General features: G+C 37.6%; 1 protein-coding gene and 1 pseudogene across 4 annotated transcripts; both read left to right on the top strand.

Moving 5' to 3' along the window:
* The first annotated feature begins 43,993 nt into the window (after positions 1-43,993).
* On the top strand, positions 43,994-108,310 carry SLC38A4 (solute carrier family 38 member 4). Of its 3 annotated transcripts, none has more exons than XM_079139585.1 (16): positions 43,994-44,142; positions 77,386-77,615; positions 81,257-81,347; positions 81,851-81,966; positions 84,619-84,692; positions 85,179-85,271; positions 90,170-90,251; positions 90,342-90,424; positions 90,535-90,593; positions 91,765-92,040; positions 92,172-92,251; positions 93,493-93,593; positions 95,304-95,428; positions 102,435-102,579; positions 103,441-103,538; positions 106,029-108,310. In XM_079139585.1, the coding sequence occupies exons 2-16, from the start codon at positions 77,497-77,499 to the stop codon at positions 106,128-106,130; spliced, it is 1,644 nt and encodes a 547-aa protein (XP_078995711.1). In that variant the 5' UTR covers positions 43,994-44,142; positions 77,386-77,496; the 3' UTR covers positions 106,131-108,310. The 3 variants fall into 3 exon arrangements, with proteins under 3 accessions (XP_078995711.1, XP_078995710.1, XP_078995709.1); XM_079139584.1 differs by lacking the exon at positions 43,994-44,142 and adding an exon at positions 50,459-50,712; XM_079139583.1 differs by lacking the exon at positions 43,994-44,142 and adding an exon at positions 67,858-67,941.
* Positions 108,311-124,452: 16,142 nt separating this feature from the next.
* Positions 124,453-132,310, top strand: LOC306662268 (coiled-coil domain-containing protein 43-like; annotated as a pseudogene). The gene is made up of 2 exons: positions 124,453-124,564; positions 131,729-132,310. The product of its transcript is annotated as a coiled-coil domain-containing protein 43-like (transcript).
* The last annotated feature ends 10,567 nt before the right edge of the window (positions 132,311-142,877 follow it).

Below are 142,877 nucleotides of genomic sequence, written 5' to 3'. Positions count from 1 at the left end.
CATTGAGAGTTTAGGGAGGTGAGATGCAAGGCTGAAGATCCAAGGAGGGGGAGAAGTCATGAAATCATTGTGGAAGGAAGAATAATTTTACTTCTGAGCAATTTTGTGGGCCAGTTTGAGCTTGATCAGGAACATGGAGAGGTACCATTTTTCACAATCTCATGAAAATGTTTCTGGTAATGTTCATTTGTGTTCAATTCTTGTCAATGTTTGGGTTCCTCCAGATTTGGATTTTTCCAGGGAGCCATGACAGAATAATACCTAACCTATTTCAGGTAAACTACAAAGTGTTTCACATACACTAATATTTAATTCTTCTAATGATCCTATGATATAGGTACTAATATTATCCTCATGTTACAGATGAGGGAACAGAGTTTTAATTTTGGCAAAGAGACTAGAGATTTCCATGAAAGTGTGATGGATCATGGAATCAGTGCCAAATAAGGAGCTAACAAAGATAGAAGCGGACTCAGAAATCGCCAGGGTCAACGAGTTGGGAGTCTTAATGAGGTTAAATATGATGTCAGCATGAGATCATAAGTGGGCCACCAAAGATAGTGGATTGTGAGGGAAGAGGAATGCCAGAACTAGTGGTTTCAGTGGGTGGCACAAAGAAAAAGCAAATGAGTGTCTGAGCTAAAGGAGAGGAGGTCATTGAAGGTCAAGGGACAGAGAGGCTGGGGTATCGAACATGGATTTCAGGTAGGAGGAAGGCAAGACAACCCTATGCACCAGGTTGGAGGAGACTGGACCAGATGCTGATTCAATCAGTGAGTCAGTGTGCTCTGGGAGTTCTGAGATGAAGGCAATTAGACAGAAGGTGGTATAGTCAGAGAGCACAGCCTCAAAAACAGAAAATGCCTGGGAAAGAAGTGGAAGACACAGGGAAGACTAATGATTGCAGGGTGAGAATTCTAAATGCCACAGGGGCTGGGTATGGGAGGAAGGAGAGGATCAGGGATGGGGTTAACAGGACACAGAAGGCAGTGTGGGAATGAACACTCAGTAGATGGAATATGCCTAGAGGCATCTGCAGTCGCTTCACAGTGAGCCTCCTTAACTCAATCATGAGGCAGGTGCAGGAATTGAGCACCTACATTGAGATGAATCTAGCTGTGTCTTTGAAGGAAGCTCGGTGACTGTGTAGAGGTCCCACATGCCTTTACTAGTAGTGGCATCCACAGTGACCTGGAGGAATTGAAGAAAATACACAGTATGGCTTATAGTCATGGTTGAGAGACTGGGGTCTCCAGGTGGCCCAGTTTACTTTTCCCATGAATTTTATTTGCTTCATGTATACTTCAAATAGTTTCCTATGTACCCGCTGATAATTATAATCCTTTCCTCCTTCCCCAAGGCAAGCGAAACTTAACTTTTAAATTATCTGATTGAAATACTGGGAGTCATTTAAACTTGAACATGAATGCTTAAATTTTAAGTCAACTAATTATTTACTCTGGATTAGTAGATCGAGATTAACTGGATATCAAAACTTTGCTTGTTGTGTTATGTTTTAGGGGGATGCAATGGGTCCTTATTCTAGATAAAAAGGTAGTATACTCATAAAAGTATCTTGCTGTGTTTTAAAAAACATATTATACCATGAAAAAGTTTATTGATATGATTGGATAAGTGTGGTAACATTAATATGTGTGTGGAGGGGGAGAGAAAGAGAGGCAAACTTTAGCTTATTTAGGCAGAAAAGATACCTAGGAAAAGAAGCACAAATTGCTGAGGTCCCTCTTGAAGGGCAGAGGCAGAGCCACCAGATGATGATTGAGTCATGCACCTTTGTCTTTTTTACATAAAGGCCCTTGACAGGCTAGCTGTGGCATTGGGTTGGGGGGTGGAATCTGGTATATGTGACAGAATCTGGAAAATGACCCAACACACCAGGGGCCTGGTTTGGGGATGTCATCTGGGCTCTGCCCACACCACCAGCATTCCTGCCACTGCTGCTAGAGAAAGTGTCCTCCAAGTCTCTGGCTCCAGGGTGGGACATGTTGGCTCTAGCTGCAAAGGAAGCCTGGGAAGCAAGTTCCTGACATATTCAACTTTAATAGGGAGCAGTGTGTGAACCACCCACCGAGGCCCAGAAAATGACAAATTCCCCAGGCACAGGGAGAGGTCCAGATGCTGGCAATCCAAGAAGAAAGACGAGGCACTTATTGTTGCTGTAGTTTCCTGTCCCTATGTTTTCACGTTTTGGTTTTTGTTTGCTTGTTTGTTTTTGCTTTGACTTTTATTTTGTTTTGCCTTTACCCTGGCATTCTAAAAGTCGGGCAGATGAAATGGTGCTTCAGTGCAAAAGAAGACAATTGAAATCAGCGCAAAGTTGAAAAAAGAATCAACCCATGGATAAGCGAGAAATTAACTGAAAGGAGAAATTGTTCTTGCAATAATTGTCTTGTGTTTCCAGCTACTGAGAGTCACTCCATTCACTGGGAGCACCAGGTGAATGAGGCGATGTGAAAATTCAGGTGGTAGTTTTAAATGAAAGCACTAAATATGAATATGTTTAACTCATTTCTCACTTATTAAAATTTGACAATGCAATATTATTGCTATTTGTACCATCTACACCTATAACGGATCAAGAATGTAGGTGCCAAATGTCCATGCTTGTAATTGTCTCTTCATTTTTCTTCCATTTTCTCATTTTGTCTTGTCTTTTACCCCCTTTCTTTCCCTCGGTACTATGGATTCAACTTGCTACCATAGCAACATATACCTCAATCATCAGTTACATGTCCTTGATCCTGGCTCCATTTAAATCAACTCTGTAAATATTTATTATTTGCCTACTGTGTGCAGCACATCACAGATGTTATTAAAAATGCAGCAACGAATCTTTTCTCTCCTTGTCTTCCACATCACAGCTTAAAATACATCACACTGTGCCAAATACATGCCTGCTAAAAACAAATTAGGTGAATGGAGAGACATAGTCAAGATGCACACAAAACAAATGAATCAAAATTATCCATAAGATATGAATAAAATACTTCTTTTGTCACAGTTTCTTTTTTTTCTATTGCTGTTATCTTTTATTACCTGAAACACACTTATTTTAGTACACAATTCAAGAGAAAACTCTAAGTGCATCTAGAATTCCCATATAGAAGATAAGACCTGTGATGGATAAATAAAAGAAAGCACACTTCATACAAGAGAAAAATGTTAGAGATGCTCATCTTACTTTTTCTTTTCTTTTCTAATATTCTGCAAACATAAAATAGTGAATGATTTTAAGTAATGTGTATTTGAGATTAAGAAAGAAGTTTTGAGGCACTTATAATTTATAAGAATGTAATTAAGAGGCAATTGTTTAAATATGTTAGATGCAATTAGAGTCCATTCATTGATAATGTACTCTTGACGCTTAACCAGGGCACTAGTGCCTATGACCCTCGGAAGGAAATGGAAGGAAGCTTGTCAAAGCCCAGGGGAACAGGGCTAAATGGCTCCTATGAGCACCATGTTAAAATCTCATTAAGAACCTAATAATAATCCAGTTGTAGCTTTCCATTTAAAAATTTATCTTGTCACTTAACAGGTCTGTAGACATGGATTAGTTATTTCTAGTAAATTTAGTGTGAGTTGAAGATTATTTCTGCAAAACACCACTGTTGGCAATGCTGGGATAAACACAGTGGTGACTAACAGATACTGAAAGGAAGAGTCTGCTGTTTTAAAGACAAACATGTGACACACATGGCCAGCTTAAAACCACGTGTCAGGGTTTGAATTTGGAGACATTCAAGCACTCACACTCCTTGTCTGGCTGCACAGTCTAGATCTACCTGGTCTCCCCTTCCCTCCAGCTGCCCTTCCCAACTTCATCATTTCTCTCAGGCCACCTATGTGATTCTATCGCCTTCCTGAACAAATCACCTTGCCTTCTGCCTACCCATGAAAGGGAGAAAAAAGCTCTCAGGGTAGAACTCTCCTGAAGTTCCAATTTCATAAATAGGTTTGTAATTATTGATTTAACATCTTCATGTCTCCTGGGGAATAGAAAGCTCCATGAGGTCGGGGCTGGGCCCAGTTCACCAGGGTCAAAAGTACCCAGAACATGGTCTACCAGGAGTTCAACCGGTACCTGTTGTGTAAGTGAATGAACATATTTCCTTCACCCACTTACAATTTTTGTTTGGAAAACAAGTTTTTAATGTAATATATTATGCTGGTAACTACCCCTCCCCCCAAAAATGCATCAAATTCTATTAAAGGAACTGTTAAGACCCTTCCCTTATGCTTCCTGCTGGGGCCCTGCCTTGCCTCCTCTTCTCTAGTCTCAGAAGCCACCCCTCCCTGTGTCCCAGATTTTCTTCTCTTGCTGTGATCTCTTTTGGGAAGTGCTTCTCCCTTGAGTGGACAGTCAGGGAGGGGGCTTGGCAGGGCAGTTACTCAGAGTGGCCAAAAGAGTTGCAACAGCTGAGGACGAGGGCGGCATCGTGGCCAACAGAGCAGTGGCTGGGTGCCAGAGCAGCTAAATCAGTCATCAGATCTTCAGGGTGAGTGCAGGCTAAAGAAATAAGAGGCAAAGCAAAAGGTCAGAGAAATGCAGCAGGGGGTCAAGAATGTAAATGCAAAGCAAGACCAAGGGAAAGGGCACAGAGCCACAAAGGAAAGGAATCGCTGAAGGTATATGTATATGTGGTGGGAGTCTGGCTGGGGCTCATCAGTGGGTCAGGGAGGTCAGGGCTGGCACCCTAACACCTCTTCAGATCTTCAATGTTAATTATTCCTCTCCTTCCAGTGTATTGGACATCTTCCTTTCCTCTAATTAATTCTTTCTCAGACTATAAATAGTTGCTCTCCTCTACCTAAAAACGAAAAACAAACAAAAAGACCTCTCTCAACCCTGTCTCTCCCCCTAATTACTTCACCCCATCGCCCTCTGCCAAATCTAGACACATTTCTTGAAAGAGTAATATAAACTCGCTCTCTCTGCTCCTCCCCTCCCACACACTGCTCAACTCCTAGTTTCTACCTTCTGTCCCAACCAACACTTGGCTGAAAGCGATTTTTGCTAATGCCACCAAGAGCCAGCACCATCCCTTTTTCAGAGGCACAGATTTAATTGGGAAAGCAGTCACATTTCAAGGGAGAATGCAGGCTATCCCCAGCGAGAGATATATTTTGGGGTAGAGTAAGAAATACACCTTTAAGGGAGAATAACAGCTGTCTTGAGAATAACTCAAAGGGGAGAATGTGGGCCACCTCCAGAGGGAGAGGCAGCCACCAACAGCCTTCTTACTGCTATCATTGGATACAGATGCCATTTTCATTTCTATCTGAGTTGACTTTGATGCAGTGGCCCTTTTCCTCCTCAAGTGGCCTCTCTAAGCCCCTCTGCAGGTTCTGCTCTGTGACTTACCACTGCACTTCCTCTGTGTGACCATATTCATCCACTCACTTTTGTATGTAGTCACCATGAACGTCCAAGTTCCACAGAGTGGCGGGCAACTAACTGGTTGTATGTATCTTGCAGTAAAGTGGTGGCCTTCTGCAGGCACCATTCCCTGATACAAAACCTGCCCTGGATTATTGTCCAGGGTTGTTCCACCACTTACTTCCAGTTTTCTGTTCCTAAACGATCTCATTGTCTCCTTTTTCTTACAAGAAAGCATCTTTATCAGTCATTTTATCACATTATTTTAATGGCTATGGTTCAGGGAACACCTCCTGTTTGCTAGGGGCTCATCTGGGTGCTTCGCTATCACTTATTTATTCAGAATCTTTGGTCTACAGACACTTACCAACTCATTATGGTGCAGGCACTGTGGATATGTAATTCCTAGTTATTACAACTAATTTGGAAGATAGTATATTGTTATTTTACAGAGCATGAGAGTTGCCCTACTTGGCCTCAGCTCTTAAGATTACATAACAGGCAGACCAAAGATCTGAATTCATAGCTCTTTCCATTTCATTAAGATACCTTAAGAAAAATATTTTATCTCTCATCAAGCCTTGTGTGCCAGGAGCTTTCCCACCTTTACCTCATTACACAAGTCAGATCATTAGCCTATCATCTGATGTTACTTTTAAAACATTGAAGAGAGAGATGCATAGCACTAAAAATCCAGAGTTCCAAAAGTTCATCATCAGCACTGTCAAACGTATTTCCACACTATCCCGACAAGGCTACTCATAAATCATGTAGCTTGAGATTCACTCATTTATTCATGTTTTCATGGAGTTAACCATATAGTGATAGGGGTGGGGTGTATTTTTACATGTAGGAAAAGTACCAGGGAAGAAAAGAGTACAATTAAATAAGAACAAATAACAGAGAAATCTGATCCAGATTGAGGGCTCACAGAAGTTTCCCTAAAAAAGTGATGTGAGAGTTGAGTACCGAGTGACAGACACTAACCCCATGAACACAGGAAGGAACAATTCAAGATGAGGAAACAAGGATGTGAAAAGTGAAGAGGAGGAATCACAATACTTTCAAACCCCAAAAGGCTACAACAGAGAGTGGACCAGGAGAGGTATGTTGGGCCAGACCATTCAGACCTGACACTATTCTTTTCATCTTAAGAATCATGGTCCAGCAGAGTGGGGGCCACATCATGAGATTTGTTCTGAAGAGTCCACTGTGGCTGCGATGTAGAGAACCTGTTGAAGGGGCCCAGGAAAGATGCATGCAGGATGATCAGGAAGCTAGGGCTGAAGTCTGAAGGGGAGACGGCAGTGGCTTGGCAGTAGGGTAGTCACAGAGGAAAAGAGAAGTAAATTAACTTGATACATATTAAGAAGGCGGAATCAGTAGGACTTGCTGACTGGTTAAATAAAAAATGATGGAGAATGAGGTATGAAGGCCACATCCTAAGAGTCTGAGGTACTCACTTGGGGGAGTGATGGCGCTGTGGCTGAGAGAGGGATACAGAAGTCAGGGAGGTCATGGACCAGGTTGTGGGGGTGAATTGGGGAGTTTGTAGCACAACAAGACAATCGCTCTATATGCCAATCAAACTGCAAGGAGAGACCTGGGTTGAGGGCACAGACTCAGGTGAAAGCGACAATGCCGTAGTAATAGAGTCATGAACATGAACCAGAACAAGTAGGGAAGAAATACAGAGAAAGAAGAAGGGGCCCAGGAGGGAGCCATCCAGAACGACGTCTTCTAAAGGAACACTTCCTAGTCACTTAAAAAGAAAACATTTTCTGAAGAAATTCACATATTTCTTAAAATAAAATTTCTGTTAACAGTTTTAAAATCTTATCTTTTTAAAAGATATCCATGCTGGGACCTCAAATGACTCTGTATTGTTTACTTTTGTTAAAAAATAAAACGTGTTCCACATATCAGAGAGAACATTCAACCTTATGAAGTAATACTTTACTACCTCTACATTTAGCATACACTGAGCATTTCTAAACATCTAGATAGACTATATGTTTCAATTAAGGACTCAATTTGTTTACTATGTACCTGACAGTTTTGAATAAACTGCACATATGTAACAATAGTTATAATTTGAAAATTTCTTCAAAATATGAACATTCTGGCCCTTCATCAATGCAGTGTGCCATAATGCTCAAAATTTTGGAAGACAATCCTTCCTGGGAATTTTAGTACAAAACCTACAAACTTTGTTTACCAGTTTATATTTTAGTCATAAACCAACAACCTCTTGAAAACCTCTCAACATCTAGAAAAACTAAGTGTAGATTAGGAATCATTTGTCTTTTATGTACACTAAATACACAGCAAAATAAATTAAAACCCTTAGATGTAGGTATAGTGGTTACTATTGCCTCATTATATTCACACTGATATGTGATCCAGAGAACCTGCATACAGTATATATTATTCAAAAGGGGGCTTGGCTATTGCCCCCCCTGAAAAAAATTCCATAGATATTTAAACAAAAAAAATTACAAAATGTGTTGTAATTTACCACTTCTTCTTTTTACATATATCAAGCACTTTAAAACATCTAGAAAGTCCAGATATTTCAGAAAAAGTACTTAGCATTGTCAACTATATGTAGAGTAGTGAGGAGTAAAATGCACACACAAAACAATGGTGATAATATTTAAAAATGTGTTTTGTGTATAACCAATCTGGCACAGAACTTTTTCTTCTCACAAAGTTATCTGTGTTCTCTAATCCACTGAATGGAAACATGGACAAGTGTCACTCCTGGAGGTGGTTTAACAACTCCATTTCAAAGTCACTTCCAAAGCAGCTTTCTCATATTATATGCACAGGCCTTTATCTATAATCAGGCAGTAAATCTTTCTGAAGGTGACGGGCATTTTTCTACAGTTTCTCTCTTTGGTAGACCAAACAACTGCTTGAGGGTGCTCACCCTTCCACCCATCCAGCCTCAGGGCTTCACACTTTCCAGGATGGTTCTTTGTTTGCCTTGTCAGGACAATATGTCTCCTGGAGCTTTCACAGATCAATCACAGAGGTCCCTGGCCTATACTGATTGGCCAAATTTTGCAGCAATCACTTGCCTTCTTGAGCCCTCAACACCCCTGCTGGCCTCTGTGTATTTGGTTAGTGCCTTTCTTTTCACCATGCCATGACCTGCTATCCAAAGGTGCCAATTTCTCAGAATCAACTTTGGTTAGGATGGACAGGACTGGGCCAGGAGACGTGGCAGCCCAGAAGTCCTGGGTCTGGGGTTCAATTGGTCGATGCTGCCATCAGGTCATCAACACAGAGGGAGAGGCTTGCCAGTCCTTCATGTTTCACACCCTGGGCAAACCAGTGGGCAGGCCCAATGGGAGCTCCAGCAGTCTGCATGGCAAAGACCAAAGCCTTTCTCTATGACTCTCAGGTCATCTGCTGGCTTGGGACTGGAGGGCACCAGAGGGCATACTCTCTGCTAGAACTGACTTGGTAGTTCCCTCTTTTAGATTTAATTCTGTTAGTCAAGCTTTTTGTTTTGATCTGTGTTTTGTAATAATACATTCATAATCAAATTAGTTTTGAAAGTGAACTCACTATTCCTACTTTTTAAGTTGTTTTCTGTACTTCTTATACTAGTTTTTCTTACTTTGCTTAATGTTTTAACTTGTGGTTCATAGCTTTTCACAGCCATCTTTGATTCCTCTCCCACTTCTCTTTATATATTCTATAGGTACTTGTAGTTCTCTTTGCTCAGCTTCTCCCGTGTTTCTAGGATTACAGTTTTGCACACCATGCATGCCTCTTTTAGAAACTTTTTCTTAAGGAATTCTTCACATAAACAACTTCTGCTTGTTTATATTAACAATTTTTGTCTGAATTTAGCTCCTGAAACTTCCTTCAAATGGTTATTTAGTGCTCTTTTGGTAATTCATAACTCCCTATGCTAATGTTCAATACAATAAAATATTAATTGTATTACTTTGATTAAGCCATGCTTTCCTTTATCTTTACATGCTGTAGTATTTTTAATTGATTTTTCCATTAAAAAACCAGTCAACAGTTGATTATATTGTCATTCTGGAAAACAGTATGGAAGTTTTTAAATAAATAAAATATTGACAAGTAAAAAAAAAAGTGTGGTTTTAGCTCAGTGGTGGAGCACTTGCCTTGCATGTGTGAAGCACTGGCTTTGATCTTTAGCATTAAAAAAATCAGTAAATAAACAAAATAAAGCTATTGTGTCCATTTACACCTAAAAAGATATTTAAAATAAAATATGTAAAATATTGGTATTTTCTTAAGTCTGAGGTGAACATATGGGTGTTTGTTGTAGGTCTCTATTTTTTATATAAATAGAATATTTTATAAATAACAAGAGCAACATCAAAGTGTTCTAGGAAATAAAACCTAAATCAATAAAAACTCAGGACAAAAATTAAATGCCAGAATCAGTTAAGAGAAGAAAAAAGGACTAGGGACATTGCCAAGGAGCCTCCTAGCCCCAACAGGAAAGGTTTTAGGCTCAATGTAAGAAGATGTACCCTGAAAGATTTTGCTGGTAATGTCATAGGACAGGAATTTCTAATGCTACAGAAACCATAATAAATAAAACCTTGACTCTATTTATATTTCAGGGTAATTAGGACCAAGAAGTTGACCAATATTATTTGCTTTGACTGTGAAGGAAGGCAGTTAGCCTGGCTGCATGAATAGATGCTATTTTTGTGAGCCATAAGCACAGGAATATTGGTTAAAATGTGGGGCTGGGAACGTAGCTCAGTGGTAGAGCCCTTGCCTAGCAAGCACAAAACCCTAGGTTCCATCCAGCACAATAAAAAATAAAAAATAATTAATAATGATAAATAAAATGTGAAGCAAACAAGTGATCTCTAGTTGGAAATGGCTTTGATAGTATTACCCATAATGGAACTCCTCTTTCCCTTACCATCTACTGCTACCACCAACACCATCTCTTCCTCACCACTATCCCCAAGAGATAATTTTAGAGGAGTGCTTTCTCTAAGACCTTACTCAGGCCCTCAGAGTAAGGGATATATGACTCAGTATTGCACATTTGCTCAGACTACCTAAAAGAATATTAACTCCATTGCTTTGAGAAACTCTCATTCAGAGTATTACAGACAATCAGAAAAAAGAAAGGAGCTTAGCTGTAGCTTGCATTGGTGGGGTTGTTTAAAAGGAATTAAGCATGGATTGCTGTACCTAGCACAGATTATTCTATAGGGGTGGGATTCCCAAGCCCACCTCGAACACCCTGTTCCAGGCATCCTTGTGATGTTACCCTAATGGTAAATAACTCAGACTTTGGAAAATAACTGATCATGACTGGGTTCTATGAAAGATCCAGTGGGGAAAGGGAACATCCCCAGGGCAGGGCCAGGCCCTGGAGTCCTGCACTGTGAAGGCTGGGAGGCATTCCCAAGGCTCCCAGATCCAAGGGAAAGGGCCTGTGTTATCCATGGGGTGACGGATATGAAGGTTTAATTCTTTAAGGACTCTTCTATTGGGCACAGAAAATTATGTGTGACATAGTTATTTTTCCCTCATGTGCTATAGCTCCTTTTTATTTTTACCAAACTTTCTCATAACCTGATTTACATTGTAATTTTGGGTAGTGATATTGTACAGCGAAACAAGGATAGACCAAAAATGGGATTATTCATCCATCCCTTGGAGTGGGTTGAACGGCATCTTCCAATAATTCATGCCACTGGGAAACTCCAGATGTAATCATATTTAGAAGAAAAGTCTTTGCAGATGAAAATAACGAAAAGATCTCTAGATGAGCTCGTTCTGAAATGGGTGAGCCCTAAATCCAAAGACTAGTTTCATTATACACAAAGTAAAATGGGATGGCACAGAGACAAAGAAGGAAAGCCCATGTGAAGATGGAAGCAGAGATTGGAGAGATCCACAAGCCACAATCCACAATCCAAGGAATGTCAAGGATGGTCAGGAGGCTTCAGAAGCTAAGAGAGAGGCATAGACTGGATTCCATGCCTCCAAAATAACCAATCCTGCAGGCACCTTGGTTTTGGGTTTCTGGCCTTCAACTATGAAAAAACAAATTTCATGTTTTAGTAAACCACACAGTTTGTGGTGCCTTGTTACAGCAGCCCTGGGAATCCAATCCACAGAGGCTCTTGAGGAGTGACTGAAATCATTGAGTTTGAGGCTATGAAAAGGGGGAGACTAAACAGTGAGCTAGACCAATGTCCAGTAGCCAGTGTCCTAGAGGAACATGCAACTTGAAGGCTCAGTAGTCCAGAAGACCACTTCTACAGTTTGGATCTCAAATGTCTACTAGAATCTCATACGTTAAGATTTGGTGCTCTCGGATGATAGTGTAGTCTTAAGAGGTGGGTCCTAATGGGAGGTCTTTAGGCCACGAGGGTCCCTTGAAGGGGGCTGTGGGGCCCCAGACCTCTCTTGCTAGTTTTTTTGCTTCCTGGAATTGGGATGAGCAGTTCTGCTCTGTCATGTGCTCTCTACCATTGCTAACTGGAACATTCGACCAGAGGCCTAATGACAATGGGTCTGCTTGATTAAAGACAGGAACTTCCGAAGCAGTGAGCTAAAATAAACCTTTTCTCTTTATAAGTTAATTATCTTGGTTATTTGTTACAGTAACAGAAAGCTGACTACCACCACCACTTAAGCAACATAGGTCAACTCCTTTTACCCTTTCCCCAAAATTTTAGAAGAAGGGGGTTCAAAGAATAGGGAAAAAACTGTGCCTGTGCTCCATTAGATTCTCCTTTCAGATTGCTGGGTGATGCTCCTCATGTACTCTTCCCTTCCTCTTCTAATGATCTTCAGACCTCTATGCTGTGTTGATCCATGTCTCACCAATGCCCACGTCCACCTTAGTCTGAAGATTTTAAATAATTTGGGATAAACCAGCTTAAACTTCTACTAATGTTAAACAGAATTTCTTGGGCATTGTCAGATACTGCACTATTCAGTAAAGTACTATCTGTTTTTTTTACTTAAAAAGAAAATATCGGCTTTATTGAGATATATGCCATATAATTCACCTGATTTAAAGTATACAATTCAATGGTTTTTAATATGTTCACAGAGTTGATCAATGATTACAACACCAATTTAAGGAATTTTTTTTCACTCCAAAAAGAAATCTTATCCTCATTAGCAATCATTCACTATTCCCTGAACTCCCATCAACAGTTTAAGGCAGTCACTCATCTATTTTATATATTTACCTGTTGTGAACATTTCAAGTAAATAGAATCATACTATGTGTGTGTGTGTGTGTGTATGTGTGTGTGAGGGGGGGGCGGGGAGAGAGAGGGGGGGTGCAAGGAGAGAGAGAGACAGAGAGAGAGAGAGAGGGAAAGGGAGAGAGAGAGAGACTGGCTTCTTTTATTAAGCATAATGTTTTCAGTGTTTATCCATGTCATAGCGCCTATCAATACTTTATGCCATTTATTGACAAATGCTGTTTCATTATATGGACATACCTTTTTTTTCAAAGAACCAATTTTGGTTTTGTGGATTTTTCTCTATTGTCTTTCTGTTCTTCATTTTATTACTGTTCATACTAATCTTTATTATCCCCTTTCTTATTTTGTTCTTCATTTTCAGTGTCTTAAGTAAAAGATTAGGTTGAATTGAGGTCTTTCTTTTTTTGTTATAAGCATTTACAGTCATAAATTCCACCTTAACAACTACCTTACATGCATTTCATAAGTTTTAGTATAGTATACCTTCATTTTCATTCATTTAAAATATTTCATAATTTCCCTAATAATTTTTAAAAGTGTGTTATTTAATATTCACATATTTGTGAATTTCTTAAATTTCTGTTATAAATTTCTAATTTCATTGAGAAATGAAACTGAAGAGGATATTTTGTATGATTCCTATCCCTTTAAATTTATTAAAAATTTTTTACAGCCTACCACATATTCTACTTGGAGAATATTACATGTGTACTTAAAAGAATGTGCTTTTGGCTCTTGTTGGGCAAAGTGCTCAGATAATGTCTATTAGGGGCACTGAAGTCTTCAGCTACAACTGTCACATCACCAATTTCTCCCTTTCATTCAGCAGTTTGTTCCATGCATTTGGGGACTCTGTTGCTAGGTGCATACATATTGGTATGTATCCCTGATGGACTGATCCTTTTAACATTGTAAAATGCCCCTCAATTTCCAGTAACATTTCAAGCATCTCTGATATTAGTATAGCCACTCCAGGTTTGATATGATTCCTGCTTGTGTAATAGAACTTTTTCCATCTATTTACTTTCAACCCATTTGTATCTTTGAATCTAAAGTGTGTCTTCTATGGACTACATACAATTTAATCTGTATTATAAATCCAATATGACAATCATTGCCATTTTATTGGCTTGCTTGATCCATTCACACTTTGCAATTTTGATAATAGTTGAAGATATGTCTTCCCTTTCACTGTTTTCTATATTTCTTATGTCTTCTGCTCTTCTATTCCTCCTTTTCTGCTTTCTTTTGCATTGAGTGAATATTTTCTTACTTAACATTTTAATTATTTAAGGAGTTGTAGGACTCTAAGACTCACCATGCATATCCTTATTTATAAGAATTCCATTTGGTTTGATACTAGCTTAAGTAAGATACAGAAACAATCCTCCTATGTAGCTCTGTTCTCCTTTCTGAGCTTATTGTTATGTATATTGCATGCATGTTTTTCACAGATCCCAAAATATGTTGCTATAATTATTATTCTATATTAATTTGTCTTTTTTGGAGAAAAAAAACAAGAGGAAGAATATATTTATAGAGTATGTTCTACTAACCTTCTTATTTTCCTTTTGTGTTTCTCTTCATTCCTTTCTGTGAATTTGAGTTACCATCTGAAGTAATTTCCTTAGCTCGATACAGCTTTGTTCCCAACCACCATTTTTCAACTGCTTTTGTCAAATATATTACATTTCTGTATGATTTAAGAATATAATACATAATGTTTTATGCAATTACTTTTAAATTCAGTTAAGATATAAAAGACTAAATGTGCATTTATTTTGTCTTTTATAATTGTATAATTACCCACAGTATTCTTTGATTTTTTTTCTTGTTATTTGTTTTCTATTATGGTTTGCCTTTTAAACCCAAAGAATTTAATTGTATTATTTATTGTAAATTGAGTTTGCGAGCAACAATCATTCAGTTTTTAATTTTCTGCGACTGTCTTTATTTCTCCTACGTTTTTTAAAGATGGTTTTACTGAATATAAATTCCTTGGTATTTTTATCCTTTGAGAAAACTGAATATGTCATCCCACTGTCTTCAGGGCATATGATGTTTTAGGCAGGAAATGGGCTGTTCTTCTTCTTATTCCTCCGCTCTCTACCAATCAATTTTCTCTAGTGTCTTTCAAAAATTTGTCTGTTTTTTTGACTATGGTGTGTCTGAGCATGTCTCTATTTGAAGTTAGTCTATTTAGAGTTTTTTGAGCTTATTGGATTTATAAGTTAATATTTTTCTATTAAAATTTTGAAATTTTGAGCCAGGATTCCTTTAAGTATTTTTATGGGCTCCTTTTTCTCTCCCTCTACCACTCCCATTATGCATATGTTAAGGTGCTTAGTAGTATTTCATCTTTCTCTAAGGCTCTGTTTATTTTCTTTAATATTTTCCTCTGTTCTTCCTATTGCGTAATTTTGATTAAATAATTTTCAAGTTTGCTAATTTCTTCTTTTGCCAATTAGAATAAACTGTTGGGCCCCTCTATTGAATTTTTCATTTCAGTTCTCTTACCATTTGTCTTGAGAATTTCTGTGTGGGTCTTTTGAATAATTTATATTTCTCTGTTAACAGTCTCAATTTCATGAGGCATTGCCATCACACCTTTATTTCTTTAAACATAGCCTCCTTTCATCCTTTGAATGTGTCTATAATAGTTGTTTTGATGTCTCTGCTAATTCAACATCTGGGCCATTGTCAGAGGTAGTTTCTGGTTATCTGCTTATTTCCACTGGGTATGGGTCATAGTTTTCTTTCTCTTTGTATATTTCATAACTTATTTTTGTTAAGAAGTGGATATTTTAAGTAGTAATTCTAGATACTATTCTCTCCTTTCCCTAGGTTTTATTTTTCTTGTGTTCACTTGTTCATTTGTTTGGTGACTTTGATGGAATGTTTTAAATGTCTATTTCCCCTGCAATGTAAAAGCTGTGACATCCTTCCTAAATAACCAAATTTATATGTAAAATAAATGGTTATTTTAATTTTAAACCATGTTGTGCAGCAACAAATAACTAGAGCATTCAGGAAAAATCATTAAACATATTATGGCATAGTTTTCTATCACATACATTTCCTTGGCTCTTTTCAACTGACCCTTCTTGGTGTATCTGAATAACAGTTGCAGAGCAGAGGCTCAGAAGACATTAGGAAATAAACATGATTATTGGCACTGTAACAGTTTCCAAAACATCCATCCCATCGTTTTATCATTGGTAGCAGCAAAGTGGTTTGGTTGTGATTGACTTCATTTACTCCAGTATGCAGAAGGGAGGTGCTGATTGGCAATCAATCAAGATTCTCTTAGTTCTTTTGACTATATTGATTAAGCAGTCACAAAAAAAGAGAAAGGACCTAGAGTATGATTTCTTGTTTGGCACCTATTTTCAATTGCCTGCCTAAGGTCAAGCACTTTTACTCATATATTCTGGCCTTCTCCTAGCAGTGTCACCTTAGGTTAGATTTAGTTTTTTGTTTATTATTGTTGATGTTGTTTGCTGTGCTGGGGATTGAACCTGGGACCTAGCATGTGGTAGCTAAGTGCTCTATGGCTAAGCTATATCCCAGTCCCAGTCTTATCTTTTTTATTATTTTTTTAATTTTTACAGACTGCATTTTAACTCATCGTACACAAACGGGGTACACCTTTTTGTTTCTATGACTGTACACAATGTAGATTCACACCATTCATGTGATCATACGTGTACATAGGGTAACAATGTCTGTCTCATTCCAGTCTTTCATGCCCCCGCGTTCCCCCTCTCATTTCTCCAAAGTTCCTCCACTCTTCTATTACTCACCCCCCCCCCCCCCGCCACATTATATATCATCATCCACTTATCAGGGAAAACATTCAGCCTTTGGTTTTTTGGGATTGGTTTATTTCACTTAGCATGATATTCTCCAATTCCATCCATTTATTTGCAAATGCCATAATATTATTCTTATTTATGGCTGAATAATATTTCATTGTGTATATATACTACAATTTCTTTATCCCTTCATCTGTTGAAGGGCATCTAGGTTGGCTCCACAATCTACCTATTGTGAATTGAGCTGCTAAAAACATTGATGTGGCTGTGTTACTATAGTATGCTGATTTTAAGTCCTTTGGGTATAAACTGAGGAGTGGGATAACTGGGTCAAAAGGTGGGTCCATTCCAGGTTTTCTGAGGAATCTCCATACTGCTTTCCAGAGTGGCTACACCAATTTTCAACTCCACTAGCAATGTACAAGTGTGACTTTCCCCCCACCATCCACACCAACACCTATTATTGCTTGTGCTCTTGATAATAGCCATTCTAATTGGAGTAAGATGAATCTCAGGATGGTTTTAATTTGCCTTTCTCTAATTACTAGAGATGGATAGTTTTTCATATATTTGTTAATCACCTGTATATCTTCTTCTGTAAAGTGTCTGTCCAGTTCCTTAGCCCATTTATTGATTAGGTTCTTTGTATTTTTTGGTGTAAAATTTTGTAAGTTCTTTATAAATTTTGAAGAATAGTGCTTTATCTGAAGCGCATGTGGAAAAGCTTTTCTTCCTCTATACTACAGAGTGATAGTAACAAAAAAGCATCACACTGGCACCAAAATAGGTAAACCAATGGTACAGAATAGAAGACACAGAGATGAACCCACATAAATACAGTTATCTCGTACTAGATGAAGGAACCAAAAACATACAATGAGAAAAGATAGCCTGTTCAACAAATGATTTGGGAAAACTGGAAATCCATATGTAGTAAAATGAAATTAAACCTCTGTCACTCTGCACACAACTCAACTCAAAATGGAACAAGGACCTAGGAATTAGACCAGAGACCATGCACCAAATAGAAGAAAAGGTAGGCCTGAATCTTCATCACATTGGCTTAGGATCAGACTTCCTTAACAAGACTCCTAAAGTGCAATAAATGAAAGCTAGGATCAATAAATGGGATGGATTCAAACTAAAAAGGTTTTTCTCAGCAAAGGATACAATTGATGATGTGAAAAAGAGCCTAAAGAGGGGGAGAAAATCTTTTCCAGTCTTACCTTTTGGGGCTTCAATTTATTAATCTGTAAAGGATGGGATAATGGTATTGGACTGAATTATTTCTGAGATCTCTTCCTGCTCTGATGTTTAGACTTTATTTTTAATGTAAATACTATCATCCCTCCAGCATTGTTAATTAAATTACCCATTCATTAACTGAAATCAGTTGGGTATTTATAAGCTATGTGCTGAAATTAAAAGGATAAATAGGACATGATCCCTTAAATCAATGAGTTCATAGTCATTAGTAAAATAGATATGTAAGCAACTAAACTGTAATATAGTGCAATAAATGATATTAAATATGTGCATAACTAATTTAATAGTTGTGGAGTATGGACAAAGAAAGCTTTCTGAGAAGAAATATACTTGATCTGGGACCTGCAGAGGAATAGAAAGTTCAGAGAATGTATTCACAGGAAGTCTAGAATAAAGAGAACCTATTTTATATATAGATAACATTTCTCATTTAGATATGAGAAAGCAATCATAATTAATGATAACAATAACATTAATAAATAATGTTTTCTGAGTGTTATGATTTGAATGTGTCCCCAGATTTAGCATGTTGGAGACCTGGTCCCTAATGCAGCTGTATCAAGGGCAGGATTTTTGGACAGAGATTGGAAGAGCCCTCATGAGTGGATTTATGGATTAATGAGTCATCGCAGGAGTGACCCTGTCAGGCACACCTGCTCTGGCTCGCTATATGATACCCTTTCCTGTCATGACCCACCTGGAAAGCCCAAAGACTGAACAGATGATCTTGACTTGGAGGCAGCACTGTGGTTTTAGATTTTCCAGCCTCCAGCACTGTGAGCTAAATAAATCTTTTTTTTCTTTATAAAGCATTCAGTTTGTGGTATTCAGTTATAACAACAGAAAATGAATTAAGACACTATTTACCACATACAAGTCACCATTTTATTCTAGTTTAGGTGTTTTCTTATTCTTTACTTGACAACCTTATGAAGGACACCATCGTTATACAAAGTTTACTAATGGAAGCCCATAGACAGCTTTATTACATAGCAAGAGATCAACTCAGTCTACAGCTTGGGCAGATTGCTCCTGAGTCACTACACTACACAACTTGTATAAGGAAACTCCAGTGACATACTATAGTAAAAGACACTTTTAAACTAGAAAATAGGGCATATTTGATCTAATACCCAATGAAGGGAACACAGATGCTTAAAATATTAAAAATAATCAGGATGTGATAAGATAAACAAAATTAAAGAAATAATGTCAAAGGCATTGCCTTTGGCAGAGAGATGAAGGGATGAGTGCTTCTGGGGCAGCCTTCACTCATTTGTAAGACAGCCCATATTTCATGTGCCATGTTTACACAGTTTACACATGCGAACAGCACATGCCGCACCAGTCATGGTGCCCAGCACCTAAAATCGAGCTTACAAGTTCTTGTTTCCAAAGGCAAGTCAGTGGAACCACAGATTTAAAGAGAGAATGTACACAGAAAGCACTTGGGGAAGGATAAAATATTATTCATTTATGTTATAATTATTTTCATTTATAGATGGCACTTACAAACCAGAAAAAAAAAATTGTTTTCCACAGAATCATGCATTCAGCTTTTCATCATTATAAACGGCTCTCCTTATTTTTGCTTGGATATTTGTTTTCTCACTTAAACAATCACTAATTATGGTTACAAGTTTGACTGGGTATAGTTTTGAACTAAGAAACCAAAACAAGAAATACTGTTTTTAAAAAATCTAGGAGATCCAAGATGGTGGACTAGAGGGAGGCTGCTTTCCTTGTCGCTCTGTAACTCCGGTTTCAAGCAGAGGATATCGGTTTCTTTGTGAGGCAGTTTTTGTTGCTTATCGATCCCCTGCTGTTTACCCCATTTGTCTGCTGTGATCACCTGCAGTCTGCCAGCATATCAACGCCGTTTTTGAGTGCAGATTGCTCACTGTCAGGCACCTATCACCCGCCATTTGCCTGCCTCTCGCCTGTTCATCGCCTGCCTTATGCCTATCCATCTCCCAAAGAACGAGGTTCACCTCCCCATCATCCGACAACAGTCAGCAAAATGATCGCCGACTGCCAGTGGATCACCAGCTGCCTGCTGTTGCCTGGAAATTCACTGTTACAGTACCTGAAGGTTTGATTACACGTGGTTGCTGCCATTTTGAGACAACAGCCAGGCCCCATAGGACCCCTGGCCAGACTGACTGAGCCCCATCTCCAGGAGCCCTCAGCCCGACCAATTGCTTCCTGCCTCTGGGACCCTCACATCGACTGACTGCTCCCTGCTGCCAGGACCCCCAGACCAACTGACTGCACCCTATCGCCGGGACCCCAGACTGATTGCACCCAGCCTCCAGGATCCCCCAACCACACCAAACACACCCGAACTCCAGGACCCCTGCCTGACCAACCACACCCCACCTCCAGGACCTCCAGCTGACCACAGCCACACCCTGAGCAGCAGCTCTCCATTTGCCAAAACATTTGGAAGCCAGAGTGGCCATCTTGGATTATCCTGGAAGCCAGAGCTCTGATATTTAGGTGGGGCAAATCCCATCCTGAGACGCCTGCTGGAGACTAGAAGCTCAATGTGAGGTACCTCTCCTGCATCAGGCTACTAAAGACTGGGAAGTTTTATTACTATATGACTGTTACACTGTAGATTTTCTTTTTTCTCCTTATTGAAAAATTTTAAGTTTTTATTTCTTTACTTTTCTTGCTCTCTTTTCCTTTTGTTTACCTGTTCCCTCAGAGTCTCTTTCTCCCTTTTTTGCATGCTAACATCCAATTTCTTTTGATTACACTCTCACCTTTTCTTTAATCTAGAACTTCTGTATATTCTTTTCCTTCTTATCATATTAACAGCCACATTCTACATCCCTCTGTATCCTCTTTGTCCTCCATTTGAAACTGCAGATGTTATTGCAAATCTGTTTGTTTTATTGAAGATAATATTTGAACTCATTCTGTTTATTATGACAATTTTGTTATTGTCCTCATAGGGGCTATTTGGTTTAGGATTGCATAGTGTCTGAATTGGGCACTGCTAATACTGATCTCCCCTTAAAGAAAAGGTTTTGGAAACCTATAGAGCCACTATAAGCCTATAGGGGGAAATCTGTAATGCCCCAGATCTGCACTGCTAGAAGGGAAGATACATGAACAACATGAAAAAACAAGGGAAGAAAATGATCTAAACAAATCTAGATTCTATATTAATAGAACCCAATGACAGTATGTTAGAAGAAATGTCAGAAAAGGACTTCAGATTATACATGATTAAGATGATTCGCAGAGCAAAGCATGAGATAAAAGAGCAAATGCAGGCAATGAATGATAATACCAATAGGCTGAAAGAGCAACTGCAGGAAGCAAAAGATCATTTCAACAAAGAGATAGAGATTCTCAAAAAAAAAAAAAAATGGAAATCCTTGAAATGAAGGAAACAATAAACCAAATAAAAAACTCAGTGCAAAGCATCACCAAAAGACTAGACCACTTGGAAGACAGAACCTCAGACAATGAAGAGGAAATATTTAATCTTGAAAATAAAGTTGGCCAAACAGAGAAGATGGTAAGAAATCAGTAACAGAATCTCCAAGTACTAAGGGACATCATGAAAAGACCAAATTTAAGAATTATTGGGATTGAGGAAGGCACAGAGATACAAACCAAAGGAATGAAAAAACTATTCAATGAAATAATATCAGAAAATTTCCCAAACCTGAGAATGAAATGGAAAATCAAATACAAGAGGTATACAGAACACCAAATGCACAAAATCACAACAGATCCACACCAAGGCACATTATAATGAAAATACCTAACATTCAAAATGAAGACAGGATTTTGAAGGCCACAAGAGAAAAGCATCAGATTACATATAGGGGGAGACCAATATGGATAGCAGCTGACTTCTCAACCCAGACTCTAAAAGCTAGAAGGGCCTGGAACAAGCTCTGTAAGAACATGGTTGCCAATCAAGAATCTTTTACCCAGCAAAACTAACCTTCAGATTTGAAGATGAAATAAAATCCTTCCATGATAAACAAAAGTTAAAAGAATTTACAAATAGAAATTTGCACTACAGAATGTTCTCAACAAAATATTCCATGAGGAGGAAATGAAAAACAACAATGGAGGTCAGCAAAGGGAGGAACTACCTTAGAGAAAAACCACTCAAAGGAGAAACCAAGCCAACTTAAAAACCAAAAATAAGCCAAATGACTGGGAATACAAATCATATCTCAATTATAACCCTGAACGTTAATGGCCTAAACTCATCAATCAAAAGACATAGACTGGCAGAATGGATTAAAAAGAAAGACCCAACAATATGCTGCCTGCAAGAGACTCATCTCATAGAAAAAGACATCCACAGACTAAAGGTGAAAGGATGGGAAAACACCTACCACGCACATGGACTCAGTAAAAAAAGCAGGGGTTTCCATCCTTATATTAGATAAAGTGAACTTCAAACCAAAGTTAGTCAGAAGGGATAAAGAAGGACATTTCATACTGCTTAAGGGAACCATAAATCAGGAAGACATAACGATAGTAAATATTTATGCCCCAAACAATGGTGCATCCCTGTACATCAAACAAATTCTTCTCAATTTCAGGAATCACATAGACCACAACACAATAATTCTGGGTGACTTTAATGCACCACTGTCACCACTAGATAGATCTTCCAAACAAAAATCAACCAAAGAAACCATAGAACTCAATAACACGATCAATAACCTAGACTTAATAGACATATATAGAACATTCCATCCATCAATGAGTGTATTCACTTTCTTCTCAGCAGCACATGGGACCTTCTCGAAAATGGATCATATGTTATGCCACAAAGCAGCCCTTAGGAAATGCAAAAAAATAGAGGTACTGCCTTATGTTCTATCAGATCATAATGAACTGAGAGTAGAAATCAATGACAAAATAAAGAACAGAAATTACTCCAACACCTGGAGACTAAATAATATGCTATCGAATGAAACATGGGTAACAGAAAACATCAGAGAGGAGATATAAAAATTCTTAGAGGTCAATGAGAATGACGATACAACACATCAAAATCTCTGGGACACGATGAAAGCAGTACTAAGAGGAAAATTCATTGCATGGAGCGCATTCCAGAAAAGAATGAAAAGTCAACAACTAAATGACCTAACATTACAGCTCAAAGCCCTAGAAAAAGAAGAACAGAATAACAGCAAAAATAGTAGAAGACAGGAAATAATTAAAATCAGAGCTGAAATCAATGAAATTGAAACAAAAGAAACTATTCAAAAAATTGACAAAACAAAAAGTTGGTCCTTTGAAAAAATAAACAAAATAGACAAACCCTTAGCCACACTAACAAAGAGAAGGAGAGAGAAAACTCAAATTACTAAACTTTGTGATGAAAAAGGAAATATCATGACAGACATCACTGAGATACAGAACATAATGAGAAGCTACTTTGAAAATCTGTATTCCAACAAAATAGAAAGTACCAAAGACATTGACAAATTTCTAGAGACATATGCTCCTCCAAAACTGAACCAGGAAGACATACACAATTTAAACAGATCAATATCAAGCAATGAAATAGAAGAAGCCATTAAAAACCTACCATCCAAGAAAAGCCCAGGACCAGATGGATTCTCAGCCAAGTTCTACAAGACCTTCAGAGAAGAACTCATTCCAATACTTCTCAAAGTATTCCAGGAAATAGAAAAAGAGGGTACCCTACCAACTCATTCTATGAAGCTAATATCACCCTCATACCCAAATCAGGAAAAGACACATCAAGGAAAGAAATTTTAGACCAATATCCTTGATGAATATAGATGCTAAGATCCTTAACAAAATATTGGCAAACCGTATCCAAAAACATATTAAGAAAATTGTGCACCATGATCAAGTGGGGTTCATCCCTGGCAAGCAAGGATGGTTTAACATCCATAAATCAATAAACATAATCCATCATGTCAATAGACTTATGGATAAGGATGATATGGTTATATCAATTGATACAGAAAAAGGGTTGGACAAAATACAACACCCCTTCATGCTCAAGACACTAGAAAAAATAGGGATAGTAGGAACATACCTGAACGTTGTAAAGGCTATTTATGCTAAGCCCATGGCCAACATCATTCTAAATGGATAAAAACTGAAACCATTCCCTTTAAAAACAGGAACAAGACAGGGATGTCCTCTTTCACCACTTCTATTCAACATTGTCCTCAAAACTCTAGCCAGAGCAATTAGGCAGACTAAAGAAATTAAAGGGATATGAATAGGAAAATAGGAACTTAAGCTGTCACTATTTGCTGATGACATGATTCTATACTTAGAGGATCCAAAACACTCCTCCAGAAAACTTCTAGACCTCGTCAATGAATTCAGCAAAATAGCAGGCTATAAAATCAACACGCATAAATCTAAAGCATTTTTATATACAAGCGACGAAAGATCTGAAAGGGAAATGAGGAAAACAACTCCATTTGCAATAGCCTCAAAAAAATAAAATACTTGGGAATCAATCTAACCAAAGAGGTAAAAGATCTCTACAATGAAAACTACAAAACATTGAGGAAGACCTTAGAAGAGAAAGATCTCCCGTGTTCTTGGATAGGCAGAACTAATATTGTCAAAATGACCATACTACCAAAAGTGCTATACAGATTCAATGCAATTCCAATTAAAATGCCAATGATGTACCTTACAGAAATAGAGAAAGCAATCATGAAATTCATCTGGAAGAATAAGAAACCCAGAATAGCTAAAGCAATCCTTAGCAGGAAGAATGAAACAGGGGGTATCGCAATACCAGAACTTCAACTATACTACAAAGCAGTAGTAACAAAAACAGCATGGTATTGGCACCAAAATAGACAGGTAGATCAATGGTACAGAATAGAGGACATGGACACAAACCCAAATAAATACAATTTTCTCATACTTGACAAAGGTGCCAAAAATATTCAATGGAGAAAAGATAGCCTCTTCAACAAATGGTGCTGGGAAAACTGGAAATCCATACGCAACAAAATGAAACTAAATCCCTATCTCTCACCCTGCACAAAAATCAACTCAGAATAGATCAAGGACCTTGAAATCAGACCAGAGACCCTGCATCTTATAGAAGAAAAAGTAGGTCCAAATCTTCAACTTGTTGGCTTAGGATCAGTCTTCCTTAACAGGACTCCAATAGCACAAGAACTAAAAGCAAGAATCAATAACTGGGATAGATTCAAACTAAATAGCTTTCTCTCAGCAAAGGAAACCTTCAGCAATATGAAGAGTGAGCCTACAGTATGGGAGAATATCTTTGCCACTCATACTTCAGATAGAGCACTAATTTCCAGAATCTACAAAGAACTCAAAAAACTCTACACGAAGAATACAAATAACCCAATCAACAAATGGGCTAAGGAAATGAACAGACACTTCACAGAAGAAGATCTACAAGCAATCAACAAACATATGAAAAAATGTTCACCATCTTTATTAATAAGAGAAATGCAAATCAAAACTACATTAAGATTCCATCTCATCCCAATTAGAATGGCGATTATCAAGAATACAAGCAACAATAGGTGTTGGCGAGGATGTGGGGAAAAAGATACACTCATACATTGCTGGTGGGGCTGCAAATTAGTGCAGCCACTCTGGAAAGCAGTGTGGAGATTCCTTAGAAAACTTGGAATGGACCACCATTTGACCCAGCTATCCCACTCCTTGGCCTATACCCAAAGGACTTAAAATTGGCATACTACAGAGATATAGCCACATCAATGTTCGTAGCTGCTCAATTCACAATTGCCAGATTGTGGAACCAACCTAGATGTCCTTCAATTGATGAATGGATAAAGAAATTGTGGTATACATATACAATGTAATATTACTCAGCTATAAAGAATAATAAAATTATGGCATTTGCAGACAAATGGATGCAGTTGGAGAATATCATGCTAATTGAGATAAGCCAATCTCAAAAAACCAAAGGATGAATGATCTCGCTGATAAGTGAATGATGACACATACAATGTGGGGTGGGAGGGGGCAAGAATGGAGGAAGGAGGGACTGTATAGAGGGAAAAAATGGTATGCTGTTACTCCATGTACATACAGAAACAACATGTATCCCATTTGTTTACAATAAAAATAAATTTAAATAACAAAAAAAAATCCTACTAAGTATGTCCCCTGGAAACACATTCTGCTTATTATTCGCTAGAAGTAAGAAAAAATATTACTTTAAATCTTACTATGTGGAACTCTGGTCTAAAGAAGCACAGACCCTGGATTCATCCATCCATCCTTCCTCCCTCCCTCCTTCCCTACCTACCTACCTACCTCCACTCTTCTCTCTCTCTCTCTCTCTCTCTGTCTCTGTCTCTCTCTCTCTCTGTCCTTCCTTTCTCTTTCCTTGGCACCAGGAACGCTTAACCACTGAGCAACATCCACAGTACTTTTTGTTTTTTATTTTGAGATGGGGTCTCACTAAGTTGCTTAGGGCCTTGCTAAGTTACTAAAACTGGCTTTGAACTTGTGATCCTCCTGGCTGAGCCACTCAAGCCACAGGGATTACAGGCATGTGCCACCGTGCCTGACTGGATTCTCAAGCAAACTTCATTTATTAGCAGGATCTGTAGGATGGTGCAGCCTGGGGGCCCTGCTGTTATGAGTCCTTCAGACCCAGATTGATTTTAGCTTTGCAGATGTCCCTCTTCCCTTCCCACAAGAAGGGAAGTGCCATGCCTTTGGGTGCACACTTTGTTCTCAGCTGGCCTGTCAAGTTTACCACTTGGAACACCCACCTGTGCCTGCCAGCTCCACAGGGGATGAGCTCCTTCCTCGTGCTTGTGTTGTGTCACCCAGCAGAGAGATGTCAGAGGTTCCAGACATGTTCACTGAAAAATGAGAAATATCAACTTTTAACTTTGCAAAAAGAGATATAATGAAAGGGGACTACCATGTGGTATTCCTCAGGCTGTTCCTCTTTCCCCTGTGTATATTAATGCCATCAATACTATATGCACAGAAGGAATTATGTGGGAAGTTCAGACAGCAGCTTGGAAATTCTTTCTCTACAATGTGGAGGCATCTTTCAGCACAAGAGTCAGGTACTTAGGCAAACATGTTGTTGATGGAACAATTCTCCAAATGAGATAGGTAAAGAGGTGGGAGGAAAGACTGAAAATCAGGAGATTCTTGTACATTTTCTTTGCCAGGAGACCCTACATAGTTCCCTTTCTTAAAACTTAAGAGCAGGGATATATGTATCTTTGCCAACAGTCCTGCATCATATCTTTTTTGTTAACTTTAGGATACAACTGTGTCTAACCTTTAGGGCAGGAGGATTGGCTCCTGGGGGAACAGCAAAACTTCCTGGAGATAACACCCTAAAGATCTGTCTCTGATGATCACAGAGAACTGAGAACTGGGGTCTTGGGTATGCCAAGGCCATTGGGACCCTGAAACCACCCAATATGAGATCAGGGAAACAAAGCAAGCTCCTCCAACTTCCCTCCTCTGTGCTACCCTTTCAGCACTGACAGGATTCCTAAACCTGGTGCCTTTGATTTTCTGGCTCAGAGAGAGGGAGGGGAGAGTTACTTTGTATCCAAGATTGATTGGGCATAGGCCCTCTGCTTCCTGAAGTGAAGTGCTTTTCCCTCCAGATTCTCCTAACACTCAGCAGACCCCAGACCCCCACATTGTACTAATTATACTGTCAGAGTTAAATCACTAGCTACTGTACCTATGTGTGAGCTGATAATATGCAATGATGGAAAGTTGCATTCCTTGTATCAGTAAATAAAATTTTAATATCATATTTTGTATGTGTTTCTCAAAGCAATAAAAATATATTTTGGCAGAAGAGCAAACTTCAGTTAATAACGTTCAGCATCATATTCTTTAATTAGATGCTGGCATTTGAAACACTTCCAGTCTACCTGCCTCTTTTCCTATCCCACATAGAGTTAAAACATTTGTGTAAAAGTGATGCTTGCCTCCAAGACCATAGAAGTGAGAGGCAATATTTTTGGTAGCTATTCTAAAAGTTTAAAGGAAAAGGAGGAGAAGGAGGAGGAGGAGGAAGGGGAGGAGGAGGAGGAGGAAGAGGAGATAAAGAAAAGATTGTTCTCCACAGTGCTAAATCCTAGCCCAGGCTTTGATCCTGCCAATGTAGAAAAACTGCCAGGTCCCAGCCCCTTTCTCTTCCCTGCCCCCAACTAATTTCCTGCCATTACCTTGCAGAGAAGGCCTTTATGGCAAGAAGGATTGGGACAGAGCAATGAGGAGTGGGTACAGGAAGATACAGCCACTCAAGGAACTAAAGAGCCCTTTCTCCCCACCACTGTCCCAGCCCACCCAGGGTGTGGCCCCCTCGGCTGGAAGCTTGGGCATCTCTTGACACTAGACTCTAGGTGTGGGCAAGGATGTCCTCCTCTGAACTTTCCAAAAAGCTCCACAGCAGCTTTGGTGAAGTAGGTACCAGAGCATAGGTGGAGAACCAAGTTGATGACTGGCCAATGGGCTGGTCTCTGTGCTTGTGCAACATATCCCTTTAGACATGCTCAGAAATAACCACGGGAATTTTGAAAGAGGGGAAACAGACCTTGGTGTTACTGTGATGGGAAAAATTTTACATATGTATCTATCTATACATATGTATATATAATAAAAGTATATTACACTTTACTATATCACATATAGCATCTTATTATCCCTTATTAAATTTAAGCTTACATATAGGTAAGACTTTGTATATGAGAACAGATAAAAAAAAATTATGAATAAAAGAATAGAGTAAAAATACACCTTTATTAGAACACTGAAGTTTCATGTACCTTGCATATCAAAAACGACAATAGATTAGTTGATCCTGTTGCCTCATTTTGCACTTGAAATTATTATTTATTTCAATTCACATAACAAGTTACAGATAAAATATCAATTTTTAGAAAGCATGTCTAGCATGAGATTGTTTTTACTAAAATTTCTGTGTTTCTCTTAGCTATGTGCTATACTCAATACTTTTTATATCACTTCCTTTTGTTATTAAAATAGGCAAAAGTTGTGCAAATTAATTTTATTGGCTATACAAAACAGCTGCTTTTCATAAGTGAAAATGGAAATAAATGCTTCTTTTATAATTGATCATGGTTCTATTTTCATTTATTTATTTTTTATTTTTACAGACTGAATTTTGATTCATTGTACACAATGGGGTACATCATTTCATTTCTATGGTTGTGCATGATGTAGATCACACCATTCGTGTAATCATACACGTACATAGGGTAATGATGTCTGTCTCATTCCACCATTTTTCATACCCCACCTCCCTCTCATTTCCCTCTATGTAATATAAATTTCTTCCATCCTTCACTCCCTCCCACCTCTCCACCCCCATTATATATCATCATCCACTTATCAGGAAAAACATTCAGCCTTTGGTTTTGTGGGGATTGGCTTATTTCACTTAGCACAATATTCTCCAATTCCATCCATTTATCTGCAAATGCCATAATATTACTATTCTTTATCATTTTCTTTAGGACTGAGGTCCTATGAGAAAATCTTACTATGAATGATGGCAACAGAGTTCAAATACATGACTTTCTTCTGTTGTTAGGTTGCTGGGAGTTCCTCTCTCTACAGAGGCCCTCCCTCCAGACAGTGCAGAGCTGCTGGTACTCCCTTTCCTAGGCTTCAACTGCCTTTAATCAGAGCTGCCATGTTATTTTCCACCTGCAGAATCAGTTCTATCTCAGCCCAGATGAACCGTACACTTGGGGGATTCTACCTTGAGTCACTTGAGCACCCAGAGTTCACAGTAGATTTCTACATAGTTTCATCTGTAACAGGGGCTCCATTAAAATTGGAAAATTTAAAAGACCCAGGCACTGCCCTGATTAACTCCATTTTGTTCTTATAACCTGTTCTTTTAAGTTATTTATCTGACCAAGTTTCCTACAGGCAGACATCTCATGCTGAGAACAGAAGCTGGACAGAAACTGTCACCCTGGTACCAGGAAGATACCCACTGAATGTGGGTATTACACAGATGTGCCAGCCCACACAGGCTGACCAGACTGCACAAGCATACGGATATCTCTTGGCTGTCTGCTTTTGATCTTCTATGGTGTAATTCTGAAGCTGTCATCAGTATGGACAGATTTCTAGGCTAGTTCTCTTCCCAATTTTGGCCGAACTGAGAATAAGTTCATTTCCTGCATCACCGTTGGTTCTCTCTTTGTTAATTAAACTCTTTTTTTTCTTATTTTTTTTAAATTCATTTTTATTGTAAACAAATGGAATTCATCTTGTTTCTCTGTTTGTACATGAAGTAGAGGCATACCATTTGTGTAATCATACATTTACCAAGGGTAATAGATTTTGATTCATTCTGTTATTTTTCTCCCCCCCCACCCCTCCAACCCCTCTTTTTCCTCTATACAGTCCCTCCTTCCTCCATTCTTGCCCCCTCCATCCAACAATTATGTGTCATCATCCGCTTATCAGTGAGATCATTCATCATTTGGTTCTTTGAGATTGGCTTATCTCACTTAGCATGATATTCTCCAACTGCATCCATTTGCCTGCAAATGCCATAATTTTATTATTCTTCATGGCGGAGTAATATTCCATGGTATATATATATATATATATATATATATATATATATATACCACAGTTTCTTTATCCATTCATCAATTGAGGGGCATCTAGGTTGGTTCCACAATCTGGTTATTGTGAATTGAGCAGCTATGAACATTGATGTGGCTGTATCTCTGTAGTATGCTGATTTGAAGTCCTTTAGGTATAGGCCGAGGAGTGGGATAGCAGGGTCAAATGGTGGGTCCATTCCAAGTTTTCTAAGGAATCTCCACACTGCTTTCCAGAGTGGCTGCACTAATTTGCAGCCCCACCAGCAATGTATGAGTGTATCTTTTTCCCCACATCCTCGCCAACACCTGTTGTTGCTTGTGTTCTTGATAATCGCTATTCTAATTGGGGTGAGATGGAATCTTAGGGTGGTTTTGATTTGCATTTCTCTTATTAATAAAGATGGTGAACATTTTTTCATATGTTTGTTGATTGCTTGTAGATCTTCTTCTGTGAAGTGTCTGTTCATTTCCTTAGCCCATTTGTTGATTGGGTTATTTGTATTCTTTGTGTAGAGTTTTTTGAGTTCTTTATATATTCTGGAAATTAGTGCTCTATCTGAAGTATGAGTGGCAAAGATTTTCTCCCACTCTGTAGGCTCTCTCTTCATATTGCTGATAGTTTCCTTTGCTGAGAGAAAGCTATTTAGTTTGAATCTATCCCACTGGTTGATTCTAGCTTTTATTTCTTGTGCTATTGGAGTCCTGTTAAGGAACACTGATCCTAAGCCAACAAATTGAAGATTTGGACCTACTTTTTCTTCTATAAGATGTAGGGTCTCTGGTCTGATTCCGAGGTCCTTGATCCATTGTGAGTTGAGTTTTGTGCAGGGTGAGAGATAGGGATTTAGTTTCATTCTGTTGCATATGGATTTCCAGTTTTCCCAGCACCATTTGTTGAAGAGGCTATCTTTTCTCCATTGAATATTTTTGGCACCTTTGTCAAGTATGAGAAAATTGTATTTATTTGGGTTTGTGTCCATGTCCTCTATTCTGTACCATTGATCTACCTGTGTATTTTGGTGCCAATACCATGCTGTTTTTGTTACTATTGCTTTGTAGTATAGTTGAAGTTCTGGTATTGTGATACCCTCTGCTTCACTCTTCCTGCTAAGGATTGCTTTAGCTATTCTGGGTTTCTTATTCTTCCAGATGAATTTCATAATTGCTTGCTCTATTTCTGTAAGGGATTTTAATTGGAATTGCATTGAATCTGTATAGCACTTTTGGTAGTATGGCCATTTTGACAATATTAATTCTGCCTATCGAAGAACATGGGAGATCTTTCCATCTTCTAAGGTTTTCTTTAATTTCTTTCTTTAGTGTTCTGTAGTTCTCATTGTAGAGGTCTTTCACCTCTTTTGTTAGATTTATTCCCAAGTATTTTGTTTTTTTCAAAGTTATTGTGAATGGGGTAGTTTTCCTAACTTCTCTTTCTGAAGATTCATCACTTATGTATAAAAATGCATTGGACTTATGAGTATTAATCTTATATCCTGCTACCTTACTGAATTCACTTATGAGTTCTAAAAGTTTTCTGGTGGAATTTCTGGGTTCCTCTAAATATATAATCATGTAACCAGCTAACAGGGATAATTTGATTTCTTCTTTTCCTATTCGTATCCCTTTAATTTCTTTGGTTTGTCTAATTGCATGGCTCGAGTTTCAAAGACGATGTTGAATAGAAGTGGTGAAAGAGGGCATCCCTGCCTTGTTCCAGTTTTTAGGGGGAATGCTTTCAGTTTTTCACCATTTAGAATGATATTAGCCATGGGCTTAGCATAGATGGGCTTTACAATGTTAAGGAATGTTCCCACTACCCCATTTTTTTCTTGTGTTTTGAGCATGAAGGGATGCTGTATTTTATCAAATGCTTTTTCTGCATCTATCAAAATAATCATGTCATTCTTGACTTTAAGTCTGCTGATATGGTGAATGACATTTATTGATTTCCGGATGTTGAACCGACCTTGCATCCCTGGGATAAAACTCACTTGATCGTGGTGCACTATCTTTTTAATATATTTTTGTATGCGATTTGCTAAAGTTTTGTTGAGAATTTTTGCGTCGATCTTCATTAAGGATATTGGTCTGAAATTTTCTTTCCTCAATGTGTCTTTTTCTGGTTTAGGTATCAGTGTGATATTGGCTTCATAGAATGAGTTTGGGAGTGTTCCCTCCTCTTCTATTTCTTGGAATACTTTGAGGAGTATTGGAATGAGCTTTTCTTTAAAGGTTTTGTAGAACTCGCCTGAGAACCCATCTGGTCCCAGACTTTTCTTTGTTGGTAGGCTTTTGATGACTTCTTCTATTGCATTACTTGAAATTGGTCTATTTAAATTGTGTATGTCCTCCTCGTTCAGTTTAGGCAATCCATACGTCTCTAGAAACCTGTTGATGTCTTCGAGATTTTCTATTTTGTTGGAGTATAGATTTCAAAATAGCTTCTAATTATGTTTTGTATTTCACTCGTGTCTGTTGTGATGTTTCCTTGTTCATTCCAAATTTTAGTAATATGGTTTTTCTCTCTTGTTCTCTTTGTTAGTGTGGCTAAGGCTTTATCAATTTTGTTTATTTTCTCAAAGTACCAACTATTTATTTTGTCAATATTTTCAATTGTTTCTTTTGTTTCAATTTTGTTGATTTGAGCTCTGATTTTAACTATTTCCTGTCTTCTAGTATTTTTTGTGTTGCTCTGTTCTTCTTTTTCTAGGGCTTTGAGCTGTAATGTTAACTTGTTTATATGTTGATTTTTTCTTCTTTTGTTGAATGCGCTCCATGAAATAAATTTTCCTCTAAGAACTGCTTTCATAATGTCCCAGAGATTTTGATATGATGTGTCTTTGTTCTCATTTACCTCTAAGAATTTTTTAATTTCCTTCCTGATATCTTCTGTTATCCATTCATCATACAATAGCATATTATTTAATCTCCAGGTGTTGGAGTAGTTTCTGATTTTTATTCTGTCATTTATTACTAATATCAATCCATTATGATCTGATAGAATACAAGGTATTATCTCTATTTTCTTGTATTTGCTAAGAGTAGCTTTGTGGCATAATATATGGTCTATTTTAGAGAAGGATCCATGTGCTGCTGACAAAAAAGTGTATTCGTTCTTTGTTGGATGGTATATTCTATAAAAGTTTGTTAAGTCTAAATTATTGATTGTGTTTTTGAGATCTATGGTTTCTTCGTTCAATTTTTGTTTGGAGGATCTGTCCAGTGGTGAGAGAGGTGTGTTAAAATCACCTAGTATTATTGTGTTGTGGTCTATTTGGTTTCTGAAATTGAGAAGGATTTGTTTGATGTATATGGATGAGCCACTGTTTGGAGCATAGATATTTATGATTGTTATGTCTTGCTGATTTATGCTTCCCTTAAGCAGTATGAAATGTCCTTCTTTATCCCTTCTGACTAGTTTTGGCTTGAAGTCCACATTATCTGATATGAGGATGGATACTCTGGCTTTTTTGATGTATCCATGTGCATGGTATGTTTTTTCCCATCCTTTCACCTTTAGTCTGTGTGTATCTCTTTCTATGAGATGAGTCTCTTGCAGGCAGCAAATTGTTGGATCTTTCTTTTTAATCGAATCTGCCAATCTATGTCTTTTGATTGAAGAGTTCAGGCCATTTACATTCAGGGTTATAATTGAGATATGATTTGTATTCCCAGTCATTTGGCTCATTTTTTTTTACATGACTTGATTTATCCTTTATTTGGTTGTTCCTTTAGGCTAGTTCTTCCCTTTGCTGATTTGCTTCTTTGTTTTTCATCTCTTCCTCATGGAATATTTTGCTGAGAATGTCCTGTAATGCCGGCTTTCTTTTTGAAAATTCTTTTAGCTTTTGTTTATCATGGAAGGATTTTATTTCGTCGTCAGTCTGAAGGTAAGTTTTGCTGGGTATAAGATTCTTGGTTGGCTTCCATTTTCTTTCAGTGCTTGAAAAATGTTGTTCACATCCCTTCTAGCTTTTAGGGTCTGGATTGAAAAATTTGCTGATATCCGTATTGGTTTCCCCTGAATGTAATTTGATTCTTTTATCTTGCAGCCTTTAAAATTCTGTCTTTATTTTGTATGTTGGGTATTTTCATTATAATGTGCCTTGGTGTGGGTCTGTTGTAATTTTGTGTATTTGGAGTCCTATAAGCCTCTTGTACTTGATTTTCCATTTCATTCTTCAGATTTGGGAGATTTTCTGATATTATTTCATTGAATAGATTGTTCATTCCTTTGGTTTGTTTCTCTAAACCTTCCTCAATCCCGATAATTCTTAAATTTGGCCTTTTCATGATATCCCATAGTTCTTGTAGATTCTATTCATGATTTCTTATGGTCTTCTCTGTTTGGTCAACTTTGTTTTCAGGATTAAATATTTTGTCTTCAATATCTGAGGTTCTGTCTTCCAGGTGTTCTTTCCTATTGATTATGCTTTCTATGGAGTGTTTAATTTTGTTTATTGTTTCCATTTCAAGGATTTGTTTTTTTTTTCAATATCTCTAACTCTTATTGGAATTATCTTTTGTTTCCTATATTTGCTCTTTTAACCATTGATTGGTGTGATCATTCAATGCCTGCATTTGCTCTTTCATCTCCTCGTTTGCTTCCCTGATCATTTTAATTATGTACATTCTGAACTCCCATTCTGATATTTCTTCTACTGTGCTGTCATTGGGTTTTATTGATATTGTATCTAGGTTTGTTTGGGACATTTTCTTCCCTTGTTTTCTTATATTTTTCAGGTGTCTACTCCTCTAATAGTGAAACTCTGGGATATTGCAGATTTCCTCTATTGAGTAATAGTGTCTCTGTAGATATCCAATAACTCACCTCTGAGCCTTCAGTAGCCTGAAGTCTTGGAGGAACTTGATAATGCGGTGCTCCACTAGGAAGCTGGTCTTCCTGTGGTGTTGACCTTCAGGTGGGGTATATTCCCCAGTGGCTCTGAGTTGGTCCTGAGTCTCTCAATACCTCCTCTCCTTGGCTCCTGGATCTTGTCAAAGGTCCTCTAGTCTCCTGTAGGTGTCTCAGGAAGGGAGCTGCCCTTCTGATGATGATGGCCACACCCCCAGGAATAATTCGAAATGCCTGCACCAGCCTATAAAGAAGCCTCTGGCTAGCTCCCCGATGCAGGCGAGCTGGCTCCTCTGCAGGCTTACTCCGTGTTGGCAACAGACCTCGGCGTGGTGGTCAGGCGGGGTCTCTCAGTGTTGGCGTCTGTCTTTGGCCTGGTGGTTGGGTGGGTTGAGTGCCCGCCTGCTACCTCCACGATGCAAGTGGCCTGGCTTACCTGCCTGCTTGCTCCAAGACTGCGATCAACCAGTGATGGCACCGAGCTAGGTGCAGGGGTCAGCAGGGTCTGTCCTTGGCCTACTGGCTCGGTGAAATAGCTGCCCACCGCCTACCTCTGTGATGTACACGGGCTCCGCAACGTATGCGGGCTCTGCGACTGCAACCAACCAGTGATGGCACAGACCTAGGTGCAGGGGTCAGGCCTGTTAATTAAACTCTTGACCCCCATGTCAAGCCTCTGGCTGGGGTCCCCACTAACACTTCTACCTAAATCTTTCCTGAGTAACTTCCCTTGGACAACAGTGTCTTTGGGGAGACTGGCATCCTACCCCCAATTCCAAGTACCATTATTAGAGAACTCTCTGAGAAAAGTGTCTCTTTAGTTTTCTGAAAGGGTCTCCTCTCCTCTCCTCTCCTCTCCTCTCCTCTCCTCTCCTCTCCTCTGTCCACTCCACCCACTAGAATTTCCTAATTCTTCCTAGAGGTCAAGGCCCTTGGGCTGCACTTCCTGCTTGGTCCTCCTGCTCCTCCGTACTATGGCTAGTTGTCACCAGACCCTTTGGGTCCTTTATTTGGTTGACTAGGTCTTCCACCCCCAAAACATGCTCCTCAAATCCATCTCTTCAGTGGGTAAGTCTAATCTAGATATCTCAATCTTAATGGGAGCAAGAACCATAAAACATGTTAAAATGTGAGTTCTTGGGGCTCATCCCAGGGATTCTGGTTCAGTAAGTTTGAGGTGAGGCTAAGGAAACACTTACATTCCAATTCAGGTAGTCTGCATCACAAAACATTGATGTGGTCCCAGGTTTCATGCCATTTGACCCCATCCTGCTGAAGTTCATGGGCCTGGTCTCAGGAGCAGGCAGCATTCCTATAGTAGGAATGTACCCTGAAACACAACCCAACACTGGCCCTGAGTCATTCCCTGAGAGTGTTAGGTTCCTAGGAAAGGATGAGAGCTGACCTTCTAATAGACTTCCCCCTCCACCACAGAGTAGTTTCAGGCATATCAAGAGTTAGAGATGTGATTTCCAAACCTAGTCACACTTTAGAATGATACAAGCTATGTGACTGAAATATAGAGTAAAGAACCACAGCCCAGATAATTAGTGAATCAACTTCTTCAGAATGTTTTCTAGGACTTCCTGATTTACCCCTTGCTGTAGGTGAATCAAAGGCAATCCTGTGGTTGTTGCAATTAGGGACTGAAGGGATATGCACATTTCCTCCTGGTACTTGAAATTCCACAGTTAGAGGCTCATCACTTTGACTTAAAGGTTATTCTTTTAAACATAACACCCCTGGGAAAGAGGGTCTCTTCAAATGCCAGAAAATAGAAATAATTAATATGAAATACAGTCATGATGCACTGGGGAAGGTGTTGAGGTATATTCCCCTTGGAACTAAGAGGCTACTAAGTTCTGCACTCCTTCACACATATCCCCCGACACTGCTCCCCCTACAGCAAGTACTTTCACATAGTATACTTCTTTTTACACATATGTACCCCCTCTATTGGACTCTTAAACAGAGTATCTAATTAGTCTCTTTATCTAGACTTTGTTCAACATGTAAGTGTTCAGTCAATTGTTGCTTAATCAACAGAAGAGAGCACATTGGCTCTCATACCTTAATGCCAGGGTTTATCAGTCCTTTTCCTCTGAGCAGATTTTGATATGGAGAAGGTGAGGACACTGGAACACAACCTCCTGTGAAATGAGAGGAGGCTGAAGACACATTAGACAGATGCCAAGAGGTTATCTTTCTCTGAGGTCAGCTCTTCCCTGTCAAGATAGTTTGTAGCTGCCACAATACAGCTTTTGGAGGGTTTGCTCCTCAGGCAAACTTGCTTGCCCCAAATATTCGGTCTGTTGACATCTAAATAAAAACCATCTGATAAAATGAGAAAAAGTTTATTAATAAGGTAGCCAGTTGTTCCACATCTGGGAACAAAGTAGGGAGTTGATTTTATATTTGAGCAGAATACTCTTTCTTGTCCTATAAGAAAGAGGAAATAGGACAGTGGACAGTAAAGCAGGGACACGTGTAAATAGGAAATTTTAAATGAGAAGGTAGGATAGGGTACTAACCTTATATTCCTTCCCATTTACTCCTCTAATACCAATCTAAGAAAGGGTGTGCTTAGGTAAAGAAGTGGGACTTCACACAGTAGGATGATTTTAAAGTGAGAGTAGTGGTCACAGAATAATGAATTTATGAACATAAGAGTCAATTTGATGAGGATGTTTGGAATTTATATTCAGAGACCAAATGTCATGACCGTTCTAAAAAACTCATCTACAAGCCCATACCTTTGATTAGGGGTGGTTGAGTTTATCTGGTAGGATTTTTCCCTTTATGCTATGAATTCAACTGGTAGCATGAAAATTGCTTGCATTAAAAAATACAACCAGAACCTAGGGTAGAGGTGTGACTTTGTCCTTTACACATTAAATATTGCAGAATCTTGCAACATGTCTTTCCTAACAAACTACCTGCTGCAATATGTCAACATAAGTTTAAGAACAAATGTGGGACTGACTGTAAATCTCAGTCAAGTTGACGTTTTCCTCTTTGCCTTTTTGCTTGCTTGTTTGCTTAAGGCTTAAAGGAACCTCTCTGAGTTGTGACCACCCCAACAAGCAAGACTTCACACTCATCCTCCAGTTGTTTCCTCAGTCAAATCTTCCCTCAGCTCAATCTTTCTTTCACTGCAGTTTTGTCATTTTATATGTTTTTGTGTCATAACTTGATTAAAATATTTTTTTCCTATCAAATTGTAAACTCCATAAAGTCAGGAATTGTATCTCTTCCTCTCTATTCTTTCTCTGAAACCTAGCTATTAGGAGGAACCCAATAAGTACCTGTTAAATTGGGGTATGAGTAAATGAGATTTTTCAAGGGAGGAGATGGGGTCACCAGAATCAAATAATGGGGGTGCCTATGGGCAGGCAGTGTCCTGAAGGGAGCCGTGTCTCAAGGGAAGGCTGTGTTCGAGGGGCACAGCCTCCTCAAAGAGGTCTTTGTGTCCAAGCCTTCCTTTGCACAATCATATCAACTAGCATTTTAACCTTTAATTTTCTGGCTGGAATACCCTTCTGAGATGTGCCCCACTCTTCAAATCTTGGCACATGTGCATAGTCCTGTGTTTGTGGACTATTGAAGGATAATCAGGCAGGAAGGCTATGAGAGTTTGGTATAAAGTATCCACCAAAGTCTCTAAATATATAAGGCTGAGTCCCCAGTGCAGCCTTGTTCAGAGATGAGACTTCGGGCAAGTTTTGGGATCATGAAGACTCTGATTTATCTATTTATCAATGGGTTAATCCATTGATGGGTTCATAATTTGGCAGACCACTGGGGAGGTATGGAAAATGTAGGAGATGGAGCCTATTTGGAAGAAGTAGGTTACTGGGGAGGCATGCCCTGAAAGGGGATTTCTTGTTCCTGATTCTTTTTTACTCTCTCCTCTATCCCCCTCCTCAGCTGTTTTGAAATGAGCAAATTTGATTGACCACATCCTTCTGCCTTGATATTCTGCCTCACTACAAACCCAGAAACAACAAAGCCAGCTAACAATGAACTGAAACCATGAGCCAAAATAAATCTTTACTTCTGTTGAGTTGCTTTTCTCAGTTATTTTGTCACAGTGATGAAAAGCTGGCTATGAAAGACAAAAGCCAGTCCTGCCCCCCCCCCCCCATTTTCCTGGCAACCTTATCAGAGAAGGGGCTGAAAAGGACATTGGTTCTCTAAGTGGAGTAGGAGACAGAATTTCCCTTGCTCAGTAGTAGTCGCATGGAGGGGCACAGAAGGCGATTCCATAAGACTTTACTTCTCCAAAATCTTACACAGGTTAGGAAGATGCCCTCTTCCAGACTGAAGTAAGATAAGCACCCCTTGCCAATACACATAAAACCACGCAAACATTAACATGCAAACTAAGTCTTAAAATATGAGAAAAAATGAAGTAGAAGGCAGAGTCCCATAGCAAGAGCTTCCAGGGAGAAGGGACGGTATGTTGAAAAGTGCTAAGGGTTGGAAGATCATGGCATTGGGAAGCTAGAGGACAATGAGTGGTTTAGAATGTCGGTTATATGGAGGGGTAAAATTGGTGCCCTGAGTGTCAAGCCGGAATAGGAAGTAGAGGCCTTGGGTGGATTTGACTGGTCAACTGTTTGTATGTAGCATCACTTCCAGAACAGTGAGATGAAGCCAACCTCCTTGGTGCTGGGTGTTGAATCCTGACCACATGGGCACACATTCTGCTCTCTGAGACAAAGCTAGATGTTACATCATCTCAGCTCTCCCTTGTCACCTCCTGGTTGGGACCTCAAAGCCTTCATTCTGAAAAATCCCAATCTTGGATACCAGAGTTGGTTTGTGATGATCTAGTCTGATATTTTTGTTTTTAGATCAGTGTCTAGTTGTTTCATCATATGTGAAACTGAGACGGTGAGTGATGTGTTCAATATCTGTTTCTTAGTTCAGCAAGAACTACTCTGTAGCCCTTTCAGAAAACATAACACTAAAGAAACTTGACCAGAAAGACAGTTCATGGTATTACTTTAGATTAGCAGAGAGATGAAATTCACCGTTATAGAAAAGAAAATCATTATACTATCATTAGAAGATTTATAAAGGTTCAGGTGATTGTGATAAAACAGGAGATAATTACCTTATAGGAATTATTTTTTCAAATCTCATTTTATGGTTAAATATGCCATTTAGGATTGACTTCATTGTAGGCAAAAAAAAAAAAAAAAATGAGTCTTAATAAAGAAAATGCTCAGAAGAGGTGAGCTGTGGGGGGAGTACTCTGAATATGGAGTCAAAAAACTTTGTTCATGCTCCAGTTCTGTCATTCTTCGGTTCTAAGTCTTTGCATAAGTCATCTCTGAACCTTATTTTCTTCTCCCTTTAAGGGTTGAGGATGACAGTAATACCTACAGGACAAGTTTGTTTTAGTACAAAGTCTCATATACATGTGAAGATGTTTTGTAACTTAGAACCATTTTACTAATTATTATAATTACTAGTTGAAAAAGTAGTTTATGTTAAAACTTGTTGTCAAACAAGACATCATTATAGAAAAGTCCAATAAATCAGTGCTATCAGACTTGACAATGATAATCCATAATGCAAGGAAATTTATAGCATTGTCATGTATTTGAATCGTATTTGAGTAATAATTGTGTTTTATTTCCTTCCTAAGGTATTTTTTTATATTATTCTCTATTAATGACTGCTCTCTATATGGTTGGACCTGAGAGATATTCCTCAAGCAGGGCCCATGATCATACATAGAGAAATACTGCAGGCTTCTTAACAACCCAGAAAGTTGCAAAGATTTTCAGTGATTGAAACCTCTCCGGACTCACACAATAACTACAAATTTATGGGAGCATAGAACTCTATTTTCTAGTATTAACTTTAGTTCTAAAGAAAATGTACTGGGAATTTTTCGTATAGGTTTTTCTTAAAGCAAAAGCAGTCACAACAAAACCAAGAGCCACTCCCAGGACCAGTGTGTTAATAAAATTTTAGATGAGAGAGCTTCAACCAATTCAGCTTTATCAAAATGATGAATAAATTCTAATTGCCCTGTAAGCTCTTTTCTCCGTTGCAAACATTTAACTTTCCTCTATCACTAGGTGAATTTGTAGTATTGTTCGAAAATAACTTTTGCCAGCAAAGCAGTCTCCCTTTTTCAGACAGAAAAACTGAGTCACTATGACCATAGGTAACTTGTCCCAGGTTGAACAGCTGGTAGCTGATGACTGTGAAATTTAGAATCAAGCTGTCTCCTTCAGAGCCAGCAAATGATCTGATGTTTAACCAAAATGTGTTTCCCAGTGTGGTCCTACACAGATATTCAAATCATTAGTTAGGGCTGCTTTCTATCCTTTCAAACACTGGTTTAAAGAAACCCCTGAGGATTGATGGGTAGGTGCAACATGACTAGTTAGGGCTTAATTTTTTGTTGGTAGGACAGAAGATAAAGAATTATCAGCTGTCTCCTACCACCCAGACATTGTTCTGAGATCTTCTCAAACTCTACTGATGGAAAGTAGCCACAGAAGATGAAAAACTTGATCTTTGCTCAGTACTTCATTGTTTTATAGTTGAACATAAGACTCATTTTACCTCAACCCACAACTTGATTAATATTACCAGCATATAGAGGTGAATAACCCATAGTTCTTCATTAAACTAGGCAATGAATCACAGCTTTTGATCTCTTTTGAACTAAGATATATATGCCAAGAACTGATTATGTAGTTCATTAAAAAGTTCAGCAATTGCACAGGAAACTCGTTTCTGTCTTAGAATTGCTTTGATCTGTTCTTCACTGGTGTTTTCTCTGGAATAGCCTTTTGTTTTATAAACCTGGCTTTTGCTTTTACTATTTATCAGGTGAGGCAAGGAAAAATACATATCTACTTTCATTTCTTGCTATTCCTCTCCTAATCTTGCCAATTTCTGACATTTTAGTAGCTTTATAAAATATACTTGTATTTATTAAATAAGAATCAATGTAACTGGCAGCAGTGGTGGTGCACACCTGTAATCCCAGAGATTTGGGAGACTGAGACAGGAGGTTGAAGGTTGCAGGTTGAAGGCTAGCCGCAGCAAATTGGTGAGGCCTTATGCAATTTAGTGAGAACATGTCTCAAAATTTAAAAAATAAAATAAAAAGGGCTAGGGATTATCTCCGTGATAAAGTACCCCTGAGTTCAATTCCAAGTACCAAAATAAAATCTTTGAAGAACCATGATCGTTTAAAGATGGTTTGGTCTTAGCAAGCTTAAAAGGATTTAAAATTATTCTGATATATTCAAAGTCCTCTTCTTGTTATGATAAACTGAAAAGGTATATCATATTTGGTCAGGGAAGCTAATCAATTTATAAAACTAAACATTTCTTGTATTTTTTAAGATTCCAAAATAGTAGATAAAAGTATGTATTGCCTCATCCTGTTATTGAATTTGCACTGTTGGATGGTTTTAGTGTAATCTGATGTGTGTATGTAGTATATATGTATACGTGTGCATTAATGTAGTGTTTATATATTTTTTCTTTCCACATTTTTATTGGTAAATTATAGTTGTACATAATGGTGGAATTTGTTACATATTGGTACATGAACACACTATAACAAAATTTAACCCAAATCACTCCCAGCACATCCCCCTCTCTCCTCTTTTCCCACCTCTTCCTCTCTTTCCTCTACTAATCTCCCTTTGGTTTTCATGAGACCCCCACCCCAACCCCACCTTTCTTTTCTTTTTTCTTCTCTAGCTTCCACATAGGAGAGAAAACATGCAGTCCTTGGCTTTCTGAGTCTGGCTTATTTTCCTTAACACAATGGTCTCAATGTTTCTGATTATTAGATATCATCCAGGTGTATTTCTGTTGTTACTGGTTTTTTGTTTTTTTTTTAAGTGTTAAGGGGCAGCTTGTGTTACAGTTTTGGAAACTATGAAATGAATGAGAAGGTACTAGTTGTTCATGATATGGACAAATGATGAGACTCACCTTTCTGAATAAAGTTAAATTGGATGTGTGAGAATTGAGAAAGTAGTTTGTGTTCCCTGTTGAGTTTTGCTCAACTGTGCGGTAGGTCTCCATAAGTGACTTTTCCCCCTAAAGAATGACAATTGACTATTAAATAAACAGGATTGTGAGTATATTTGTTACATAGGCCTTCTTTGACACAAGAAATTTGCCAAACATCAGAAAATGGTTTTACTTAGTTTTCCTGAGGACGATAGGTAGAATCTTTAACAAGCAGAATTGGAGTTACAGTGTTATTTATTATAACCTAGTTTCTTCTTCACATATATTGAGGTTTATGATTAATCTAGAATTTCAGGGGGAAAAAGTTCCCACAAAAGACCCATTGGTGAGTACTAGCTAGTTCTCCCATTTTGCTCATGAATGAAGTGACTTTTATGTGAACGACAGGTTTTTTATTTTGTATTTCTTCTTCATTTTTTTTTTTTTCTTTCTGTGAAGTTCAGGTTTGTCCTCAAACTGGAGAAGTTTACTGCTTCACCTACCCTGAACCCTCTGAAGATCAACATATATTCTTGCACATAGGAACAGTCTATAAACGCACACTTAATCAGTGAAGAAACCTAACCGTCAAAACCAAACTCACAAGTTCTTCTCTTACTCAGGACCCAGGAAAGAGGGAGCTGGGACTCAGCCCTAGGGTTCTCTAGGGGGACAGCTGGACAACCCAGCCCCACCTGGGAGGATGCTTTTGTTTACATCTCAGGTTGCCGCACGACGATTGGTGGCTGGTCTGGAAGGGAGGGTCCGCAGGAAACGCGACACTGGGGATGCTGCCCCCTATCACATGATGGAAATTTCCACTCTTTAGAAAGACGAAAAGAAAAGAAGGAAGGGTCTTTCAATCCACCCTTTCCGATACTTCCACTGGATTCCAATCCGAAGAGGGTAGAAAAAGAGGCGGGTGAGTGAAATTTTGCACATTTTCTGTAAAACGTAGAGCTTGTCAGTGTGTAAACTTCTGGTTGGGTCCTAGCCTGGATGGGCTTGTGTGTGAGCCCCGGGACACGCACACGTGTGCAGCCGGTCTCAGCCGTCTGGGGCTTAAGTTAGGCGGTTTGGCTCTTCATAAGTTGTCGATAGTCCCTAGTTCTTCTTATTTTCTAAATGATCACACTCTGGGTGGGCTATTGCAAGCTAATGACTGACATGACTAGAAATAAAGTCAACCCCGGCACGCGGAAGGAGAGAGACTGGAAAGGATCCTATGGGACTCCCTTTCCAAAGAGCGGGTGGTTGTGCCAAGGTAGCCTATGGGGCTGGGGGAGGGGGGAGATGGGGCATCCCCGTGCCTGCACCGGCCCGGGATTCCCTTGGCACTGGGATTGAGAGTCGGCTATGTTGGGACCGCCTTCCACTGCTGTGCCTGCGCCGCCTGCCTAGCAGAGGGGTCCGACCGCTCTAGCGGAGCGGTTTCGGATCCCCTCGGAATAGTGCCGGCAAGGTGTTACCCGAGTCGTTGGACCCGTGCCCGTGTCCTCAGGGTGGGGACACCGGGTGCAGGGTTTAAAATAGACCCGTAGTCCCTAACAGCTGGGGAGCCCCGAAGGCCGCTGTGATTCTCCGGGTAGGGGGTCCTGGCCTGGGGAACTTCCCAAGAGTCTTTCTCACCGGAGAGAAAGGCGGGGCGGTTCTGGGTCCCGGGACTTCACTTCGGGGCGGTGGGCGGGTTTGCAGTCTTAGCCAGGGAGCAGCACCGTCGGATTTGGGAGCCTGTTGCGCGCTGGAGCCGAGGGGAGGAGCGGTGTAGAAGTGCCTACTCCGAGGCGGGTGGGCTCGAGGGGACGTACAGGGGATGAAGAGGAGGGGAGAAGCCCAGGGAGGAAGGGGAGAAGGTGAAAAGTGCTAAGAGACCAGAAGCACGGGGGAAAGGGCAGGAGGGAAAGCGGAGCAAGGGCAAGAGAATGAGGGAAGGGAGCCTGGACTCGGGAAGACCCTGGAAAGGTGAGCCCGAGCACCTCCAGGTCCGGTAGAGGCGCGAGGTGAGCGCGGCAACAGACTGCTGGATTCTGGGGGCAGCGCGCAAACTGCCAGTCTTTGTCTACAGACGGCACAGGTGGGAGCTGCGCCCTGGCCCGGGCGCGGGGTGGGGGTCGAGGGGGAGCGAATCTTCCAGCAACTCTTAGTCATCCAGCAGGGAGAGGTGGACAGACGCCTCTTCTATACGCGTCGGGGCCAGCTCTGGAGATGCTCACCGGGCTACTGGCTTGGTGGAGGGAGAGAGAAAACTAAACTGGGAAACCCAGGTGAGGGATACATGGTCGCGGTTATGGCGGATGTCTGCAAGGGACTTTAGAGACTAAGCCAAGGCCTGGATCCCAAGCCTCAATCATGGTAGAGCCTAAATTTATATACCTAGGCCAGGTTAGGCCGAGCAGGACAGGTTGGAGCTTGAAATCTAATTCTTAGAGCAAAAGGTACATCACCCCACATGTCTAGGGGGAGGTGGTGAGGGGAACTTAAATAATGAGAAGATGAAGAGGGTAGAAGGAGTCCCTGGAGTAGCCAGGGCCTGGCACTTCTCACAGCCTCCCTTCGTTGTGTCCCATCCCCCAAAGTGACTGGACCAATTCGCCTTGTTATCCACGTGAAAGCACAGCATCTGGCCCATAGGAGAAGCGGGAAGCCACCAGAACTTCAATTTGAATGGCTCATTCCCCCATTTGCCAATTTGCTGGTGTGTGTTTGTTTTACAGTCATTCTTATTTGCTTCTGGGGGCTCAAACATAATCGTTATGAGTAGATTGCCGTATGTTGAAAAGAGAACATCTTACACCTGTATCACAATTTCCAGGGCCTGGAGGCTAGGGCCGTGGTTAGGGTTTGCTTCAAATGCCTTTTGTAAACCTTCATGTGTGGGGGAGGAAATCAGCCCCCAATTTTTGTCGTTGTTGTTCCCACTGCAAAGAAGTAGTGAAATTGTTAGATTCTCTCATGCAACACAAGAATTGTGTGTGTGTGGTGGGGGTGGGGCAGAGAGATAATGGAAGAGAGACTCAAATTTTAACAAATGAATCTACAGAAATCTATACATTTTTATCCATGTTTTTGATAAAAATCTGTAAGGATAGAGACACTGAAGAGAATATGTAATCTTCCCAAATTACAAAGTAATATGGGTTCAGAGACTGGAAACTTTTATTGGAATATTTTGTCACAACACAACAAAAAGCTGGGAGACTTGTGTAAAGGGATAAATAATTTCTTCCTGAAGGCTGCTGGGATAGGAGAGCTGGAAATCAGGCTCTACTAGATTAATGACAGTAATGGCTCACACATACATGATAATTAGGTTTCTTCTTGTTACTGCTTCCTTCGAATTACTATTTGACCAGCTTATGAGAGAGGGTCTATGATTGTACTATTTTGCAGATCAGGGAATGCAGGTACAGAAATGTGAGAAACAGAATCTTTCTGGAAACTCCATTTGGGCATGATTTGTTCTTAAATGTAAAGGAATAAATCTCTTTTACTTTGTACTTTATCATGGGCAGAATTGGACAAGTGACTCCTAGGGACACACCCTAGAGGCTGACTTCTTGGTAAATTACAGGCTAATTCTATCCTAAGAGGGGCAAAGATGTGATTTCGGGGCTTAATGATAAGTGACATTTGAGAAATGCATAGTACATCTATGTACCTAAATCTGTGTGGTTTTATTTGAGCTAGTGGAACTCTGAGGACAAGCACAATAAGCAGCCACTTGTGAACTTGTGTGTTTTCTTTTTTTATGGTCTTGTCTTTGCTCATTTCAAAAGTGTTTTTCAGGCATCTATGTATTGATTTTTTTTTCTCTTTATCCCATTTTTAAAAACTTAATCCCCCTTTTATTTTTGCTTTTTATATATCCAAAGCGATGATTTCTATTAATGAAAAAAACAAAGGTTTGATGGTTAGTTGCATATTCTTGATATACATCAAAATAATAGTATAGTAAGATAGTAATACAACCTTTAAAAAGGTGCTTCCATGTACCTATAGGAAGGACTGGGGTCGGAGAGAGGGGAGACACTCAAGAGTGGAGAGAGGAAGATCCTCTAAGAGCCAGGCTTTGTGCTATTGAGCCAGGCTTTGTGCTATTAAGCCTTTTGCATATGCAAATCTCACCTAATCTTCACATAGTACTCCCTGCTATAGGTGTTTATCTCCATTTTACAGAGCAGGCTATGGAAGCTCAGAGTAGTTAAGAAAGGCAGCCAAGTGTCACACAACTAGAAAGTGATGACTTTAGACCCAGTGTCATTAGAACCAAGTCTGTTCACATCAAAGCTCCTGTTTGTTCCAGTAAAGGTGGCAGTAAAATACAGATAATTGGGAGGGAGAACAAAAACTTAAGGAAAGAAGAGTGTTAGAAATGTTACACAACACAGGATTCGAGCAATGGGAGAAGTGGAAAAAACAGTCCCTTTCATATGACCTGCTAATCTTCCTCTGGTCTTTCTCCCACTATTTATATAATGACCTAATTCCACTCATTCATTCCGAGAATAATCATTGAACATCATTATCTTCCAGGAAACATAGCCCTAACACCTAGCACGGTGCTGGAAAAATACTAGATGCTCAAGAAATAGTTGTTGAATAATGAATCAGTCTAATAGAGGAAAGAATAAATAAGTAAACAGTTGCTCTATAGCATGATAAAGGCCAGGGAAAAATCAGATTTGAGCACCTTTCCATAGAATTTAGCTTTATAACTGGCCAGGGAATAATTCCAGAATACTGATGCTTCAGCCACGTTTTGAGGCAGAAATAATAGACAAAGAACTGGAGAAAGTGGGGAGAGGACCCTCAATGCAGAGACTTCCCTGAACAATGAAAAAAAATGTGGGAGACATTTTAGGAACTTAAGAGTTCTATACTCTGGAGTAGAGAATGGGGTGGAGTATGGTCAAGGAGGGCCTTGGGCATTCTCTCTGCAGATATCCCTTAGATCTGCACCTCCCTTGAATTTTGGAAGTGACCTAGGCTAACAAAACAATAACTAAATACAGGGATTAGCAATACAGTTTGTCACTTCATCATTGTATTATGGCCTCATAACAATGTGTAGATTTTTAGACTCCATATAACTTTAGAATTTTAAAACCTATGATCAAGGGGGAAGATTAGGCTTCGTTGTCTACTGTGTGGAAAAACCAAATTATTTTTCTTATTATTAAGAATATGTTCTATAGTGTGGATACAGTTTACAGAGTCATAGAAAAGATTTCCAAACAAATGTTATTCTGTTTTTCTGGGGGACTATGAGAGGTGTTTTCTGTCCTGATTTTAGTTTTGTACTGGCTTTGTTCATTTTAGTTTGTTATAGAAAAGTCAGGAAGTAAGAATGTAACAGTGAAGAACATTACCTGCCTATCTCCACAGTAGATGTTTATGCCATTTAAGATCTTGCCTTTTCATAACTTAATTTGAAAATTTAACTTCTAGTGTTTCTTCTTTTTTAAGGGATTTTTATATACCATTTTTCATTGTAGGCCCAGAGGTCTATTGGAGTCTTTACCACATCCACGCTTATAAAACACCCTTGATCAGAATGTTATTAAGAAGGTAATTCCAAGAATAAATGACACCTACAAACAATACAAAACATAATTTCAGTTAGTAGATTAAATACACCATACATTTTAGCATTAAATCCTTGGGCTAGTATCTTTATATTTCTGAGCTCAATTTTATTCATCTGTAAAGTCAGAATCATAATGGCATCTACCTCATGGGATTCTGAGGATTAAATGAATAATCACTTGGAAAATGCTCAGACGAATGTCCAGTGCATAGGAGGTACTCACTATAGGCTTATTGTTATTACTTTCCCACCCAAAGCATTACTTGTAACGTTAACAACTGTCTACATCAAATGTTTTTGATAGCATGTTTTCCTTTGTCATAACTAAAATGAAGGCAGTAAGAGAGGAAATGAAAAAAGGACAAAATAATCCTCATAGGACTGTCCAGCCCAGAGAATAGTGTCATTCCCTGTATGACATGAGTGAAATGTTCCCTTAGTTCCTGTTGGTTATTTCCTGCTGTGGCTCCTGACTGCTTTAGTATGTATCTATCATTAAAATGAACGTCATCTCCAGTTCCCTTGTTTGTCTCATTTTTGTCTCTTTTGTTCACTGCTATAATCCAGTGTTCCCCAGTGTGTGGCATAGACACTGGTACATGTTTGTTGAAGGAAGGAAGAAAAATCTGCTTCTTTCTCCTTTTTATGATAGTATTTCTCTTCAAATAAACATTTTTTAAATTTAACTATTAAATGACTGTGCACTGTTGACAGTGTAACTATTTTAAAATTAAATTAAATTATTTATTTAATGTTTATTATTGTACATGATTAAGGATGCAGGCTTGGGAGCTGAGGTATAAGGATATGAGCCTCTGCACCATCTTAGAGCTGAGGTTTCTGAGTGCAGAAACCCAAGGTTAGGGTCTCAGATGGCGGCTCAGTGGTAGAGTGCTTGCCTAGCATGTGTGAGGCACTGGGTTCGATCCTCAGCACAACATAACAATAAATAAATAAAATAAAAGTATTGTGTCCATTTACAACTAAAAGTATTAGTTGTAAAGTATTAGGAAAAAAAAAAAAACTGAGTTCAGGTTATGAGTTTGGCTGTATCATTTGAAGTCTCTTGGTTCAAATTTTGGCTCTCCCATTTTTCACCTAAGAGATCCTAAGCAAGTTAGTTAACTCCTCATCTCTAAAGTGGGAGAAATAATGGTTTTTACCTCACAGGGATTTTTAGAAGAGTAAATGAGTTAATATTTGCAAAGTATTTGGAATCATATGTGGCACTCATAAACATTAGACTTGTTTGTTAAACAATTAACAGAAACCCTAGTTTCCCAATTAAATATAATAGTACCTACCTTATGGAATTGTCGCCATGATACTGCCTGGCACGTAATAAACAATCAAATATTGTTACTACAGATCTTATTGAAAATCTTTATTTCTGTAATCTACAGAATGAATTTGGAGTCCTGATTTAGCCTTTTTATTTTATTTTATTTTTTTTTTTGATCCATTAAAGTTTGATTGATTTCGACCTTACCTTTCACGCACTCTTCCCACCCTATGTTTGTCATGTCATTTTGCCTTGCGTCATTCGCTCCTTTTAAACTGCATTCTCCTCAGGAAAGGGACTTTGCCCTTTGTTTTGTAATAATTTTATAACACTGGGTACACTCCCGGTACTATAAAAATATTGAAGAAGAAAAGGAAAAAAGAAATAATTCACCTAAAGGCAACTCTGACCGACAGCTGGCCGGCTGCTCCAGGGTGTGCAGTATTGGTCGCCGTAGGCGCCCGAACGGTGGCCTGTGACTGGCGGGCTGCGCGCCCTGCATCCTGCGTGGCTGTGCAGACTGTCGGGGCGTGTGCGGCGGGTGCACGGGGAACATGAGCTGGGAGGCGGCGCCCAGGGAGCACCGCGGGAGGCCGCTGCCTGGGGACACTGCACTCACACAGGTTGGCTTGCTACTTTTGCTAGGACCAGGCAATTTAGACAGGGACTAGGCGAGTGAGTGGGTGAGTGAGTGAGATGAACTTGGAAAGTGAAAAAACAATGTAGGAAAGAATTGAAAAAGGAGGAGAGAGAAAAGGATTCATTCAGGACACAGGCTGTGGCGGCTCTTGGTTTTAAGAAACATGCTACATGGGGCTCCACATGCCTTGGTCTTGTTTAGAGTATTTTTTTTGCACATAGGAAGGAGGGTTGTAGTACATGATTACAGAATGTTCTTACAAACTGTATGACCAAACTGACCTTTCTTGTTAAAATGATCTAGAACTTAAAAGGATAGATCTTTCCAACCTGACTTTGTGAATGTAGGAAACGTTCAGATCCTGAGAACACATTTATTCTTCTTTTGAGGCAATTCTTTAGTAACAGCACAGTTTAAAAAAAAAAAAAAAAGCTTAACACCTCTTTAGCAAATGTGGCTGTGCTGTATGCTGCTATATTTAATTATTCTTTCTGTTCAGAGGTATGCTGTTGTTAGACATATATATTGAATTTTTTACTTTGAAATCATTATAGAGTCCTAGGAAGTTGCAAAGGTAGCACAGAGAGGCCCCAGGTACTTTTCACCCAGTTTCCTCCAGTTACATGTTACGTACTTTCAGTACAGTATCAAGACCAGGAAATTGACATTGGTACAATGTGTGTATAGCTTCTGTGTCATTTTATTGCATGTGTAGATTTGTGCAGCTACCTCCAATCAAGATTCAGGACTTCTTTCTCTCTGAAGATCTCCCTTGTCCCACCCCTCTATTGCCACACCCACCTTCTTCTCCCTACTCCTGCAACCACATGTTTTCTGTCTCTGGATTTTTATCATTTTTGAGAATGTCGTGTAAATGGAATCATGGAGTCATACTGTTTGGTCTTTTTAAGATTGCTCCTCTCCGCCCCCTGCTTAATGCTCTTAAAGATCCATTCAAATTGTTGTGTAAACCAGGGTTTTTGTTTGTTTTGTTTTTTGTTTTTCCCCTTAATCTATGGAGATATTATTTGGAACTCAATGGAACTTAAGTGGTGCTAAGGGCACCTGGTGAGGTGAAAAGTGTGAGAACAAAATTTGAATGAGTTGTTCTTTTCAAAATGACATTTGTGTGTTATAGAGCAAAAGAATATGTAATATACCTTAATTTAAAACAGGTCCCTGGCAAGACCCAGTGGTGCACATCTGTAATCTCAGCTACTGGGGAGGCTGAGGCAGGGGCATTGCATGTTTGAGGCCAGCCTTGGCAACTTAGCCAGACCCTCAGCAACTTGGTAAGACCCTGTTTCAAAATACAGGGTTGAGGCTGAGGATGTAGTTCAGTAGTAAAGTGTTTCTGGATTTGTTTCCCAGGACCAAAAATAAAGAAATAAATAAAACAGATTGCGGGAGGATTGGAAAGGAGAAAAGGAAAAAGGCAGACAAATTTATGTACTCAGACAATAAGGTATAACCTGTACCTTGGAAATTTTTCACATCCTTATGCAGTCTGTTCTGTGATGGTTAACTTTAGTTAAGACAACTCAGTTTTCCTGAAACTATCAAAAACAAAGCTTCTGCCTTAGGAAATTTACTGCCACCCTTTTCTCAGTCATATAACCTGACAACTGAGAAACAGAGGCATGACTGGAAATGAACAGGGAGTAACTCTTTGGGTTGATAGGAGTCACCAAGAACCAAAAACAGCATCCTTAGCCCAAGGACAACTATCAAGGGCAGGATGTTCTTGGAGACTGTTATACTCTTACGGTCTTTTGCTCCACCCACCAGTGGGAGGGATATTTCTCAGAAGTCCCTTTGCCTCATTTGAAATGGAAGTTGTTATCCTTCACGTGTGCACTGAAAGCTTGAGCAATCTGGAAACTGGAAGCTGACGCTAGCCAAGGAAAGTGCATCACTGCCCGATAGAGTGCAGAAGCCTTAGGCTCCACCGGTCCCTTCAGCCAGCACTCACTGGAAAGCTCCCCTACCCCACCCACACCTGCAAGCAGAGGAGAAGAAAATATCCACCATGATTCAAAGAGTTTCCAAATAACCCTTCCTTTGCATTTTTAGAATTTCACGTTCTGGACTTTCAGAGACAAGTTGTTAAGTCACGGAATAAAACCTATTATCAGTCTGGAGCCCTGACTAGACCTGCGTCTAACTGAATGTGCTGTTATAATTCTCCATTTTAATGATTTCTGTTACCAAAAGATTATTCCTTATCTACCCTGCCAGAGAACAAAGGATAGGTAAGGAATGGTTCTAAAACCTAAACATGAAGAACTGTCGCAGCTAAAGTAATTTATAACTCCTTTTACAGGCAGTCTGCTTTTCTGAATCTTGAAGATGGAATTGAATTGTTAGTCCTGCCTTTATGATTTATTCTGAGTAAACATTAGATATCCATGTCACTTTGCATTGACACTTCTGGGGCATAGCTGCTGAGTGTGTGGACCAAGGTCCCTCAGCACAGGCAGGGTAATTAACTTAGTCCTGTAATCTTGAGGGAGAAACCACTTTGTTGTAAGTCAGGAGACTGAACAAAAGCCCACTGACTTTTGTTTACCTCTCTCATGTTTTGCTGTTTACTTATTTGACTAATGATTATAGCCATTAGGAAGATGTGATAGGAAATGTAAATGTATTGATTATGTTTCCAACACTGCAGGTTAAAGGATGAGGGGAAGGTAGTTGTTTTCTTTTAAACCATTTCATGTAAAAAGAAGAAATAGAGTTTTCTGGAGTAAAATGGAAATGTTGCATTTACTACATTGATCTAGACCAAAATCAAGTATTAGTGGTATAATTACTTTCAAACTATTTGGTAACATTATAGTAATAGCCACACTTTGAAGAATGAAATATTTAATGCTTTACATCATTTTTATATCAAAATTCCTTAAAGTTTAAACTCCTCAACCTGGCAGTCAAGGTCAACTTTGGTCAAATTCTATGTAAACATTTCATTTTAGCTCAATTGCTTTGTTTTTACATGGGTCAACTTCTGATCCCATTTTTCCTTCCTGGGGTCCCCTCTACTCTGTCTAAAGTCACACCATTCTTCCTACATGAAACCTGCTCTGCCTGCTCTGCCTGCCTCAGTTATCATGCTGAGCTCTCCAGTTCTGTCATAAAAATGTGAATACTTTTCCATATGAACAGTGTCTGCTATGATTTGGATCAAAAATGCCCCACAAACTCCCAAATGCTAAAGGCTTGCTTACTACCTGTGGCCCTTTGAGAGATGGTGGAAACTTTAGGAGGTGGAGCCTAGTGGGAGGAAGTTAGGCGATTGGGACCCCACCCTCAAAGGGGATATTGGGATCCTGGCCCCTTCTTGTCTCTTCCTTTGCTTCCTGGCTGCCAGGAGATGAGAAGCTTTGTTGCACCACATACTTCCCACCATGATGTTCTGCTTTGCCACAGGCGCAAAGTGACAGACCAAGAACAGTTGGCAATTCATGCTTTGTGAAAGAGTTTTCATGTTTTGAAATTTAAAAAAATCTGCTTTGGTCTAAAAGGAACAGGTTTGAGATATATCTGACATCTAGCCTTGTAGATAAATTAATGTTTCTAGGTGTTAAGCGTTCAAGTTAGTCCTGTTCTTGGGTCCACACTGGGACGTAGCAAGCAGAAGACAACCCCTCTATGCCATGAGATCAGAAAGGCATTGAACATTTTGATGGAACAAGACCACCAATCACAAATGTCCCCTGGTATCTATATGTTTATTCACAGCAAAGGAGTGCTTTGCAGTTATTGGAATTCTGGGAGACAAAGACCCTAAGAGCTTTTTGTTGAGCAAAGGATGGGAAATTTAAATATAATTTTATTTATTATTGCCCTTTAAACACATGCAAAAATATTATTTTAGTCCTGTCCCAACCTTGTATACACTATTAAGTTTCTCAACCTCAACTTCTCAGGAATTTGATTTTCTCAACTGATGAGAGGTTATTCTATATCGAGATCTCCCAATTCTTCTCAACTGTTATTTTGTATATAGTCACTTTTTAAAACATTTGATTGGGGGTTGGGGATATAGCTCAGTTGGTAGAGTGCACAAAGCCCTGGGTTCAATCCCCAGCCTGAGCAAAAAAAATTTTTTTGATTGGAATTGAAATAAGTCTGTTGATGCCCCTTTGTAATTCTCTTAATAAGACTAATACAAATAACACACACACACACACACACACACGCACACAAGGAAATATGCATACATGCACAGATATATTTCAGAATTTGTAGCTGTGTAAATTTTTTTGTTTTATAAAAAATTAGAAAACCAGCTCAATAGCTTATATGAATACTTTAAAAAAACAATTACCCCTTTATCCTCCACAAAAATCAACTAAGAAAACAAGTATAGGAAGCACACTTTTGAAGAGGAAGAGTCAAGAAATAGTCGAGTATGGCAGGCCTCACACTGCCCCAGGACTTGGTCCACAGCACACCAAGGCTGAGGCTAACAGAAAGCCCACCTGACAACAAAATACAAATGCTTTTCCCATAATAAAATAGAAGAAGGGTTTTGTACTTCAGAAATAAAGCATTTTGTTTGTTAGTTTCTTAAAGTTCTTTAAGATTTACTTTTAACAAATAAATCTCGCACATACAGAAAATGTCAGGCAGAATAAAAATAAGATATTCTATTTACATATCGTGCTTTTTTCTAAAGTGAAAATCATTAACCTGAATTCTCATATTTTTATGGTTGTGTGTTCTTTGCTGCCCTTCTAATAGATTTAAACATTAATTTCCTTTTGTTAAAAACAATAATGGTAGCAAATACTTAAAGATATTCCAAGTATTTAAAATATTCTGTGGTCTCATATTAAAATATTCTGTCTCTTATTAAAATATTACTATGCACATTCCACTTCGTAGAATATCCAATCTGTACTTGTACAACTAAAATGTTTTGTAATTCCTTTTTTTTTAAAAAAAAAATAATTCTCCTTATCTTGGAAACACATATGTATAAACTTAGTGCTGCACAGGTTGCTATGGCAAGTCCATATATTCTATTAAATATCAGACCAGAGTAAATAGACCTTGCAGCAGGCCAGAGTTGTGTTGGAGGCATCAAGACCATGTCAGCATTTCTCTTATAAATATATATTTTCAGAGCTTTCTATAATATGAAATGTTCACCCCTTAACTGGTTAACATAGGCAGCAAATGCTAATGCCCAAGACAATGACTATTTTAAGGGGCCCACTAAATGGAGTGGTTTCTCCTCCAGATCTATCAGTATTATAAATATCAAAAGTTTGGGAATCATTCTTTGCCAGAAGGCTTAGGAACTAAAGTTGCCATTTAGTTTTTTTCCAGGGAAATGGAGCAAAATCTTTGAATTGGAGTTTAGTAATTTCATATTTTATCACTATTCTGAATCAAAAATAATCTGTTGCTCAGTAGTAAACTTGCATAAAAATATTAAGTACCTAGGCTCTTTTATGTGGTCTATTGACTTAATACACAACCAACAATAACAAATACTTATTTAATTTCACTATATCTCAGGGGTGTAGCTTTTTACCTGCATTATCTCACATACCAGCCACTGACCCTCTGGCCACGTGCAGTCCTTGAAAAGTCATTTTGCCCAATATCTACTTAATTGAGGCATGTTATCTGATGTATATTATGTAGCTAATTATTCTCAAGTAATATTAGCAATCATAACTTATGATAAATAAACATGATTATGTAAGATAACGAAAAGCCTTGGAAGAAAATCGTTTTTAAACGTGTTAGCTTTACTCCTGTTACACATTTTAAATTTAACTCATTTGGCACAAAGCCATGGTATCACAGCTATTTCTGTACACTGAAATGAATGAAATTCTTCATTTTTGTATTTCAAAGAATGAGTCAAACTGGATCTAATAAAGGATATGACACCATAATCTTTTAGACTGCAACTCCAATTCTAAGCAATCTTATCCAGATTAACCTCAGGTTAATGAAAAGTGACATATATGCATGTTTGTAAGACTTCCCGGAATTAAGAAATGTAAAGATAGAAGATGTCCATAAATTATGTGGCCCTGTTTGGTTAAGAAGCTCCCTCAGAGAGAACCATCACTGATTCATGTGGCCAACTTATTCACGTACCCATTCATGTTGATTAAAAGGGTCTTACATTTGATTCAGCTGACTGTGATAACACCAAACTCGTGTGGCCAGCCATTTTGGAATGAGTACTGGAATGTTCAGCAACTTCGAATCTTGGAGTGTAAGCAAAATGTAGGTCACTTACTTTGGCATTTGGAAAATATACATTGGTACACTTTTGAGTCTTCTGATTTGTCAGTCTCACCAAAAAGAACAATAACCCAAAGCAAGATCAAACCAACCCACACAAAATCTACCCATATATTTGCATATTGAAACACTGGGTAAAGGACAGATTTAGAGGTAAATTGTACCATGGTGCTGTTCAGTCTCACAGGCTGGTTAATATTAAACAAACACATATTGCAAACTGTGTCTTATTACAAGGTTGTTTACTGAGATTCCATGGGTCAGGGTCAAAAATTTGCCCTTTTCTACCTGACAGCAGTGCTAATCAATAGTTTAACAAGAGAAATAATGGTCTAATAAACAGTTAACAATACACTTCTAAAGCAAAAGGTGTTGAAATTTAATTCTCTAAACAGTTTTGTGAATATCATGTCACTCTTATAAACATTAATAAAAATATCATTTATAATACCTAGTACCTCATTTAAGCCTCACAGTAACCTTGCATAAGTTTTTATTAGATCCAATTTTAAAAAGAAAACTGTGTTCCAGAATATTTCCATTCTGATATAATTCCCTTCTTCAACAGAGGTTTATTTAAGTAGGCACCACATGAGACGTTGACATTAGAGGCAATTCTTTCCATACACACATGTAACAAATATAATCTCTACATGCCAGACACTCTTCTGAATGCTGTATAAATATTAACTTAGTTAATTCTCATAAGAGCAGTGTGAGGTAGGCATTATTATTATTTTCTTTTCGTAGATATGGAAACTGAGGCAAACAGAAAAGTGAAACAAGAAAAGGCAAACAACTCGTCCCAAAGTCAGAAAGTTAATAAGTGACTGCAATTGGATTTACATCTAGGCAGACAAGCTCCTGAATCTATACTGTTTGACCCTTGTGTGGTAAATAAGGCATACTGCCTGCTTTTGAAGACTCAAAAGTCGAGAAGGACAGACCTATAAACAAATGCATTGCAGTTCAGTGTGTAAGCTCCACAGTAAGGTCTGTAGGAGGCAGAGTCAGGAAAAAGGAACCAAGGATCAGCTCTTCCTATCTAAACTCTCTCAGTGGGTTGGCAGCAGGGTGGAGGTCAGATCTGAATCCTTGAATTCAAACCCAGAGTCACCGTGCTCTGCATTTCATTGGGTGCCCCACATTTGATAAAGAGTTTGGAATTACAGTGAGAAAACAATAATGCATTTACAGATCATAGCAGAACAATAATGCATTTACAGAACCAGACCGGAGGATAAAAGCAGAGCTTCTTTGAACAGGGGAAAAAAAAAGTACTGTACCTCCTAATAGGTAAGAATGAAGACATAGATATAGATATCCAGATCTTTCTTCACACATAGAACTTATAACATAATTATATGTAAATATTGCCAGAATTTGTGTGTAAAGCTCCCTAATTACTCTAAGGCTTATGGCTAGTCAGAATGAAATACAGCCAGAAGTTAGGAAGCAGGAAGAAAGCCTCAAGACATGGAGACACTGATAAGCACTGTTTTGGGCCATCACGGATATGTGCTGATTGAATAATTAGTTGATTAATGGCTGATTGAAGACAGGAAGGGGAAATAAAAAAGAGCTAAAGACAATCCATTCCATTGTTCATCTTTCAGTGAAAATTTTGATGAGGAGAATTAAATTGAAATATTTAGAATTGGAATGTTTTAACATAGAATTTTTATGTCCACTATATTTTTCCAGTGGATAGCCACTTTAATATTTCTTTGATCACTATATAAGTTACCGTTTACTTACATTGCTAAATTTTCTGGTCCAAATAGTGGCAAAAGGAGTTCCGTGGGAAGAACGAACTTTGACCATTTGAATAACTTTTGTTTATAGTGAATTTTTTAGAACTATAAAATTTTCTTTTTTCACTTAGTAAAATAGTGCTTGGCACATAGTAGGTCTGCAATAAACGTGTGAATAATTTTATTTTCTACTCGCAAGGGTCCTGTCGTCACCCACCCTAGGAATTATATACCATTTTGTATATGAGGAAGTGAAGTTTACTGACTTCTTGATAGCAGTTAGTTAGTAATTGATGAGTCAGAATTGGAACAGGCAACTTCTGAATTGAAGCCCCAATCCCATGCTGAGTGTTGGTATTATAAAAGAACTTGTTCAGCTATAGGGCTCCTTATAGTATCAGAAGCCTTCTCAAATAGTTTGGGAGGGGTAGGTAGAAACAGTTTTAAGACAAAGGCAGTGCAACTTCTCTCAGTCTTCCTCAGGAACAGTTAACACTAAAAGCCATAAGCAAACTTCAGAGGAAATTCCATCAACTTTTGAAAAAAAAAGACACAAGTTAAAGTGCTTGAGTCACTATGATTGTTTTCTGTACATCTAAAAGTCAGACCACCTGTCCTAAAAAAAGCACAGATCTAATTGTTACCCTAAACTGTACCTTAAAAAAGAGATTTAGAGAATGTAGATGTTTGCAGAGAAAGATGTGTGTTACTGGAAAATGGTTCATATAATTTACTTAACCATCAACTTTAGGTGAATTTTAAAATCAGGAAAAATTTAAATATGATCTTACTTGAAAAATAATCTCCAAATATCTTGAAAGCAGTAGAGAGTCAAAATTTCTATAGTTAATTATTCAGTTCCTGTAAGACTTGTGATTAGCTCCATCTTAATATACAGTCTTTTGCTTTCTGATTACACAATGGTGTGAAAGTGATATGTATTCAGTAGACACCATACTTGGATTTTGACCTTTCCCAGGCTAGCAGTATGTGGTGTGATACTCTTAACAAAGCCTATCTATAGGCTAACCTGAGTGTTTGAGCACATTTCAAGTAGGCAAGTCTAGGCTATGATGCTTGGTAGGTTACACATATTAAATATATTTTCAGTTTATGGTGCATTTACCAGGACGTGACTATATCACAAGTCAGGGAGCATCTGTACCTCATAAACCTGAATTTTCCTATTCTTAACTAATTTATAGTACAAAAATCCCTATGGTCCAAACACAGAACCAGGGGCCAAGTCCATACAGGCCCTCTTTCCAAGGATTCACACAGTAGGAAGAACCGATGCATGCTATGTAGATGAAGTTTACTGTTTGCAATAACCTCGATTATCACAATTTCTAACAAAGCATGTTTTCTTGACATGTCTGAAGTCTTGAACTCCGTGAGGCATGGGTGAGCTGGATTTGTTTGTTGTTGTCATGAACTCATTTTAGTTGAACAACAAAAAGACATGTTATCCAAGTCTCCTCTGATCCCCCAGTGACCTCTCCATTTGTGTCTCATCATCCCAGGAGCACCTGGCAGCCAAGAGCACCTCTTGCCTTCTTGCCTTGCTGGTACCATCCTCTCTGCTTGCAACCTGCTCTCCGTCCCATTCCTCCTGAGAATTCCTGTCTACTCTTTCTGCTTGAGCCCAGCATTACCTCTTCAAAAAAGTCTTGCCCCTCCAAACCGAGTTGGGTGCCATCCTTCTTCTACTCCTGAGATCCCAAGTGCATTTCACCACCATCTTATGTCGTTATGACCTACTTAGGTTTACTTGAGAGACCAGGTCTTAACAGCAGGAAGTGGGTCTTTTTTTTTCCCTCCCAGTGTGACTTGTGTTAGCCCCTAGCATAAAGTAAGGCACAGGTGATCAACATTTTTATCGAATGAATAAGTGAAGATGTCTGCTTATTATACCATAATAAAAATTGATTATCTCCAAGAATTATGAAAAAAAAATTGCTGTCCATTTTTCTCAACAGTATTTTGCGACCTCTTGCAGATTGGGAAGAAACAGTTTGTCCCTTTGGAACAAACTGGAGACATATAATTTTATCTAGATGCTAAATAGCTCATAAGTATCCATTCAGAATTAGAGAATTTTTAAGGGAGGGTTGATTGTTTGCTGGTTGAGTACCCAAGACATTCTCATTAAAAATAGAGATTTCGCCGATGGCTGGCATTGATTAACAACTGTTGGAAAAACTGAGAGAAGGGCTTTATTTTTGTTGTTTTTTTTCCCCCTAATTATCTTTGTTGTCTTCCTAAAAACAAAAATAATCTGTATTTTTCAAAGATCAGTCAGCACATCTAGATAAGAAAAAATAAAAAATTATTTACCTTTCCTCATTCTGGAAATAACCACTATTAGTATTTTGATATATGTTATTTCAGGCATTTTTTCCTTTGTATGTATTTTTTTTAATGTATTTTTATATACTGTATATGCAATTTTTAAAATAATGTAGAGATCATGTTATTATGAGCTTTTTGACTCTTGCATTTTACAACTTATAATTTTCTTGTGTTCTTATTATCCTTTGAACACATGATTTTCAGTGATTCCTTCCTATTCCAAGAAGGCAGCTCTCTCCAAAGGAACTAATGGATCCCTGCATATAAGCAGGGGCATTTGCTTTACCCTTTCACAATTGACCTTGAGCAGAAGGTGCTATTGCATTTTAATATGACAGGACCCATCAATTAGAATAATTAAAATGTCTCTTGTTGCAGCCTTGTAAATAAGTTCTAAAGAAAGGTATTGGATGTACACCCTTTGCATCATTGACTTTAATAAAGACTTTCATTCATTCAATATTTATACAGTACCTAGTATGAACCAGACATAGTCTATATTAATCAAGGTAAACAAAATGGGTTGTTTATAAACTAATATAAATTGGCTGTCTAGACAAAGTTTGAATCCATCTTCAAACCTAAATATACCATCTGCCTGAATGTCTCCCTTCTGCTGTTGTCCGACTGAGTAAGGTCAAGATATTTATTTTTTCTGAGTCAGCTTTGCTATATTTAAAGAAAGACTGATGCTACCACTTTTGTACCCAGCCCTCCAGGAATTATAATTCTCTACTAAAGCAACTTATGAAGAACAAAAAACTGATTTAATGGTGCCAGAGCTGGCACTGCCAACTCTTGTAACAAAGGACAATCACATCACTCAACGAGTGGCCTGTGTAGGGCTCCAGTTGCACCATGACCCCACCCTGGAGCTGCTTGGACTCCATCAAAGAAGTGAGCCTTTTCTTTCAAAAGAAAAAGGTAGATAACTTAAAGGGCAGTTGAAGTGAGAACAAAGAAAGCAGTGGATACTGTACAAAATTACTAAATATTAGGTCATTTGGTTTCTTAATCATTATTGTTTCTACCATCTTCTTCCAATTTGGCTGTCTTCTTCTCTACTGAGGAGACATGAGTCAGGAAGTCCCAAATTCCCTGAAAAGTGAATTAGGAAACTATTTTTTCTCTCTTCACTCAGATTCCTTTGAACAATTCTTTTTGGTGAGCGTGCATTTCTTATTTCAGCATTCTGAATAGGGTACTAAGAAGGCCAACCAGAGCTTATCTTTGGTCAGTAGGGATGCTGAGTCTTTTACAGCATAGTTTTGTGTTATTGTCATTGGGATGGGCCCTTCCCTTCAAAAGCCCTGCTGGGTGCTCCCAGTCTAGCCACTCCATAGCAGCCTGTTGGGTTATAGCTTCAGGAACCATTGAGAGTTCAATTTCAAGCCAGATGACACCAGGTTTGCAAAGTCCAAGCTCTAATGAAGCTACAAAATCAAATTCTTCTGGTAGGAAATTTGGTTTTCAAAGGAAGAGGATGATGAGAATACTAAAAGAGAGCATGGGCATTAATATATTGTGACCCAAGAAGAATGTAATTTTTAAAACCACCAATTGTCCTGAATTAGAAAGGCAGTCAACTCAGCTCAGTACTGTATTAATATTGTAATCATTATGAAGAACTGAAATTGACAAGGTGATTTAGCTGTTTAGGAAGTGTCGCTGTAATTATCAGTGTGATTATATATCTCTTAGGCATGCCATTTTCTCTACTAGGCATTTTAAAGGCTGGGAATCATTCTTTAAAGCAAGCTTTTAAGAGCTCTAATTTAACATTTAGAATTTCAACACATTATTAAATTGTAATTACCCATACATTTCATAGAATTTGTAATCCTTCACCATAATATATCTGCTTAAGCAGAAGTCTGGAATGAACTTGTAATACTTTTCTCTGCATCATTTTAATGTGGGATTAAGAAATGATGTGGACATGAAGGGTCTCTTTCAAAGGGAAAGACAGAAATAGAATATAGTCTATGTAATGGGCTATCCCCTAACTAGCTTCTTTTTTTTCTCTCTCTTTTTTGGTAGGCTGAAGTGAAATGCAATTTTCTGTGTAGGTCTATGGCAAAGTCAATACATTTGTCAACTTGCACCCAACTTGTTTGCTGATTTTGCAACACCGTAGTTTGCTATTCAAACATTCCCCAAATCCTGCATTTTATAACTGTAGAGGTGGTTTAGGTTGGATTGAAGAAAGTTGGGAGCCATAGACCAGACAATGCTGTCAGAGCTCATGGGCCATTGCATTTCCCTTTGCTTAGGCTAAGAAGCTCTTTGAGGCCTCATGTTTGGAAGGACCTTAAATTGAGACTTTTCTAAGGTGTCATCAAATGTGACTATTTGTATAGTCATTTGTAGTATACATGTGTAAAGATCTTGTTTTAAAAGCATGATGCAGAGATGCAGATGAAAGCATCACAGGCTTATTCCTGGCTTCTGCCTAACCAGGTAGGTTACGGTGAAGAGGGGTATAAGCTCTATAGGTGATTGAGACTTAAACAACGTACAGAAATTCTAAATGTTAAATAGAAACATTTAAATGCACTAAAGTTTAGAAATCCTATTTTAGATTTTAAAAACATTTAAATATATTTGGTGCCTCCAAAAAATAGAAATGACTCAAACTTCTGTGGATATCCAGAATTCCTGATGAAGGGGGATTAGGAAATTATTAAATTTCTGTTTATAATTGTTGGGATAGGTGGCTTTTTGGGGGATAATATTCAACTTTATCTTCTTTTACTTATTTTTATTCTATAGGTTGACATGAGTAACTACTGAACCATGAAAATAGAAACCCCATAGTATAGCTGAGCTTTTACCACTTGCAAGTAGGTAGAAAAGATGATATACCAGTACAGAGTGTTTGACTCATCTTTGTGATAACATGGAATTCTGCTGCTTGAATAACTTAGGAAGATTTCTGTAACTTTTCTCTACGGATATTTTTCTTTTCTTTTCTTTTTTTTATGAGAACCAATATTTAAAAAGAGGTAACGCAAATAACTTGGAGTGCCAAAACTCTGACATCAAAAAAGATCACAAATTCTCTTCAGCTCTCTGAGCCCGGAAATGAAAAAGCACCTATGTTGAAAAGAACTCATTAAAGTGTTTCTAGCTGCAGTTCTGTTAGAGTCTTCCATTTTTAGGAAAGACTTGATACATCAGATAGACATTTACCTACGACACTATAAAAGCCAGTTGGATGCATGTAAATGTGGTCCATATTTGAAAGGGGCAGGATGAGAACAGACTTGAGATCTATGGACAATCTAGTTTATTAGATTCTGAGTTTACAAACCTAAGGGCTGAAAATGATAAATGATAACTCTTCTGGGGAGAACAAGGCATCATGAACACAGCATAATAAATAGAAGATAAAAAGAAACAGAAGCAAGAAAAAGATAGATAACTTAAAGGGCAGTTGAAGTGAGAACAAAGAAAGCAGTGGATACTGTACAAAATTACTAAATATTAGATCATTTGGTTTCTTAATCATTATTGTTTCTATACATCTTCTTCCAATTTGGCTGTAACCAGATTCTATTTCCAAGTATTATTTTTGTCCCATAACTAAAATTAGAAATTTGGGTACTGTCAAGATGAGAACAAGAGGTTATCTTTCCCTGTACCATTGCAAAATGTCAGGATGGTCTGACTAAGGTTTCTGTTTTGCTTTTAATTGTTGACTAATTTTAACTTGATCCAGCTGCAGGTGTCTCTTTGAGGACATTGTTGAAGGTAGAGATTTTAAACAGGATGACCAGAGACTTTAAATATGAGTGAGAAAAAGTGTAGTTCAATGCATAGGTATGAGCTAAGTCCGTTTCTCTTGATCCATCGGTTTTATACTCTCAATAGATAACATTATACTGGGTTGCACATCCTAGGACCTTCTCTGTACTATTTGAAGATGATAGGCAGAAACTGACCGAAGGGGTGCTGAAATGGATGTATAACGCCACATACTCTCTTTCTCTGTGTGAAGAAAAATGAAGATATTATTGAAAGATTTTTGTTTCTCATAAAATGATCACATAAAATTCATACCATGTATTGAGAGCTAGTGAAAATGTTAAAAAGAAACAGTAATACAAGAAAAAGAGCCAAATTCCCATTAACCCCAATTTAAGCTCTATCCATCTGCCTTTCCTTCAGCCATCATTCTCAGACAGGCAAATGTCACCAAACCCAAACTGTCTGTCAACCTCCTGACGGTCCTCCTCCACATGTCATGTCCCCTGCTTCCCTGCCCTGCTGATTTCATTCTTTTCTTCAGAAACTTTCAAAAGATCCCCATCACTAAAAATCCGAATTCCTGACATAATGCTTTTTTCAGTCTGAATCATTCCATTCTTTTCTCCTATTTTGCTTTAGAAAGTTCCCCACTGAAGCCAGAATAACTTTCACTGTTGTCAGAATTTCTGCCTTTTTCATCTAGGATGTTTTTCTTTCTTTGCTTACTGGAATCTCACATGAACGTTCAAGGCCCTGCTCAAAGCCCATAAGCTCCCTGAAACCTTCTGGGATGGCCCAGCCCCTTGGGACTTTTCATCTGCTAGAGTCCTGGATCGCACTGCAGTTATCCGGCATTAATAATGTGAGAGTCTGGGAAGCCAAGCATTTCTTCATGTGACTGCATCTTATTCCTCAGCCCCAGACCTGGTGTGCAGACCAAGTTTTGCACACCTATTCATGGTGGCACTTACTTGAATTTCATTATGAACAAATGGTGTCTGTCACCATGTTGCCCAGAATTGCTTCATTATTCACGACCACCCTACTTCTCATTTTGTTTATGTTTTTAAAAGGCTGTACATATTGTGATACTTGAACCAAATCAGAGTCGGACTGAATATGTGGCCTTTGCCATGTTTTAAAAATTTAAAAAGAGCACAAATCTATTACCAAATTATGTACAATTAAATTACAGTATAATTTTGAGAGATATTCAGGGCTTTGGACTGGGACTGTAGCTCAGTGAGACTGTGCTTGCCTACCATGCTTGAGGCCCTAGATTCCATCCTTAGCACTATCAAAAAAAAAAAAAAAAAAAAAAAAAGGAAGACAAAATAAATATTTAGGACATTAAATTATCATGTTTAAGTTTGTATTTCCCTTACAAAAGGTTTGTCAAGGCCAGACCAGAACAAACATTTCTTCATTAATTTTAGCCACATCTAAACATGTTAAATGATCTAAGATAAAACCTACTCTAACAGCACACCAGGACCTTAGTTATTTGATTCATTTAACTTTTGCCAAATTAGTTTCCCTGTGCATAGATTTGATTTTAAGAAGCATTAGAAAAATAAATTTAGTGATAAGAATTTTGCTATGTAGAGCAAGTTCAAAAGGAAAATAAGCTCCTTTATAGAAATCTCTAAGTGTGCTTTTAATTGTAATCAAATATGTAAAGCTACAGTTATTTATTATATTTAAAGGTCAGAATTATAAGCAAAATTTTAAGGGAGGTAAAATTTTTGAAGATTTATGCATTTATCACCTCTCCAGTTAACATGAAGATTTTGTAAAGTAAAATTCACTTATTGGAGTACATCCACTCTTGTTTAGTTGACCCAATATTAAATGGAATTTTACCAGAGTAGAATTCTTCCATTTTCAAAAAATTATTGGTGGACTTTGCTTGCTTCATCTCATACTCATCAAGTAACTTTGCAAACAGAGTGAAAACCTAAGTTGGAAAGATCACAACTGATGATGGAAATAGTAATTTGAACAGGAATCTTCTTTAGATTTTCCTGATATTAAAATTAGGACTTCGTTTACTATCACTTTTTCCCTAGACTATAATAATTCTTATCTGAGAAAAGATAAAGCTACCAGATGACTCTAAAAGTGGAGAATACTCTAAGAGATAAGTAAAACCAAGTATAACACACTAAGTTAATAGACCAAATAGGCCAAATTTGAAAGGAAAAAGAGAAATAGATAACTAGGCATTTTGTTTAATGTTTAATATATTGCATCAACTTAAGAATTTCTTAATCAGAGAACAATGTCTAGTTTTTCTAAATAGAAGTGAGAATTGGCACAACTGTTGTAACCTAGCATTGCTTCTGATCGGTTATTAGATCATTATTTGTTCACTCATTTCCTAAATATTTAAAAGGCAACAAACCCTTAATTTTGGATTGATTTCTAATCTGTTTATCTCACCTCATATTCAGAATAGTGTCTAGTTGACAAATTTGCATAACAGAATAAATCATTTGCTAATACATTTCAACTCTTTCTTATATATATGGAGAGCTATGTGAGTTTTTTAAGAGGAGAAGAATGTCCATTTAGAACTCTTCAGAAACATCAAATAGTCTTTGCTGATTTTGAGGTTGGTAGCAGTAGCTGATAATGGCATATGCTTTCCAATCTCCTGCACCTTGGACAGATAACTTGGCATCATTTGGAAGTGTCTGTCATTCTGTAAAATTTCCTTTGAGCAGATCAACAGTTCAAAAGAAAATTTTAAAGAATGACAGTCAAGTAAAAAATTTAGTGAGTATTTTGTCATACAAAAGCCAAAATTCTAAAAGCAAATAGAAATTGGTGTAACTGATGTTTAATCCAGATGTACAACAGTAAACTGAGTTTACTTCTTTTTTTTTTAAAGCTGACGCAAGTTGGGCAGAGGGAGGTGTTGGAGAGAGGTGATGGTGTTGATTGGCTTGTCTCGTTCACTCCCACTGGTCTTTAAATCATTCTCTAAATCTCCAAAGGTTCAACTCAGTCAACTCTGTTTCAGTGGTCTGCCATTCCAAACAATTCAGGAAAGACTGAACAGGATTGGATAAATAATTAAGGTACAGCTATTTTTTTCATACAAATGTTTGTAGTGTTAAATAGTGCTTTCTTTCTTATTACGTTGATTGTTTATTCATTACAAATTAAAATGTTTGAAAATACTACTTGGGTAATTTTTTTTCTCATTAAAAAAGATTAGTCAATGTCAAACATTGAAATTATTTGCCCAGGTACTGAATGCAGTTTTCTTTTGCAGATAATTTTAGATTTGAGCATAAAATTAGAAATGTGAATAAGAGGAAAATGGAACATAACAAAGACAGTAGGTTTAGTTTTAGTTTTTTATGTCTTCTGGTTAGTCACTGAGTATAATGAAGAGTTGACATAATTTGTCTTAGGATAAAACATAAAGTTATGGAAGTACAGTTTAATGTTAACACCACTGAAGATTTTCCTGTATTTTGAAAACAAAACAAAAAAAACGTAAAAATGTTTAATCAAAAGAAGGACCATCACATGAGTACAGCAGATGTAAATGACTAAGGCTTTGGGCTAAATCATCATCTAAGGAAGAAGAAAAAGAGTTATGTCTTAACCCCTTCTCAATTTGACCATTATAAAGAAGATTTTTAGAACAAAGTTACTAGAAGAAACTTGGGGGGGGCTGAGGTTATAGCTCAGTTGGTAGAATGCTTGCCTCATAAGCACAAGACCCAGGGTTCAATCCTCAGCACAGCAAAAAGAAAAAAAGAAAAAAAAAAAAAAAAAAAAGAAAAGAAACTGGGGAATTGTATGTATAGAATATAAACATAGCTTTAGTTTTTGAAGGATTAGAATTGGGCCCTAAGACTAGGGCTGTTTTCTTCAAATTTATCAATCAGAAAAGGAAAACTCCCAGTGGATTTTAAGTATACTTGTATCTTCAGCATCTTACAGAGTACGTGGTGATGGTTTGTATTAAAACTCCAGACAATAGCGAAACTGAAAAATACTTGAACTGAAGAAATATATCATACTCATGGACACTGGACTACTCAGATGTTGTTATATTTGGACAAACTGAAGAAATTTAGGAGTGTTTTCTATAAAAGACTACAGTTTATTTTACAGTTCAAGATCCTCCTGTTCAGATTTATATTTAGATCATGTTCTGGGATTTTCTTGATAGACTTTACACTTAGATTCCTAAGAAGTACATCAGCAATATTGAAGTTCTGAAAAAAAATGTACTTTTGATGGCTCTCTGGAGTTCTCTTTAACCACGTTATACAATATGCTTTAAAGGTTATGCAAGTGATTATTTTTAACATGTTACTTTAAATAAAGTAACAATAATTTATTTTCAAAAGAAGAAACAAGTATCTGTGAGATGGCCTACAAAATTTACTGCATCCACAATTTGTGGTATATTATTAGCTGTTATGCATTTAAATGTACAGCATAAAGAGCTTACAGTTATAATATCATATATGCTACATATCTTTGTACATTCTGCAAGGTAACTACTATTTGGAAAAATATGATCTCAAATTTATTTTAGAATCAGATGACTAGAGAATCTATGTCTTCTAAGAACAGATCTGGAAAGTCTGTCTGGGGAAAAAACATATTCAAATATAATGCTTTAATTCTTATATTAGCTAGAAGGTAGCACTTTAGCCAAGGGAAAAGACTTCAGCATAGGATTAGTTATTGTACCTTTTCTAGTTCTTTCCAGATGCTATTTCTAAGCTGTGTCTCCCTAGGGGAAATGGATGAAATCTAAAAGATTAGCCCCAGCAAGAGGAAACAATCAAGTAAAGATGGCCCTATTGTTATTGGCAGTTTCCTAAGACCATTGCACCTCAGACCGAATGTTTCTTGGAAGCTAACTTCTGTGATAAACCATGCCTCAGACTAACAGGCTATCTTACTATTAGAGTGTGACTAGAATGGAATTGCTGGGAAATTAAGAGAGCTTAACATAATGGCAATATCAGGTTGACTTTTTTTGTTAAGGCTGTAGTCATCTATCTGAGGTGTAAGTTAGATGTCACTCTAAATTAGTACCTTGGATATAAGATACTTGACTTTCTGAGTTGCATGACCAGCTACTACTCACTTGCTCAACTAAAAGGTAAATGCCATGTGAGACTGTCTGCAGCCTAAACTAGATTTCAGAGTAGACTTGTCAGTTCTGGATTGGCACGAGAGACCAGACCAATAGTGAGAAGGGAAGTCTATGCTGATGATGTTAGCTTCCTTTCCCTTTCCACTTATCAGTCAAAATAAATGTTTGCAGTACCTACAGAAGGTCATAACTTCTGCTTCTTGACTCAAGGACAGTTTTGCTTACCTGATTTGGTGTCTTTCTTTGAAGTTGAGCCACACATGTAAAATTTGAGAAATTTCCTGGTTTGAGAATCTTTCATCCTGAGCATGTTAGGTAACCAGTCACAGAACAAGACATTAAAAAGTTTAATGAATAGAATTTGGATGTAAAGAATCAGTTACTTAGGATATTTAGTTATTTTCCTCTTTTTGTTTTGTTATTGTTGTTGGTTTGATTTTTTTTTTTTTTTTTTTTTTTTTTTTTTTTGGCAGTCCTAGGGATGGAACTCAGGGCTTCACACCTGCGAGGCAAGCCCTGTACCACTGAGCCACACCCCGTCCCCTAGATTATTCTTAGTGAATGTGATAAAAGTGGAAGTCTTTTAACATGATAGTATTCTAAGTACTTTTGTTTCAAGCTTTGATTTTCTAGCTGCACAAACAAGTGGATTGAATCGGCAGTTCTGTTGACCACTGTACAGGAATATCCAGTTGTTTTCTGTAAGAACTCTTTGTATCACAGGGAAACTTAATTTCAATGGGCAGGAAGGCTGAACCACAGAAAATTCTGTCAAATCAAATTTGATTTTTCTTTTAGAAACGCTTTGAATATTCTTTGAGCAACAAAGCTGTTCTTTTTCCTGGTAAACAGGAAAACAGTTCCTTATCATCTTGAAATATTAATCCCTACAACTGCAACAGGAATGCATGCCTGTGTCTATAATGGAGATCACTTCGAATCGCATTGGTCTTAGTAGAATATGACACCAGGCACCATGCTAGATACCTGGGGCAGGTAGAGTCTACAGACCCAACGATGTTCCCATCCTTGTGAAGCTTCCTGCCTAGTATTAGAGACGGTTCTTTGTCAAATAATCACACACACATAGGTACAAAGATGATGAGTACTCCGAGGGAAAGGAGAACATGCTCCAGGAGCATATGATGGGGCTCTGGCTTAGTTGTGGGGGTCAAGGAAGGGGTCTCTTACCACAAGGCCTTTAAAGATTTTCAGGTTGTCTTGGTGAACATCAGGAGACACCCCCATTAAGAATGTGTAGAAGCACATTTCATGCAGGGGGCACAGCAGGGTTGAAAGGTCCTTACACAGCATTGGGGAAATGAAAGAAGCCCAGTGGATTCAGAGAAGGAGAGGAGCTGTGGTTCCATATGGGGCTAGAGAACGGTGCCTGAGCAGGAGGATGTAGAGCCTTATAGGATATTAGGACATTTGGCTTAAAAATCCAAGAGAAAATCACCACAGGACTGTTAGGAAGTTATCATTTGGAATAACAACAGTCATGGAGGTAAAAGTGGATGTATTTTAAACATATATTGAAAGAAGGACTGATAGAACTTGGCGATAGGTTGAAAATGAGTAGAGAGGTGACGGATAGCAGATGAGAGGTGTTAAGACTGATGGCTAGAATGGAGGCGCCATGTACTCTGATGGGGAACAGAGGAAGAATTTAAGCCTATGAAAATTGTATCTTTCTGTCAAATGGTGGCATTTGTCAACATCATTCTTTTGTACTCTACTCATGCAATGATTTATTGTTTAGTTCAATAAGAATTTATCCAGAGGAAAAATAGCAAAGATGTTAATTATGTATAGTATATACTGTGTTCCAAATTCTGTTTGTGCTCAGAGGCCAAGTTTTTCAGGTGCAGGAATTGTCTTACTCATTTTCTGTAACTTTCGAAGTTTCTGGCTCATGTTTCATTCTCAGTATTTATTGAACAAATGAATAAATAAATACCATCTGTGAAACACTCCCAAATTGAAATATAATAATGTGAGTAATCATGCAACTAAATTTTAGCATTCATGATGTAGTCTAAATACTTCAAGGTACACATTTGGTGCTGTAGGCGAGTGATTCAGAATATTTCATTTCTCGTAATGTTTTAATGCTTTTTTAAAAAACTTGTTTTGGGCTGTTATTCCCTTAAAATAGGCTAGTGATAGAATATTCAGAGGTGAAAATATGAACTATGAAAATGTTTTCTAATTTTTGTGAATTCCCATGACCAGGACCAAAATTAGGACTATGGGCTGAGGTCTTAAACTATTAATTCATGTGACACATCACTTTCAAAAGAGAACAGAATGAATGCTTCATGTATGGTAAAAACAGCATAAAATTAGATCTTACTTTTCTTATTTGTAACAGGGGACCTACCTTGCTCACTATGTTTGTGAGAGTTATGAGAACTATAAAGCCCTCTTTTGGAAGTGTCTGAGATAAATTATGCATATGAGGTTCTTTGTATGTTTGTATGCAGATGCAATCGTTGATAGGATTCTGAGGGGAAAATAATGTGAATTTATCGAGGTGCTAGTATATGCCAAACTTTGACATAACATAATCTCATTTAGATCCACACAGTATTATTTTGTGGGAAACAATAATACCCTCATTTTGCAGATGAAAAGGTCAGAAGTTAACTAACATGACCAGAATTTATACCCAGCTCTGTTTGTCACTAAAGTCAGAGTTCCTGTTCCCAGTACAGGCTTTAATTCTCTGTAGGAGAGCTAGAAATACAGAGGTGGCAGAGCCTGCAGTCCACTTAATCTGTGTCTCCATAATCTCACCTGGGAATAAGAACAAAATCAGTACCTACCTCAGAGGGTGGCTGCAGTGATTAAATGAGTTGATGATATTCATAACGCCTTATCATAGTGCCTGGCATGTGCCACATGTTTGATAGTCTATTTTTTTTAATCCCAGATTTAGCATCATTTAATGTGAATGAGATCAATGAAATTTCTACAAATAAGTACAAAATGAAGTGCACTTTAATTGAAGTCCCCAGGAGTACAGATGTATACACCTACAGCAACAAAGATCTCAGCCCTAGTGTCCCTTCCTCAAAGAAGCCTTCCTCAATTCCCTGGACTAAATTGGATCTGATTATAGGCACTCTTTCAGCCCCCTAGAGGGGAAAGCTAACTTAAGAGTGGATTGGAGGAGGGGAGAGCATTTTGGCCACTGTGAACAACATGTGCAAATGTCTGAGGTGGTAGAGAACATGGTCCAGGGTTTTCCTGAAACTGAAAGAACAGAATAGCTAGAACACTGAAGAGGGACGTGTGTAGAAGGACATAAGATCAGAGAGGTGGGTAGACCATGTAGAACCTTGTTGGATGTTATGATTTGGATATGTGTTCCCCACAGACTTGCATATTGAAGGCTTGATCCCCAATGCAGCAATATTAAGAGGTGGGACTTTTGGGAAGTTATTAGATTGTGAGTGCTTTGACCCCATTAGTGGCTTAACCTATTGATAGCTGAATAGACTACTAAGAGGTAGCAGAGGTTGAGGGAGGTGGGACTTAATTGAAGGAGTGGATCCTTAGGAGGGGGCATGCCCTTAGGAACTACATTTTGTCCTTTTTCCATTCTCTCTTCCTCTTTCTCCCTCTCTTGGCTTCCTGGCTGCCATGAGCTGAATAGCACTCCTCCACCACACCCTTGGACCATGATGCTCTCTCTAGCCGTAGGCCCAAAGCAAGGAAGCCAGCCAACCATGAACTGAGACCTCTGAAACTATGAGCTAAAACAAATCCTTCTGAGTTGTCTGTATCCATTATTTTGTCACTGCAGTGAAAAGCTGACTAACACACTAGACTTGTTGAGAGTTTTAGATTTCATTCTAAGAATAAAGGGATGACATTAAAGAGTGACAGTAGAAGAAATGGAAAGGAGATTAACTTGAGAAATACTTCAGTTAGTTGTAAAATCAATCAGACTTTCTTAAGGACTGGATGTTGGAAGTGAGGAAGAAAATTGTCTAATAGAAGACTCTTAAACTTCTGGTTTAAATGATTGAATAAATGGTGCAGCGTTCTTTGAATAGGAAATATTGAAAGAAGGAAGCTATCACAAGGTAGATTTTAGGCACATTGAATGTAAACTGTCGTTGAGATATGCAGGTGTCAATTAGGCCACTGGACTCATGGAAGTGGAGCTCAGAGGAAAAGCCTGGGCTGAAGACAGAACTTGAGGAGTCCTTGAGAATCACAGTTACTGATGTAAGTCTCTGAATTTGAAGGTCTAAGAACAGGAACTCCATTGTCCAAGAGCAAGGGATGGATGTCCTAATTCAAGGAGAGTAAAATCTGCCCTTCCTCCACCTTTTTATTCTGTTCAGGCTTTAACACCTTGGATGATGCCTGCCCACATTACTACAGGCAGATATTCTGTACTAGGTCTACTGATTCAAAGGCTAATCTCTTCCAGAAACACCCTCAGACATATTCAGAAATAATGCCTTACCAGCTTTCTGGCTGTCCTTTAGCTCAGCCAAACGGAAGCATAAAATTTACTGTCAGTGTGTGTAAAGTCTTAGAAGTAGATTGAAAGAGCAGGGCTTAGGATCTAGTCTACTGAGACTGCCAGTGTCTCAAGAGAGTATTGCTAGCCCAGGAAAAGGTCAAAATCTAATGTACAGTTTCTACTGAGTTCATATCAATTTCACATCATCGTAAAGTCAAAAAGTTGTAAGTTGAATCATCATTAAGTCAGGAGCGGTCTTAAAAGGGAGAAGTTTAGCAATATGGATCAAGAGGTCCAATACCTGACTAAAAAGACTTTTAGAAAACAATAGAACATTTTTCTGATCTGAAGGAAGCCATAGTCTTTTGCTTGAGTAGGTCCTCCAAATGCTGAGTAAGATGGATTTTAAAAGCTATTCACATCTGGTTACAGCCTGGTGAAATTTCAGCTAAGGAGAAAAATCCCCCAAATGCTTCAGAAAGTCATATGTTATCTACAAAGAAATGAGAATCAGACTAATTAATAAAAGCTAGAAGTCAATGGAGAAATATCTTCAACATTCTGGGGGAAATGATTCTGGATATAGAATTCAACGATCAACAAAGTTTGAAAGCAAAGTCCATTTTCCAACAATTTGGAAATTCTGTTCATCAACAGAGGCACACTTTGTGAAAAATGTCATTCAAGGTGGTATTTCTGCACAATGCAAAATGAATTGAGGAAGGAGGATGAAATAATTCAAGATGTATTGGCAATTGAGCAAGATCCAGAGACTGAAGGAAGAAGTCATTTAGAAAGTAAAAGAGCATGAAAATTTTGCCTTAAAAATTTTGATAGTAAAAGGTCATATTTCATTTATTATGAAGTCATATATTCCACTTGGTTCTTTGGATCATGCTGTCTATACAATCATAATATAAATCTTGATTATTTTTTGTGTGTTTAGAAGCAACCTATAGACAAATTATGACAGATAAAATTGCTTTACAGAACAGGACAGAAATGTTATAATTCTCGACATTATAAATTTATTAACTAAAATAATTAGAAGCATGGAAAGAGGGTAGAAAGAAGTAGGCTAATTTCCTTATCCTAATTTTTAGCTACCAGTCTGGAGTTGATAAGCTAGATCAGAGGAGTTTAGTGAATTGTTTCAATTTGGAGAGTCTAACTTTAAATGAAGACCTAAGAACAGAAATTGTTTGAGTGGTTGCTGCTGAAAAGTGAGACTGGTAACGTGTGATAGGTGAGGGAAATCTTCATACACGTTTGATATGAGTTTCTATTTTTTTTTTCTTTTAACTATATGCTTGTCTTCTATTCTCTCTGATAGCTTTTAAGCTTCCTTTTTCTGACTTTTAATGTAATTCATTTAGACTGCCTGATATTAGTGAATAGATTATTCCTCCTTGAAATATTTGTGCTGTTTTAAATTCTGAGAATTGCTCCCTCTGTTTCTGGATAATTCTTTGCCATTTTATCTTTGTTCTGTCTCTCTCTAGTCCTGTAATTCTCTCTTATTTGTTCCCTCCCCCAATATCTCTTAACCTCTACTTCATATCTGTCTTTTTCTCCTTGTGCTATAATTTGAGTGATTTCCAGAGATCTTCCAGTTTTCACACCTCTTCATTTGGCTGATTTTTCTTTATTTCAATCACTATTTTTAAAGAATTCCTCTTTTGACTCTTACAAACTAACTTCTTCTTGTACAGTGTACTTATTCAACAGATGCTGTTTGCTTGTCTTGAGCTTTTATTACTTTTTACTTCAATAATTTAAAAGTCTTTTAAATTGCTTTGCTAGTTATAGTTCCTCAGACGTGACTCTTGTTGTTTCTTGTGCCTATTGATATTCATAAGAGAGAGTTTCCCTGTGTGGACTTTTGTGACTTGTAGTTTGGGGTTCTGAACTCATCCCTAGTGTGAGCTGTCTTCCAGGTGCACTGCCTGGCCCTGCATTGAGAAGGCATTGCTAATTTGATAGTTATGTGTTTGTCAGGGGATTTATGGATTTTATAAGTTCTAGAGCGACTTTTCTGTTAGTTTCTCTGCCAAGGATTTCCTGATCAAATGTGAAATCACATTTCAGAACCACTTCTTTCAAGAGTGATCGTGTTTCTCCCATATAATGACTAAAAATAATTGAATGAATTAAATAGTAAACATTTCAGAAGATATTGTATCAACAACATAAAATGGATATGTGGCAATTTTTTTTTTTTTTAAACACAAAGCTATTCCACCCATTTTCACTTTGAGGAAAATGAGGTCCAAAAAAGTTTAATGACTTGTACTGAGATCCATTGAGTAGAACCTAAAAGCTGCAAATTTGATATGGATGGTGACTGATGCTTATTCAAGGGTAAATCTGTGCTTCTGTTTGTTGCTATTCTTAACTTTGGCTTTGGAATACAGATGCCTAGAAAGTGGCTTCCTAACTTTGATCTTATCCTGGGTTGCATATTATCAAGCATGTAGGTGGTTTTAATTCTTTCATGCCCAATTAAATTAAGGCAGTAATTTTCTTTCTAATTACTGCTAGTAGAGACACTTGGCAGATCTTTCTTGTCAAGAGGAAATCATGCCGTCTGCTTACAAATACCTAAATCTTTGTGATGACCTCTGCCACATCTTACAATCTCTCTTTCTTCCTGTGGGAACTAGCAAAGCACCTGCCATGTTCACAAGCATGGGCACTTGTTAAATATCTACTGGCTTAGCAACTTTTTGTAATTTTTCTTCTTCTTTCCTGTATGAAGCAAAGGAAACTTTGGGGATATATTTATGCAAGGTTTTTAGGAGTTTACTTCCTTTCTATGTTTGACAGCAAGCTCATTCAAAGTAAGTGATTCATATTTAATATTCTAATTTAAAGAAAATTATAATGATTTATTTTGTGTTCTGTTTGCAGAACACAGCGTTCTGAACACCAACACAAAGTGGAAGAGCCTTAAACTGAAGGGTTGGTATATTATTTACACTGAAGGAGGTGTGTGTGGACAGGAAAGCGCTGACAGGTCAAATGGATCCCATGGAGCTGAGAAATGTCAACATCGAGCCTGATGATGAGAGCAGCGGTGGAGAAAGTACTCAAGACAGCTACACAGGGATGGGCAGTTCAGAAAAGGCAGCAATGAGCAGGTACGGGGTTAAAAATCACCAGGCTCCATGCAAAAACGAGAGCCACGTGTGGATGTGGAAAACAAGGGTCTCATTGGGAAGAGTTGAATTTATTACAAATGGGAAATAACAATGGCTTCGATGTCAACATACCAATTCCCTGATGTAGTAATAAAATGTCAACCCTTCTTGTTACTTAGAATTGAGGTTATAATGTCCTTGTCTCCATTAATAATGTCACTTATATTTCATATAGGTGTCACTTCATTTTGGACTATTCTTTCTTACAGTCTTCTCCCTTTGCCTGTCCTTTGAGTGTTCTACATCCCCAGAGTTCAATAACAATTCTTTTCTAGGGGTCCTCTGAGAAAGCTCATTGCAACTGTCATGGGGTCACCAACTTAGATGCCATGTCCCCAGCCTGTTACATTTCTCAACTGAGTTTCAAATTGTTATATTTAATGGTCTACTAGTACATACCTCTGCTGGATTACTAATATGTCTGAAATACTTCATTTCTAAAGTCAGACTTGTCTGATATTGAATTCCTGTCATTCTCTTCAAACCCTGTTCCTCCTCTAGTTATCCTGCTGAAAATCACCATCAGCCTTGGAATCAGCCCTGGAATCAACTCAGGAACCAACTTAGACTTGTGCCTTCTCCCAATCCACACATCCAATGGCTGTCTATATACAGTCATTTTTGCCTTGTTAATATTTCAAATCCACCTTCTTCTGTGTGTCCACTCCATCATCATCTTTAGGCCCTCATCCTCTCTCACTTGTCTATTAGAGTAGCCCTGATCTGTCTATCCTTCTTACATTTTATTCTCTTCTGTCTAGCCCTTCTCACTTTCAGTCTTCTGTAACTGTATATTGGGTCGTGTCCCATCCTTGGATAAAACTCTCCCATGAATCTGCATTAGCTATTAGATACAAGTATACACTTCTTGGCATATGAGACCCTTCAGGATCTGCCCCTGACCAGACTCACCTGTCCTATTCTTGCCCTACCTCATTGTACCCTCTTGCCTTCATTCATTCTCTTCCATCTGGTAGAATCATCCCACTTCCCTTTTCTCTCTTTTGATACCTCTCATTCTTCAAGAATCAGCTCAATGTCAGGTCCCCTGTGAAATCTTCTCCAAATGCCTCTATTTCCCCAGTGACTGTCCCTCCTTTGTGCTATCTCCCCCTCCATTAGACATTTATCACATCATTTTCACAGGTTAATGACCTCTGCACTATAGTTATTTGATAAGTAAGTTAATTTACCACAAAACATTGTATAACACAGTGTGTACATGATTAAAAATACTCAGAGGGAATCTTTTGACCAAATCTAAGCCTGAAGTAAAAAAAATATCTTCAAACAAGGACTTCTCATTCATTCACATCATCCCAAAAAACCTTTCAGGAGGAAGCATTCCAAGTAGGTCGGTACAAGGAATTTGAGGGTTGTTGAGCTACAGAGGCCACTGAGATATAAATCATTGCAATTTGTAAATTGGGTGACTCTTGAGGAAATGCAGTGTGGTTGAGCACAGGACATTGGATTCTGTGCAGTAGGGGTTTGACTTTGGAAAAGATCTATCTTCTTTGAGTTTCAATGAAAAATGTAGATTGGCAAACCAACATCTCCTTTTCTAAGCATTAAATGAGTGCATGGAATACAAATGGTATTCAATAAATGTTCTTTCCATGTCATCTCCCTTAGTAAATTCTGCAGGCTCTTTTGATTCTGAAAGGAATACATACAAATAGGAACTCTGAGCTGAAGGGGATATTGGAGAGATTCCATTTGGCTCTCAAAAACCCCTGACGAAAAGAACCACAATGCTTTTGTTGTGTTTTATACAAGGACCACACACAATAACTTATCTTTAACTCCTGGTTCAAACACAGGTCATCATTTTGCAATTTTATGATCACTTTTAAAAGATAGGTTTTGTTTATGTTTGTTTTGGATTGAACTTTTAAATGTCAATTTTTGAGAGATTCAACATATTACATTTATTTGGGATCATTTTACTTATGTTTTCAATACATTCTGTACTGTATAGACACACTGGGGACATTTCTCATGTATTTTGTATAATCTTGGCATTTCAACAGCTATCATTCTTCTCATGCCAAAATAAGAACATGCAAAATGCCTTCAAAAATGATCTGTTTTCTTTCAAATTATAAATTTAAAAAATTACTCATGGACTAGAAATTCTAGTTTATTGATTAAAGCACAAAATAGAACATTGAATATTCCTGACTTTAAATTCCACTTTTAAGTGACACTTCTGTTTTTATAGTCCTTAGTCCTATTTTATCCTATCATCTCAGTTTCTGGCCGTGAACAGGATGTAGAAGTTCCTCATACAGCAAGTATATGAACTACATACTATGAAAGTAAATCCCAGAAAGATGGTGAAAGGAGTGTGGAAATGGAAGAAGGCAACAGGTGTGAAGGCCCCGTGTTTCCTGAGAGAAATGTGGGGAGGGAGGATAGCAGGAAGTGTTCTCAGCCTGTACACTAGGAGCTATGCACCCTTTGAGCTCCTGGAAAAGCACAAAACGCTTTGTCTACTGTTTTTCTCTACACCTTGTCTTGCTCTCTGTTCTCAGAGAATGACCCTGTCATCCTCGTCCTCACCAGATTATTTTCAGAATTAACTCCAATTATAAAGATAATTTGTACATATCTCTTATAATAATTATTTTCTACTTCATTTCTAAAGTTTGTTTTAGTAAAAGATAAAAGATTTCTGTATTCTGAAGAGAAAGCAGAATACTATAAGGGTTAGTTTAATAAAATGCTCTCCAAATATTCTGTCTTTAATGCAAGAAATTCCCAAAGAATTGCAATCTGATTGGAAAGCATTTTTAAGAATTGTGCATAGTTGAATATTTTACATAATAACAACAAAAAAGCCCGTGTGGTATTTCAGTGGGTAAAAATGCAAGACTGGCAGTTGCTAAGCCAAGCTCTTTGGAAATGTGGCTGGCCCCCTGTCTATAGCCTCAAAGCTCCTGGCATGTAACTGCAGGAGCTCACCAGTACAGTAAGGCCGTGACATTATGACCAAAGTGTACAGCTTCCGGCCTGTGCCCAAGTAGACCATAATTGCAATGTTCTGTGCCTAGTGACACTTTGGAGTCCCATTTTATTTCCCTCCCGACTCCTCTACCGAGTCTTTGAACTTTTTTAACAATTTTCTTAGTTTAATCCATTATCTAATAGTCACTCAGATACAGTTTCAGAGTAATCAGCAACCACACAAACAACCAAAGATAACACAGAGCTGCCACTGAACTACTTACCAACAAGAAATATATATGTATATATCTATATATTTATGTTTTATTTTCTTCCTTGCATAGTTATTGTGGAAAAGAAAAAATGTGGCATAAGCAATTCTTCAACTAAAAATAATATTTTCTTCCTTCATGACATCCTCCCTCCCTCCCAAAATCACTTCATAAATGGAGCTCAGTTGTTGGCCTGGAAGGAACACTGGTGTGAAGGAGAAGAAGAAAGGTTCTAGGTGTCTTGTCCCCTACATTGATGTTTGCTCCCCTAATTCAGTTACTTAGATCACCTGAAACATAAATATTACTTAGAGCATTTACTTAGATGTTGTTACTTTTTTATTTTCCCTTTGTGTTTAGTCAATTTGCTAATGAAGATGCTGAAAGCCAGAAGTTCCTGACAAATGGGTTTTTTGGGGAAAAGAAGCTGGCAGATTATGATGAGGAACATGTAAGTTGAATCTATGCTTTCAGGGAATAAACAGGTCTGAGGGTGTCGGATCACCTAGGTCTCTGTGGGAAAACAATGTGACTGAAATTTTCCAAGCCTTGGTCAGCACATTCTATGTTTATTCAGGCCCTTACTGGAATAAGGACTTGTTTTTCCTGTTCGCCATATGGCTGCATAAATCATTTATGAAATTTATTTGTTTTTTGGAGAAATCATTCTAACCCAAATGTAATCTGCCGTCATACATGTTTTCTCTTTTATATTACACCACCTGTACTTTTTTTTTTTTAACTGAGTTCTATGTTGAAATCAAGTACTACATTCCATTCAAAAGTACATGCTTTTATTGAAGTTGAGTAATGGTTTTTACTCACAATGTTTTTATCTTAGTCTTTGATTTTGGACTATAATCTCCAGGACAGGTAATGTGAAAATAAGAAAAACTCAAGAAAAGATTGGTCTTTTGGCCAATGTTTGCTTATGGTACATTCTATTTCTTCAAGCATCCTGGAACCACTTCCTTTGGAATGTCCTCATTCAACCTGAGCAACGCCATCATGGGCAGTGGAATCTTGGGCTTGTCCTATGCCATGGCCAACACAGGGATCATACTTTTCATGTAAGTATCTGCTTTGGGTGATGAAGTGTGTTCATACCTGCTACTCTTTCAGTTAACACTTTGAAGTGTGATTTTGGTAAGCAGGAAGAAATTGAGAAAGTATTAGCAAATTTCTCTTGTTTTTAGATAAAACAGCTGTCTAGTCATGGTTCTTGCTCCCCCAATCATCTCTAACTAAATGGTAGAAAGTTTATGTGCTCAACTACCCACAGTGGTAGAGCAGCCCTACCAGTACACAAAAACCATTTTACAAGTACCTCAGTGTTTACCAGATACTTAAAGTAATTGTTTAGTAGTCAAATAGATATTTCCCAAAAGCAAATCTGATTTTTTTCAAATTCTTAGAGAAAATAATCCATTCAATCCAGGCATAGAAGCCCAGCATGCCCTGGTGTCATTTCATGCCCTGCTCCCTGTGCCCTTGGGCACCATATACACAGAGCACACTTGCCTTCTCTTTGTCCGGTGGAAGTACCATGTTCCTTCTCAGCACTGGGCCTCTGCACGTGATTTTGGAATGAACTTTCCTTTTTTCTTCATCAAGTTAACTTTTCATATCTCATCTCAGCCTCACCTGAGTGCTGCCATTCCTTACCTAATCTAATCTATTATATACTCACCAGTTTTAGTATTTTAGATGTCTGATTCACTTGGTTAATGTCTATTTCCCTTGTTAGACTATAAGCTCCAGAGAGTTGAGCCCACGTCTGTCTTCACTCACCACATGTCTTGTCCCCAAGACCCGGCTCAGTGTCTGACTCAGAGAATCTTTGTTAAGTGACAGAGCTTATTCTTAAACCTATGGGCTAAGGGCAGTAGCCTCATGTAACTGACCTGTAGAATGTATACCACATCGTGACAGACAACCACAGGTGTTTATGTGCAGAATGTACATCCTGGTATTTGCCAAGACACGGTTGACAACAGTGGAATTCTTCACAAGAATAAAGTCTAAAGCATCAATGTGAACACAAATCCTGATCCCAAATGCAAGCTCAAGAGTTAAATAACTGTCTAAGAATGCAACATTTATAATATAGATATATGCTATTTATGTTCTGAACATCACGTGTGATTAGATAATCACACAGCTATTTGAGGGCTTAGGATCTGAACTATAAATATTTATCTTGTGTTCTTTGAATTATTTTATGAATAATATTCTTTAGCTGAATGAGTTTTTATAGCAACTTTACTTTTATAATCCATGGTTGAAACAAAGTTTCTCTTTTATTATCTGATTTTAATGCCTAGAAATATATTCTATATTTGTATGCTTTTGCAATGTGTACTACCTTGAAGACAAAAAGACTGCCTTCTCCTTATTAATTATACATACCATTAAAATTAATTAGGAAGTTAACATATACTACTGATGAATAGAAATAGGAAGCACTTTCCCCAATCCTAGAGCCATAGATCATTTTTACAGGAGAAGAATATTCCACTTTTTAAATGAGGGGCTCATTTTAAACCTATAAACATTTAATAGATTAATTTAGTAAGAGCAAATAAATCACTAAACAGAATAGGATGTGTTTCATGTGTCTAGGCAGCTCAGAATGGTTTTAGCTATCTTGCTTAGTTCATAACAAGTGACACAGTATTTCATTGGTTTTACTGTATTTTCTGCCAAAGAAGGTACATGTTTAAAATATAGAAATGCTTATTATTTTTTCATGGAACTAAATTGTATAATCTGATTTACATAATTTTCAGAAACAGGTTACCTTACTTAATTAAGCATATGGGGAAATATATGAGTAAGTCATTGATTAGACAGTTCTGGAAAATAAGAGCACAATAAAGCTAGAGTAGGAACAGAATGTTTAATTCATGTTCTAAACGTACATTTGCAGCATTGATTTCATTGGAAGTTACCAAAGGATTGAATCAATTGTGGGGAAAATGTGTAGTGTGTTCTCATCATGCAAAATAAATACAAAGATTTGTTTTTCAATTTCAGGTAAAGGCTTGTATTGTCCCTTCGTTTATTATGTAGTTAATTCTTCTACCCTCTTATTTTTGCACTCTATTTCAGGATTTGGAGAAATACTGATTAGTGTAAACATACAGAAACATTACACACATGTGGTCATGTAGAGGGTCCTGACATCAGAAAATTTCTGCCTCCTCTGCTTACTTTTCTCTGCTTTCTCTGTTAGACAGGCAATTGCCCGATCCTCTGGTTGACAAAACAACCTTTCCTCTTGATGTAGGATCAGTGTAACAGAGCATGCTTTGGTTTCTGGATTCCTAGATTTTAGATTTCTTGAATAGCTCTTCAATTCTAAATGCGATGCAATTATGATATACATATTCCTACATGCTGAGTAAGTAGATGTAGTATTTGCCAATTTTGCTACATGCTTACAATCTAAGTTATAAAGCAGATTCTGTAACTGTGTAACCCTAAAAAATTTTAGGAATTTCAGCTAGGAGGTTTAGACATGTAAAATATAGAAAATTCTAGATGTGTGACACTTAAGCGTATGTGCGCCATTCTGAAAAGAATTTCTCAGTGTTTCCAAACCCACATACTTTTGGAAAGCTATTGATTGAAAAGACTGATGTGACCATTTATTTTAACATGTGACATTATGGTATCTTATTTATTATAGAAATTTTATTTCTACTCTGTTCCCTTTGCAGAATCATGCTGCTTGCTGTGGCAATATTGTCCCTCTATTCAGTTCATCTTTTATTAAAGACATCCAAGGAAGGAGGTATGCACCCTTAAGTTCATAAATGAAGATAATAAACTACCTTTCTGTTTTTTGATTCTCATAAAAGTGTATTTCAGTCTATGGAGGTCCATAGCCACAGGATGATTTGTCAGTTTCACATTTCCTTCTCTTCTAACCACAGTGACAAATCTCTCAAGGTTTTTAGTTATTTGGGCAAGTGAGAGGCAGGAGTAAGAGTCCACTGGCTCTGTTCAAGCCCAATAGACAAAGAGAGGCTTATGGAAGATGATGAAAATAACCATTTTGACCGCTACGTGCAACTCAGGTGCCTGGAGCCATCACTTTTTGTCTGAGCAACGTTTTACCATATTGTTTCTTGATTTCTGACATTGCTTCTTTTGGGTTTATAACTTCTAGGTAATGTTTACTTTTACATGTATGATACTCCATTGCAAAATGATATTTTAGAAATATTTTAGTCCTTAAAACAATCCTCTAACAAAGTTATTTTATCTTTCACTGTAGGGTCATTAATTTATGAAAAATTAGGGGAAAAGGCATTTGGATGGCCTGGAAAATTTGGAGCTTTTATTTCCATTACAATGCAGAACATTGGAGGTAAGGGGATATAGCTTTCAATGAAGCACTTAAACTTTCAATAGAATGTTCAATAGATAAGAAACCTCCTATGGCAATGAACAAGTACCTTATAGATTAAAAAAATAGCTGTTTAGATAGTTCTTAAATTATTGAATTAAAATTCCTTAAACAGATTTGCTATTACTCTGTAATTAAAAATAGCAATATCTAGGAATGCAATAATGTACAAATTCTCACCAGTTGAATTCTGCAGTTAAAATATAGGATCAAACCTTTCTTGATCTTGAATACTATTATGACGTTACTTTTTAAAAGTTAAAGCATTAGTGCTTATTACTGTCATTCACAAAATAGTTGATGAGCCATAATTATGGTTGAGTTCCTTTCATGGAGTAAGTGGGGGAATAGCCAAATGCTGTGGCCCTTGAGGCACAGCCTGAATAAACCAGCCCACTGAAGAGGCTGTCTAGATGCTGTGTAAAGCAAACACCTGACTTCACATCAGAAGCATGACCACAGATTCCTTGGTCTACAGATTCTTATAATCCCTACTGAATTAGAATTCCCATAGTACAGCCTAAAATATATATATTTTTTAACAGTGTTCTAGATGATACCAACCAGGTTCCAGTGAATTCCTTGATATCTTTGATCCTCAGAAGGCATCGAGTCCCATGTATTTCACTCAGGTGTCCTGCTGGCTGCATCTTTGATGTGGTCCCAACTATATCCCCACATAGTAGCTTTTCTTTCCTTGCCTCCTACCCAGCAGCAATCCAGTTTCTTAAGCCAGAAATCTAGATGTCAGCCTACACTTTTCCATCTTTCCTAACTAGTGGTCAGCAATATCAGCTGTTTCCCCTCCTCCACATCTAATTCATCCTCAAGATAAACTTTCTCAAATTCAAGTCTTTTTTCTCCCATGCATAAAATTCCTCATTATTTTCAAGGTAAAATCTAAACTCATTGGCCTGACACAGGGTCTTCATTACATTCCTCTGCCTACCTTTTTATGTCCATATCTATCCACCCATTATCAATTCCATCCATGTCCTGCGTCAAACCATATCAAATTATATTCAGTCCCCCAATAGTACTAGAATTAGTTCACCATTTCAAAAATTCCTCTATGAGGCTCTCTTTGCACCCTCTGTTTTCTCTCCTTTAGTGTCTCTTGAAGACTTTCAACTCTGACAACCCTCACACACTCTGTTTCTCCAGTCTTTTCTCCTCTCTCTTTCTATCTCCCCCAGATCCATAGCTTCTCTAGGCTGTTAGATCCTCTAGGCTGTCTTGGCCCTGTTTGTATGTATTTGTTTCTACATAGGTTATTTTTTTAAAAAAGATATTTTAAAACATTTGGATAAAAAATAAGTTTTTGAAGTCCATTGCACCTGCTTTTAAATCTGTCATTGTTTGTGACCTTGAGAAAAATCACTTTATTCCTCTGAGTTTGATTTTTTCACCTATGAAAATGAGTAATACTCTAATCTCACAAGATTATTGTGAGGATGAAATATGATAACATATGGCTAGTAATAGGGTCCAGAACTTGCTTCCCTCTTCCCACTTCTTAGCTTCAATAACCAATCTCCAGAGCCCCTCTGATTATTTTTATATGGGTATTTTTATAATTATAAAACAAATCTATGCTAATTGTAACTAAAACATCACATAAATATATAAATTACCAAGAAAAGTTTAGGCCAGTCACTCTCAGAAATAACTTCTCCAGGTTTTCTCTATGCCAAATTTAAGAAATGTATTGATATTGTTAAAACTAGATCATCTCATAAATACTAATTTGTGACTTGCTTTTCTTATTTAACAATGCCTTGGATGAATTTGCATGTTATTCTTTTTTGTGGCTTTCAAGTTTTGCATTATAAGTCTGTACCATAATTGGCTTACCAAATCCTTATTGATGAATAGTTGAATTGTTTCCAATGTTTCACTATTGTGAATAATGCTTCAATCAATAAATCTGCACAGAGACCTTGTAAGAAGTCAACCCCTTTGATAAATGAACTCAGTGGAGTTACCTAGGATTTCTGAAATGTAGCAATTCCTTTAATAACTTCTATCCAACTATACCTGTCCCTGATAATGGATAGCTGGTAAGCTGACAAATAAAATCTAACCATATCTTAGTATGTTGTCTTTCTTTTCTTTTTCTTTTTGGTATTGGGGACTGAACCCAAGACCTCGCACATGCTAAGCACACACTCTACACCAGCTTAGCCCTCAACCCCAAATTTCTGTATTTCTCTTCATATTTTTATGTTAAGATTACAGTCTTGGGTAGAATTTGGCAGTAACACTAAGATTGTCTCATTCATTTTACTGGATTTGAGCCATAAACATCTAAGACCCTGAATCCCACCAAATAGACTGCTTTACATTTGGTTCATATGTTTAGCCTTATCAAGATTTAAAGTATTAAGCATCTCATAGGATCAACTCATAGTTGATCTAATTTATTTGTTTTGACAACTAAAATAACCAGACATAAGCATATTTTGCCATGAACTCATAAAGCTGTGCGCCAGCAGAGCAGTTATTCAAAGCATAGCCACTATTATGCTTCTAAATATGGAATAAACTATGAAGTGTGCTGTGTCAAGCCATACATAAGTGAGAAGTGTGGCTTTAAGGGAGTGAGATGAAATTTCATAATACCACTGCAAAAAATGCTCTCACTTTTGTTACTTTATATAATTGGTGTATATTTGGCTAAAGGAAAACCACTTGTATTTCTTGATTAAGCAACTCCACGTTTAGAACACTCAATTTCTGCTATATTGAGTACCAAAAATTTAACATTCATCACAGATGTTTTAACACTTAGCAGAATAATGTTGACATTACCCAAACAGATCTGGATAATTCTGAATTTTAAAAGACCAAACACATTAACAGTGGTGATATCACTGAAAGTCAGCAATTAATAGCTCTAAAATTGGATGGGACCTCACTGAGTCAGTTAATCAGAAATATCTCCTGTTTATGCTCTGTAAGAATCAGCTTTAGCCAAGGTCTTTGTAAAGATTAACCAAATAGTGTGTACAGAAGATGCCTCTGGTATTATAGAAATCATTTCTTTTCGATAACAGAGTAGCACTGATCCAGAAGTCAAGAGACTTGTATTTTAGATGTGGTCTGCCCTTTACCAACTCTGTGATCTTGGACATGCCATTGAACTTCTCAAAATCTTTATCCTCAGCTGTAGAATAGGATAACAACATACACCTCATCACCTCACAGGACTTTTTGGATGATCGAATGAAGTAATTTGCAGAACTAAAAAATGCTGGGAAATTGTATCACCATTATTATTTTCATTTAAAGTTAAGGAAGTATTTTTAAACTATCATTCAATTTACAACCTAGATATCTGCTTTAAATGCCTATTAGCAAAATTTACCCTTAATGCTTCTATGTAAAATTTGTTAGTTTTGTTTGTTTTACTTTTAATTTTGACTGTGGACCTTGTATCAAATAACAAATTAGTCATGTGTTTCACTGAATAGATCTGGCAAAGGGATATTGCATAAAGCCCCACAATTGTCACAAAGCTATGCTATGTATATGTATACACACTCATTTTCCCAGGGAGAGGATTTATAGATTTTATCAGATTTTCAGAATAGTACATGATCATTCATATATTACTTACCAAGATTCTCATGAAGTTTTGCCACTTTGTTTAATTTCTTATTTGGCCATAGGGAGACTAGAATATGGAGTAGAAAAGAAAACCCAAAGAAACATAATTGGCAAAGAAAGGGAGAAGCTGTCATTTTTGTATTCTTTTTTCTAAGTACATTCTAGTCATATATAGTAGTGGGGTTCATTTTGGCATATTCATAAAAGCACATTAGATGATTTGCTTCATTTCAATCTGTACTATTTCCCCTTTCCCTCCCCTGATCACCTTTTTCTATTCTATTACTTTCTTTGGTATATTCAGTGTTTTTAATTGGTGCATTATAGTTTTACATAAAAGTGGAATTCATGTGTGAACAAAGCATAACTTGGTCAATTTCATTCCTCAGTTCCCTTTCCCATCCCTCCTTCATATCACTGGATACATTCCTCTACTCCAGTTCTTCCTTCTATTACCATGAGGTCTGCTTTTTTTATTTCCTTATTTCTCTCTAGCTTCTGAATATGAGAAAAAAATATTTGACCCTTGACTTTCTGAGCCTGGCTTATTCCACTCAGCATGATGTTCTCCACTTCCATCCATTTACCATCAAATGCCACACAATTTCATTCTTCATGACTGAGCAAAACTCTGTTGTGTATACATACCATATTTTCTTTATCCATTTGTCTGTTGATGAGCACCTAGACTGGTTTCATAACTTAGCTATTATATTCTTTTATCAATCCACAAAGACTCCAGTTCCAACAACCAGTGGTCTGAGACTGTGTGTCCCTCCGGGAGATCACAGAGGATCAGAGCATGTCCTTACCTGGGGAAGGCCAGAGGGATGTAGAGTCTATTTAACTCTCCCCTACAATTACACCCTCAGTCTTTTGGCCTGTGGCTTTTGTTGTCAGACTATGACTTATAGACACATTAAGGAACACTCAATACCATGATGATTTATAACTAATGAGGGCAAAACTTCGAAGCTGAAGATTCCCTGAAAACTTGGGAATGGAATCTAACAGAATTGACACTGACTCCATTAGCAGCAGTTCACATGTAAGAGCTACAGGGCCAAGTGTCTAATTTTAAAAAGAACTTGGAAGCATTGCAGAATACACGGTGGCTTCTCTTTCTGTTTGGAGGATTAGATGATCATCTTGCCAAGAAGAATGAATGTTCCAAATGTCATGACTCCTTAAAACTTGCATGTGACTATAGTGCTATGCACACCACTAAGCTGTCACATTTTCCATTTTAGCAATGTCAAGCTACCTCTTTATCATTAAATATGAACTACCTGAAGTAATCAGAGCATTCTTGGGACTTGAAGAAAATACTGGGTATGTCTTATGTTCTCTCTATAACATTGAGTCACTCATTCTACTTCATCTTTTCTGATCCTAATATCCTCATCTCTTTTTCTTTCCTAGGGAATGGTACCTCAATGGCAACTACCTCGTCATATTTGTGTCTGTGGGAATTATTCTCCCACTTTCTCTCCTTAAAAATTTAGGTAAAGCCATTTCCTAATTGAAACTATTTTTACTTTTATATCATATTCTAATAGGTAAACTGTTTGTAGATGCCATATTTACCTTCCAAAATATTTCTGCTGACTCCTAGGTTATCTTGGTTATACCAGTGGATTTTCTCTTACCTGCATGGTGTTTTTTGTCAGTGTGGTAAGTGACTTGTGGTCCCAATCCTTGTAGCTTGGGAATCACAAAATGGTTTTAGTGACTAAATCAGTGTCCCCATATTTTGTCAAGCACTTCATTAGTTAGAAATAGTTCTTGCATCACAAGCAGTTTTATTGTATTCTAATTTGGAAAAAGAAAAGGGTAGTCACAAGTTTAAAAATAGCTGAGTTAGAATGTCAAGGCCACTGCTAATGGTATGTTCTAGGCACACCAGGTGAATATTTGGATAAGGTAACATGACATTTATCCAAAATTCGGAAAGGTGGAGAAAAAAGTGAAGAGGCCCAGAGGAGACATGAATAAATGTTACCACATCCACATTATATGGATATGGTATCCAGTTATTTTCTTTTCCACAATTATACCCAGACAGAGAGGGCAACCACCGTGGGATTAAAAATGAAGCTCTTCCCACTATCTTAAGAAATTGCTTGCATTATCATGGATGCAAAATGTATAAAGCATTTCCCCAAAGAAACAAAGAAGGAAGTAATTGTTGATGACCCATGTCATTATTACTTTTTTTTTTTTTTTTTCTTTTGAGGTACTGGGGATCGAACTCAGGGCCTTGTGCTTCTGAGGCAAGCACTCTACCAGCTGAGCTATCTCCCCAGCCCCTGTCATTATTAGTTTGAAGAATTGAAAGATATGAACCATAGCAAGGAAATGATCATCTTTGTCATGAAAGGACATGAAAAGCAAGAGATAAACTCACGGAAAATAAGGTCCCCTGGACTCAAGGGGGCAGTGCTGCTAACCACAGTTCCTGCCCTTTCCTTAGGACAGCGGCTCAAGGGAGTCTCCATCCTTGGTTCATTAATTTAAAAGGAATCCTCAGTTGAGTTCCCTCACCCACACCCTATCACCCTATGAGCCACATATACGGATATTTTATTTCGTGTGTTTCCTCAAAAGCTTGACTCACCCTTCCTTCCTTCCTTCCTTCCTTCCTTCCTTCCTTCCTTCCTCCCTCCCTCCCTCCCTTTCTTCCTTTCTTCCTTCCTTCCTTCTTCCCTCCCTCCCTCCCTCCCTCCCTTTCTTCCTTTCTTCCTTCCTTCCTTCTTCCCTCCCTCCCTCCCTTCCTTCCTCCCTCCCTCCCTTCCTTCCTTCCTTCCTTCCTTTCTTCCTTTCTTCCTTTCATAACTGGATCTAGGTGATTTATAAGAAATTTCAAATACCTTGCCCTCTGCCTGTTTTGGATCACAATGTTGGAAATCTGACATTCAACAACACACTTCCGATGCACGTGATCACGTTACCCAACAACTCTGACGATACCGGTGTGAACTTCATGATGGATTACACCCACCGCAATCCTACAGGGCTGGAGGAGAACCACGCCAAGGGCTCTCTTCACAGCAGTGGAGTGGAGTATGAAGCCCGCAGTGATGACCAATGTCAACCCAAATACTTCGTATTCAACTCCCGGGTAAATGAGAAACCCAGGATCTAATAAGCCCAGTAATGCAGTCTCTGAGTTTTTATTTCGTGAACTGAGATGGTCTGGGATTGCCATCTGTGTTAGAATGCTAAACATGTGGTGTTGTCTTTGTTTTGCAGACGGCCTATGCAATTCCTATCCTAGCATTTGCTTTTGTATGCCACCCTGAGGTCCTTCCCATCTACAGTGAACTTAAAGAGTAAGGCAACCACAATTTTAGCTCTTAATTTGCTTTTAAAATGTGCTCATATGTTCAAAGGTGCTTTACGAGAAGCATGGTTTGTAGCTTTCTCTTCAGAGTCAGTGCTATAGCCATTCATAGCAAAAGCATTCATACATGCTTTTACTAGCAAGTATGAGTCAGTCCACATACTTCATCGCCTTATCTTCTTCTTGTCTCCTCTCCCTCAACCGTAATGATTCAGGGATTCAGGGCTGGTCGAGGAGGAGCCAATGGGTTTAATGATTTTGTCAGGTGTAGGAAATTTAAATAGGAATTATGGTGGAAAGCAGTGATATCACTTGAATTGGAAATGACAATACCCGTGAAAACCAAAACTTATGATTAGGGTAGCCTTAATAAGCCACTGATGTCACTTGTGTTGAGTTCCTAACCTTTGTCTAAAACAAAAGAAATGTGCCATAATGTGGCCTGCATTGTCTTTATCTGACTTTAAAATCTTGTTTTGTTCAGCTGATGGTCTATGATTCACTCATGCTCTATTCCCTTTGAAATTGTTAGCATCTATGTGGGGACCAAGTGAATATGAGCCCACTATAGCAGCTTTCCTCTTTACTTTTAAGTTAGGTTATCACACAGTGATTCTCAACTTTTTTATCACAAACAATAGCATTACTTTTCCCCATAATTCTGATTAACCGCAAAACAAATTTTTGGAACACCTTCAATTTTTTGATGTCTTTGATTTACTTTGAAAACCACATATAGCACATACTCCAGAAGCCTGGCAAGTGACTAGGCAGGTGGGTGCCCTCTGGAATGGTTTCTAGAAGTGGTTCAGATAATGGTATTAAGCTTTGTCATAGTCTGAACTCTTGGCAATAGCACTTTCTGATTCTAGTAGGGTTTTTTTTCCTCATTAAACTCATCTCATCATGAAATGCAAACCTTTCTACATGAGGAGCTGGTTTGATCCTTATGTTAATTACATTCTTAATTATTTAGTAGATAAGTTTACTTATTGATAGACTGTTCCTCTTCTAGGGAAATGGTTGTTTCTAAAACTAAAGAAGCAATGTTTAAGAAAAAAAGGAAACAAATCATCCTTAGCTCTTTGACAAATTTAAATCAGCTATAAGTTTATGTACTAGAAATGTGGCTTCATAATGAGCAACAAACATAATTCTCTTTTTAATTTTAATTTTAAAAAGTGATTTTTTCATAAGTTTAAAAAATGAAACTCAATTTTTTTTTTTAAGTCGGTCCCGGAGGAAGATGCAAACAGTGTCAAATATATCCATCACGGGAATGCTGGTCATGTACCTGCTTGCTGCCCTCTTCGGCTACCTAACCTTTTATGGTAGGTCACTCTGTCAAAGGCATTTGTTGTGCAAATCCTGGTTAAACTGATATTTCACCTGGATAGGTGTAATGCTTTTAATTACCTCTATAAGCAGCCTGATGAATAGATGACACATACTCAATTAACTCAATTTTAGCTTTGTTACTTGACCTACAGAAATGCGCCCTGGACCAGTCTGGCTAACAGATTATAACAGTTTGTGAATTCATGTGTATTTTATTTTTAAAACCCTTCAGATTAAATCATTTCCCTTCAGATATAGATTGTATTTCTTTGCTAGACTTCCTGGTCCATCTCAGGTTCGAAGCAATGAGAAAGAATCCATTGCATGTGATAAAGTTCTTTTGATGGAATACCTAACTGCCAGGCAAATGACAGAAAAATTATAAATTCTCAAGTTTGAACTTGTTTCTTATTTTTTCATTGCATCAAATCTGAGAGCTTGGAGCATTAGGAATTATTTCTAGTTTATGTTATTCTATTCTGTTATAGTGAGTGGTTTCCTAAGGAAGATAAGGATATAGCAGAATTTCCTTCAATCTGGGAATGTTCTTAAAAAAAAAAAAAAAAAAAAAAAAAAATGTCTATGGCCATCATAGATTATGACACATTTTCTCCTTGACATCTTACTAACAGACAAAACGAGTAGAATTGTTATATTCCTTCAATGAAGTGTGGCCCAATAGAGAAATTACATGGAAGCAAATAGACCTATAGCTATATTCTCACTAGTATGACGAACACTAGTCAGTGTCAATGCTGGATCTAACCTTTTGAAATTTTTTTTTTCCCTGACTGAGTTGGTAAATTAAATTGACTTTATGACAAGTTTGGGAGGAGATGACTCAGAAATAGGCTGCTATTTGCTTAGTTTTGTTTTCTATTTGACTATTAATCAAGCACTCACTTTAGATTGGGCATTAACTTACTATTGGCTATAAGTCAATGAAAGTCAGTGCCAATACCATTGGAAGCATATTTACCCCTTTGTGTCTGATTTTGAGAGAGATAGTGGGAAAATCAAGCTACATCTATTTCCATAAATATCTCTTGGCCGTTTGTGTCTGGGATGCTGGGTGAACGAGTTTTCAAGGTGGGTATCATGTTAATCTTAGAGCATTCACTGGAAGACCCTATAAAAATCATACTAATTCTTTCTTACGTGTTGCTCTAATGAGTTTCTTAAGACAAACACAAACTTGAAAAAGTCCAAGAGTATATGTGTCAGTGTCATGATGGAGTTGTAACTGTTGAAATTGAAAAAGTGTTAGAGGTTATTAGTTCTAGAATTTCCAAAATAGGCTTAGAGGAACTGTGTCGGGTGACTGTACAGAGGGGGTGTGTGGGTAAGATGGAAGGGACAATTTGGTGCGGTCTGGACCTTTTATCCCTTTCAACAAGAGTACCTCAGCTGGTTTGTGATGGTTCTATTTTGCAGAGATAGATTTATTATGATGCAAATCAATTTAAGAAGTAGAGCAATTTTCTATTAGCTCATGCAGCTTTTTAAGCTTCACAGTTCCTTTGTTTATTTGAACAAAAGTCTCATAGCTAATAAGCTCAAAGATAAGATACGAATGTGGGCATCTGGATTCCCAGACCTGAGTCTTTTCCATTGTTCCAGGTTCCCTGCATGAAACGTTACTCAAGGGAGTACCCAGTCATAATTTGATAACACCCAGTAAACTCATTCTCTTCTTCTTGTAGGAGAAGTTGAAGATGAGTTACTTCATGCCTACAGCAAGGTGTACACATTTGACACCCCTCTTCTCATGGTACGCCTAGCGGTCCTGGTGGCAGTGACACTAACTGTGCCAATTGTCCTGTTCCCAGTAAGTACAGAAAGCTCCAGTGAAAGAGCCCTGTTTAATCCGTAGATTAGTACTATGTTCTGATTTGATGCAGATTTAATTATAATGTGAGTTTGCAATTGTGATGCCCAAGGACACTATGATTTTCACAGTATTTTGGAGTCACTTAAAGTTGATCATTTTATATGTATACATAGCAAGTATTTTTTTTAACAACAACCATTTATTACTAGTCCATCATTATATCAAGATTTTTTTTTCATTTTTTTTATTAAAAATCATAAATTTACATAGGGTAATGTTGATTCATTCTGTTATTTATTCCCTTCCCCCCACCCCTCCCACCTCTCTTTTCCCTCTATACAGTCCTTCCTTCCTCCATTCTTACCACCCTCCTTATCCCTAACCCTAAACCTAACCCTAACCCTAACGCTAACCCCTCCTACCCCCCATTATATGTCCTCATCCGCTTATCAGCGAGATCATCTGTCCTTTAGTTTTTTGAGATTGGCTTATCTCACTTAGCATGATATTCTCCAATTTCATGCATTTGCCTGCAAATGCCATAATTTTATCATTCTTCATGGTGGAGTAATATTCCATTGTATATATATGCCAGTTTCTTTATCCATTCATCAACTGAAGGACATCTAGGTTGGTTCCACAATCTGGCTATAGTGAATTGAGCAGCTATGAACATTGATGTGGCTGTATCCCTGTAGTATGCTGATTTTAAGTCCTTTGGGTATAGGCCAAGGAGTGGGATGGCTGGGTCAAATGGTGGTTCCATTCCAAGCTTTCTGAGGAATCTCCATACTGCTTTCCAGAGTGGCTGCACTAATTTGCAACCCCACCAGCAATGTATGAGTGTACCTTTTTCCCCGCATCCTCTCCAACACCTTTTGTTGCTTGTGTTCTTGATAATCGCCATTCTAATTGGGGTGAGATGAAATCTTAGGGTAGTTTTGATTTGCATTTCTCTTATTACTAGAGATGTTGAACATATTTTCATATATCTGTTGATTGCTTGTACATCTTCTTCTGTGAAGTGTCTGTTCATTTCCTTAGCCCATTTGTTGATTGGATTATTTGTATTCTTGGTGTAGAGTTTTTTTGAGTTCTTCATAGATTCTGGAAATTAGCGCTCTATCTGAAGTATGAGTGGCAAAGATATTCTCCCACTCTGTAGGCTCTCTCTTCACATTACTGATAGTTTCCTTTGCTGAGAGAAAGCTTTTTAGTTTGAATCTATCCCGGTTGTTGATTCTTGCTTTTATTTCTTGTGCTATGGGAGTCCTGTTAAGGAAGTCTGATCCTAAACCAACAAGTTGAAGGTTTGGACCTACTTTTTCTTCTATAAGATGCAGGGTCTCTGGTCTGATTCTGAGGTCCTTGATCCATTTTGGTTGAGTTTTGTGCAGGGTGATAGATAGGGGTTTAATTTCATTCTGTTGCACATGGTTTTCCAGTTTTCCCAGCACCATTTGTTGAAGAGGCTATCTTTTCTCCATTGCATATTTTTGGCACCTTTGTCTAGTATGAGAAAATTGTATTTATTTGGGTTTGTGTCCATGTCCTCTATTCTGTACCATTGATCTACCTGTCTATTTTGGTACCAATACCATTCCGTTTTTGTTACTATTGCTTTGTAATAGAGTTGAAGATCTGGTATTGCGATACCCCCTGCTTCACTCTTTCTACTGAGGATTGCTTTAGCTATTCTGGGTTTCTTATTCTTCCAGATGAATTTCATAATTGCATAGCAAGCATTTTTAAGGAGTATTTTTTTAAGTGTAGGGGGAAAAATCATAAATTTACTTTTAAATTCAAATTCAGAAAGCAGAGCTTGAGCTGCTGTCGTGTGGATTAGTAAAAATGAGCAGGAGTTCGTACAACTTCTGAAACTTGAAAGCAAAGACCACTTTAACTTTCTGATTATATTGTATTTTCACCACAGTTTCAAAGGTGTTTCATTTTTTTCCAGTTTCTTGTGCTGCAATAATATCCAAAAATTGTCTTATTTAATCCAATGATTTGAAAACCAGTGAGAAGGGGATTCATGTTAAGTAAATTACATACTAGAACAGAAATTCTTAAAATATAGTTCTGTTATCCATCATGTATCTCTTCCACCACCTCCCCCACCAAAACTGACACATGCCTCCTGGCAGACTTGAACTGGGATCATCCCTCCTCAGCATTTGCCATTGGCGTCAGTCTGTTCTGGGATGACAGAGGAAGGCTGGCTGTAGGATTTGGGCTGTGTGAGTTAAAACCACCACATATGGATAAACACAGGTCTTCACCCGCCTGCCAGTTCTTCTCCTTTCATAAACGCTGAATTTCCTCATTCATTTTAGGGGTGAAAAAATAAAGTGACACAGTAGCTAGCACTATTATGTACAGAATGTTCCATAGAGGGCCCGGTGTAGGAGGACTACTTATATAATGACACTGTGGTCGTTTTTTAAATGCAGCTTGTGTGCTGAAATATATTTTGGCGCATTCCTTTTCCATGAGCACATGAAATCAGATCCTTATTACTATGGTGGCTAATAATTTACTCTTAAATAATGTCTTGCCTGTCATACATCTGAAAGTATTTCAAATGACACACACATAGCTTTAGCCTAAAATCATCTACAGCTTGCATACAAAGCAAAAGACAGCTGTAAACCAAAAGGTGTACTACAGGATAAAATTTCCAAGCAAGCAGTTTTAATAAGAAAAGAATATTTGGATTCCTTCTTTTTGTGGGTCAAGATATCACTGAATTTTGGAGGAGGCACTCACAGAATTGCTGAATCAAAGCATTTGGTGAAGGGACTCTGTTATGTACTTCTGTGTTTCTTTATTCATAAGCCCTAAACAGTGTTTTCATGCAGGGTTCTTCAGAGATGGATGGATGTGGCCATGGTCACACAGCTAGTATATAGAGCTTATTGCATAATACCACCGATGGCTGCTACCATTGGAATGTGAAGTAAAGTCAGTCTGTTTATTTGTACCCATGATTGAACACGGGCACTTAACAACTGAGCCACATCCCAGCCCCTTTATGTTTTATTTTGAGATGGGGTCTCACTAAGTTGCTTAGGGTCTTGCTAAGTTGCTGAGCCTAGCTTTGAACTTGCAATCCTCCTGCTGCAGCCTCCCGAGCTGCTGGGTTTACAGGCATGTGCCACTGTGCCATACCAGCCTTCCATTTATTGATGAGCATTTCACCTCAACATCAAAAAGCCTCATCGTCCCTATGTGTGAGAGAAGGCACTGAAATGCATCTGATCATGAGGAACAGTAATAGTTTGTAAACATAAAAAGCCATTAGAACCAAAAGTGAAAATTTTTCATGAGAACCAAAATTGAGAAGAGTAACTAATTGCTATCTGTCATTGTGCATTTTCACTTAGCATTAACATTAGGAACATTTTAACTTCGGAAACATTTTGCACAGTGTTACAGTGAAATGAAATGCATAAGTGCCCCCTTCCCCACGGGCTTACCAGTCTGTGGAGGTTGGGTATATGAATGGTGACTGGAAGGGAGGATAGGCCCAGTAATGTGTGCTAAGAAACAATGGCTTTTAAAAATTACCTTGCATTTTCTTGAAATGTATAAACTGCTTTTTCTAGTAAAAAGCATAGGCTATTTTCCTTGTTGATGTACCATGAATTCAGTTTGGGTGAGGATCTGAGTTAAATGAATCAAATCTCTATGCATGAGATGGATTCATCCAAAGATGTGCTGGTGACAGATAAGTGAGTCCAACCTCTTTGTCCCAATCAAGTCCTACAAGACTAAACACAAAGACATTTTTGCCTAAGTGATAGAAGTTGTTAAGTGTTGTTTTTGCTTATTTGCTTTCTTGTAATTTAGAACCAAGATTTTCAGTGTGTCAAATGCTGAGCCACAGCATGGTTCTCCTGAATGGTTTCTCTGCATTAGGAAACCCTTGACCACTAAGAATTTACTTGCCTTAGTGTTTCCCATGTAAAGATAATAAAACAAATAAACCTAGTCTGGATTAAAATGTATTAGTGTTAGCTATTATTTCGTATTCCCCTTCTTTCAACAAATGATAACTGGGAGCTCTCTTTCTTGGGAGCTCAAGAAGATAGAATAAGGGTTTGTTCACTTGTTTTCCTTTTACTACATTTATTATCTTCTTTTCTCCAATTAGATTAGTATTTTTTCTTCTTTATGTAAGGCACATAGTTACTGCATGTCAGTGCATGCATAAATGAAGTGAATTAGGTTAGTGTTTTCACTCACAGCCCCAGGTTTATTTCCTTAAAATATATATTATATTAAAGGGCCTATTACATTTTCAGCTTGTGCTTCCCTTTATGCAGTAAAGTTCATATCTCACCTTGAAAAACAGAAAACCACATATTCTCTATAGTTTATCATGAACACACAGACCCAGATTCTACCTACTCTACTTTTAAAAAGTGATCACATCTCAGATTCTCTAGCTACTTCTATTTCATCTTCTCATAGTAAAATTATTCTTTTCACTTGTGTTGCCTTCGAATCTCCCATTTTGAAGCCTGCATAGATATAGGCATAGAAATATGGCAGATGTTGCCATGAACCACAGTAGAGTAGGTATTTCCAAAACTCTTGCCCTAAGCAATCATGTAAAGTGAAAGAGTCTAAACCATGGAAGGATTAATTATGTATTAGAGTTCCCTTTCTACTCTCCCTCTGGCTTTCTGACCTTCACATTGGGTCCACTTCTCAGAACACGACACCTCCTAACAGGCTGTACTCAGCGCGCTCTCTCTCTCTCTCTCTCTGGAAATAACTGATGTTTTGATGTTTTCTCTAAAGCTACACAAAACTTTTCTGGAATCACTCTGGGTCAGAGGTCCTGGCTGTTGCTGGGAACTTCCTCCACCCACAGCACCTGGCCCACATTTCCAGATTCTTATCAGTTTATGTCAGAAGAGATAAGGGCATGTAGATACATAGAAGAGCAGACAAGCCTTTGTGGGTAATAAGTCAGAGTTACCTCTGTCTTGACATGAGTGAACAAAGGTGCTGAGGCCCTTTAGTCCCAGATTCACCCAGGGCAGCATGGTGACATGATGAATGTTCTGTTCTTGTTCTTGTTCTCTTCAGCCTACCTCACTCTTTGCTCTATTGCCCTCTTCAGGAATGTGTTGGCAACTCCATATTCCTTTGGTTCTATCAGGGATTTTCTTCATCCTTACTCCTAGGATGACAAAGCTTTCAACCTTTACTCCAACCATTCTACCTAGTATTCCTGTAAATTTTCTGTCCTTTATCATCTATCTTTTCTGTAGAACTGCACAGAACCTAACATCATCAAGCTAAATCTTAATCTTTTGGAAGCCATGAGACCTCAGGACACGGCATTTACACTCAGAGGCCCTATACCTATATAGAATTGTCTCTCACTCAGCTTACTGAATTGAATGCACCATTGTAACAAAGCACATAAGAGTGACATCTGCCTGAAAACCGAACCTGTCTTTGATTTGTTTATAAGTGTAGCACTGACAGACAAGTCCCTAAGCACAATGTATGTATCACAGAAAACTTATTTTAAGCCTGCTAATTAGATCACTTTGGACAATACTGAAGAAGCACTAATTGTAAGACATAATGTTTCTACATTACAGGCTGCTTGGGGAAAATGACATCAAACCATTCCTTTCCTCGGTATCCTTTTGAAAATGAGTTTCATAATTTTCACTGATCTAATTTTTAAATTCTTTTCAAAGTAATTCTTAAACCATTTTTAGGGATTATCTGGTTTGCCCTTCTAGAAACGAAATTCCCTTTTCAACCTAAGCAGATGGCTTCAATTTTTTGGTGAAGAGGTATGAATGGAATGTCGCGTGAGAATCTGTGAGCAATGTAGCTTGCATTTTTGGTTGTTCATGCATGCTGCAAAATGTATCTCACATTTTCTCTCTTTTAAATAAGTTCCCGTATCAACACCCTAAAAAGACTTCAGAACTAAAATTTTAAAATGAAAATCAGTGCAGGCATTTCTAAAAAAGTGGAGTTCTAGTTTAACTGAAGTATTCACATATTGAAACGCCAGTAGAGTAATTCCACTAAGTCAAAGAAGTGTCTTCTAACAGATTCCAAACAAAAGCGGGTTTCAACTTTTGTTAAGCTGTACAAACAACACACTCCCTCCCTCTGCCCACAGGGATCTCTCCATCCACTCACACCACAGTAACTTGAGCCACCACCACCACTGGAACCTCTCTTGACCCTTTGCCCACTTATTTCAGCGGCTGAAATAAGGCTGAAATCTGTCAAGGACTCTGAAGGGAAAGAAAAGACTCCTACTGTCAATGTATTACAGCATTTACTGTGCGCCTGCTACATGCAAGACACTAAACTAGAAACTCTGAGGAACATTGAAATTATTAAATTCTATTCTTTGCCTTTTGTGGGCTTTATCATATACCGATGGGGAGGTGAGAGGGGAGAAAGAGAAAGGAGTAAGCACAAAAAGTACATTGTTTTAAATATCATATGGAAAACAATGCTAAATAAAAAGGAAAATTAAGGAAAGCCCAAGGTAGAAATTCCTTTCACATTTGTGTGAATCAATCCATTGCATGCCATTAGTGTTTAAACCAGTCTGATGAGATGCTCATCAACAAGGCTTTTTACTTCTCTGAATTGTATATTTTATCCATTATTTTATCTAAGATAATTTTTAACCAAAATTCTGAAAAGTAGGAAAGTGAGCATACAATACATGACCACAGAAAAATAACATTATCTCAGACACCAAAAATCAGCATGAAGTTGGCACATGAGTGTATTTAATGCCACTGATGGTTAAGATCATAAATTTTATGTTTTATATATTTAAACACAATGAAAATATTGGAAAAAAGCATCAAGATATTTTCTGGGAGAAATGGGAAAAAGAAATGAATGCAAAGTCATTCTTAAACCATTTTGAGAACACTGAAAATAATAGAAAAGGTCAAAAACAAAGAAGTGATCTTGCCATTGAACATTGTTCTTACAGATTCGCACATCGGTGACCACATTGTTATTTCCCAAAAGACCCTTCAGCTGGATAAGACACTTCCTGATTGCCGCCATGATTATTGCACTTAATAATGTTCTGGTCATCCTTGTACCAACTATAAAATACATCTTTGGATTCATAGGTAAGTTTCAGGAAGACTTTTAGTCAACCCAAATTTATACCTGTGAATGGTGGTCAGGCAACCAGTGCTGGGTGGTCAGGATTCCCAGTCAAGTCTCAGGCTCTCTGGATTCCCAGCAGCCCTGCCAGATTGCAGTGGCTGTGCTGATCACCCTCCCTCCCTCCAGTTACACTGGGAGCAATCTTAGAGATCACTTAGCCCAGTTGCCTTTTCTGACTGATAAGGAAACTGAGTCTCAAACCTTACCTGAGTCTCACGTACCTTAGGGTGGACCTAGGATTTGGAGGTGGGTCATATCTATGTCATCCCAAGAAAAGAGGAAGACAGATTTTATCAATAGAAGCTCTCTCAAACTTATAAGTATCAGTCAAGCATTAAGGATATCTTTGGAAAAAAAAGAAGGTTGATTTTTTTTTTACAGCATATTATTTCCATTACCTGCATGGTCCATTAATATATTTATTTTTTGTCCAACTGATTAAGGATTTACCCAGATTTTCAATACAACATAAAACTTTAAAAAGAATCAGGTATAGGTAATTTGAAAAGTAAGAGGTGGTTAGGAAGGGCATGTGATGAGTCAACTCCTTGTTATGTACTGACATTACTAAACCTTTGTAAATTCATATTATTTTGACCTTTTATTACTTATTATACATTATGTGTACTTATGCAATTATGATGTGAGGTACATTTTTATTTTCTTTATAGACATACCTTCTATGAATAAGCAACCAAGACGAACTTATGTGATTTAAGTGTGAACTTTTAGAGGAATAGGAATAGTTTTATTTATATTTTGTGTTTTGGGGGAGGATCTGCATTGCAAGACATTAACCTGCCCTGCATTTCCCTCCTCAGGGGCTTCTTCTGCCACTATGCTGATTTTCATCCTTCCAGCAGCTTTTTATCTTAGGCTCGTCAAGAAAGAACCTCTTAGGTCACCCCAAAAGATTGGGGTAAGTAAGGGCTTCCAGTTTTACCTACTATAAGTAGTTTTTCAACCAGAAAATACACATGGTACTGAAGAATGAAACCATGGCCAAGAACCCAAACACAAAGATGGGCTGGAACTTTCTGGTAGGAAGAAACAGGAACGATTTCTGGCACTTGAATGATCTAGGATTTCTCTCTTCGGGATAACAAATATTTTGTGTTATGTCCTCTCACATCAAATGCTCATGGAGTTTTTCCATAGGCCCGTGTGCTTAATGTGCACACCAGAGTCCAATGCCAAGCTGAGAATGCCCTGTTCACATGAAATTGTCAGGAAGGAAGTTGGCTCCCTACCATTGCATGGAATGATGCAAACATTTCGGAAATGTTAATTAGGTTTGCAAAGGCAAAGAGTTGCCTTGATTTCCCTCTTGATAGTTTTCTGCTGTTTCTTGGTTTGGACTGAGACCCAGAACAGAACTCTTTGTTTTTCAGTTAACTTATTTACATGCAAAATAGTATCTTATTAAACTAGGGAGTGCATATTTCTTTTCCATAATAGTACTACAGAAACATATACTAGAAATGATTTTTTTCTCAATAATTAAATATGATCAGTGACTGCTTAAGGTCTTATATTAAGGCTTGAAAAGCATGTTTCTTACTGAATTATTCTGAAATTTTGCCTTGGATTTTTTTACCTTTCTGATTGTTCAGAGAGCTCAGGACAGTTTGATATCAAAAACTCTTCCCACCATCTTACCCATGAATATTTACTCTATATAATCCATTTTGCCTAGATTTTTATAGCACTGTGACCTGGGCAAGTGATTTGCCCTGATGGTGGTCAATGTTTAGTTTGATCAGATGTAAAATGAGTAAAATTAATACCTAGACCCTTTCTAGTTAAAAAAAAAAAAAAAAGAAAAGGAAGAAAAAATAAGCTGCTGCTTTCTCATACATAGAATTGGGTTGATTTAAGGCTTCTAACATTAAGATTTGAAACATATACATGTATAACTAGTCATACATATACAAAGATACATATACATGCTTTTTGACTTTTTCAAGAAAAATGTAATATATGTTAGTCTTTCCTTTTTATTTGCATGCTTTATAAAATTAGAATTGTATCATACATGCTACTCCTTTATGATCAGCTCTTTTTCACCCAAAAGATTGTGAGCATTCTGTAGGTCCTTAGATTTTTTGTCACTTTAAAAAAAAAATTTATTGGTTTTAAATAGTTTTACATGACAGTAGAATGCACTTTGAGACATCATATATAATGGAGTATAATTTCTCATTCTCCTGGCTATACATGATGTAGAATACCTCCTGTCATATAGTTATTTATGTACATGGGGTAATAATGTCTGATGCATTCTACTCTCCTTCCTACCCCTATCCTCCCTCCCCTCCCTTCACTCCCCTCTATCTAAGCCAAAGTAAGTATTCTTCCCTAGCCATCACCCTCATTGTGAATTAGCATGCACATATCAGAGAAAACATTTGGCTTTTAGGTTTTGGGGATTGGCTTATTTTGCTTAGCATGATATTCTCCAGCTCCATCCATTTACCAGTAAATGCCATAATTTCATTCTTCTTTAAGTCTGAGTAATATTCCATTACGTGTGTGTGTGTGTACATGTATATATATGTGTGTATATATACACATGTTTTTTATCCATTCATCTGTTGAAGGGCACCTAGGTTGGTTCCATAGGTTAGTCTGTCACTTTTTAAAATTTTTTTATTAGAGCTTATAGTTATATACAGTAATTGGGTTCATCCAGAAAAAATTCATACATGCATGGAATTCAATTTCAGTTCATAATGTCACTTTTTTTCCTCCCCTTTTTCTCTCCCATCCTTCCTCCCCTCCCCCGTTCTCCTTCCTCTACTCTAATGTACTTCCTTACATTCCTCTATTTACTTATATTTGGTTGATTCTTTTTATTTATGCATAAAGGTAAAATTCCCTATGGCATATTTATATATGCACATAACATGGTTTTTAAAAATTCATTCCACATTGCTTCCTCTTACCCATCTCTCCACAATCTTCTCTTTGTCTTTATTATATCCTATTCTTTCCTCCCGCTTTCCTTTTTTTTCACTCTAGCTTTCTGCATATGAAAGAAAACATTCAACATTTGATTTTCTCAGTTTGGCTTATTTCACTTAGCATGGTATTCTCCATAGTCATCCATTTACTGGCATATGCCATAATTTTATCTTATTTTTTTTAAAATGAACACAAGATATTCCATCTTTGGATGTACCAAATCGATTAGCCATTACTCTGTTGTTGAAATTTTAGGTTATATCTCTGCACTCTCTTCCCCTTCTTTTCCCAACTAGGGTTCAAAATAGATTTGTTGGACATCTAAGTTATTAAGAATATTACAATTTAGTATGCAAATGGGATCTCACCTTATATCAATAGCTTATAGAAACAAACAGCTAAATATGGTTTCTCTGTTCCCTAACAAATTCTGTCTGAATTACAGGCTTTAATTTTTCTTGTGATCGGAATTATCTTCATGATTGGAAGCATGGCACTCATTATAATTGACTGGATTTATAATCCTCCAAATTCCAAACATCACTAACCCAAGAGAAAATACTTTCCCTTTTTCAATCAGAAGTGGTTGCAAGTTATGCTCCAAATCAAGACATTTGAGTTATCTTGATTGGAATGTTATTCATAGGAAATAACAGGAAGATTCGCAAGATGTTTGCTATTAACATCACCAGACACCTACAGAAAAGAAAATCATGGTTTCTATTGAGAATGGTTGTTGATGTGTTTAAAATCCATGGTGCACATTGCTACCCAGGTTTGACTAGAGCATTGTGAGATGATGAAGGTGTGTTTTTGCTGCTGTACAAGCAGATTAAGTGTGGTTGCATTTAATGGTCATGGGATAACACCTTTTCCTCTGAGCTGGCTCCCTACCCTCCATCCCCCAAAAGTAACAAATAGTTGTATTCTCAGAACATTAAATTAAAACTGCCCTGGTGGCAAACTATCACCACTTAATGCCTTCTCCCATCTTGCACCAAATACTCTGGGGCTGTTGGCTAACAGAGAGAAGCAAAAGACGCCTCCTGTGAAGTATATGAACTACCAGATACTAGCCAACAGCACTTGGTGTTGACACTAAAGAAATAGTTTGCCCATCCTATTTGTGACATTGAATTAGTGACTTCTTTTGATGGATTGTTAGGTAAATGTTAAAACATTTTATTAAACATAGAGAGGGGCTTTATTTAAACTTACAACAAAAAAATAATGCATACAGCTCAGCTGCTTGCTGCGGAAGTATCCGCTTTTAAATGTTATTCCTAGTGGTCTCCTCATACTTTTGTCCTTGAACAATGCTCTCCCTCTCGTCTTCCATTCTCATTTAGAATGTTTAGAAGACCACAGGTCATGTGGAGATACACTACCCAGTATTGTCTGATACATTTTTATTTGATAAACATTCAGTGCAGGAAACTGTAATTTGCTATGTTTATGTATATAATCTTATTCTATAGTCATCAGAATGTTAACATATGGTACATTTGATTCTTATTTTTTACATGTGTAGCTTTCTTTCTTCACTGTCAAAACATTTATATTATTGGGGTGGGAGCAGGGAATTAAGTTGGTGGGCTCAGAAATCCATTTGTATGTATCCATCTATTGGGGAATATTCTAAATTTGAAACCTAAGTTATATATAGTTCAGTAATGCTCTTCTTCAGTGTTTACAATAATATAATCATCTATAAGGAAATGGTTCCTTATTTGTGAGTAATTATCAGTGCTAAGGTTGTTTAATTTAGCATGGCTAAATAGGATTTGGTTCATTTTAGCTTATGGAGGTGTTTGCTGACATTCATGTATCATTTAATACAATGTTGAGTGATTGTTCATAGAAATAAAAGTGCTAACACTACAGAGAAATGCAAACTATCATTTCTTGCTCATTTCCAAACATACAGAATGGATTTAAAAGTTACTACTCACTGCCTAGATCTTCTGGAGTTCACTCTTCTTTGTCAAATCAGTAGCAAGAACATTTGTTGTATATTTTATATGTTGGTAAAGTCAAGTATGAAATATAAGTATCAATCAAGTATAACATACTAGATAATATTTCAATAGTGTTTTGAAGGTATACCCAAGAAAATAAATAGTTTTTTTATGTATTATTTTCTATAGGCATAATACTGTAAAACGGTGCACTTTGTTATGAAAATTGAGCATTACTAGAAACTATCATAACTTTTAAGTCACTATTATTTGGAAAAAATTTGCCAAATAGCATCTTTAAGATATATGTCCATTTTCATTTCTCTAGAGAAGGTATCAAAACAAAGTTGGAAAAGGTGTCTTCTGAATGTTAAAAACTGCTTAATCTGAACTTATTTAAATGTAAATATTAAAGATTAATCCAAAATAATGGAAAACTGTAAAATCTGTATATATTTTGAATGCTTTCCAGTCAAAATACTAACTTGAGATTATCAATTGTACAATTATATAAATATTCAAGAGCAGTCGTACAGTGCCAAATAATAAAGCACCATTTTCTTCTTGTGGTCATTTTCAGGATTAGGATTCACATACACTGCAGGGCAGACATACAGATGGTACCTTGTGCTGGTTAATTTAACCCCATTTGTAAACAGATGAAATTTTTATTTTCTTATTTCATTTATAAGATGGTTCAATGTATTGGGAGGCTTTTTTATTACAGGAAGTATATATTGGTATATAATAAATGAACTTTGCAAATGACTACGATGTGATTTTCTTTCTGTTTTTAAAGAAGGCTTGTGTATTACACATACATGAAACAAAATTTAAAATCTATTGCCTCTCTTATATTGGTATAGGATGCATTTTCATTATGCACAGGTACAAAAGCATGATTTCTCTATCCCCTGTACACACAAACACACAGATTCATTTACCTCACACAAACACACACACATCCTGTTTTATATTCCTATTGCTACTGTGACATGCTTTGTGGTAAAAAAGAATACAAATAATTTATTTTCTTACAGTGCTGCAGGTCAGAAGTCCCAAAATCAAGGTGTTGGTAGGACTGCCTTCCTTCTGGAATCTCTAAAGAAAATCTATTTCCTTGTCTTTTCCAACTTCAGGGAGCCACCTAACTTCCTTGGCTCGTAGCTTCTTCCTCCATCTTCAAAGCTAACAGTATAGCATCAAATCTCTCTCTCTCTCTCTCTCTCTCTCTCTCTTTCATCATGTTTTCTTCTCTGACTCTTTTGCCTCCCTCCTCTTTTAAGGGTTCTTGTGAATACATGGGGTTCACTAGGATAATACATAATAGTATTCCCTTGTAAGGATCCTAATCACATCTATAAAACCCCTTTACTCTGAAAGGTTACATACTCACAGAGTCCAAGGATGAAAACATGAACATCTTTGGGAAATCATTCTGTCTACTACGTGCCTACATACACCCCACATATCACAAGCACACACATATGCCCTATACCACATACACATATGTAGAATCACATGTACACATACCACTTGCACATGTATATTATCCCAGAGGCAATGGACCAAAGGAGGTTAAGGAGAAGGCCAAAGATCAAGATGCATTTTAGAAAGACTATCCTACCTGCTGAGGTGGAAAAGGAATGGGAAGGTGCTGAGATAGAAGGAAAAGAAAGACCATGGAAGACCGTAGGGCTTTCATGGGACATTGAGCACATTGAGAGCAACTATTCTCATTGATCCCTTCATTCTGTGTTAAACTAAAGACATGTTTTTGTTCAGGAGTTTCCAGAGACAGAGATTTCTCTACAATATTTTTTATTTGATGCATCTTTCTTTAAAATTTAGAGAGGAGGGGAGGGATAGAAGTACTAGGGACTGAATAGAGTAAATTATATTCAATGAATGTATGATATGTCAAAATGAACCCCACTTTTATGTATAACTAATGTACCAATAAAAACATTTAAAAAATTATTAGAGAATGATTTAACCGAAGGAAGGGATATAAACTAACTAATATAATAACGCACGGGATTCTAAACAGTATTTTTGGCATTTTAAAAATAGGCATTTTACAATGACTTGAAAAGTGGCACTTTTGACATAGTTGTTGCTAATTATCTCCAATTGTGTATCAGATTTGTAGAATGGACATCAGTAGCTTGGAAGAATATCCCAGTGATAATAATGGTGCTTCTATTAGGCACATTTGAATTCCCAAGATTCTGTAACAGAAAGGATATATTCTGTGGCAAACTACAAACATCTATGATTCTTGGACAAAAATTAAGATTTGATTCACGAGAGTTGGATTTTACATGTGAGAAAAATTTTAGGAACATCTTAACCAATTTATGTTTATTACATATGCACAAAAGTTCAATTTGATTAAAATCTATATCTAAAGTTCTAAAAGATCTCTTTCAGTAAAATAAAACTTCTAACTATGAAAAGCATTGTGGGCATGTGGGAGGCATTCAGAGAAGCCCCTGTGGCCTTGAGGCTCCTCAAATAAGAAGAAACTAAAAGAATTTGCTACAGACCTCTCCTGAAGATCTACTAAAGGAATTTCTTTAAACAGAAAGTAACTTATTAAGGAACAAATGTTGGAGGGTCAGGAAAGAAGAAGAAACAGAGGAAAGATGGGAAATATGAGTGATTGTAATAGACTATCCTATTCTTCATGAACTTTATAAATACCTTTTTTATTTCAAAAAATTATAACATCATCTGATACTCAAGGCAAAGTTGTTTGTTTGTTTTTTTAATGGAGAAGTTAAAAGACCTAAATAGAAGTAATTTTTTCACATGGCACTCAAAGTGGTTATTAGTGTAATACTCAGAGTAACCACTGTAACAACACTACAAACAGTTATATTCAACAACCCTACAATAAATTAAGAGGAATTTACCAAAATAAATAAATAAATAAATAAATAAATAAATAAATAAAAAGTGAGTAACCCACTGGATCTAAAAAAAAGAAAAATGAAGGAACAAGAATCAAAGTAACTAATAAAATGGCAGACTTAAGCATGAGCATATTAATAATTACTTTTTTGGCAAGTGTGATTTAATTACACCAATCAAAAGAGATTGGAAGACTGAGTAAAAACCATGTGCTGTGTACTCTTGATAAGAAACTTCAAATTAAATGGCACAGGTAGTTTGAAAGCAAAAGAAGAGAAAAATATACATATAAAAACAAATAATAATAGAAAAATGACCACAGTAACATCTCACACAGCAGACTTCAGAGAACAGAAAGTTACTAGAGCCAGGAGGCGTCCATTTGTCCACATCATGTATGTAATGACAAAATTTCCAGGTGCAGTGGCACATGCCTGTAATCCCAGTGACTTGAGAGACTGAGGCAGGAGGACCACAAGTTTGAGGCCAGCCTCAGCAACTTAGCAAGGTCCTTTGTTAAAACAAACAAAAAACAACGGGATATGTAACTCAATGGTAAAGTACCCGTGGGTTCAATCCCCAATACCAAGAAGAAGAAGAAAAAAAAAAAAAAAACACAAAGAAAAACTATAATCAATATGACAAAAGCTTCAATCCAGCAGGAAGATATAAACAATGCTAAGAGTGCATGCGCCAAACAATAAAGCCTTAACACATGAAATAAAAAAATGAAATAGCTGGAAAGATTAAAATAAAACCATAAGTTTTTAGTTGGGGACTTCAACATCCTACTCCCCAAAACTGATAGAACTACTAGAAGAAAATCAGCAAAAAATATAGAAGCTATGACAACACAATCAACCAACAGTTTCTAATTTATATATATATATATGTATATATATATATATTTATATGAGAGAGAGAACATTCATTCCATTGCCTATAGCAGAAAATATTGGTTTTTGGAGCTCCCATGGAACATGTACCAAGACAGACCATATCCTGGGGTAGTTGGTGGGGGTGGGACTTCAACAAATTTTAAAGAGTTGAAATCAGGAGGAGATTCAAGATGGGGGGGGGGGAAGGGGAAAAAATAACAGAATGAATCAAACAACATTATTGTATGTGGATTTATGATTACACAAATGGTATGCCTTTGCGCCATGTACAAACAGAGAGGCAACATGTATCCCATTTGTTTACAATAAAATAAAAAAAAAGAGTTGAAATCATACAGAATATGTTTTCTGAACATAATGGAATTAATTAGAGATCAATAATAAAAAGGCCATAGGAAAATCTCTAAACATGAAAATTAAACATAGTTCAATGTAATCTGTGGGTCAAAGAAGTATCAAAGGCATTTTAAAATATACAGAACTGAATGAAAATTTTAAAACGTCAAAATACATGAGATGGAAGTAATGCAGGGAAATTCAAAGCATTACATGCTACATTAGAAATTAAGTCTGAAGACCGGGGTTGTGGCTGGACTGGAGTTGTGGCTCAGTGGTAGAATGCTCACCTAGCATGTGTGAAGCCCTGGGTTTAACCTTCAAGCACCACGTAAAAATTAAAAATAAAGGTATCGGTCACCTAAAACTAAAAAAAAAAAAAAAAAAAATTTAATAAAATATGATTTTTAATTTTTAAAAACTTTATTAACTTTCTGTGGTTAAAAGTGTATGGGTTCCACTAGAGGTTTTTTTAATGTGTGCGTGTGTATGAATGGTTGTACACTTAGTTATAGTTATCATCACCTGGGTAGTAGAGTGTGTGGGTTTTAGAGATGTGATAGAGGAGACCAGGCCAGACAAAAGAAAGGCTACAGAGGGTGACCAAACAAAACCTGAACTCAATTAAATCTGAATATTTTCCAAAGCATTCTAATTTTAGTCTAATCGATCAGCTTAATGGACTCATCCTATATGAACTTAGTAGAGGAATTTATTACAGCCATTTGACTGGAGGGAAATTGAAGCCCTTAGAATGAAGGAGAAATATAAAACTGGTCTTACATAGCAACTGGCATTCCTGGTTTCTGTAAGTTCAAAGTCCAGCTCAGACAGCATGTAACTGTAGAAATAAAGCTCCTCCACAACTCTCTTAACTCTATTTGACATTAAGTATAAGTGTTACCACGCTGGAGTTTTTCCACCAGCCCTGAGAGTGCAGGAAGAAAGAGCGAAACCAATACTTCCCTGTTCAGCATGACTCAGACACCCTGGCACAGGGTCATTTGTGAATAAACTACTTGAGATTGATTATTTTATGGTTAGATTTCCGATATTGTCATCTCCAAGGAAATCTTGACTGTTCTCCATAAAGCAAGAGGCATGTTTCTTCTACTTTTGCCAGCATTTTCACTTAAAATTTTGGAAAATCTCCAAGTTTTACTTAGTGAGTAAGAGGTTGTCTAACCCTGGTCTGCAGCCCAAACTTGTTCCCAGATGGATAATCAGCATTTCTTTAAGTCTTGATAACTCAGCAATTTAAAGAGGGGGGAAAAATAGTTGCTGTTTTACATTTCTCTCTCTTCCTAAAGATACAAATCTTGGTTAACTATTGATGAACTGCTGAAAGGTGTAGATGCTGCTAAGGTTATATATTTCTTTATCTTTCTGTGCAGAAAAATGAAAAAGAGAAATTATTTCATGAAATAATTATATACTTGTGAAAAGTGCTCATTGCATGGACCATTTTAATAACGTCATGAAATGAAGCACTATTTAGTAAGATTTCAGGGAAGTATTTCATTTGCTTGTTTAGAATCAGGGATGACTAAATCATTTTACTTCTGACTCCAGCTCTTCTGAGGACAGTAGAAAAATCCTGGACTGAGGCTCTTGGGGCCTGAGTGCTAGTCACCACTCAATGGCAAGGTGATCCTGGCCTGAAAGCCCTGTCCTTTGCTGCTGCAGATCATGATTCACATCTCCAAATATACAGGTACAAATATTTCTCTATTTGTATCTTATAGCACATACATCTTTAGTTTAATAGAAATTGCCAAATTATTCTTCAAAATAATGACTTCAATTGGTTCTTTCACTAGCTGTATATGAGTACTTATTTACTCTTTAATATTGTCATTATTTAATATTGCCTTTGTGATGGGTAAATACAGTATCACATTGTCTTAATTTTAATAAACCTGTTACAAATTTACCAATATATTTATAACCACTATTTCATCACTGAAAAGCTGTTTATTATCTTCTTGGACTATTTTTTCTGTTAGGGTGGGGGGTTTTGCTCTTTTTTCACTTTAATCTGCGTTAGCATTTTATTATAGACACTGCTAATGTGTCTTTTTAATAACCTGAAAGAAATCTTCCAATCTCGGATCTCTCAGTACAAATAACAATTTAGTTAGGGAATACCTAAGGGTATATTTATCAACAAAGCAAAGATTTATAATAATGAAAAATAGGATAGAAAAGCATTTAAGCAAGATACTTCTGACATAAAATGTGTTGTTTTTGAATAGAGTACCCTAAGAGTTTTTTTTTTTTTTTTACATTAACCATATTTAAGGAAAATTCACTAGCTCAAATGAAGTTAAAGAAAAATTGAATCAAATGATCTGTTTTTATTTTCATCATCTTCCATCAAAAGATAACATTTGTGTTTCTTAACTTTTATACTTAGTCCATTTGGAATTCTGATATTTTATAATTTCTCCTTAATGCAGAATATGGTGTGACCTCCGTGAAAAGGGAGACCTACACCTAGAATGACAATGCTTTTTTCCCTAAAGCCCCTTGTGTTTAAGGCTCAGTCACCAGTCCATTGCTCTACTGAGAAGGAGGTGAACCTTTAGGTGGCAGAACCTAGTGGAGAGAAGTTAGGTAACTAGGGATGTGCCCTTGAACAGGATATTGGGAATCTAACTCCTTCCTCTCTCTAACAGCAGCAGCTTCCTCTGCCCTGCACTCCCACCACAGACCCAAAAGCAATGGAGCCAACTAACTATGGATTGAAACCACCAAAACTGTGAGCTTTAAAAAACAATAACAAAAAAAAAAAAACTTCCTCTTTTTAAGTTTATTATCTCAGATATTTCACAGTAATGGAAAAAGGACTAACAAAGAAGGATGAAGATTTATCTAACAATATGGAGATTTTTTTTAAATTTTGCTTTTGCAATCATGAAATTCATTTGGAAAAATAAGAGACCCAGAATAGCCAAGGCACTCCTTCCCAAGAGAAGTGAAGCAGGAGGCATCAAAATACCAGGACTTAAATTATACTACAGAGCCATAGCAGCAAAAATGGCATGGTTTTGCCACCAAAACAGATACGTAGACCAATAGTACAGAATAGAAGACACAGAGACAAACCCACATAAATACAGTTATCTCGTACTAGACAAAGGCAACAAAAACATACATTAGAGAACAGATAGCCTCTTCAACAAATGGTGCTGGGAAAATTGGGAATCCATATGCAGTAAAATGAAATTAAACCCCTATCTCTCACCACGCTCAAAACTCAATTCAAAGAGGATCAAAGACTTAGGCACTAGAATAGAGACCCTGTGCCTAATAGAAGAAAAAGTAGACCCAGATCTTTACCATGCCAGCTTGGGAAATGACTTCCTAAACAAAACTCTTAAAATACAAGAAGTAAAATCAAGAATCAATAACACAGATGGATTCAAACTAAAAAGCTTCTTCTCAGCAAAGGAAATAATAAAAAAATGTGAATACAGAGCCTACAGAATGGAAGAAAATCTTTACCACCTGCCCCTTAGATAGAGCATTAGTTTCAAAAAAACTTAACAAGAAAAATCAAATAAATGCACTAAGGAACTGAACAGATATTTCACAGAAGAAATATAATCAGCAAATATGTGAAAAAAATGTTCAACATCTCTAGCAATTACAGAAATGCAAATCAAAACTACTCTTAAGATTTCATCTCACTCCCCTCAGAATGACAATTATGAAGAATATAAGCAACAATAAATGTTGGTGAGGATGTTGGCAAAAAGGGTCAGTCATACATTACTGGTGGGGCTGCAAATAGGTGCAACCACTATGAAACGCAGTATGGAGACTCATCAGGAAACTCCTGAGGTCAAATGAAATCACCATTTGACCCAGTTATCCCACTTCCTGGTTTATACCCAAGGGACTCAAAATCAGCCTACTACAGTGATGTAGTCACATCAATGTTTATAGTAGCTCAATTCAACATAGCTAAAATATGGAAACAACCTACATGCCCTTCAATACACAAATGGATAAAGAAAATGTGGTACATATATGCAATGGAATATTACTCAGCTTTAAAGAAGAATGAAATTATGGCATTTGCCAGTAAATGGATGAAGCTGGAGAATATCATGCTAAGTGAAATAAGCCAAGCCCAAAGAACCAGAGGCTAAAACTTTTCTCTGATATGGCCATGTTGATGTACAATGGGAGGGGTGGGGCTAGGGAAGAATACATGTACTATGTATTAGGCAGAGGGGAGTGAAAGGGAGGGAAGGGGGATTGAGAGTAGGAATGATAGTACAATGAATCAGACATTATTACCCTATGTGCACATATCATTACTCTACTGGTGTGATCCTACATCATGTACAACCAGAAGAATGAGAATTTTATTCCATTTATGTGTGATGTGTCAAAATGCTTTCTACCGTCATGTATAACTAAATAGAATAAATGAAAAACAAATGACTGAGACAAAGGGATGGGTCTTTCGATTTCTTATCCCCCTTTTCTCCTTCCACACTTCTGGCTCTAATGTGGCTCCTCTGTTGCCACGGTAGCCAACAGTCTCAGAACACAGACTTCTGACAGTTGCACTTCGTAGTTACTGGATTCAGGATCTGAAGGACTTCAGATACCCTGTGTGTGCCTCAGGAGTTGGCAGCATCTCTTTCCCGCCAGAAGTCACAAGAGCTGGATGCGACAGTCTCCAAAGTGTATGAGTGTGTGGGTGGGTGGGTGGGTGTAAGGGCAGGGGAAAGAGAGACAGAAAGCCATTTTGTGAGTATTCTCTCCCCCAGTGTCTTGCTGGAGCATCTCGGGAAATGCTGGACTAAAGAAGCCAGCATTATATATAAAGAAAAAGAAGATTATAAAGAAATACACACACAAAAATTTCCTGATGGTTATCATTCACCCTGGATGGTGGCATAGGGGTATTTATTTTCATCTTCCTGCTTTCCTATATTTTACAAATATTATACAACTGCCTTTTATGATAGGTAATTCTTTCAACTCCAGTAAGAAGACAAAACAGGAGATGAATCACGTGAAGATGCTCAGTGCACAGGATTACTGTACAATAAAATAAATTTTTAAAGAGAAAGAATTGCCTCTTCTGCCCTTGACTGGAGTGTAAATAGAGGATGGACTTCTGGAAGGTTGTGAATGGAGAAAGGAATGGATACTATCTACTAAAGTACATGACTCTCTCCCAATATCACATATTACTGTGTTTCTTTTGAAGTTTCCAGGGTTGAGGGAGACTGGGCATTCGAGCCCTTGGACTCCATGGAAGACTCCCTGTAGCAGCGTCTGTCCTGGCTGGAGCACTGCATTTCAGAATCCAAATCCAACCTGAGCCTCTCTAAGGCTAGTTCCCCTCTGAGGACAGCATTGACCGTGAGGAACATCCCCTGTAAAGAGCTGCCTTTGAGGGTTCTTCCTGCCACTTCCTCCCTCCTGTCCAAGAGGCATGGGGAACCAAAAGTGTATGGAGACCTGTGTGGAGATGAAATCAAATTCAGGGCAATCCAGAGAAGCTTGGCGAAGAAGCCATCATCGAGGTCTTGGCTGCCTATCTGGGCTGCCATGGTGAAGACTCAGTAGCTAATTGGGTTCTAAGTGCAGGTGACCAGAGGATGGACAAGAGCCCACAGGAGACTATAAACCAGCCCTCTGGGACCTGGATGATCTCATGAAAAATCTTAAGGCATTTCTGGGCAATCTGAAAGATGACAAAGATGATGACCCTGTGCTCTCTGACTCACCTCAGGAGAAGGGTCTCCAGCCATCCAGCAGTGCCTCTTCCCAGGTCGGTCATCAAGAAGCTGAAGATTGTCAGGACTTGCCCAAGTGTAAACCACCAGGAAATGGGGACATCGACCAGGTCCTGAGGACGATGAGATTGTTGAGGTGAGCACAGAGCTGCCTCACTGCAGAGCAAGGGATAGGCCGGGTGGGGGTGCCAGGCTGGACAGCAGCGAGTCATTGTACCTGCTGTGAAGCAGAGGTGGACCCCAGGGTCTAAGCCGATGACCGACGGGGGAAGGATGATGGTGAGGAAAGGAGCCTGGGAAGAGGAGTGGGGAAAATGCCAAGGAGCACCCAGAGAGACAGGAGAGGGGAGGAGCAAGGAGAAGGACGGATACCAGCTAGTGTGTGTGTGTGTGTGTTGATTAATGAGTACTGAAACTTTGCATTTACAGTGGATCTTTTTGTTAAAAAAATAAATTAGCTATCCATAAATGAGTAACTATTGACTCCATTGCTGCTGGCATTGTATATACCCAACTCATCCTCACTGTCTTGGCAGATGGAAAGCCAGGCAACCTCTTCAGTCTCAGCAGAGCAGTTGAAGGGAAACACACCTTCAGAAGAGGAAACCACGTGTTGCCTGAAATTCGGGTCCATCTTCCAGTGGCTCAGGAAGCAAGTGGCCTCCTCCCTACCAAGGAGGAAGTGCCCAGGAAGGGTCAACAAGGGCACCATTCTGCTGGCACTAAAGAGAAAATATTAATTTGGAGGCAATAAAGTCCAACCTCAAGAATCCCTCTCATTAGGAAACCCTATATTCCCAGAATTTTAATTGTTTTAACAGCCCCTACTGTACAGTTACAGTTATGGTTCTGTTTCCCAATAAACAAAACTAATGTTCTTGTTATCCACGTCTTCCTCCTCTTCTGTCATAACTCTGGCCCCAGGTTGAAAGTACCCATGTTGTCTAGAGACTGAAGTTCATTCTCAGGACATTTTAGATGCTTCCTAAACGGAAGGCATGCTTTTGTCTCTCTCCCTGTACCCCTTCTTACTGTATTCCACCTATTTGACTATTATTTCATGCATTTGGCCTCTTTTATCATCAACTTCTATCTGCACTGCCAGAGCAGCAGGATACCTGTGACTCCCACATGGCAGATGCTATTGGTGGAACTCCTGGGTTTTGAGCAAGTGGCAGCAGGCGATGAGTCACTGGGATGTTCACTTCAATCAATAGTGTTCAGACACTCAGAAAGCAGTTCTGATGATCCTGGGGAACCAGATGGGTTCTAGCTCGTTATTCTAAAACGTTCTGGCATGTTGACTGGTTCCAGCAGCTTGGCTGGCATAAGTGGCCCACGGAGTAGAAAGGTAAGGCCTGGGGATGCTGCTTAACCACCCTGAGCTTGGCTTTCTTCATTCATAAGACAAGGGAGATGGCACCACAGACTTCATAGGGTTGTTGGAGAATGAATGAGATAAAACAAGCACATGATAAATACTGTGGCTGGTGCTGGTGGTGGTCATGTCCCTGAGCATCTCCCAGGAAGACTTGATTCAGGAGGTGTCCAAGGGAGAGATCTGGAGTCAACTCTCCTTGAGCTTCTTCCTGCACTGAAGCCATTTGACCAAAACTGAAGGTTCTCAGCAGATCTTGATTTAACAAAGTCCTCTCTCAACCCACAGCACTGTACGTCTGAAGTTCCTTTGCAAGTGTCATTAAAATTGTCCCTACAGGTCAGCTTCTTTGGGATGATTGAACTCGTCCTTCTTCTGACACTTCCTGTGCTGCCACTTCACCTCCCATGGCCACCGTCTTCTTCCTCCTCACCACAGGTTCCCTCAACAGTCCCTACCACCCTGTGGGACCTCCAGTGTTCATATTGTGAAAAGCCTATGAGTATTTAGTCTTAAAGGCGTTTCTTTCCTTAATTTCACCTCCTTATCTCCTTCCACCCTTCCACAGACAGTGGGCACATAGAATCCCCACTAGCTGAACATACCACAAAAAGATGTCTGGATCTTTGGACTGGAATGGCTCCTTCTTCAAGAGTCAAAGCCATGTAAACATTTGACCATTATGGGTTGTGGGTAAGAGTAGTCTGTAGCAGGTGTGTGAAGGGAACTAAAGAGAGAATAATTTGGTACAGGAGGGTTGACTTTGAAAGTTTTCATCAAAAGTATCACATAATGTTCATTTACATTGGTATATTTCCCTGCATTTTTGATTGTTAATATACATATAAAGTTTACCACTTTAACCGTTTTCGTGTGTACAATTCAGATGTATTGAGTATTTTCCTAACTCCCTATGTTTTGTCCCTATAGTGAAGCAATATGTTAATACAAAACATCATTAAAGTATGAATAAAGTAAACATCAAGTTGAGTATAGTGCTCAAGAGGGATGTGAGAATCAAAGGGGACAGCAAAGAGGGAAAACAGGCCTAAGCTTTGTCTATAATATACTCTTATTAAAGTATAATGAATCAAATATGGCAAAATGGCAAGGCCTGACAAACTGAGTTGGAATGAGTGTTTGTTCTATCATTTTTCATAGATGTATTTTCCTTTCACCTTTTTATCTTGACTGCAGTTTACGCTTCCAGAGAAGTTGCAAGCATAGTGACGGGCATCCATATATCCCACAGCCTGCCGCTCCAACACTGACGTCTTACACATCAGCACAACGAGCAGACCAGGGTGTGATCCTCAACTGGTACAATACCATTAAGTCAAAGGCAGAACTGGCATTGCGCCAGTTCTTCCACTAATGCCCTTTTCCGACTCTCTGATCTTAAGTTGCACTTACTTCTACTTTCCCTTTGTCAGCTGCAGTGTGTGACAGGACCTCAGTCTTCCCTTACCTTTCATGACCTGACAATGATTCGATATTTTGCAAATGTTTCAGAGTTGGAGTTGTCTGTCATTTTATCATAATTAAAATAAGATGATGCATGTTGGGGTTTTTTTCAGGATGGCAGAAAGAGGAGGTTGACCTCCTAGCTGTTTCATGGCAGGAAACCAAGAGAGCAGTCAGCGGCTTCTCTGCAAGTTGGGTAAAGGAAAAAAAAAAAAAAAAGAAAGAAAGAAAGAAAGAAAGTATGTGGTGGTTGGGGGGGAACTTTACTGGAATTTAAAACTGGACATTTAATGCAAATGGGGCCACAGAAGGTTGGATATAATAAAATAAGGAAAAACTCCACAGCAGCAGAGTGACTGCAGCAGCTGGGCCAGACGGGCCATTGTAACTCCACCTCACGTACAAACAGAAGAATGAGAAGGTATACTCTGTCTGTGCAGGACATGCCAACGTGCATTCTGCTGTCAGGCATAACTAACTACACCTAAGGAAAAAAATGTTTTTAAAATTTGCTTTTGGCAAGTTAGGTAATTACAGATTCTTATTTTATTTTATTTTTTTTATGGCAGGACAAAACAACTTCTCACTACTGATTTCATCATGGTGAATACCTACGTTTTGAGCTTCTCACAGCACATTCAAATACAACATAAATCTTCCAGAGAAGTTCATCACTTCATTACATGTATATAGTATACCACCAGGAATTTATTTTCCAGTCATGCTTGGACTCCTTGAGAAATTGTGTTTGCACATGCTCTGCCAGTCCGACTCATACTGGTGAATGCCTCTTCACACACGCCTCTGTACTGTCGCAGAACTCCAGGGACCTCACATCTCCATCTGCACTGACCTAACCTTTTGGCATCATGTTGCACCCACCCTGTCCCTTCAGAAACCCTGAGGTTTCACACTCTCAGTAATCCATCCTGCTATGAAGACCAGTCAGTAGAATAAGTTCCAGTGCCAAGCATCTACATTTCAACTAAATTCAGCTATGGCTGAACTGAAATCAATTGTCTCCCCCTTCTTGGCATATTTACATATAAAGCTTCCAACTGAGATCTAAAGCTCTAGGTTTTTAAATTTGTGGTTATATAAAACACATTTTATTTACCTTAAACTTTTAGAATTGTACAGTCCCTTAGTGTTAAGCATATCCATATTGTTGTGCAACAGAGTTCTATAACTTTTTCATCTTGCAGAACTAAAACTCTATGCACATTGAGCAACGTCTCATCCTTTAACCCATTCTCTAGCCCCTAATGACCATCATTCTACTTTTTTTAAAATTTATTTTTATTGTGAACAAATGGGATACATCTTGTTTCTCTGTACATGAAGTAGAGGCATACCGTTTGTGTAATTATACATTTACCTAGGGTAATAGTTTTTGATTCATTCTGTTATTTTTTTCTTCCCCCCACCCCTCCCACCCCTCTTTTCCCTCTATACAGTCCCTCCTTCCTTCATTCCATAATTCTACTTTTTGATTCTGTAGATTTGATTACTTTAGTTACCTCATTTAAGAGAAATCATGGAGTATTTGTCTTTGTGACTGGCTTATTTCACTTGGCATGGTATCCTCGAGGTACATTGTGTCATAGCATCTGACACAATTTCTTTCTTTTTCAAGGCTGAACAATATTCCATGTGTGTAAAACATCTTTTCTTTATCCATTTATCCATCAATGGACATTTAGCTTGCTTCCACCTTTTGGCTATTGTGACTAGACCTTCAATTAGCATGAGCATGCAAATATCTCTTTGAGATCTTATTTTCAATATTTTGGAATATATAACTAGAAGTGGGATTACTGGACCCATTCAGTAATTTTATTTTTAGTTTTTTGAGGTATTCCACTCTGTTTTCCATAGTGCCTATACCATTTTACATCCCCACCAACTAGAATGTTTCTTACCTATTCATATTTTTAGATATCCTAGATAATAAGTTTCTCTATTATGTATTACAAATAATTTCTTCACATATGTCCCCGGTTTTTTAGATTTCTTTTAATGTCTTTTGATAGTTTTGTGTTTTGACAAACTCTAATACACCATTTTTCTATTTTCATTTTTCTTCTAAGCCCCAGGACATAAAACCATTGTGTTTTAAATTTTGAAGAAGATCTAAAACTACTTAGGTATTCATCTGTGATTTTTTTTTAGTATGGTAAGAGAAAATGTTTTTCCTATAGGTAATTAGCTGTCTTCTCTGGTTTGGTAATGCCATTTCTGTCACACAAAATTTCCATGTAGAGCAGACACTTCCACCACAGTGACCTTGGTTTTTTCCTTCTAAGTCTGAATGGAAATAAAAAATTTTGTTTTTACTTTTTTTTTTTAATTCATGCAGCAAGCATATAACTGAATATACTGAGTGGGCAAAGTTCATCATGGTTTCAATTCAAGCCAACGAGGGATTGTAAGATAAATGAAGAACATACAGCCTTTCCTGGAAGAGGTTACCATCTACTTGGCAAATACAAAACACACGGGTGGTAATAAAGAATACCAAGATAATACTAATGCTAATAAAAAATACCAAGGACAACGACACAAGCACAGAAGTGCTGTGGTGTCCACTGTGAACCAGAGGTGGTTTCCTGGGGGGCAGAAAAATTAATCCTGAGTGATATTTAGAAAATAGAGAAAACTATCACTTGGTTGGAAAGTACAATGGTCTAGGAGATGGGTAAGCAGAAACACAAATAGAGGGAACTTTTACATCTATCCATGTAGATGTGATAACAAATAAGAAAAGTGTCAAAATGAATAGATTGGTAAATTTAGTGAACTAATGAACTAGAATAGCTAGCAGACTAGTGAAAAGGCAGTGTAGTGCCTGATCATCATGTGAGACCAATATCAAGTAATGAAATTGAAATAGCAATTAAAAGCCTACTAAAAATAAAAGCCCAGGACCAGTTTGATTCTCCGGTAAGTTCTACCAGACCTTTAAAAAGAGTTAACACTAGTCTTTCTCAAATTATTCTATGCAATGGAAAGGGAAGGAACACTCCCAAATACAATCTATGAAGTCAGTATAACCCTGATACCAAAATTAGAAAAAGATACATCTAGGAAAGAAAACTACAGATCAAACTTCCTGATGAACACAGATACAAAAAATCCTTAATAAAATATCACAAATGACATTCAAAAACATATTAGGAAGATAATACACCATGATCAAGTGGGCTTCATCCCACAGATGCAAGGTAGTTCATCATATGCAAATAAATAAGTGTAATTCACCATATAAATAGAATTAAGAACAAGAACCATATGATCATCTCAAGATACACAGAAAAGACCTTTGATAACATATAGCAAACATTCATGTTAAAAAATGCTGGAGAAACTAGGGATAAATAGAACTTACTTTATAAAAACTAGACAAGACAAATCCAAAGCCAACATCATAATGAATGAAAAAAAAAACAAAAAAAACTGAATGCTTCTTTTCTAAATCAGGAACAAGACAAGAATGTTCATGCTCACCACTTCTATTCAATGCAGTTCTTTAAATGCTAACCACAGCAATCAGGCAAGAGCAAGAAATTAAATAAAAAGAAGTCAGTGTCACTCTTGATAACATGATAGTATAACTAGAAGACCCAAAAGGTTCACCCCAAGACTCCTAGAACAGATAAATGAATCTAGCAAAGTAGCAGGATACAAGATCAACACTCATAAATCAATACCTTTTCTACACTCCAACATCAAGTCATCTGAGAAAGAAATCAGGAAAACCATCCTCTTTACAATATTCTCAAAAATAATAATAATGACATTTCTGGGACTCTAACCAAGGAAGTAAAAATCTCTACAATGAAAATTACAGAACACTGAAGAAAGAAATTGAAGAAGACATCAGAAGATGAAAAGTTGTCCCATGTTCTTGGATAGGCAGAATTAAGATTGTCAAAATGACTATACTACCAAAATCAATATACAGGTTCAATGCAATCCCTATCAAAATGCCAATGACGGGCTGGGGAGATAGCTCAGTTGGTAGAGTGCTTGCCTTGTAAGCATAAGGCCCTGGGTTCAATCCCCAGCACCGCAAAACAACAAACAAACAAAAAAATGCCAATGACATTCTTCACAGAACTAGTAAAAGTAGTCCCTAAATTCATTTGGAAGAATGAGAAACCCAGAACAGTCAAAGCAAAGTGATACAGAAGGCATCACAATACCTGATCTCAAATTGTCCTACAGAGCTATAGCAGCAAAACCAGCATGGTATTGGCATCGAAGTAGGTATAAAAGACTAATGGAATAGAATAGAGGACACAGAAACAAACCCACATCCTTACAGCTAACTGATACTTGAAAAGGTGCAAGAAATATATGTTAAAAAAAAGATAGCCTTTTTAAACAAATGATGCTCAGAAAACTGGATAGCTACATGTAGAAGAATAAAATTAGATCCCTTTCACCCTGAACAAAAATCAAATCACAATGGATCAAAGACTTAGGAATTAGACCAGAAACCTTGCAAGGTAGGGTCAACACTCCATCATATAGGTGTAGGCACCAACTTCCTTAACAAGGCTCCTAAGGTTCAATAAATAAAACCAAGAATCAAAAGTGGGGTGCCATCAAATTAAAAAACCTCTGCAAAGCCAAGAAAATTATTAGTAGGATGAAGAGAGAGCCTAAGGAATGAGAAAAAATCTTTTCCAGCTACTCCTCTGACAGGGGATTAATATCTAAAATACACAAAGAACTAAAAAAAACTCAATGCCAAGAAACAATCCAATCAACAAATGAGCAAAATAATTAAACAGAAATTTATCAAAAGAAGAAACATATATGGCCAACAAATATATTTTTAGAAGTTCATCATCTCTAGTACTCATGGAAATACAAATTAAAACTACACTAAGATTTCATCTCACTCCAGTCAGAATAGCAATTATCAAGAATACGAATAATAATAAATACTGGCAAGTATGTGGGGGAAAGATACATATATACATTGTTGGTGAGACTGAAAATTAGTAGAACCACTTTGGAAAGCAGTGTAGAGATTACTCAAAAAACTAGGATTAAAACCATTCTCTGACCCAGCTATCCCATGCCTTGCTATTTATCTAAAAGAACTAAAATTATAGATTCGGGATATTAGCACTCTATCTGAAGTATGAGTGGCAAAGATATTCTCCCACTCTGTAGGCTCTCTCTTCACATTACTGATAGTTTCCTTTGCTGAGAAAAAGCATTTTAGTTTGAATCTATCCCGGTTGTTGATTCTTGCTTTTATTTCTTGTGCTATGGGAGTCCTGTTAAGGAAGTCTGCTCCTAAGCCAACAAGTTGAAGGTTTGGACCTACCTTTTCTTCTATAAGATGCAGGGTCTCTGGTCTGATTCCGAGGTCCTTGATCCATTTTGAGTTGAGTTTTGTGCAGGGTGAGAGATAGGGGTTTAATTTCATTCTGTTGCATATGGATTTCCAGTTTTCCCAGCACCATTTGTTGAAGAGGCTATCTTTTCTCCATTGCATATTTTTGGCCCCTTTGTCTAGTATGAGAAAATTATATTTATTTGGGTTTGTGTCCGTGTCCTCTATTCTGTACCATTGATCTACCTGTCTATTTTGGTACCAATACCATGCCGTTTTTGTTACTATTGCTTTGTAATAGAGTTGAAGATCTGGTATTGTGATGCCCCCTGCTTCGCTCTTTCTACTGAGGATTGTTTTAGCTATTCTGGGTTTCTTATTCTTCCAGATGAATTTCATAATTGCTTGCTCTATTTCTGTAAGGTACATCATTGGGATTTTAATTGAAATTGCATTGAATCTATATAGCACTTTTGGTAGTATGGCCTTTTTGACAATATTAATTCTTCCTATTCATGAACATGGGAGATCTTTCCATCTTCTAAGGTTTTCTTTAATTTCTTTCTTTAGTGTTCTGTAGTTCTCATTGTAGAGGTCTTTCACCTCTTTTGTGAGATTGAGTCCCAAGTTTTTTTTTTTTTTTTATATATGCTATTGTGAATGGGGTAGTTTTCCTAATTTCTCTTTCTGAAGATTCATCACTTATGTATAAAAATGTATTAGATTTGTGAGCATTGATCTTGTAACCTGCTACTTTACTGAATTCATTTATGAGTTCTAAGGGATTTCTGGTGGAATTTCCAGGTTCCTCTAAATATATAAACATGTCATCAGCGAACAGGGATAGTTTGAGTTCCTCTTTTCCAATTCGTATCCCTTTAATTTCTTTGGTTTGTCTAATTGCTCTGGCTAGAGTCTCAAGAACAGTGTTGAATAGAAGTGGTGAAAGAGGGCATCCCTGCCTTGTTCTGGTTTTTAGGGGGAATGCTTTCAGTTTTTCACCATTTAAAGAACTCAAAAAACTCTACACCAAGAATACAAATAACCCAATCAACAAATGGGCTAAGGAAATGAACAGACACTTCACAGAAGAAGATGTACAAGCAATCAACAGATATATGAAAAAATGTTCAACATCTCTAGTAATAAGAGAAATGCAAATCAAAACTACCCTAAGATTCCATCTCACCCCAATTAGAATGGCAATTATCAAGAACATAAGCAACAATAGTTGTTGGCGAGGATGTGGGGAAAAAGGTACACTCATACATTGCTGGTGGGGTTGCAAATTAGTGCAGCCACTCTGGAAAGCAGTATGGAGATTCCTCAGAAAGCTTGGAATGGAACCACCATTTGACCCAGCTATCCCAGTCCTTGGCCTATACCCAAAGGACTTAAAATCAGCATACTGCAGGGATACAGCCACATCAATGTTCATAGCTGCTCAATTCACAATAGCCAGATTGTGGAACCAACCTAGATGCCCTTCAGTTGATGAATGGATAAAGAAACTGTGGCATATATATACAGTAGAATATTACTCTGCCATGAAGAATGATAAAATTATGACATTTGCAGGCAAATGGATGAAATTGGAGGATATCATGCTAAGTGAGATAAGCCAATCTCAAAAAACCAAAGGACGAATGATCTCGCTGATAAGCGGATGAGGACATATACGGAGGGGTTAGTGTTAGGGTTAGGGTTAGGTTTAGGGTTAGGGATAAGGAGGGTGGTAAGAATGGAGGAAGGAAGGACTGTATAGAGGGAAAAGAGGGGTGGAAGGGTGGGGGGGAAGGCAAAAAAATAACAGAATGAATCAAACAACATTGCCCTATGTAAATTTACGATTTTTAATTAAAATAAAATAAAAAAGTAATGATAAAAAAAGAACTAAAATTAGTATACTAATTTTAATGTGCAGTGATACAGGCACATCAACGTTTACAGCAGCATAATTCACAATAGCCAAATTTTGGAATCAACCCAGATGCACATCAATAGATAAATGGGTCAAAAAAAATGTGGTAAGTATGCATAATAGAGTTTTACTCCATCATAAAGAATGAAATAATTATTTGCTGGTAATGGATGGAAATGGAGAGAAATCATGCTAAGTGGAATAAATCAGACTCAGAAAATCAAGAGTCAAATGTTTTCTTCCATATCTGGAAGATAGAGCAAAATAAGTAAAAGAAGGCAACGGGGTAGAAGATCAAATATCACAGAGATAAAGATCAGTGGAGTAGAAGTAGGAGAATGAGAGCGGAATGAGAGCGGGAAGGAGGAAGGGAAAGAAATACGGAATGACTCTAACAGAATCAGGTTATATACATACATAAATGTACCTAGGGTAATTCTCCTGTATGTATGTAAAAAGTACTAAAAATTAATCATACCTATAATCCCAGCAGCTCAGGAGGCTGAGACAGGAGGATGGGGAGTTCAAAACCAGCCTCAGCAAAAGCAAAGTGCTAAGAACTCAGAGAGACCTTGTCTCTAAATAAAATGCAAAATAGGGTTGGGGATGTGGCTCAGTGGTTGAGTGACACTGAATTTAATCCTGGGTACCCAAAAATTAGACAAATAAATAAGTAAACAATAAAGGTGTAAAAGGAAGATCAGTAGAGTAGAAAAGGGAGAAAAGGGGGAGGAAGGAAGGGAAGAAAAGAAAGGGAATAGGGATTGAAATCAAATTCCTTATATGTAAAACTTTGTCAGAAGGAACCCAAATAGTATTACAATTACAATACTCTAATAAGAAAAATCTAATTTTTTTTTAAACAAAGAAAAGAGTACAACCTAAGACTGATGAACCAGGAAGGGAAACTAGTGAGGCATGTTTGTTCAGATTCCTTTTGGTGTCTTGAGTGACATTCCTTTCTCCTGGGTACAGTGAGGACCTTCTTAGAAATAAAGGTTCCATGACCTACTACCACACAGTGGATCAGAGTTTCTCTATGGCCAGCTCCTAGATGAAAGGCAGCAACAGTGGGGAGGAGATCAGAGTAACATTTTTAGACTGCATAGCTGGCATTGGGGAACAGGTTTCTGTGATCTGAAGACAGAGGGGCAGGAGAAGTCCAGAACGGGAACGCTTCCGCAGTCTTTCCAGTGTTCTTTAGTACTAAGTATTCAGCATGCCAAAGCTCCACATTTTGGGGCATCATTTTCTGTGCCCTGCACTGAGAAAGAAAAGAATGCCAATAGCCTTTTCTTGTTTAGTTTTAGGGGAAGGCTTCTGGGAGGGTGCTCAGGAAGGTACAGACTACTGAGAAGGGATGCCTCCCACCCCACCCCATCCCTAACACCTTCACTGAAGATCCAATTAAGATCTCGACTCAGTGAGCAGAATTCACATTTATCAGAGCTACAGAAACTATACTGGATAAAAGTAAATGCTACATATCCTCCTGGTGTCATTTTTTTTTTTCTGGTTCTTATTTGTTTATAAATAAGTTGGCCATTAATTGATCATCCAAATCTGGACAGGTTTTAGAATGAATGGGACTATTAACTGAATTAAGAGGTAATGCATAAACGAGGAGTGTCCTAGAAAATGGGGATGTTTGGCTATCTTCTCTGTAAGGCAGTCATTTGCCACTCTTACTGACTACACTGGGCAGAGTCCTTTTGGGTCTGAGAGAATGGATGAATCCTTGCTTGGCCACAAGTCATTATAGCTTCTCATCCCCATTAGTGAAGAATTTACTTTACGATAAATGCTCTTCCAGGTAACAGATGGTTTACAGACTATTGAACTCTGTTGTTTCAGGACACAAGCTCTGCCAATGGTAGTTTTTATTGATATGTGCCTCCTATTTCACCATCCTGTTTACTCCTGAAGTGGTTAAACCTAACAAAAGTGTCAAGTTTGAGGTCTATTGTAACCCTTGTTAAAAATGATCACTTCCTCCCATTCAAAAGCTGAAAGGCAGAATTGTAAAAGGGACCTTTGAAGGGCTGCAGAGATAAAATTGCTGTCTCAGAGCCTGAGAGATCTACACAATGTCCTTCCCCTTGGGTCAGTCACAGCAGAGGAGAATCTGAGGAAGCATATAGTCAAAAAGGCCACAGAACAAATTATTAAACCCAACAATTTTTGAAGAGCAGGAAAATACAACTACCTAGTAGCTGCGAAGACCCAGGTAGGTCGGACTCGGGTTCCCACTTGGAATCCCAGCCCTGCACACTGCAAGCCTAAAATGGCAACTTTCTTGGACAGCTCTTCAGTGCTGAGCTTCCCAGGGTATGGGCCCTGGATTTGGCTCCACTACATCCCCTCTGATTTGCAGGGGTTTATTCTCTGCCAGCGTGGCTTTACTCTCTTACTGTCTTCAAGCTCTTTTTAAAAACTTACATCTAGGTTATGATTAAAATTGTCCAAAATATAAAGGTGTTTGATGTTGTGTAGTTCTCTTTCAATCATTCCTGGGTTTCTCTGGAAAAGCAATAGCTAGTCTTGTTAAGTAGAACTACAGGTAAGTGTGAAAGTAGGTGTAAGATGCAAAAGGAAGCCTCTAAAACAGCTGGGTTATTTTTATTTGAAGTGTTTAGATTTAATTACATGTGATTAGACCAAATGCTCAGCACCATTTGCTCTTCCCTGTGATATATTAGCTACAGCCATAATGAGGTTTAGGGATCTTCATCCTAACACTAAATTCAACCTCTAGCGTTTTTCACTCAAGAACAAGATTTGGTATAAACTAGGTCCTTCTTGGATCACATTCAAAGTAGTTTAATCCTTGAAATTCTAAAAGAAAACTACTATGTCCCTAAAGTATGTCCATTTAAAAAATGGTGAATAAAGGCAAATATGCAAACAGTGTTTATTGTGTGCCTGGAAATTTTGAAGTGCTTTACAAATATTAATTCATTAAGATGAAGTCAAAGGGGCTTTACTCTAGAAAGGTAATAATACCAAATGTCTCCAATACTATACAAATTTTACTCTACGGCAGGAAAGACAGACTCAATCAAAAAACAATAATAACAATTCACTTGAATTGAACTTACTCACACTGTGCTGACTATATTATGTGTATTTTAACCCTGTGTGTAAAAGGTTTTTCAAATCTCTATTTCTTTAGTTCTGAGATGCACACTGTGTTTCAGGAAATAGAGGATAAACTGTGAAAGACTACATTTCCCTGATTCTTTATAATACAAGTAGTCACAAGGTTTAGCAGAACAGACATACCTGTACAAGATCTGGAAGGTTCCACAGTACTGAGTGAGGTGCAAGCTACACTTCTTTCACTTCTGAAATATGGTGCCATGGAGGTTTGTCTATACCAGCTTAGGAACACGTCTGGCTCTGTGGGTGTTGAGAGTCAGGGAGCAACCCTCTTCCTGGTCCAGAGTCTGGTGGTGGGTGTTCTAAAACCAGCAGCTGTGATGGTACTTCCCATTTCCCAAGCTTCCAGGATGTGGCAGAGGCACAAGCTCACTTGGTGGGTCAGTTCTGTAGTACCAATTTGGTAATCATTCTTGGAAGCTCAGCCTACAGCCTGCTTCTTCAGCCTTCTTAATTTTATAAGCACCTAATTTTCTATCTTATTTAATTTCTTCCTGCTTTAGCTAACTTGAACGGCTTCTGTTGTTTGCTATTGAACTCTGGTCCTGGCAACTTGACTGACCGGGATAGTTATCTGAACAGGTTGGGTTAGGAGGTAGTGAAGATCCGGTTGCCATTAAAGAATGGGAAGTTTCTAATTTATATCATACATACAGAGTCAAAATAGTTCTTTAAACTATTACCTGTGGAGAAAGTGCCTGTTGAAGAAATTATTTTAGCAGATGGGGTTACCAGGACAGTATGAGAGGCACAAGATGGTCACAGGTGTCTGACTGCACTTCAAGGCTCTGTGTTGTGAACTTTTGGAGCAACATGTGGTCAGAGAACCAATGAGTATCTTGGCTTACCATAAAAGAATCTCTTTTCCCTCATGAGTGATGTGGCTATGCCTGACCCCAAGATGGCAGTGCCCTGAGATAGTGGTGGCGGGGACCCGGCTTTGGGTTCCTGGACCCCAATGGTTGATGGTGCTGCAAGCAGACCAAGCCCTTTAAGGTTCCTATGTCCTTGGTGTCCTGCAGCAGGAGGAGGAGGAGGAAAAGAAGCTGCACTCTCTGCAGGGTATCCTATCTGCTTTTGTGGAAGAAGATTCCCTCCTTTATATCTGCAAGGAGAATGTGAAACGATGGCCTGAAACTCAGAATGTTGTCACCAAAGTGAAAAAAGAAGATGAGGTACAGGCCATTGCCACCCTCACTGAGAAGCAGGCGTAGACTGTGGCAAGGCCCAGGATGGTGTCAGAAGAGGAATAACAGAAAGCCTGCCCTCTGGCCCGGTATCCTGATGTAAGAGACGCAGAGGATGAAGAAGATGAGGAGGATGATTCCTGCCACCACCATGAACACTGGTTCTGATAAATCTCTGTTTTGAAACATCAGTGTAGAAAATGTCCTCAATGTTCAGAAATTGGAGAGAGACTCACTTCGGGATGAGTCCCAAAGGAAGAAGGAACAGGACAAGCTGCAGAGGGAGAGGGACCAACTAACCAAGCAGGAGCGCAAAGAAAAGGACACGGAGGGGCACCAAAGCAATAACCCTGGACTGGTCAGTTCTTCCCCTGCTTCAAGATCTCGATGAAAGGAAAAACTGGTTGGGCGTATGTGTATTTAAGAGAAATGGGAGAACATAGCATTGTGATTTCCCAAGGCATGTTCCCTCTGGTTTATATGGTCAAAAGGAAAATCACAATCACTTCTAATTACAAAACGTGCCATGTTTTGGTGACGTGGGTGACCAGGTTATTATAGTCGATGCCTGTACCAAAGAGCTGCAGTTGGGGCAATCTTTATATTTTAATACTGAAAGCCTTTTCTCCTTTTGCCTCCTTTTTTATAAAATGTCTTCCCTCACCTTGGATAAATTTTCCTTGGATAAATAGCAGGAATCAGAAAGCTAACAGAGTTTTCATCCAGGAAAAGAAACATGACCATTCCTCTGAGATGAAAGGTGCAAGTACAAATTGCTTCAGAGGCAACATTTACTCCTACATGTAGTACAGTTTTATGGCTGATATATAAAGCTAATAAGAAAACCAGGTGGTGGGGTGGTGCACACCTCTAATCCCAGCTCCTGGGGAGGCTGAGGCAGGAGGATCACAAGTTTGAGACCAGCTTGGGCAACTTAGCAAGACCAGCTTCAAAATAAAGTAAAATAAAATTAAAAAGACCTAGAGAATTACCTGGGTGGTAGAGCAGTACTGGGTTCAATCCCCAGTGCTACAAAAAAAAAAATAATAATAATAATAATAATAATAATGAGAAACCCCAACTGGATCCAGACTTTATGTTACATGACAGCAAACTGGCAAAGTGAGAAAAAATTATTTGAAGTGTGTTCAAGATCTGAGATCTTTTTTTTAAGACAGTTTCAACCGATGGGAGAAAAAAGTATCTTTTTAAAATAATTTTTTAATTTATCTTTTAATTTAATTTTGATTCATTGTAGTTACATAATTTTCCTCATTTAGGTTGTGACATTAAAAAGGATGTGTGAATATTGAGCACATCATATTATTGTTAAGCTAGATTCACTTTTTTTATAATCATGAATTGCTTGAGTACCAGTAGAAATTTTAATCCTAATTTTCCCTAAAACCTGAGTATTAAGACTTGGTAATTTTTTATTTAGAACTGGAGGAATTGCCCTTTTAAAGAAAGAAACACTGGAAATCTTGCTAACACAAAAAATACAGTGTAGTAGGTGCTTAATAAATTTATTGAATGAATGAATGGAAAAACTACCTGGGAGAGTCAAAAGTGAGCCGGAACTCTCCATTTCTACCTTTTTCAGGAGCCACATTCAATTATGAATAAGGTTCTTCTCTACTTGACTTCAGGCAATAGTAGAACATCAAGAAGCCTAAAGACAGCATTGTCTCTGATAAGACAAAATAGATATTTTATACAATGAGTCAGCAAACTACCAACTGCAGGGCAATTTTGGCCATCATTTTTTGTATGGTACGAACTAAAAATGGTTTTTACATTTTTAAGAGGTTATAAGATAAAGAACGTATGATAAAGACTATATTATAGCCTATAAAACCTGAAATATTTACTCTCCAGCCCTTTGGAGAATGTTTGGTGATTTTTGTTTTATATCATTAACTATGAGATTAACAAAAAATTTTATCTTTGTGCAGAAGGTTGAAAATAAAAAAGCATGGTTAAGGAAAAGAAAATTATGTTACCTCTTCATAAAGTCCTATAACCATGGCATTGCAAAAATAACCACATTTTTAAAAAGTAAACTTTATTTAAGTCACCAAAAAAAAAAAAAAAAGAAGAAGAAGAATAAGAAGAAGAATGATATGGCTATGCAGAGTGCTCTCCCAAGGGTTGGGGAATTCAGTCTTATAGTGTTCTTATGTGGAAGCAATGGCTGAGAAAGAGCAGAATCATGAGAATTAGAACAGTGACATTTGAGAACAAAAAGATGATTCTGAGTTTTTCAGACTCTACTGATCATTCTTCAACCACAAAATTACCTTCTCATTCCTTTTTTTAAAAATTTACTTTTATTGTAAACAAATGGGATACATGTTGATTCTCTGTTTGTACAGGAGTAAAGGCATACCATTTGTGTAATCATACATTTACATACGGTAATGTTGTTTGATTCCTTCTGTTATTTTTTCCCTACCCCCCACCCCTTCCACCCTTCTTTTCCCTCTATACAGTCCTTCCTTCCTCCATTCTTGCTTCCCCCCCATTATGTGTCATCATCCGCTTATCAGCGAGATCATTCTTCCTTTGGTTTTTTAGATTGGCTTATCTCACTTAGCATGATATTCTCCAATTTCATCCATTTGCCTGCAAATGCCATAATTTTATTATTCTTTATGGCTGAGTAATATTCCATTGTATAAATATACCACAATTTCTTTATCCATTCATCAATTGAAGGACATCTAGGTTGGTTCCACAATCTGGCTATTGTGAATTGAGCAGCTATGAACATTGATGTGGCTGTATCTCTGTAGTATGCTGATTTTAAGTCCTTTGGGTATAGGCCAAGGACTGGGATAGCTGGGTCAAATGGTGGTTCCATTCCAAGTTTTCAAAGGAATCTCCACACTGCTTTCCAGAGTGGCTGCACTAATTTGCAGCCCCACCAGCAATGTATGAGTGTACCTTTTTCCCCACATCCTCACCAACACCTGTTGTTGCTCGTATTCTTGATAATTGCCATTCTAATTGGGGTGAGATGGAATCTTAGGGTGGTTTTGATTTGCATTTCTCTTATTACTAGAGATGTTGAACATTTTTTCATATATCTGTTGATTGCTTGTACATCTTCTTCTGTGAAGTGTCTGTTCATTTCCTTAGCCCATTTGTTGATTGGGTTATTTGTATTCTTGGTGTAGAGTTTTTTGAGTTCTTTATAGATTCTGGAGATTAGTGCTCTATCTGAAGTATGGGTGGCAAAGATTTTCTCCCACTCTGTAGGCTCTCTCTTCGCATTGCTGATAGTTTTCTTTGCTGAGAGGAAACCTTCTCATTCCTTAACTGAAGTTGTTCTTTCTTTACCTAAAGGAAGAACCATTCTCTTCATGTGCCACCTACACCACCTATCATTACCTTCAGACTTTTAATAGAGCGATGTATCCCAGCATGCCCCAGGTCACTAAATTCAAAGTCAAACCCAGGAGGGAAATACTTACATGCGTGTGTGTGTGTGTGTGTGTGTGTGTGTGTGTACTTTGCTAATCTTTTTATTGCCATATAACATACCTCTTCCCCCAAGACTTGGTGACTTAAAGCGACAGTTTTATCTAGCTCACAAGTCTGTGTTTATCAATCTGGGCTCAAAACAACTGGGTGATACTTCTGGTCTGCACCTGATCAGCTCTTCAAAACTGGGTTCATTCACATCTCTCGGGTGACAGTAGACTGTTTGTATGATCTTTCATCCTCCAACAGGCTAGCTTAAGTTTTGTTAACGTTCAGTGGAATGGTTCCTCCAATGAGAGCAGAAGCTGCACCATTTCATGAAACCTAGATTAAGGATCTGCATAACATCATTTCTCCATACACTGGACATCAAAGCTGGTCAGAAATCTGCTCATTCTCAACGAAGTAGGGAAATAGAATCTACCACCCGATGAGACAGGACAAAGAATTTGTAGCCATTCTTTCAACCTACCATATATAATGACAACAATAATAATAACTAAGCTGGTGAAAACGTGAGGAAATGGACAGAGGCAGGAGGAATATAATTTATGTCAGTGGAATTTAATAATATAGTTGCACTCAGAGATTTGAGATTTAATATTCTAGCTAAAGTACTAGAAGTGATTCTAATTTTTGCCAGGTTGATTGCATTAAAGTCTAAGTAACTTTTTTAGGATGCAAAAATTAATTTGTATAGCTTAGAAAGAAACCTAGATGAACAGGGAAAGGATTGAAAGCCAGATCAATAGCCACATAATGGTGCCAGGAATAGCCATGGCAATTAGGGCTACCACCTGATTAAGTTTATGGTACTCTACTTTCACCTCAAAGATCTGTGTCACTCACACAAATGTGTAAAATGGTATGCAGTATTGCTTTATATTTACTATTTGGGGATTCTACGTGGCCCATCCTATCACCAGACTAGGAGGTGTATTTATGGTATGTACTTATGACATTACTTCACGGACCTTCCTCAAGGAGCTGTGGGTCAGTGAGCTGACTCATGCCTGGAAATTACCAGTGTCTGTAACTCTGCTGAAATGATTCAAATCAGACCTCTGTTTTAAAGCTTAGGCTTCTTTTTGTTATGCAATGCTGTATTTCTAACTGATGAGTTCCAGCAGTTTTGAGAGGCACTAAAAATAATGAAAAGTTATACTTATTTTTGCATAAGTTGGTTCATTGGTAAAATTATGCATGCATTACATTCAACAACTGTCTTTAAAAGGAAAATTCTTTCTAAAAAATAAACTAACGTATGTTTGTATATTAAAACAATAGTAAAATGAAATTTATTTATTGATTATCCAAAAATTAAAAAAATAATGTGAGCAGGTTGTTGATGAACAACCATCTAACAAAGAAAAACAAGCAAGTCAGGATTAAATTTTTAAAAATTCTTTTTTGGAACCATTGCAGAACTACATAGGAAGGAGTCCAAGTTTTGAGGTTCCAGATACCTGTGAGAAGACAAGGGCACTGAGGTAAGCACAAGAAACTTTATCCTTGAAAGCACTTGTTTCACGTAAACAGTGTGAGCAGAAGCAGTAGAAAACAAATAAACAGTATTCAGAAGCCTGACAGCTGGAGAGACAAAAAGAACAGTTAAGGACCACAACGAAGGAGGAACCTGTTATAAAACTCTGAGAGGTTAAATCCAGCAGTAAGACTGAGCCAAAAACAAACAAGTTCCCATAAATGCTGAAGCCCACTTTCGAATCAGATCTATGCTAGATGGTACTGAGATAAGCAAGTCTACTGTCTGCCAGAAAGAAATTAAATTCTCTGCTATGGGGATAACATTATCCCAAATCTCTATGATTTTTCATATATGTTGTTCAACATTGAAGTTAAAAATTATTATGCATAGCAGCAAAAAAGACCAAGAAGGAAAAAAAACCAATAATACAAACATACCTGTAGGTGATCCAGATATTAAGTTATCAGATTGGGCTTTAGGAATAGGAAGATTTTTACCAGATAATTGAAAATGCATATAAAGAAAATTAAAGAATTATAAACTAAAATAACTTAAATTTGAAAACCACATACATCATAGCAGTGGATCAGATTAGTGCACTGTAACAGATTAGTAGAAAAAAATAAACCAAAGTGTGGTGCTACAGGTCAGCTGCCTTAGGAAGGGACTGAGATTAGCATGCAGAAAATTTTGTGTGGAGGGCTACTGGGATTAACACCTGGAGGGAATTAAAGAAAGCAAAGGAAGTAAAAATGGACAGAAGAAAAACTGGGCCTCAAAAGCATTAGCCAATCCTATGGGAAACTCAAACTAGGATAGTCCTTCAGAATTTTCCCAAGGGGCAATGGGGCTTGTCTTTTATGCTTCTGGATCTGTCTGTCATCTGATGCAGGTTGTGTCCAGGCAAAGGGCACAATCTTGAGGGAAATTGGTTCTCTTCAGCTGAGTTCAATTCCTGGAAAAGACACAGCATTGCCAGCAGCTGGAAAAATCAGCCTGCAAGTCCTGACTGGGAGACATGGGTGGTGAAGCACAGCATCCACAACACAAGGAGAGGGAGAAAATAAGGTGTGAACAAGACAGTAAATGAGAGAGGGGAGCTGCCTGGGGGAGGGGGAGAGAAATGGGATACACTGTCAGGACCTAATACATGAATAATCACAACTCAGAAAAGGAATGGAGCAGAAGCAATATTTGAAAATTTTCTGAAATGGCCCAAAGAAATCAAAAGACATATTTTAAAATCCTATGAATCCTGGTATCACAGTAGAAATCGGGAAATATTTCTAACTAAAAGTTAATGAAAATGTAGAAACACAAGGAGTGCAGCTATATCTGTTTACATAAACCTTTATGTCGTTGAGTGCATAAATCAAATAGGTAAAGCACCTAAAATTAATGACCTAATTATCCATATCAAAAAGCTAGAAAAGGTTCGTGTACAACCAGAGAAACAACAGTTGTACCCCACTTGTGTACAATGAATCAAAAAAAAAAAAAAAAAAAAGCTAGAGAAGGGACAGCAAATTACACAGAAAGGAAATGGGAGGGGGGGGGGTGGATATAATAAACAGAAAAATTTACTGAGAGAGAAAACTGGTGAATTGAAGAGATATTCTACAAATTCAAAAGGTAGCTCTTTGTAAAGACTAATGAAAAGAACAAATCCCTAAGGAGACTGTTCAGGAGAAAAGAAACAAAAAAACACAAATTATTACATCAAGAATGGAAAAGGGACATCATTATAGATCCAACACACATTAAAGAGATAATGAGAAGCTGTTATATTCAACCTTGCATCAATGCCCTTTATGATTTAGATGAACTAGATCAATTCCTTGAAAAATACAACTACCAAAAGTGATACCAAAAACCTAAGTAATGTTATATGCATTGAAGAAGTTGAATCTATAATTTGTAAACAACCCACAAAGAAAATTCCAGGCTCAGATGGCTTCATTGGTGAATTCTTCCAAGCATTTTAAAAAGCAACAACAGCAATCTTACATAAAAATTTCCTGAGACTAGAAAAAGGAGAGTGTACTTACTTGATTATTTTATGAAGCCTTGTAAACTGAATATTAAACCTAGACATGAACATGAAAAGAAAGGATAATTATGAACCAGTCTTTCTCAAAAACACAAATGCAAAAATCCTGAACAAAATATTAGGAAATGAAATTCTTAAATGAAAAAAAATAGGGAAGAGATCAAGTTAACACTATTCCAAGAAACTAAAGTTCATTTTCATTCAAAACACATCACTGTATCACACTATATTAATGGGATAAAGGAAAAGAGGTGTATGGTTGACCTGAAAGTTGTAGAAATGTTCCTTATAAAATACAAAACACTTTCATGATAAACTTTAAGAGTATTAGAACTGAAAAATCAAATTATTTTCTGATAAAGACTTACAAAAATGTACAATACATACCATATTTAATCATAGGAATTTTTAAATGGGAAAAGATATTTGCAGTACATATATCTGACAAAGGACTCATTCAGAATATATAAAGAACTCCTAAAAAAATTGAAAGAATAATTCAATTTTTAAAATGGACAGAAGACTCCAACAGTTACTTCATTAAAAAGGAACATCCAAATGGCCAATGAAAGTAGAAAATAATGTTCAGTTTCTGAGTCATTGAGGAAATGTAAATTAAATTTACAATATGTTGTCAATACTCACCCACCAGAAAGAAGGGTTAAAGCAGATGAAGGAGAAGAGAAAGAGGAAGAAGAGAAAGAAAGAGAAGGTGAAGAGGGGAGGGTGGAGGGAGATGGGGGAAAGGAGGAAGAGAAAAACAAATGTTATTGAGGAGGTACTTGTCAGCACAGCTGGAACTCTTGCTACTGCAGTTGGGCATAGGAATTGGCACTACTGCTTTGGCAAACCAGCAGCATCTCCTTAAGATGAATACATTATATAATCCAGCAATTCCATTCATACAAATATAACCAGCAGAAAAGTACACATATGTTCATCAAAAGTTTTGTACAAGAACATACTCATTTAAGCACTATTCATAAAAGCCAAAAACTAAAACATAGCAAATGTCCATCAACAGTAGATTTGATAAAAATCTGTAGTGGAGGAAAATAAACCGTGAGCATAAACTAAGTACACACAAAGCCATGGATGAATCTTGCAAACATCATATTGAACATAAGAATCCAGACACAAGAATGCATTAATAAAATTCAAGAACAGGCAAGACCAACCTACAATGCAGAAACCGGGGCAGGTTTCTTACCCTTAGTTACCTTTAGTTACCCTTAGTGGGACAATGGGAACAGGAGAGAGTCACTCTGAGGTCCTGGGTAGGAAGGTGATTCTAATTTTTATCTGACTTCTGATTTCAGTTTATAAAAGATTCAATAAAATGTTCATTATGATTTGTGCTCTTTTCTCTATTTATGCTATTTGTAAATCAAAAATAAATGTTTCCTTGTAAAAATACACTAAGAATTATTATTTTGCCATATATTCAAGTACTTGCATTTCCTGTCTTAAATATCATGCCTAGCTATCTTTTGAGGAGTTTATCTTTTTTAATATAATCATTTAAAATGCTTAATGCCTATATAATTTTCTTCAGACTTGCATATTATGAACTATAACTTTGAATTTTTTGCTACTTTTAAATGATCCTGCTCTGTGGATTTTGTCTATTTGAGAAAATATCTCTCTGTAGGCATTGAATTATCTGGTAAGCTCAGAACAAATGCTACTAAATTGAGAATATTTTTAATTCAATAATGTTATATTGAAGTTTGTGAATATTAGAGCCCAGATATTCTGCTAGATTGCATCTTATTGTGTATATTCAAGATCTACTTATTGGTTAAATATTTTTACAGAATGGAACTTACCAAGTATGCGATTCTTTTTTTAAAATTTATTTTTTTATTATAAACAAATGGGATACATGTTGTTTCTCTGTTTGCACATGGCGTAAACGCATACCATTTGTGTAATCATAAATTTACATAGGGTAATGTTGTTTGATTCATTCTGTTATTTTTTCCCTAAACTCACCCATCCCACGCCTCTTTTCCCTCTATACAGTCCTTCCTTCCTCCATTCTAGCCCGCCTCCCTAACCCTATTGCTAACCCTAACACTAACCCTTCCCACCCCCCATTATGTGTCATCATCCACTTATTAGAGATATCATTCATCCTTTGTTTTTTTTGAGATTGGCTTATCTCACTTAGCATGATATTCTCCAATTTCATCCATTTACCTGCAAATGCCATAATTTTATCATTCTTTATGGCCGAGTAATGTAATATTCCATTGTGTATATATATATATATATATATATATATATATATATATATATATATCACAGTTTCCTTATCCATTCATCAATTGAAGGACATCTAGGTTGGTACCACAATCTGGCTATTGTGAATTGAGCAGCTATGAACATTGATGTGGCTGTATCTCTGTAGTATGCTGATTTTAAGTCCTTTGGGTATAGGCCAAGGACTGGGATAGCTGGGTCAAATGGCGGTTCCATTCCAAGTTTTCAAAGGAATCTCCACACTGCTTTCCAGAGTGGCTGCACTAATTTGCAGCCCCACCAGCAATGTATGAGTGTACCTTTTTCCCCACATCCTCACCAACACCTGTTGTTGCTCGTATTCTTGATAATTGCCATTCTAATTGGGGTGAGATGGAATCTTAGGGTGGTTTTGATTTGCATTTCTCTTATTACTAGAGATGTTGAACATTTTTTCATATATCTGTTGATTGCTTGTAGATCTTCTGTGAAGTGTCTGTTCATTTCCTTAGCCCATTTGTTGATTGGGTTATTTGTATTCTTGGTGTAGAGTTTTTTGAGTTCTTTATAGATTCTGGAGATTAGTGCTCTATCTGAAGTAGGGGTGGCAAAGATTTTCTCCCACTCTGTAGGCTCTTTCTTCACATTGCCGATAGTTTCCTTTGCTGAGAGAAAGCTCTGTAGTTTGAATCTATCCCAGTTATTGATTCTTGCTTTTATTTCTTGTGCTATGGGAGTCTTGTTGAGGAAGTCTGGTTTTAAGCCGACATGTTGAAGATCTGGACCTACTTTTTCTTCTATAATTCGCAGGGTCTCTGGTCTGATTCCGAGGTCCTTAATCCATTTTGAGTTTAGTTTCGTGCATGGTGAGAGATATGGGTTTAGTTTCATTCTGTTGCATATGGATTTCCAATTCTCCCAGCACCATTTGGTGAAGAGGCTATCTTTTCTCCATTGCATATTTTGGCTCCTTTGTCTAGTATGAGAAAAAATTGTATTTATTTGGGTTTGTGTCCATGTCCTCTATTCTGTACCATTGATCTACCTTTCTATTTTGGTACCAATACCATGCCATTTTTGTTACTATTGCTTTGTAGTAGAGTTGAAGATCTGGTATTTCGATACCCCCTGTTTCACTCTTCCTGCTAAGGATTGCTTTAGCTATTCTGGGTTTCTTATCTTCCAGATGAATTTCATAATTGCTTGCTCTATTTCTGTAAGGTATGTCATTGGGACTTTAATTGGAATTGCATTGAATCTGTATAGCACTTTAGGTAGTATGGCCATTTTGACAATATTAATTCTGCCTATCCAAGAACATGGGAGATCTTTCCATCTTCTAAGGTTTTCTCTAATTTCTTTCTTTAGTGTTCTGTAGTTCTCATTGTAGAGGTCTTTCACCTCTTTTGTGAGATTGATTCCCAAGTATTTTGTTTTTTTCGAGGCTATTGTGAATGGGGTAGATTTCCTAATTATTCTTTCAAAAGATTCATCACTTATGTATAAAAATGCATTAGATTTATGTGCATTGATCTTATATCCCGCTACTTTACTGAATTCACTTATGAGTTCTAAAAGTTTTTTGGTGGAATTTCCTGGTTCCTCTAAGTATATAATCATGTCATCAGCAAATAGGGATAGTTCGAGTTCTTATTTTCCTATTTGTATCCCATTAATTTCTTTGGTTTGTCT

The sequence above is a fragment of the Sciurus vulgaris genome (genome assembly GCF_902686455.1).
Source record: "Sciurus vulgaris genome assembly, chromosome: 5".
NCBI lineage: Eukaryota > Metazoa > Chordata > Mammalia > Rodentia > Sciuridae > Sciurus > Sciurus vulgaris.
The sequence above is the reverse complement of the archived record's forward strand: the minus strand, read 5'-3'. Positions and strand labels throughout refer to the sequence as shown.

Coding starts and splice junctions, on each gene's coding strand:
- SLC38A4 (XM_079139585.1), top strand. CDS start 77,497: ATGGATCCCATGGAGCTGAGAAATGTCAACATCGAGCCTGATGATGAG. Junction 85,272..90,169: donor TACAATGCAGAACATTGGAG/GTAAGGGGATAT, acceptor TTTCCATTTTAG/CAATGTCAAGCTACCTCTTT. Junction 103,539..106,028: donor GGTCACCCCAAAAGATTGGG/GTAAGTAAGGGC, acceptor TCTGAATTACAG/GCTTTAATTTTTCTTGTGAT.